This window comes from Agelaius phoeniceus, chromosome 5 (assembly GCF_051311805.1).
Source record: "Agelaius phoeniceus isolate bAgePho1 chromosome 5, bAgePho1.hap1, whole genome shotgun sequence".
NCBI lineage: Eukaryota > Metazoa > Chordata > Aves > Passeriformes > Icteridae > Agelaius > Agelaius phoeniceus.
The window spans coordinates 18,497,327-18,641,505 of NC_135269.1; the positions used below are offsets into that span (position 1 = coordinate 18,497,327).

The window sequence follows — 144,179 nt, forward strand, 5'->3', positions numbered from 1 at the left end:
TTCCCTTAAAATATGAAAATTAATGCAATTTTCCTCATTTATTTATTATTTGCCTTGATAATACTGGGCAATTTAGAATGTCAGAAGAAAAGCTTTAAATACTGAAGAATGCAAGTTGACGTTAAAATCTGTTCCTTGTAAAGAATTCGAACTTTCCTGCTGATGGCTTTCATTCATTGATGCATCTTAATGGATTTTTTTTTCTCCATAAAGATCACATTTACATATAAAAAATGGAAAATTATATTTTAAGGAAAGATTTGCTAACAAAATGAAAGTGGTATCTTTGATATATGCCCTGGATTTCAGGATTGGAAATAATTTTCATTAAGCAAAGGGTCATGATAATGCTGTGTCTTTTCCACTCATTGAAGTTTGCTATATTGCAAGTAAGTGTGAGATAGTTACTAGATATTATCTACTCTTGCTTGACAGAAAACTAACATTATGAGGTGAGGTCTCTATACTTAAACTAAAAATTTGCAGTAATATACTCAGGTAAAAATGGGATGTTGTTTGGGGAAATTGGCTGGGTTACTCCCAATTTTTCTTTGCTGTCCCTCTGAGTTTCCATAGGACACTCATCACAGTAGGACCTTTCAGTCTTCTCTATCAGGGTTAAAGTCTCACTACTGCAGCCTTTAAAATGTGTGTTTCCCTCCTGTAGGTGGGGCTGCCGTTCCACCAACAGCTGTGCTGCAGATGTGGGCAGATGTGCTGGAGAGGCAGCCTCTACTCAACTGCAATGGCCAGCAAGTAACCACCTCCTCTAGCAAACCAAGCAATGCAAAATGACCATAGCTTTAAAATATTTTGTTTTATTAAATGTTTCAAATAACATAAACATTATATTAACAATTTTACGGCTGAGGTTCACACAATTTGTGGTTTGACCATTTTATCTGATTTGAGAGCTCAAAAGGTTACACCTTAACATTAGAAACTCTGTAATTAAGATTTATAACAGGAAGTTGTCCCGTAGCTAACAAGAGGATAGAAATAGCAGATAGAACTGTAGAAACTCTGGACGGTGGGAGAGTACATATTTTACTATAAACTGGGGTCAGCCAAGATCATGTAAGGACAAGAAACCTTTTCTAAGTGGCTTCATACTCATCTGAAAAAACAATTCATAGCTGGCTTTTAAGCAATAGAGAAAAGTGGAATAGTACATCTTTAATTATTCCCCAAATACGCTTCATTTTCTGGATTTTAATTCTATTTAAGTAAATCTGTACCACCTTCATACCTATTTAGCATCATGTAATGGGTGTTCACCACTTACCTTCTGGGGAATGTTATTTGCTCTCTGCTAGAATAAGGGATCCAATTGTACTAAAGTTTTACTAAATGTTCATCCTTGCTTTCAGCGGTAGTCAATGCTGGAAGAACAACAGCATGCTTTCAACCATGAAGCTGTAGCTTATTTACAAACAAAAGGATGCCCCCCTCCCTCTTTTCACAGTTGCTTATTCATGATAATGACTTGATTAACAGCTACAGGTTAGGTTCCCTTTACACTGGAAACGAGGGTATATTTTAATCGCTTTGTGGTAAACTGAAGTGGAACAGGGCACTCCAAAAAAGCACAGCCTCGCACTTCTGGATGAGCTCCACTGCTTTTACCATGTTGTCTGGTGCTGGAAGATGCAGCTGTACGCACAGGCAGATGTACTCATGTTTCCTTAGAAAATGTAAAAGAACACATTTCTGCAGGAGGTGGGTAATGGGCCAAAAACCTGTAATTTATCAGAGGGTATGTTACCTCTCCCTCCCTACTGTGGAAAAATTGTTTCTTAACATAGAACAGAGGAGGGTGGAGGGGTAAGAAATTTAATTTTTTTAGTAACAGACATTCTGATGATAAACAGCTTTGGTTGTTGTTCAAAAGGCAGTTAAAACACAGATTAAGTGTCGGGATTTGTTTTGGTTTGTTTGTTTTGTTATCACCATTTAATTTAAAAAAAGATACTTGTTAACTGCAAGCTTCTGCCTGTTGCTGATGGTGAAATGATATTCAGTGTTTTCTTTCAGATATCTTCCCCAAGGCTTGGGTTTCTTCAGAGCACAAACAAATCCACTGAGGAGCACAAAGTAAACCATTGAACATCAGCCACTGTTTGAGGTGAAAACAAGTTCTTATGCCCAGCTCCCTATGATGACAGTTACAACTGGCACTCAAGGGTCACTGCCACACATCATCCCCTGCACTGAGGCTTTCTGAAATATGTCTGTGCATCAGACAATCAGCTGGAAACATCTCAGGCCACAAAAAAATGGATTAAAGATTCAAGTTCCCCTTCATGTTACGTGTGTGTTAAAACAAACTAACAGCTTGATCTGCTCGAGGAAAGGCCAGAGCTCTGGAGCCAGCTGCTGGCACTGCTGTGTGGGCTATGAAAGGTCTCCAGAAGAGCAGACACCATCTGCAACAGCTCTGTTTTTCCAATCCAAACAACTCCTGCTGTTTTTCTGGGGCTGAGTAGCTTTTCTGCAGCTGTTTTCTTCAGCAAAATGCTGAAGAGCCTTAAAATGTCACACCACCACTGTTCTGAATGCAGCACCTTTTTGTGTGTTCAGACAACCAGGTCTGGATATTCTCAGGGGAGCAAAAAATGAACCTCAGACTTGTGGGGACAATACAGCCAGTGCACACAACTGTGAATGCCTACAGGCATATTGTGAGGAATTCCTGGCATGAGTAGGGAAGGGGAAGAAAAGGTGGGGCACTTTACTCTCAGGAGAGCTGATGTTGTTGTAGCAGCTCTGCACCTTTGACTTTTCTGAGACCCAAGCTTTTGTCTATCATGTGCACAACCCAAGGTTTATGATCCCCTTCAGTGTTGCTTCTCTTTGTCCATAAGGCAGGCACTTAAAAAGACTTTCAGGATAAATGCTGAAATTATCTCCTGATGTTTGAGTGGAAGTTTGTTTCAAAGTGATCAACAGTTATGGTTTGCTTTTGTTTTAGCCTTTCCTATGAGGACTGCAAGCTGCCTGATGACCAGATGATGTAACTGAGGGAATGCACTCTTCCTGGAGGAATCTCTGCAGCAACCTGTCTCAGCCCCACTAAGGTAGCAAAGTACAGTGCCACAACCTTCCCCAAAACATTGCTGTGGCAGCGCTGGACAGGGAACGTTGGTCCCCAGCCCCCAAGACACAGCTCCAGGTTTCCCAGATGGTGACACCTTGCACAGCATGCCCTGAAGCTGGAAAACACACCCCCAACAACCAGTTTCACTACAGGAAGCACATTTCCAAGGCAAGAGCTTCAGAAATTTGCATCTTTGTAAACTGGGTGCTTGACCTATTTAAGCACAGATCAAAAACAGTGTGTGACAAACACAGAGGTCTGTGGCAGGCAACGCCAGAGCCCTGCCATCCTGGACACCACATTTCTGGTCAAGCTGCAGGCACCCTTTGGCAATTGCCTGGAATCAGACCTCTGGGGCATGGGGGCAAGATTAATTCCTTGAACCTCTAGAAAGATTTCTGAACCAGCCTGAAGTGCTCAGATATAAATGCACTGTCATAATTTGCTCCTACCTTCAGTACCAAAACCAAGTATAATTTCTGAGGAATTCCAGCTTTGTAAATTCTCTGCTCATCTCAGCTCACAAAACAGCAACTGTGTTATTTTGTTGTGTTTTTTGTATAGCATTACTTTTTCAGACAGCTGGCATGACACAGATTAGAGAAACTGGGTGCTGCAGTGAAGACTGATCATCTTAAAAGTGCTTATTCAGTGTTATCTGAATAAATAATATTTTGGTGTAAGATTTGACTCTGAAAATCTGACAATGCAGTAAATTTGTTGCTGTTGTTGCACCCACTACTTTTGAGAAGGCTCTCTCTGCCCCCACAGGAATTTACAATTCACTATAAGAAACAAGGATCTCCAACAGCCATGAGCATTGGGAAGGTCCTTGGCTTCCTTTCTAAACTGCAATTTAATTCTAAAACTCTGAAAAATCAAATTCTGAAAATTCTAAACTGCATTACCTTCACAGTTGCATGACTGTTCTTACAGAGAAGTCAAAGAATCACAGAGCTGCTTAGGTCAGAAAAGACCTTTAAGATCATTAAATCCAACATTTAACTATTCTCAAGAAAAACAAATTTCAGACTTTTTAATGCCTCCTGACAGGAACGGCAGCAGAACAGGCCCAATGGTGTTTCCTTCATGTGTGTCCTTACACTTTCTTTGCCACTGGAAATGATCAACTGCAAAGTGATTTAGCTGTAATGAAAGCCCAGTATCAGGCTGGTTTTGAGCTACAGGGAGAGAGATTTCCTGCAGGGGAAAAAAAGACCCATACTTCAAAAATAATGACAGGTTTCTGTATTCTTCTTCTGATTTTTATGAAGTCTTCTCTTCATTCTCAGGGTTAATACAGCATTTTTCAAGACCTCCAAAACGTCCCAAGCAAATGTGATAAATGCAAGACCAGGAATTTTTTAACAGACTGAAACCTTAACCACAGGGAGAAAAGAAGACCTCTTTGTAAGAAAGCAGCTTGTGAGTGAGCAGAGTTAACATAGGTGCATGAATTTTATGTGTGTCTTCAGGTATGGCTTGAAAGCATCAGTCCTCAGCAGCAATACAAGATCTGAAAACTGTTCTGTGTGTTCACTGGCCTCATGTGACTGATGTTTCCCCCTCCTAAGTCTTGAAAAAGTGAGAAGGTGTAATCTTGTTTTTTAAGTAAGGTACCATTTCACTGAATGAGAATGAACAAATAGCTGCTTTAGGAAGACCTCTTACAGGTTCATTTCCTCAGCTGGGTCTTCTCTGGTGGCATCCTTGTCTTCCAAGGTCTAAATTTGCCTCTTTTGAGGAAGAAGATGGGATTAAGATAGCCTAAGGAGTAGTACATGGGAGGACAATGACTTTGGATAATCCTTACTCTTGCATATCAGACTTTAGATGGGGGGTCCCAGCTTGACCTGTTCCTAAAGCTTCAGTTATGGCTTTAAAAATTGGCCTGGTCCTATGGAAGAAAGACCATATATTAAAGCATTAGTTAAAATTAAAAAGGTAAGCATGTAACAGTGTACAATAAGTGCCAGCTGCTGTTGGAGGGAGTGGATTTTTCTGCTACTTTCAGACCTCAATGCCCACAGTTGCTGATTAGAGGAGATGGAGGTCCTTCTGGAAGAGGCTGGCTGCTGATGGATGGCTTCAGTGCCTGAGGGTGCTGGATGCCCTGAAGTAGGACAGGAACTTGTAGCAGAGGCTCACCACAAAGTACCAGATGTTTCGAGCCATCTGCGACCTTGCGATGAAGATGCGCCAGATGATCACGAGGAGGGTGGTGTTGAATGCGTATCGGATGTTCCTCAGCCTGGGAAAGAGGCATCTTATCAAGAAACACACAAACAACAAGAAGCTCACCAGCCCCCTGCATTTCCTACAGGTTATGCAGGAATAAATCCTATTTACAAGTGGCCCTTGGGCTTTTTGCTATTCCTGTTTTAGTGGAGACGCTCTGCTGGAGTCCTTGGTCTTGCCAAGGACTGTGCTGAAGCTGGAGCACAGTGAATAGTTCATGGTGTAGGTGGAATAGCTGTACTGGAATTCACTCTTGTTCTTCTCTCATTTCAAACCAGAGCGAAGTCATATGGAGAGGTTTTTCTTTAGGACAGTCTGTGTCCAATACTTTCTACTTTGGTTTCATATATTTGTTATCTCCCACTTTGCAGTAATTGGGGCAGCCTAGAGAAACTCACAGGAGTTGACAAGCAAGGTTCTCTTATTTAGGTGAAACCCCGTCTTTAGAGTTGTGAAATTATACAATGATCATAAATGGTCTTCACTGTTGCAATACTGCAGCACTGGGATATTTTATTTTTCGGGGGGAGTGGGTTAGTTTACAGCATCAATTTCAGTGGTATTACTGAATTTTTCAGATTGTAATGATCCTGTCTTCTTTCTGTCAAGCAAAAGTTTCTGCAGTTCTCTAATTCTCATTTTCCCAGTGCTTGACCAAGGGAAAAAAGACACCTAAAGACCTCAAAACTTGGTTCATTTTTCTAAGAGCCCTTTTAAGGTAAACTTTATCACTTTATCACACTGCATCACAGTCCACAGTCTAAGGCAGTCAGTAGTCCATTCCTGAGGTCCCTTTAATTTCCTAAAAATGATCCGTGAATAATGAACTTGTTTAGGATTCCCCCCTATGGCCAACTATCCCCTTATTCTATGTTTGTAAATACTGACAAACTGCTGTAATAAGAAATAAGTTATTAATCTCAATTTTAATAATAATAATAATAATAATAATAATAATAATAATAATAATAATAATAATAATAATAATTTTGCAATGTAGTTAGACTTATTTTCCCCAAAGTTATCCAGGAGCTCGTCCTCTTCTCTTTGTCCCTGGGTGTGACTTACTTGCGTAGATGTTGCTTTGCTGCTGGAATTCCAGCCATGTCCTCATTTAGCAAGTACTTCTTAGCACCTATGCAGTAGCTCTCAATGTACTCTGACCAGTGCAGCTGGCGAACATCAAAGTTGTATAACTGGGATTTAAAGACAAACAATGAAAGCTGAACACCAGAGTTCAAAACAAGTTCACTTGAAGCATCAATTCTTCATTGATTTCTGTTCCTGACAAGGCCCTCTCTCCGAAATTCTCAAAGCCACTGAGCTCCAAGCACTGACAGACTGTGTTTCACAGCTGCTGATTAATGTCCCACCCAGCTGGGAATCTGAGCAAAGCAAGCAGAAATGGAGTGCTAACTGGTAAAAAATAAAGTCAGGTAGCAACTTGTACACACACACACACACACACACACACACACAGAATCATGGAAGAAAAATGGCATTCCACACAGGCAAACAGATTCAAATGAAAACCTCCATGCAGTTTTAACATGTCACTAAAATTATATGTAAATAAATTAACTGGACATTGAGTCAACAGGTGCCTCTGCACTGGTGTTACTCTCATCTGTGCTGCATTCTCTTTTGGCAGCTAGATCAACAGAAATCCAAGAAATAGATCACTTTGGTGTTTGGCATAAACAAAATCTCATTGCAGCCAACTACCCCAGTTCATTTTGGGTGCTCATATTGGACAAATTGTTAGCAAATTCTCAGGCAGCTGTCTCTTAGAGCAAAGAAAGGCTTTGTAGAGAGGAAGAAGTTTTCATAGAATAGGTTGGGTTGCCAGTGACCTGAAGACATTCTCCTGTAATAAATGGAAAGCTCCTAAAATAAATAATTTTGGATTAAAACCAATTCCAATCATCCAGATATCATTTAAATGCTCCACAATACACCAAAAATAATTGCTGCAGATGAAAGAATCTGAGATTAGCAACCCATATTCAAGACACATTTACCTTTCTGTCTTCTGTGTTAAGGTGACTCATTAACATATTCATATTATCTGAAGACCAGTTCCAGGACTGGGTGGAGAAATACTGCAGGAGTGTCATAGACTTGTGCAGCCGATTGATAATCTTCATCATTCTGAAACAAAGGGATCAGAGATGAGCAGGAAGTCTGACCTTATGTAGAAGCTGCTGGTTTGTGTTTCCACCAATCCAGGTGAATAAACATTCCAATTCCTCCTGAGCACTGCCCTGCTACTCACTAGGCTGAGAACTTGCCCAGCAAATCCCAACTGCTCCAGCTGAGCTCGAGCGTAGAGCTACCCAGCTTTTATTGTTGGCTCCAATGTGGGAGCCAACAGCATTGCCACTGATGTCCACATCATTGCTCTGACCTAAGCAAGGGTTGGAAGCTGTGTCTACCTCATGTTCCACTGCTATGGAGGGAAGAGCCCATCTGAGCTGGTATGAAGTCTGCACCACAAAGGTACAGTGTTGCTGTTCTCAAGGTGGGTACTTTTCTTTCTGCCACAGGAATTTTCTTCTGCTCCCAAGCCTGAGTTGTGTATTGAAGCAAGGCTCTGATTTTTGGCATTAGCGCCAGTATTTGGTGACCACATCTGCAATATGGACACTGAGCTCAGAAGTCATTTGCTCAACTTCAGTTTTCAGACAGAACCAAAGAATCACAGAGTAGTTTGGGTTGGAAGGGACCTTAAAGATCATCTCAGTTCCAACCCCTGCCATGGGCAGGGACACCTTCCACTATCCCAGGTTGCTCCAAGCCCCATCCAACCTGGCCTGGAACACTTCCAGTGATGGGGCAGCAACAGCTTCTCTGGGTAACCTGTGCCAGGGCCTCACCACACTCACAGGGAAGAATTTCCTCCTATATAATCTAAATGTACTTTTTTTTCAATTTGAAACCATTCCTCCCTATCCTATGATTACACTCCATGATAAGAGTCCTTCCTCTTCTTTCCCACCAGTCTGCTTAAAGTACTGAAAAACTGTTACCAGGTCTCCCATGTGCCTTTTCTTCTCCAGCCTCAACAGTCCTGGCTCTCCCAGCCTGTCCTCATTGGAGAGGTGCTCCAGCCCTCTGACCATCTTTATGGCCGTCCTCTGGACCCCTTCCAACAGCTCCATGTCTCTGCTGTCTTGCTTCAGAGGCATAACTGCTTAAGGACTTGGGAAATGTAGGTTTAGGTCCTCTGTTGTGTCTTGGCCTTATCTTACTAATTTTTTATACAAAAGTGGATGACAGTAATGCTGTCCTACCCTGCAGGATTATTTTAGTTGTCCCAGTGGTCATGAGTAAAAAAGGCCACTGGCAGTTGTTTTAAAGTGGGATGTACAGGGCTTGGTCAATTCTGAGAGGACACCATGTCCTCTCAGACTGAGTAAGGGCAGGAGAAAGCATTAAAAGGCAGATTTTTGTGGAAAAAAGAGCTGTTTTCATGCAAAATATTGAGCTGCCCAGGGGGTAACACAGCTGCTGTGACAAATAAAATGTGGCAGTCTGTGGGAGAATGGCACTAGGCTGGCCTCTCCCTTTGCGCATGTGACTGCCACCGTGATAAGCACTCAGCACAGCACAGCAAGACACAATGAGTCCATCAGTTTAGAGCAGAAGTGTGCAGCTCTCCCAAAGCAACTGGAAAGAGCACTCTAAAACCTTAGACAAGCACTCCTTTGTAAAGTGGCTTTCATTTTAGAAGCAAAGCAGACAATCACATTAAAGGAACCTTCATTCTGAATAATTATGTGCACCTTGACTGAATACAGTTTAACTGAGCTGCTTTAAAATTATTTCAGAATAATCCTCTTGTGTATGGCAAACACCATGGGGGCAAGCTTTGTGAATATTTTAATACATTTTAGGAACTTGGGAGGAAGAAATGCAGCTAGATTGGAAAGATCCTCAAGCTGACTCCCTGAAATCTTTAAAGTGCTTAGGACTAATGGAAAATGACAGAAAAAAAAAAAAAGGGTAAGAGAACCAACTCTTTAATATGTGGGAGAAAAGCTTCCCTGTGAGAGTGCAGTGGCCCTGGCAAAGGTTGCCCAGAGAAGCTGTGGCCGCCCCATCCCTGGAAGTGTTCAAGACCAGGCTGGATGGGGCTCTGGGCAATCTGGGATAGTGGAAGGTGTCCCTGTACATGGCAGGGGTGGAACTGGGTGATCTTAAAGCTTCCTTCCAACCCAAACCAGTCTGTGATTCTATGATCTGAAGAGGTGTGTGCGAAAACTGCATTTCATGTCAACTGTCTGAGCTCAGTTGATGTGACCACATTCAAAACATTGACTAATAATTTGTATGAAGGAAAGGTCTTCTGCAAAACATCAACTGAGTAGAAATATGGCAAAGGTTTCTTACAGGAAATCTCATTCTCCACTATGGAAGAACTGAGAGGAATAAATTGAGTATTAGCTCTCACTGTGGCCACAGTTCAGACATGCTTTTTGTCTTCTAATAAACTGTTTACAGCGATTATTTCTTTATTTACTCCCATACAGAGCCTTGCATGAGGAGATCCTCAGGTGAGACAGGATTGCCCCAAGGGACTACTAAGGGTATAAAACCACATTATGCTCTAAGTCATAGACAGATGTGCAGCACTCACAGGAAACCACTTAGGGCAGTTTTGTTTGATATCTGGAAATTTATGTGAAATGAGCTTACACCTAAAAAGGCTTCTTTTTTACTTCATGTGGTTTACTGCCCTTAGACCATAAAGGTCTGATATTCAGGTATCTAGGAAAAGAAGAAACTATGAGCTGCCACTGTGCTTTCTACCACATTGCAGCAATACGTGGATGAGCTGAAGTAGTGTATAAAAAGAAAAGGAGAACTATATTAAAAAAAAAGAAGACTTGGAAAACTCCCAACTTCATTGGGGAGCCATCTTTGCTGAGGCTGCAAATCTTAAAGTTCAGAAGATGATGCTGAGTTTTGTCTGACATTTAACTACAGCATTTTTTGCAGGCAGTGTCCACTGGTTAATTATGCCAGTCAGCTTCATGAAAAGAAATGTCAATTGCAATGGCAGTGCCAAGATCTTACTGCTGCCCCTTTCAACAAAGATTGGAGATTCCAGCCTAATTTTCAGTTTACCTCTATTTCTACGGTAATTCTTTCTGCCGGGATAAGTGTAAGTCTTTTTACGGACCAATCTGCCTCCAAAGCAGAATGTCAGGGATAAATCAGAGCAGCTGACATCAACACAGCGCTGGCATCCTGTTCTCACACTGCACAACAAATCCTCCCATGTGGTGTCAGGGTAGTAAAGGAGGACAATGTCTGGAGTAGCGTCACTTACAAGAGGATTCCTTCCACATGGGACATAGATATTGCTGTTCCTTCCAAGCCCTACCACTTCCAGGGCTCAAACACCACCCATAATGGTGAACTGCCCTCCTAAATACAATTAGAATTTAATCATACTCAGAAACAATTGCTTCCTAGATTTCAGACCAGTGCTGGAAACAGCTACTTAGGGATCTGATTTATGGGGGAAAAAAATGTATTAGCTGATATGTTCTAAACCTTGCCAGGCTCAAGTCCATATGCCAGATAGGGGTGATCCCATTGGAAAGCTGAAGTGGTAGAGATGTGGATATAGAGAAGACAAGACTACCAGCCCTTGTCTGCCTTGGGAACCTCTGAAGTCTGTAAAGCTGAGTTCAAAAGATGTGCTGTTCTCCAGGTGGTGGGAAGGGTGCGAACCCTAGGCTGTGTTTAACTACAGCCATGCATTTCCTCATTTTCCTCAAGAGAAGGAGACAGGAAGAAGCTCAAGGACTCCAGTTCTCATCACTGGTTCAAGCTCTGCTCTCCACTGGAGTGGCGGGTATACAGGAGGCTGAGGGCACCATTCCTTACCTGGGCTTTCTCCCTGTGAGTCTCATGTACAGGTCGTACAGGATGGCGGGTGCCTTGTGGCTGACAGTGATCCAGTACTGGTTAATCAAGTAGCTGGAGGTCATGTGAGCGTTGGGTGTTCGGAAGGCCTGCTCCAGGGGGTTCCTTTTGAATGTGGACATGACGTACTGCCCTGCAAGGAACAGGCATTTTTCACTGGCAATCACTCACTTCCAGATGGGCTGGAAGCACAGTGCAGCACAGCCCAAGGTGCTGTGCTTCGCACCTCCAGCCCACAGCTCTCTGAATTGTGTCAACAGAGCTTGGACCAGGTTGTCCCTTCTGCCATGAAAACTGACAATTCCATCTATTGCGTATTTGAAACCCAATCCTGCTCCACACTTAATAATGGCAGACAAAAACCTCCTTGTCAAAGCACCTAAGCATAAAGGAGGAAAAGCAGGCAGCTTTAAGAGCTTCAAGAAGCTGCAGTTCTGCTTTCACCTGCAGCAGATGTAAAAGAAATTGGTAAGTGCTAACATTTCATTAGATCACTGAAAGCAAACTTTGATCTGCTACCCAAAAAGAAAAATGACATTTCTAATTTTCAGTCAGATTTTCCAATGGGCTGATGTTTGAGTTAGTCTGTCACTTATACAGGGTGATAGCTTTAAAAATACTTCATTATGTCCATTCAAAACCACATCTGACCCACAACATCAAATGTCTGCCTGTTTTCAAAAGACCTCTGGATGCTCTAAGGCAGCAAACTGTCTTGCATTCTTAACCCAAAAACAAATGATAGGGTGGGAATCTTCCCTTCCCTCTGCATGTTAAGGCACAAAATATGCTGGGTCTGATTCTGAGCTCTGGCAATGGCACAGTGCCACAAACTGGTATCTGGATGTGCACATCTAGGACATTTGCATATTGCAGAGGCTTAATAGAACTGCAGTAACTGAGTGCAAGACTATCATCCTAGGGACTGATAAACAGATGGTGCTCTTACTCCTGAGCACCAGCAAGCTCCAGAAAGAAGAATATGTGGGCTTTCTTCACTTTCTAAAACATTTATTTGAGAGTTAACGACATCAGTCTGTACTCATATTATCAGTTTAGTCTCTTCGCGTATGTTACAAATAGAAAATCAGATGAGAATTTGCAAGTCACAAGAAACATCCAGATCATCCTCATATAAGCAGATACCAATTGTAACATTCAGATAGGACTCTCCAGTGTCTGTGCTCGGCTCATGACTGCACTTCAAGTAGTGACTTTTGCTGTACTTCTACTAAGAACCCCAAACTAGAAATCTGTCACCTCTAGGAGCTACTGCAAAGACTTAGTGGGTGGGGGGGTCCTTCCCTCCAACCTCAACAAAAAAACACAGCAGCAAATCCTACAACTCAAAGGCAGGTTCTGCAGGGGGAGAACTGGACACAGGTCTTACCCAGGTAGACTAACAAGAATAAACTGAATTTAATTTTTTGCCACACTGAACATCATCTCCAGACTGTTTTATGGTTTAGTTTTGAGGAGAAACTGTAAAATGTATTTCACCAAGTACAGACTAACCAGATTCACATTACAGCAAAGCAGAATATGCTTCATCAGATAAAAATTTAGTTGTTTGACCACACCTTTGTATAAGTAGGCAAAATACTGAGAAAGTAAGGAAAAAGAAAAACCTCAAGGCATAGCATTATTTGGAAAAGAAATAAATCAGTTAAGGCCCCTTTTAACACTAGGAGTTTTTATCTGTGTCTGAGGAACTTTAGAATGAACTGCCTTGCAATGGATGTTTCCTCCCTCCCTCGCCCCCTCACTCCCTCGCAGCTCATCACTCAAAGTGTACTCAAAGCATCACCATCTCCGCCACTTCTGTTCTGAACCCTTGGTATCCTAAGCCTAATCCAGCCTCTCCCCTTGAAAAATCCCTACTACCTTGTGTACACCTGTCACTCCTACAGCAGGTCCTGGTGTCACCTGGCCTAACCAGATAGCCCAGGCCCATACCTCTGCAAAACCCATGTTTGCTTTGCACTAAAATGCTCAGTCGCAGACCAGGTGACTCCCATTCCCTTCCCTGGTTTCTCAGCAGCTTCCAGACACTCAGAACCCTCCATCCTGATGACCAGTCACACACCCTGACTCCTTGAACAGAATTATGTGTATTTCCTAAAAAGAAATTGGTAGGAGTCTGAATAAGGATTCAGACTGGATACCTGCAGTCATAACATAGTGATGCAGTAAATCTTTCCCAAACTCATTTCTTCAGCCATGCAACATCTTTAAAGGCAAAATTTTGCACTTTAATACTCCATCCTAATTCTCTGCAGCATGGTGCTCTCTCACAGGAAAACTGTGGCTACAACATAGGGAAGAAAGAGCTTCATAGTGTCACCCAAGGAGAAAATTTTGCCTTCAGTTCCACCACACAGCTCAGCTGCTCATGGAAGCTGCCACTGCTGCACCCAGATGACTTCATGGCCAATTCCACAGTTACAAGCAGAGGAACAGAATAAAATCAATGACCGTGCACTAAATACTTTGCTGTTTTCATCAGCAAATTTACACTGAAAAAGGGTTAACAAAAGCAAACCTCAGAAAGTGGTGCTATGGTGGCTTTTGCTGAAGTAGCAGCCTGTGAAGAGCTTTGCATTCACTCCTGTGAAAAAGCCACAAAAGATCTTCACTAACCACAACATTTCATCTCTCATTGAAAGAGGGGAAAAAAAAAAACAAGCAACCAGGAGCTGGATATGATGTCCTCAGAACTCAGCCAATTACTGAAACCTCTTCCCTGCTAGGCCACGTGATCAAATAATGGTTAAGACATTTATTCTGTAAATGCAATTATGGTCTCATTCTCTGCTGATTTAGTTTGCCATGTAAATAAAGCAAGGGGAAAAGCAAAACTAAGTATGAGAGATGGAATAGCCAGCCTCCTGTATTTAAAGCACAAAGATATAAATGCAGGGGTAACAGAAAGTAAACCAGGCCCAGTATATCTGTCCATGAATGTACTACCTGTACACAGTATTTCACAGTACACAGCTGAGACAAATTCTGTTGCTTGGCTTCAGCATGAGTTTTTCTCTTCAAGGGTATCAGGATGTGTCTCCCTTTCTTTCACCCCTGCCTTGGAAGTACATCCACTTGAAGAAAAGTCAGCCATCAAAATAATTTGATTTTTTTTCCCACAAAACTCATGATCAAAATACAAACTGTTTTTGAAGCCCACCAGTCATCTCAATGTTTTCCTCCTGAAGTGCACACCTCTTAATTCTGTTCAGAATTTTCTTATGGACAAGAAAGACCACTTCACTTCCATAGTATCACAGAATCCTAGAATGGTTTGGTCTGGAAGTACCCTTTACATCACAGGACCCTCACTCAAAATACAGTTTGAATGGCAGACTCCAAATGCCACCTAAACTGTGGAAACCAATTCTTCTAAGTGTTAGGAACACTATTGATGCTCTCCATTTAATTAAGACCTTACCCATTTCTCCCCAGAAGAAAGGGTTGATTCCTCCTGTTGTACAGTTGTACACCAACAGGTTTTTTGGTCTGGAAAACAGAAAGAAGTATTATTTTGAGATGTGAAGAAACTCTATTTTTTAGAGATGGGATTACAAAAACAATCAATTTCAAGTAAATTCCCAGTTTAATACCAAACAAAGCTTGTATTTTCTGATGTGGAACTAAACATGGATCACACTTGTTTTATTTCTTCCTTCAACATAAATCAAGAATTAATCAAACAGTCTTCTCGATCTAAGTATGCTTTGCCAAAAGTGTCAAGTGATGAAATAATTTTTCTTATTCTATACTTGAAAACTGCAGAGTTTTAATTTGGTGACTATCTTAATAATGCTTTGAGGGGAAAGCTGGTGAGCTGCTCTTCAAGGTCCTTTTAGGATCCTTATTTAACTTACTGGATGTAGCTCTACTCTCAGCTCAGAGGGCTTACTCTGTCTTTCAAAGGAAAACACTTCTGCCTTTTATTTGCCTGGGTTTGATTTCTCAGAGTTGCATAAACCTCCAGAATAATTCATGTAGTTTATTCTCTGTAGTCCTACCTAATGATTAAAGGCCAGGCCAAAGGTTTACAGGAAAAGACCTTAAATCCTTAATATCATTTCTACATACTCTTCTCAACAATGCAAAGAAGGGAGATTTTTTTAGATCGTATAACGTATAAGCCTATAACATATTTCCATTGTGCAGTGTTTCCCAAGGAAAACAAATAGAGCTTTTTTTACCAAGAAAACTCCAGAAGACACTTGAGAAGCAGCTCAATGAAAAGGAGACCCAAAAACCACTGCTGCAAAACTCTTGGCCTTCAGAATAGTGACTTCTAAGAGGCAAGAAACAGGCCTTACCCGTAGCTGTAGAGATTTCCTAACTCTAAACCCTACCTTTATTGCATCTCCTATGCTCTCAGTCCTTGCCCACCCACAGGGAGGAAACACCAACCAGAAAATCAATCAACCAGCCTCTTGCACTGATTTTTAATCAGTTCCCAGTTCCCTGTAAAGTGCTGGTGCAGGGAGCAAATGTTCCAGGTGTGTGGCCAAAAGGAATGCTACGAAGAGGGATGCCGTCCCACCTGTGCACGGCCGTGTACCACCCAGCTGCGAGAGTCAGGTTGATGGCAACGTCGACGGGAATCATATCTGCCACTGCTTCATTGTTGGCGATGACAGTCCGCAGGATCCCTTTGCCTGCCTGTGGGACAGGGAGACAGGGAAACAGTCACCCACTTCAGGCTGGGCTGAGATTTAACTGGCAGGACTCCAGCAGCATGCACTGGGCACAGGCCAGCACTGTAGTAAGGTTTTTCTGTTGCAGATTATTTGGTTTCTGTGACCACAAAGATGGATCTCCCATGGATCCTGCTGTCCTAGATTTCCAGAAGACGCCTAGAAACATGATGATGTCTGTGCTGTGTACAAGAAAAGCTGGGACTCTTAATTTAACTCAATATGAAAGAAAATACCCAAGGAGAGAAATCTATCTGAATTTGTGGCGGTAAAGTTGTACAGTGCATGCCTGAAAGTTACATTTTCTTAAATGACACAGGAAGACAGAGTTCTGAATATACCTCAGAGACTACAGTCACTTTGGAAATGACACCTGTAGGATTTTTGAAAAGTTGACTACCTTTCCTTTGGATGTATTCACACTCTCCTCTTTTCCAAAGCTGTCTGTTAAGCACAAAGATACAAAGGATGGCCCCTGCATTGAAGAGCACATCACCCACCAAAACTCAGTAAAAGGAATCAGTGCAAATACAAAGCACTGACAACCAAAAAGAGGAAACAGGCAAGAACAAAAAATTTTCACCTTCCTTCAGTAGAAAGTGCATTTTTCAGGGGATCAGGCTCCCCAAAATATGTACATTTAACCTGAATGCTTATCAGGGGGCTTCCATTATGACCAATGAGGCTTTGGAGGTTCCACAGGAGAGATATGGCAACAGCATAGCAGACTGGATCAGAGAGGACAAGGCAAAATACAGAAAGGTGGGGGTGAAATGGGGTGACTTTACTTTGTGTGTCACAGATGAGGGCTCAACAGAGCACATAAGAGAAGAAACCAAACATGGCAGAGTCATGGTTGCAATCAAGTTCTTTCTTATGTGGGAAACAATGCAGTTAAGCTGAGGAACAAGGGAAAAAGCTGAGAGGATAAAAGTGCTGATGAAGTAAGGAAGGATAAAAGCTCTTGTAATTTAGATCTGTGCAAAAACAGAGAGAAGGACTGAATGAAGGAGCAAATGAACATTTGCTACAGATCCATCAATATTTAAAAGGTAGGGCAAAGGAAATGTTACAGCTTTTCTTAAATTATTTTCATACAATCTGAAAGTCGAATTTCATTATAAAAGAGATTAAATTTTTCTACAGCAACTAAACAGGAAGTGCCTAGTTGTGGAAAACCCCTTGCCTTAAATCTGAGAAGAAGAAAAAAAGTCATTAAATAAGCATTTAAGATTGCTATTAACTTGTAAAGCACATACCACTGTCTAGTGGTCATTGGTGAATTTTAAGGGACACTTTATCCCTCTCTGGAAGGTGTTTATCTTTTGGGGTCTTTTGGAGGCTGTTCTCCACCTTTCCCTGTCTGCAATCAGATGTGTTTGTTGCATTTCACAGCTTGCAAGTAAGGGGATAACACTTTTGACTGATTTAATTTTCAGGAACTAGGACTTCTGAGTAGTCCCATCTCATCCTTGGTGCATTAGTCAGAGGGATCACAGACTCTGACACAAACAGTGCAAGATTCCCTACACGGCTCACTTCATCCTCCTCAAACTTGTGTCACACATTGAATTCTGCTGCCCTAAGCTGAAATATGGTTAGGCTCAGACACTAAAGCTTTAATTTGCAACATCACTATGATTTTCTTTGTGTTCTTACTACTGGGTTTTTTCAAGGGGGGAAAAAATGGCAGAAGGAAACAAAGGAGGCAACCAAGCACAGCTTTGAATTTTCCACTACTATGAACATATGCTCACTAGAGACTACTGTGTGATTAACTATCACATTTTCACACTAAAAACCTTTCTGAGGTCCTCCAAATGAGGATGTTTGATGGATCTGCAGCAAAATGTGGTCAGAGCAACATGTGATGGTCATACACACACGAATGGTTTTGAGATTTCCTATGTTTTGCATGTAACAAAGGCTTGAGATTTAAGTTTTTTAGGTTACTTTTTACATCAAAAATGGTTGAGTGGTACTTCCATCAGGTATGGCTTGGTTTCTATTTATAGATACTGACATTTTTCTCTTCAGTGAAATAAAAGCTACTGCAAAGTGAAGCCTCCAAAATAATTTCCTGGCCAGAGTCTGATGTTTCTGGACAGCCTCTCAGCTGAGGTGCTTTGGACAGTCACCGTCCAGATCACAAATTAAACTGTTGTGCCCTACAGCTTCACTACTTTGCAGGGAGGAAGGTCTCTGCATGTAATAGGGAACAGCAAGACAAAAGGAGTTAATTACTCTCCAGCGGAAATGTACTTAATTTAATTTTGTTCCTCAATCAACAAACACAGCTCCCCACAGCAGCTGGAGCAACTGTAGGAGAAAGAAACATAATTACATTATCAAAACCAACTTGGACTCCCATATTTAATGAATATTTAAAAGAAATGTGTCTATTTAGGGAATTAAATGATCAGACTCAAACACTGCAACCGAGGAAAAAAGTCTTTGCAAGATTTGGAGTCCAGATTCTGCCCAAATGACATCAAAGATCATCTGAACCAAACCTGAATCTAAGGGATGTTCTCCCTGTAGGATGAGCTTGGTTAGAAGTTGAAAGTGAGTATTTTGGTATGGAGGGACATTTCAAATGTACAAAACCAAACCACCAAAACCACTTCCCTTTTGATTTTTTCAACACTTAATTAAAGCAAATAAAGCTACTCATCTAATAATCACAGTTTAAAATACATTTGGCCAGGAGAGCTGGTTGTACTGACACAACTTTCAGGTAATCAAACTGATGCATCACTCAGATGTTTAAGGGTTCATTTTCAAACAACTCCCCATATTCAAGAACATTAACTCATGTACTTAGTGGATGTATTCACATTCTCCTCTTTTCCAAGGCTGCAAAATTATTAATTCCCCCCCTTCAGAAGAAAAAAGTCCTTTGGGTCCCTAATAATAAACACTTTTACCTTCTGGAAAATATTCCAAACAAGTTTGTCTCTACACCCTGCATCCTTGTCATTGTTTTTTGTCTTTTTGTTGGCCAACTCTCAATGTAGTTACAGACCATATTTCATCACCCAAGAGCTCAGTGTAGATGACAAAAATTTCATGGTCTCTTCTACTATACTGAAAAATCTCAGAGCTTCAAACCTGGACCAAAAAATACCACCTCTTTTTCAAATCTCAGTGCAAGTCTAATCTTTTTATATAAAAAAAGAAGCCATTTCCCATAGTGACCCTAGAATCTCATAATCTTTACTCTCCATGAAGCTAACTTGGATCTAAAGATACAGGCTACATCTGCATACAAAACCTGGCCCAAGGTTTCTTGCAAACCAGTTCTGGATAAATGGTGTGACAGACAAAACCAAAACAAAAAAAAGTCCAATATAAAATTCATGTCATCACAAAAGATAGAACTTACACATGAAAACGTAAAAAGTGTATCTGCAAAATTAAGGAATTGCAAAGCATTCCTTGATCTTGATAACATCATAACATTCTTTTATGATGTTATCAGGAAACAGTACAAGATCCTGGGACTAGAGCAGAGATGCAGTACAAGCTTCTTGAGTTGTCACCAAGGAATATAAAAATTTATTTTTAAAGAAACTGTGACATGATTAGAAGTCAATAATATGTGTACAAAAATTGAATGCCTCTGAAATGTATATATGGGGTTCACATGAAAGCATTATTTGTCCTGTGCACTCCATAACTGTAAGTTTCTATTTATACTCTACTTCAGATATAAATGAACTTTTTTAACGAGATCATATTTGGATTTTATTCTGCTCTCTGATGACTGCAGACCACTAATCCTTTCATACACTGCACCAGGCTGATTAGAACCTAGTTTTGACAAAGCAATGAAGTTGGACATACATGAACATAAATATCTGTCCAGCGCTATACGGCATTATGGATTGACAGAGAGGCCTAAGGCAGTGATTTTAGTTCAGAAAAAAAAATTACAAGGCAAGAGAAAAGGTATGCAACTTTACTCCTTTCATGTACTAATTGTAATGATAATTTTCATCTTACAGCAATATTTTATCAACTTAGGAAAAAATATAGTGAATTATCCATGTGACTGGCAGAGTCTGAATCAATCATACATATTATTTAGGTGTAGTCTGTAGAGGGAAAAATCCTGTACAAAGCAGTGGCAAGTGGGAGCCAGAATCTTTGGTATTGTGGAAGTATGACAAGTTATAGCAGTAGATATGGAAGCAATACAAACAGAGACCAATGGAATGATATATACTGCTGCTTGTATTGACAGTGTGGTAACCTGGCCTGGAAAATAAATTTGTGTTAAAAGATTCAAGCTGTGACACCCGTGAATTACCCTCATTTAAAGGATACATCTTTTGCCTTTTCTTTGAAAATCTGGCCAAATGTGTCCAAACCTTTAGTTTTTTTAGAGCTTTTAGGAACTGCAATTCGCATTTTAGCAAACCAGCATCATGAATACTCTCTCAATGTCCTTTTTTGAGCTTCACACAAAAAGATCATCCTCTGGGTCCTACCAGCTGACAGATGTGTGGCAAGCAGGTAACACCTTTCTCCCAGACTCAGAAGATTCCTGTGGCCCTTTACTGCACACAGTTTCTAAGTGGGGCTGTAGAGTAACATCAGAATTATCAGAATTGCTATTTTAGTAACTCAAACTCTGCTTTAAGGGGAGCTTAAATAGTAACCAGACGTACCGCAATAAATATTCCACTGGTCCCGTTGAAGTTGTCAATCCAACCCTGTGGAAAAGAAGAATGATTAGTGTTCCTTTCAATGATGTATTGCTTACACAGACTTCTAAATGATGACAGTGGTGTGGTGTAGACAAAATAGGAAGGAGACACCAGTTTAGATGGATGCCAGCCCATCTGGGACCGCTGACAGGATGCCAACCAGTAGCAGGGGATACATTGTATGCAATTTACTCACCATCAACAGAATCTAGGTTTGTTCTTAGAAATCACTTCTTTCCTATTCCCTGGCCTCAGGAATAAACTTGCTGAAAACAGCTGGACTAATATTTACCCTTGACAGAAAACATGCAGCTGTCACCAAGGGTGATTTGGTCTCTCCAGCTAATTTCTAAAGCAGGGAAGAATAAAACCCCAAAACAAAACCACACTCCTTTTGAATCCCATCCTACTTCAGGTCAGGGAAGCTGCCACTTGTGGGAGCTGGAGTTCAGAGCAGTGATGAGCTGTTTGACCTGGAACAGGCTGTAACACCAAACAGAGCTCTTTGTCTTTGCAAGATGGGGAGCTTGGCCCAGAGCCTTGGCTGTATCACAGCCATCTCTGGCACACTTCAGGCTACATGAAAGCCAAAGGTGACTCTGTGCTGCCTTTCCAATTTGGCTGCAATGTTAGGGCATGTTATTCCTATTGGTATATTTAGCTTAATGAATTATCTCATTCCAAAGTACAGCTGCATTTAATTACTGATTCCCTGACATTTGTACTTCAACCACAATGCACCAGGAGTACAACTGACCATCAGATCCTACATTTTGAGCACAGAAACTCCCCTGGTGCGCCTGAATGGACAATCAATTGCAAGCCCAGCATTCTGCATTATAACTATCCCAGCTCTTGTTATTATTGCTTAAATGTGGTCTTTTCACAGGAGTTCTAAGGCGCTGAAGAAGGCTTGCTGTTCTACTCCAGCACAGGATCTCTACCTCTTCCGCACATCTCCCTATGCACTGTGGACATCTGTTTCTCAAGACACTGCTACAAGGAGGGACAGATTCTTGACAGTACCACAGTTCCAGCTGCATCCAAAGGCTCTCGGTAGGGAATTGTGTATTCATGCTTACTGGGAAAGGCTCGTGCCAGCTGGCTCCCACGATGGATGGCCTGATGATAGCAATGTTCAAGTTTCCTTTCTCTTGCTGAATCAGGTACTCTGACAAGGCTTTGGTGTAGGTGTAAGTGTTGGGCCACTCCCCAAGCAGTTTGGGTGTGATGTCTTGAATGATGGATTCATCCAACCACCTACAGGAAACAAGGAGAACATTATCATCCACCGTGCAGGGAGAGAAAAAGATTCAGGCAAAACAGACCAGTGAGACAGGAATCCTCACTTGAAACAGTGGATAAGCCAGTCAAAGATATTTAAGGTTTGGATTTAAAACTGCTCTGTGGGAGAAAGTCACTTTTGTCTTCAAGGTGCAAAATAAACCCTGGTGAGCTTCATGCTACAATGCCCTGCTGCAATTCAGGTACCTCTACAAACTCACTTCAGAGCAATCTCTTGCATGGGTAATGCTTCACTGCAATCTGTAACATAAATATTGCCATGGTCTACAACCTGATGGAGCTGTCCCAGACAGGAATCCCACTAGGCAGTTCTCATCCTCAGCCAACACAGTCCATGTATACTCCCAAATATGTTTCAGGATATTACAGGTAACCTAGAATTAGCAAGTCACGTAACAACACAAAGGTCTCAAAAGCTGGAAAAATGTCCTACAGGGATATTATTCCAACAGTGGATTTCCATCATTTGCAGGGTTATATGTTCCTCCTAGCAGGCTTACCATGTGTTTGTTCACACAGGAAACAGCTGGTGCTTAAAAAAAACCAACCAAAACCAAATCACCAAAAAACCCCAGAAGTACTCTGACAAGTTGGTTTTTATTTTTTGAAGGTATTCAAGCACCTAATCCATCAGAAGCAGTTATGCAGATAGCTTTTAAAAAGCAGCCCTTACCACAATAAAGCTGCATGATGGGCCTAACATCCAAAGGCTCTTCCCTGGCACAGCACCAGCACCTCACAGGTCCTGCCAGCATCTGGGTGCAAAAGACAAGAACTGGCTGTGCTTTCAGAGCCCTTGCTGCCAGTCCCTGACAGGGTCCCAGTAGCCTGGTGTTACACCAGAGAATCAAAGATTAGCTCCTATAATCCAATTTGTAATTAAGTCAACGGACTTACAGTTCAGTCTGAAGGCGTGCACTCTTCCCAGGGGCACTGCAAGGATACTGCTTCCTGCAGATCCTCAGTTCACCCCTCCTTATCTTGAGTTTCAGAAAAAGGCAGAGGTCAAGGCGAGAGAAATATGATGCCGACTGTCACAACTGAAAAATTGCTTGATTCTGTCAACCTTTCAAAGACATGGTGGCTCGGGTGGCACAGCACTTTTCAGATGACTCTCATTGGGCACAGATGGGAAGTTGTATGAGAAAGCACTGATTCACAGGGGAGGGCTGGATGCGCCAAATCTCTCAGTTTTGGATTGCATTAAAAATCTGACAATTTGTAGTATATTGGAATTTTTTCTTTAAATAAAAAAGCCCTAGGGAGGCACAAACACCTTCCTTTGCAAGCCTGGTCCCGTGCAGCAGAAACAAGGCAGAAGAAAGCATTTAAGCATAAGATATTAACTACACAGAAGTTACAAGCAGCACATAATATTGACATAATTTGTAAAGCCACTTAGGCAGCCACTCAACCTCAGGGTCTCAGTAAACTGCTATTGTTTAAATCTGTGGATTTACCAGTCTACCAAGAAGAGATGCCTATTTCTGTAGAGCCTGGAGGAAGACTAAGTTAATTTAGGAACTCAGGTTAAGCTGTGTGCAAGTCTTTTTCCCCTTCTCTTTTTTTTTTTAAATTTTCATAATAGAGGGTTGCAGGTTTGCATTCTCACAAAGCAAAGACAGGTGTAGAAGTACAAGCAGAGGTATTTCCCCTTCATCCTTCATCCTTCCAGAGAGGTCTCTGTATTACTTGAGGACCTGTCCCAAGGGCACCAGCCTGCTAGGTGATTTGATTGACCAACATTCCCATCAGGGAGGCAGAGATGACACTTCAGCAACAACTGCTCTGTGACCTACTTGGAAGATTCTGGAATGCTAACTCACAAAAGCTACTGCTTCTGCTCACTGCTGCATCTGGCCCTTCCAAGCGAACAAAGCAAACAATTAATAACTTCTCCATTATATGCACCAAATTACTCTGCCACAGGAAAGCAAAACTTTCTGTGTTAATGGCTTTGCATTAGTAAGACTCTTTCTTGTAAGCAATGATGGATCTGTATTTTCTGCAATAACCAACCCACACCTTCAGCCATGACTTTGCTGTGTGCTGTGTTCCTTACCTCAGTACACCCTTCAAAGCTGATTTCCTTCAGCTTTAGATTAAGGCAAACCATGCTTGATGCAGCAGATTATATGTTTCTCCTATTGGCCTGGCAGCACTTAGAAGTGTGACTTTTGCTTTATACAGCTTAAGCCTCAAGGTTTACTTGCAGGTTAAATATCAAAATACTGAAACAGCAAGATGTAACAGGAGGATAAGAGCAGAAAAAGAAACAGCTGGGAATCCTCCTTGAGATTTCAAGTGAATAAGTAATCATAAGCATATATCAAGTGCATGGCCAAAAGCACTGTTAAATGGATCTGTTATTGCATCCAGTTCTTTGATTATGCCTCTTAAAGCACTTGCAAGAACAGCACCTTAAGACAAGAGTTGGTTGTGAAGGGAATCATCCACAGCTGGCTGATGCAAAACATAATCTGTATTTCTCCCCATTTTTGAAACCAGTATATATTTCTTTGTCTGCTTTCCCTCCCTCCCCTTCAAAGGTAAAATTCTGATACCTGTCACTCCCCTCTCTCTGAAACCTTCTGTAGCCTGATATCCACGCACTATTTCTTTCACTTACATGGCAAATATTAAAGGTGCATCTCAAACATCATCCTCTCTGCTGCATTTTCAAGCTATGATACATAAATTCTTAGTGCTTTATATAAAGCAGCTGAAGTAACAACCTCTGAGGTAGCCAAGCCCTTCTCCACACTTCTGACTGGCAATCAGACCTTTTTTTAAATCTGAGCCATCAACACTAATTGTTTTCAGAGTTGCAAGTGATGGTAAGCTTTTTGGGACAGTGAAATGGAGTCTTGACAGTGATGAACACCAAAGGACATAAAACTGAGTCAGTGGGCAAAAAGAGGACAGAGCAGCTTCACTTTTAGGGAAAAGCAGTCTACCAGAACTGGTGTTAGAGGTTGTTGAGCTTAGAACTGGTAACTGTAGCTCAGCAAAAGCTCTTGAATCACAGGTCTGAAACCTCCATGTCAGTGAGTAGCAAGCAGCAGGCAAAAAAAAAAAAAAAAAAAAAAAAAAAAAAAAAAAAAAAAAAAAAAAAAAAAAAAAAAAAAAAAAAAAAAAAATCAATTATATGCTGGCTATCATCAGGTACTGGGAATGAGACCAGTGGTGTAATTTTGAAGCTGGTTAAATAAAACTGAGTGACTGCAACTGGAGTACTGCATGAAGTTCTGTCTGACTCCCATACCTCAGGGAGGGAGTAGAGTTAAAGAACAGGTAGAGAGGAAGGACAACTAACATCAGCACCAAGACAGATCCATCAGCACATGAGACAGTAAAAAGGCTGAGTCTTCAGGTTTCTGTGAGGGGAACAGAAAGGAGTATCCAGGCTGGTGTAGTTACCCTCAATAACATCTCTCAGTGACATTCTTGAGGGCTAGATACTGGACCAGGGAGCCCACTGCTCTAATGCACTAAGGCATTTCTCAAGTTTTTTATCATATTCCACTTACTGAATAAAAGATAAATGATTGATGACTACTAGCTGGAAGTAAACATATCCAAGAATATGGGCTACTAGAGAAATTGAAATAGATAAAGTAGTTTGTACTAACTTTTTTGAAGTAGTGCTTAGACAGTTAAATTATTTCTTAAGACAAACTTATTTTATTTAAAAAAAACAATCAGTGGTTCTCTTAGTGGGCATTAATTAATTTCATCTTCCATTACCCTAAATCAAGAAGAATAAAGATTTTATACCAGCTCTTTCTGTTAATAGATCACAGATCAGTTGTTTATATCACCCACTAGAAAATTAATGAAAACACATTAACAGTTGTGGGAAAATTCTTTTAATGAGAATGTCTTCTAGGACCTTTATCAGCTGATTTTGTTATTCTAATTATTCTTTATTTTGGTAAATTCAGATAACCAAGCTTTTTTGGGTGTTTCATCAAAGCCCTGTATTCCTGTCTGGGTTGAGAGGACATTGCCTTGTGCTGTGCCAGGAGAGGTTCAGGTGGAAATCAGGAAGATTTTCTTCACTGAAAAGGTGGCCAGGCATTTGAAGGGGCTGCCCAAGGATGTGGTGGAGTCACCAATTCTGTAAGTGTTCAAAACCCAACAAAGTGAGGCACTCTGTGCTCTGGTTTATTTGACAAGGTGGTGATCAGTCAAAGCTTGGACTTGGTGATCTTAGAGGTCTTTTCCAACCTAAATGATTCACACTGAACTGTGTAAAAAAACCTGTTTCTTACTCATCCCCATATAACTCCAGTTAAATACCACAGGATTTCTGAAAGAAGTGGAAACAATGTTGGGAAGCTGAAAAGATAAAAGAAAAAAGGTGTATGGAAAAAAATGAGTTCTTTCAAAGGCAGCAGAAGAGCTGAGTGTTACAGAAAGCAGCAACTCCATTCCTGGCAGAAAATACACTCCTGCAGAAATTAATAGTGGACTCTCATGAAATCAGAGTCTTAAAAAACCACAAAGAAACAGCAGTAACAGCACCTCTGAAAGAAATCCCACGCGATTCTGGGAACAGCTCCCAAGTCTGCCGCAGGATAAAGGGAAGGGACAATATGGTTCCTACTTACTCTACTAAATCAAAGAGCTTCTGGGGTTCAGCTGGGGGTGGGTAGATGATCTCCTCGATGCATTTCCGGACGCAGTTTGCATAGGCAGTGGAGATGTGGATGAAGGCCTCGAGGTTCCGCATCTGCCGGGCCAGCTCGAGGAGCCGCTGCGTGCCCATCACGTTCAGCTGCAGGGCATGTCTAAGGAATGCAGGGGAAATAAGCAAAAGGCATTTCACTGGGAAAAATCTATAAAGGCTGACCTTTTTCCAAACCTCACCACAGAAAGGAAAGTCAGGGAGAGCAGGGGACACAGTGGAGCAGAAAGTGTCACTGAAATGTAAGTGTGAAACCAGCTTTGAAAGCAACGCTGTTGGATTTGCTGTTCTGGACACTGAATGTCTCTCAAATATTTTTACTCGATTTGAAGGGTCACAATTAAGACTTCACTAACATCTCTAAATGTGACAGGTTGATCACCCTTCCCTGGAACATGTATTTCTAAGCCCTGAGGCACTGTGGCTCCTATGGTACACATTCAGTGTTCTCTGGAGGGACTGCTGCTACACCAGAAGAACCCATGGTTTCAGAAAGCAGGAAAGGGTCACTGGGCCCAGAAAAACAGATTCATAGCATCACAGAATGGCCTGGCTTGGAAGGGACCTTAAAGATCATCCAGTCCCACTCCCTTGCCATGGGCAGGGATGCTGTCCACTATCCGAGGTTGTTCAGAGCCCCCTCCCACCTGGCCTGGAACACTTCCAGGGATGGGGCAGCCTCAGCTGCTCTGGAAAACCTTAGCCATAGCCTCAGGACCCTAATAGTACGGCATTTCCTCCTAATATCTAATCTAAACCTACTCTCATTTGGTTTGAAGCTACTCATAATCAAAGAAGACACCACTGGAGATAACAGCTTAAGTTCCCAAGGAATGGAGATGAGAAGTGATAAGCATAAGAATGTCCTGGTTAGCAATGGTGGCCTTTAAGCACTCAGCATTGCTAGAAATTGTCCTAGAGACAATCTGTAACACATCTCAACCAGCAGACTCTGTTGCATGCTTTGTATTGGAATAGCGACACTCTCCTGCACAGGAGGGAGAAGACTTAGGCATATGTAATCTGCTCAGCCCAGGAGTAGAAGCTTTCAAAGAGAAAATATAAATAGTCCAAAGGAATACAAACATCAGCTGAAGAGTACAATCAATATTTGGATCACTGTATCTAAAGCTAGAAATACTTTTCACACACTGCTATTAAAGTGAAGCATTTTCTGTCGATTTCTATTTTCTCCTGCCCTTCTACCAGGATGAATACTTCTATGTGAGCTACCTTTCAGATAAAATTTACTTTTCCATGCACATTTCTGTTTGACTGCATCCCTTCTGAGAAGCGATGAACAGAACTGTGCTCATAATATGGGCCTGGCACGGATTTTTGCTGAGTTGCTCAGAGTTCTTTAGCCTTTGTTATAAATGATCAAGTAGTGAGCAAAAATTATCAAAAATTTAGCAAAGATTTATTAATTTGTCTGCGCGACCGAATTTCTGTCTCTGAGACCACCACAGCCAAAGAGACAGTGTCGAGCCCGGGATCGGCGCTGTGTGAACCTGGACCCGACCCCTCGAGTGTCAGAGTCTCCGTTCACGAATTCTGCTTCTTGCAGCGAGGTTTTATACAGTTTATTGTGCCCGAAGCAAAGATGACCAAATTTCCTTTGTGTCTCTTCACATGCATCACTGTTTCTTTCCATGTGCAGAGCTGGACAAAAGCCAGTTCCAGGTGTGTAGTCAGCGTCAATGGGCTCTGGGGAAGCCATGTATTCAGATGTATCAGTTTGGCACTGCTGACTGTCTTGATAGATGCAATCGGCAGGGCGATAATCGCTCTTGGGTGGCTCCCAACGACTCGGGATACCGGTGATCATCGCCCTGGAAGCTTCTATTCTTACGTTAAGGCATTGCTCGTTATCTTAACTTGTGTCTGGGAACTCACTGTAATCTGAATAGACAGCGGCTCCCGGCTGGGATGGTCAGATACATAGTTTTTGGATTTTACAGTATTTTATGCCATACATTAATAGCATGAATTATCCCTACCATATATTACAGCCTTCAAAGGAAATATCTCTAACACTGGCAGTTTGTTGTTTGCTTCATCATTATTTTTTCTACTTCTATTAAACCAGCATCTATTAATATTTCAATATAACACAATTTCTGATTTCTGCCCTCAAGAGTTCCATCTGGAGAATTTTCTAAATTTACTGCATGTTGATGTCAATTATTCATTTAGTGTCTCCACTGCTGTTTCTCCAGTATCTTCACAGCAATGCTTTTGCCCCCCTATCTATTGGCTTTACATATTCTGTTGTAATCTTTGAGCTTCTGCCATGTTGAAAAAATATTTTTATTTCTGTCATCACCAAGTTTTTGCTTAAAATTCGTAACTAAGCAGCAATATTGTGCTTTCACATTTAACTTGCTAAAACTTTTATCCATCTGATATATTTTATTATTGAGTCAGAAATAATTTGAGTTGAATAACTTCTCATATTTTGCCTTCTAATCATAATTTTCCTTGAGAGATTAGAGAGATTTTGACAGATCACATACAATCAATCTTTAGTTTTTCCATTGCCTGTAAGCTGATGACCTTTTAAACTTTTAGCTTCTTTCTAGCTATCCTCCATATTTAAAATGTGGTTTCCCTTTGATGTTTCATGTCACCGAAACTTATTTTTAAAGTGTGCTCATTTGTGCATTGATTTAACAACATTTGTGGCTACTTACATATTGGCTCAAGATCACATCAAGAGCTGCTTTCTTTCTGGTGTTTCTCTAATTAGTTGTTCTAAAAAGCAAATAATTATGGTGGACACAGTGGACATCTCTTTAGCCTATGAGCAAATAAAGATTGATATTACGAATTGTGTTTTCTACTATGACAGCTTTAGTGTTTTTTCAAAAGACTATGAGGATCTGGCAATGCAGATCATCTACCTCAGTTTGCTGAAATGGATAATCTGCGCAGAAGCATTCACACATCTAATCTTGTTTCAGTGGCTTATTTCTGCTGTTTTTTCTTAATGGAAAAGCCTCCCTGGACAGGCACTCCCAAGGGAACTCCCTCAGAAACCGAGCACTCATTGTAAACAGTTAATTACAGTGGGAGCTGGGTATTTAAAAGGTTGTGATGGGCTGTTTTCTCAAACCACAGCTCATTTCCCTCTCCAGCTACTCAGTGACAAAGAAAGGCCATTAACAACACCAGCTTTAGAGACAGACACAACACAGTTTCTGCCTGCAGCTCTGCCAAAACATCTCCCTAACGACCTCAACCACACTTTTCCTCACCCCAGTTTTAGGTTGTACTTAACTTCCTTACAGTCTTACAACCTAATCCTGCAGTTCTTCCTTTTGTTCCCCTGGGACTGCACCAAGACAACACTCTTTTGACATGCGTGCACGCGCACACACACACACACACACACACACACACACACACACACACACACGGCATTTTCAGAGCACGCTCCTTCCATGTTCAGCACAGAACCACGGGGAGCACAAACATGGACAGGAGAATCAGCACTGCAGCCATGCAAGGGATGCTCTGGGCAGTGCCATGGTGCACTCTGATCCCGCTCAGCAAACACAGAAAAGCAGGACGTACTTGAGGGGTTCGTCAAAGCGAACTGTGGCTGCACAGTGGAAGACAACATTGACCCGGGTCAGAAGCTCCTCCTCGTCTTCAGCACTGATGGCCAGCTTGGGCTGAGTGAGTTCAGCATTAATAGGCTTAATCTTCTCGTGGAAATTAGGGCAATCTTCTCGGACCCTGTCAAAGACCTTGAAGCACAAACAGAGAGAGATCAGGTACCAAATTAGGCTGCTGAGATCGCTTTGATTAACAGCCAGTCTGATCACATCAATCAGTGCAACTGGCACAAAAGAGAATTCCTGTCTGGGGAATGACACAGGTGAGATGGTAAAATAGTCCATTCACTTGTTCCCTCCTAAGGGAAACAGAACAAAAATATAGGTCGTAAAGCATTGCTCTGAAGAGATTAATGAATCTTCTCTGCCACCACTTATTTCCTCAGAGAGCCACCAAAATTCCTCTGTATCCACATCTCCTGCAACCATTTGCTACTTCACCTTGAAGGCTGGCTGTAGGACCAAAACAGGAGCTAAAGAGCAAGAGGGCAGAGTATGGAGTGGGAAAGCCTGTGCAGCTTTACTCAGGCTAGATGGTTCTACAAACGACTTGCAGAGAGGAGGGGAACTGGACAGTGTTGCTCCTCCTCCTCCTCCTCTTCCTTTGCTGCTCCTTGTCTACTGTCACTCTTTGTTCATGTCAGAAAAGTCCAGTGGGGACCTGCTTTTGGGATGGAAGGATGGGGCATCCCAATAATCCCCAGTGCTGAAGCTGCTGAGTGCCACCAGCAGTTTTGCATAACTGAACATGTGTGGAGCTGGTTGGCCTCTAAAGACATCTTCCAGCCCTTTTCTTCCTACAAGTATGATCCATAGGTCTCTCCAAGATACATTTCTGCAATATTATATTTGAGCCATTACAACTGAATTAATAGAAACTGTTAACAAGATCCTTTGTAAGAATTCGTGCCTAGTGGGCTGTTCAGGTCCAATACAGCTAGCTATAGACCCTAGCCCTCGCGATCTTACATAGGACAAAACTCACAATCTTACAAAAGGCAAAAGATAAAAGGCGCTCTTCTCCTCTCGGGAACGAAGTCCTATTATATTAATATAAGACACCAGGTGGTCCAGGTGACTTCCCACGTGGAAAAGAGGGGGTGGCCTTCTCCGGAGGTAGGAGGAAAGGGGGCAGAGGAAGGGAGCTACGGCCAATGGGATACAAGTGAGGAGGGGTGATGGGAGGGGCAAACCAGGAAGAGACCACCAACACTGACACTTAGGGGAGGAAAGGGGAAGACCATGTGATGATAGGATACAAATAATGTAAACAGTGCAAATTACCAAACACCCAGTGCAAATAAATAAATAACTATTCAGTGCAATACAACCATCCTTCCCTTTTTCTTTTCATTTTTCTTTTTTTTTTTTTTTTTTTTTTAGAGGGGTTGTGGAGCAAAGTGACATCATGAAAGGTAGAAATAATTAATAGAAAATAGAATAGAATAGCTGTGGGATCTGAAGAGGTATTATCTAGATTCCAAAGGATAATCACACCTCCAAGGTAACAACTCTACTGTCAGGAACACCTAATATTGAGAGAGTTTACTGAGGGATACAAAGGATGAATCACACCACCTTTGGACACCTTTAAAACCTGTCTAGATAAGCAGTGCCAGGAAAGGCAGGGAACAACTGAACATTGGAGAAGGAGAATGCACCAGCTGACTTTTCAGTAGCTCTGTGGTTTTGGTGTGTTTCCCCTCTTCTGTAGCCTACACACCAGTAACACTGAGTTTGGAAATATCTTTACTACCATGGCCTCTTGTTTTCTTAGAGTTTCTTCTGCCTTTGATGTGCCCAGTGCTTATGTACAAGCAGAAATTGTGCGACACAAATTAAACATAATAAGAGACGCAAGAAAGACTAAATTTATCCTAATAGCAGTACTTTTTCTTTTTGACTAAGGGATTATCATCTTTCTGCTTATCTGACAAGCAAATCTAGATAAACCTTGAGGTTTTTAGGGATAAAGAGGTGATAAAAGAATCATTAGCCTTCTCCATTATGTACCATACTCTACACTCATTTTAAATTGCCACACAGCTGCATATCCTTCATAAACATGAAACTTTAGCCCAAGTTAGGACAAGACAACGCCATTTCACTGTTCTCACTGCACCTGAGTGCACACATCTTTCATCAGTGTGGCTAGGCCAGAAAATAGATCTCTAGAGAGAGTTATTAATGGGCAAAGGTATTGGTGAGAGCTAGCTGGACTGTAGGAACTGAATTCCCAGGCACTGACAGCCCTAATGTCTGCAAAAAGCTTTTTTTCTAACAAGATGCTACACTGGCTCTCCAAACATGCATTATCTCCTGAGAGATGACAGCAAACCCTAATGGGACACAAATGAAAAGGTTTCTCAGAGAACACACGTGAGACCAAAGCTAAAGAGAGACGTGGGACCAAAGCTTCTGAGAGTCTTGTGGAACTCTAAGAAATAATCATTTGCATTTGTTCTGTTGCAGAGAGTGCAAAATGCCACAAAATGAGAGTTATTTTCTACTTGTTTGGCATAAATAATGCAAAGGCAGAGAAGGAATGAATCAGCCCTTTGTCTATTTCCGTCATGGCATATAAAGTAAGAATAGTATTTCTGCAGTACCAGCCTTGGACAGCTAAATTCTTCCTACATCTCATCCTGATATTTCCACTGCAGATAATATCCCCTTCAGCCTCTGTGCCTGCTGCTACCACGTGCCACTCAGCTCCTGCAGCTTGTCATCCCCTCCAATGATTCACTGCATTCCTCTGAAAGATGAAGGCAATTTCCAAATGCAAGCACACAAGTCAGCGCACTGCTTTGGAAACCTTCTGCACCACAGGAACATTTGGTATATTGTCACCATTAAATCAGATAACAGGAGTAGCTTTTTAATCGAAGTTGTCTGCTGCTTCTTTTATGGAAGCTGAAGGGTTCAGATTTGTCAGTGCTTTACAGGGAAATGAGGCAAGATTTAAAGGCAAAATAAATGCAGCTTATTTTATACTGCTTCCTGCACTTCAAGGAGTACTTAATATAAACATGATGCTTAGTCTGAAGGTAAATAGTAATTGCATCTCTAAATCCTGATGAACTCACCAAGAGCATAAATAATAAATCCCCAGTAAGTGTGTGAGGCCTAAGGATTGCTCTGTCTTTTCTTTTTAGAAGCCAAAACTTTTTAGAATGTAAAAACTAGCCAGGTCAGCAGCACTTCTGAAGGGATACAGGAATTGCTACAAAATCAGTGAAAAAGTAAAGGCCATTGACTGTCAAGCTGTCCAACATTAATGAAATTCAGGGAAATCAGTAATAACATTACCCTGATTTCAGTGTCTTTTTGAGCATCCTAATGCTGCTATTCCCATTTTAACCTCAAAATAGATGTAAGTTCAGCATGGGCTGTGCTGCCCCTCAACAGAGGGGAAACTTTCTTATTTCTCATTTTATAATCAGGCAATTCCCATTTATAATACTAATCAAATCTCTGTAATTTCACTATACATTGTCAAAAATGTGAAAACAGGACATCTGGAATTTCTCCCAACATTCTTGCTGAGTGTGTCTGATGGACACTTTCCCTATTCCTGCCCTCCTAAGCTCAGATTTCCCTTTCTAAAGGATTTTTGCAGCTCTTGGTGTTCCCTGCTCTTACCTTAAAGGATGTAATAATTCAGAGGGGTTTCTGCCTACAAATCCTTCAATCAGAATTTTTTCCATGCCACAAAGATACAAAAACCTCAAAAAAGGGTGAATTGCACATCTGTGGAACAGCACAGCTGAAAAATAAAGGAACCACTGTGCAAAATGCCAAAGGCTTTGAATCTTTCTCAGGAGGCATTTTCAGTGAAGTAAATTCAAAGTAATGAAAAGTAGAGTGCCTAAGCCATGATCCACTTTAAAAAAAGAACTTGCATGAGTTTAGTCTTGTCAAAGCCTTCTCAAAGGCCTGGGTAGTCCTTTCTTTGGACAGTACTCCTGCATCTCCGTCTACCCCACTGCACTGGTGGGCAATGGTGACTGGTGATTGGTGACTGACCCAGAAAGTGTCAAGTTTTTAAGTGTGGCCAAGATAGGAAACCTTTTTTCCTCGGGTGTGTTTAATAGGTGCCAGGAAGTCAGGCGTCTCTAGGAAGATTGGTAATTTACATTACAACATGAATATTTCAAGGCATTACTGTACGACAACCTTTAAAGTGGAGAAAATCCAGAGAACTTCCACAAAATAGAACTCATAAATGGCGAACCAATGAGCACATTAAAGTTGAGAGAGCTAAATTTAAAAAAAGCAAAAAAAAAAAAGCACCAAAAGCTTTCACCTCTCATATAAAGAAATGAAAGGGATTGCTTAGCATGATTCAGGAGAATATAGGCAAGAATTGCTCCTTGTGAAGGAAATATATAATTTATCCTAATAGAGACACAGGCCAAGGGATTAAATATCAGGGCAAGAATTTCTTAAAAGAAAAAGGTGTTCACTGTAGAGCAATTTTAAACCCAGGGTGTTTGAAATCCCTCTTCTGAAAAGAGCATTGGTGTACAAATACAGGGGAGCAGCCTATATATAAATACACAAAATAACACTCCCCAAGGATGTGCATCCATACCTCGGTGATTTCAATCAGCAACACAAATATACAAGTGATCGTCACAAATTTAAACTACTGAAGGCACCAAAGTCATGCAAACAACTCTTAAAAAAACACCTGATGTCTGTAGTTTTGTCCTGCTAAAAGGGTTTATCAGACTTGTGTTTGCCATTGATAAAATCCTCCAATATATTTACAGAAGGAAGGTACCACAACTATTTTAGAATTGCCATTGTAGCAAATTTGAGATGTAACTGGGCAGCTTCAAAGTAATTAGCAAGCAATTAATCTTTAGCCTGGTAATTTCCAGCAATAAAAACCAGGATTATTCCGTCAAGTAATGTGTGAAAATGTAGATCAGAGAGCTTTAACTGGGACAGAGCCTTTTCTTCCCCCCTTTTTTGCACTCTGTCTCATTTCCTCTTCAGAAAATTATTTTGAAGTACAGTTCTTCTCATGGCAAATAAAGCATAACTCATCTCATCAGTGGGAAAGCAGGCAGCAGAGCGTTCCTCATTACAGAAAAACTAACGGCTTATGCTTCAGAGCTATTACTTTCCCCTGAGTAGAGCTAATGTAGTGGAAATACAGAACCCACCACCAACACTTAGTAAACAAAACAGCTGATTACTTAAATGATGAAGACTACAGAAACAAAGAGAGGGACAGAAAGTTTCAGTAAAGGTCAGATAAGACTAATATGTAAATCCAGCTATTTGAGATGTGGTTTTGAACAGCCAGCTTCCTTGAAAATTGGCTGCTGACCAAGCCTGCTGTTTTCGAGCAAGAATACTTGAATTACACAGCAGTGAATCTGGAACACTTTCCAAGTCAGGCACTGTGGACAGAAGCATGAAGGATTTGAGAGACATGTAAAAGCTTTCCGTGGTCTCTAGCGCCATGTTATATGTGAATGGACAAATCATGGATAGAACAAGGGGTTTTCTGATGTTTATCACAGATATTCCTGGTGCCCCTGGGTGGTACTTTGAGATCAGCACTGGTGTTTGACAGGGAAGAATGTAAGTGCAGGGAAGGAGAATAGCAACACTTGGAGCTTTTCCTATAGGAACCACTGAAAATGTTTCTTCCCACTCATTTCCTAGGACTACTTTCCTTCTCACCCTTCTCCATAACTATGCCCCAATGAGGCCATGGGTAAACAGGAGTCAATTGCCAAAGCATGTCTGTAGCAGCCACAGGGCCTGCAAGGTCTCCTCTTATTTTAGGCAGTCAGTTGCCTAAGATAAGAAATGCCTAGTCATGATGACTGGACCAAGAGACCCCTTTTCCACCTCGGACCCTCATTATCTTTCTGTAAGACCATAGGTCATATTTACCTCGACCCTTACTATCGGACTGTTTCCCAAAACCCATATACCCTATATAAACCCCTGCCTCTGCCCAGTTCGGCAGAAGAGCTGTCACTGTCACCCTTCGCAGAGGCTGCCAATAAAGACACGTGTGGAACCTCACACAGTTCTTCTCCTCTCTCATCCCTGCCTCCGCCAAGGCACTTAGCAAGTAAAGAGCTGAAATCACTAATGAGCTGAACTCACCAAAGAGTGATCTCACTTAAAGAGCTGAGCTGCTTGCTAAGTTTGCCTGCGGGGGGCCTGCCTGAGACACCTGGACAGGTTGTGCTTAGCGGTACTTCGCTACTCGGGACACTTACGGCAGCTGGGGTTGGATAGACCACGAGAACCCAGACCATTATACATGTCAGCAGTCCCAACTGGAGTCAGATCCCTGTGCCCTTGCTCAGTTCCTGCTTTGCAGAATTGATTACCTTTGATTGGCTGTGAGAATCACTGTATGGACCTGGAAATATCAGTAAGTATAAAGTTATCCAGACACAGGATCTTTATGTGCTTTTCCATACCCACTGCCTTTAATCACAGATCTTCAATGTTTCACTGCCAGATTTGCTTGGACACCCAGGAACTTCAGGAGAGTTTGCTGAATTCCTGAGGATAACCAGACAGGACTAAGGGTTGTGCCAAACACAGACTCCTACTTTTTGGAGATGCTTGAAAGAAAGAGATGCAAGAAAGACTTGGGAAGATATTTAAAGAAATTACCAATATCTACTTTATAATTTGAGAACATAATGGCTATCACACAGACACAGAGGAGGCAGCACTGTATAAAACACAGTGCTGGGATGCAATTCCAAATTTTGCTTCAAGGACAAAACACCTGGGTCATTCAGCTCCTAGGCAAATCTTGAGATGCAAACTTCTCAACTTGGGCGCCTCCGAAGAGCTCCTCCAAAGAAATGGCATCCTAGGGCGGGTGTCCTGCACTTCCTCACCCTGTCCTCCCAGAAAGCACAGAACATGACCATTAAGAGAATCAGGGGTAATGTGGGCACACACCATTAATTAAAAGGGTATAGGGAGTTAAAAATCCTTTAATACCACACACAGCAGAAGCTGAACAAATCAAGAAAAATGCATCAAATATTTAAAGCTACTCAAATAAAACAGAAATTCTTCAAACATTGCAGTGAGAGGGCACTCAAGTGTAGAGAGCTGAACATCTGCGAAATGAGTACAGCAGAATAATAGTTCATTCACTCTTCTCGAATGAACTGTGCTAGAAGATTACCAGAAAAAAGAACAAGTCACTGGTCACAAGTGAGGAGTTACCCTGGAACCACATTTTTTCCCAACAGATATCGTACCTGTGGCCATTTTTTCCCAACAGATATCCTACCTGTGGCCTACCTTTCTTGGAAGGTAAGAAAGCTTTCTGGCATGAGTGCGAGCCACTTCCTGCCAGCTGGTCCCAGTGACTGAAATTCATGCTAAGGATATTGAATTTATGGATGTGTCAAACAGTACAATCAATTAAAGATGGAAGTTTTGCAGGAGGTTCCTGGAATGCGTTGATGAGAACTTCCTTCTCTAGGTGATAAAGGAGCCAATGAAGAGAGGTGCTGCGTTGGACCTTGTCCTCAGCAACCTCTTGTTTTCATCAACAGGTTCAGATGGGATTTTCTTGGAAATTTCTCCCTGTGAGGGTGGTGAGGCACAGGTTGGATAGAGCTTGGAGCAAGCTGGTATAGTGGAAGGTCCATGAAAGGGAGTGGAACTGGATGATTTTTATGGTCCCTTTCAACCTAAACCATTCAATGATTTTGTGATTTACCTAGGACAATTTCTCATTTCAGCATTTTTCTTTTGTGTTCACATCTGACACAAATATTTTGTCAGATATGTCATCCCACATATATTTTTGTTATCTTCATCATGACAACATAATTTTTTGAAGGGTGCTTTAAAGTAAAGCTTTAAGTTGGGGTATGCCAGCCTGTGAAATACCTGCCTTTTTTCCTTCCTGTCCCTTAAGTAGAACCATATTCCAACAGTAAGGCTACAGGCAGCACACAGAGTGAGAAAACAAATGGGAAAATCCCTGAGAGTTTATCAGAATTTAATGCAATTTAGAAAACTGATAGGAAGAGCAGGGACACTACTAGAAGTGAGGGGCCTTGTGAACAAGAAACTAACCCAGTGAAGAAGAAAACAGTTGATATTCTAAGAAAACATCTAAGAAAGGATGTCTTAATCATTGTAAACCGATTTTCTGTAGTGTCACTATTCCAAGCAAGCAAGGTAGTAAGGCGGTAACAAGTAATCCTTGATTTCCATCCAAGGAGCCTTCAGCTTAGAGAAATTAAAACTTCTTTAAGAAGATAGAACCATCTGTCCAAATAGAGTCTGCTACTTACAGCACAATCTGGCTCTGCAAGTACCCCTGCTACTGGAGACAAACTGTAACCAATGCCTCTAATTATGGCCAGTTCTCAGAAGAATCCATAGAAACCTTTTGGATATGGTTGCAGAAGCCCCTCTAGAATCACAGCTCAAACCTTTTCTCTGAATCCAACCTCTTTGCATGTTATTCAAAATATGGACTTTTTTTTTTAACAATGCTTGGATCAATTAGTTCTGCCCATAATGAACATTCTTAAAATTCACCAATTCCTGGCCATGGGTAAAAACAAAACAAAACAAAGCTATTAAAAAAACCAATTCCACTGAATTTTGTCAAATTATCTGGATGTAAGGAAAAGGCAGAGTTGTCCCAGGAAGTCTGTAGCAGCCTTTTGGCATGCAGACTCCCTTTTCCAGTTGCTTGGGTTTCATCAAGCAGGAGGTGTTGTCTTGTTTCACAACAAAGATACCTGTTGTCAGGAGGGCCATTTCCCCTCAGTCTGTAATAGTAACACGTCTACCAGAAGCAGATGTCACTCACTTCCCCGTACAAAGATCAGAGTGTTGCCACAGATGGCTCAGCTACACTGTCTGAAGTATTTCTCCCTCTCCTGCTATTGCAATTGCACCCCCCTTGAATGTTCTGACAAGGCCTGATGGTAAAAGTTAAGTCAGATGATGTTTCACACACCTGGCAAGACTGCTCCTCTTTAAGGCTGGGAAAGATGAGTTTTGTCTGCAGTCAGGTAGGACTTTTATCTGTGTTTTGTTGGGTTTTTTGTGTTGGTTTTTCATTTTTGTTTTTTGGTTTTTTTTTTTTTTTAAATCGAGAAATCCAATTATTTTAGTATGGAAAGAAACACACACATGTTTTAAACAGGATCAAGAAAGCCGTATCAAGTGTCCTTCAGCCAGGCTCAGGTTTTAGCTTGCTTTGGCACCTCAGAGAATACTGAAGGGGAATCAACAAGCCTAACTTGTCAACTCTGGCATTCTACTAGTTCTTCCAGCTAAAGCCAGAATATTAAAGCTTTCTGAGCACAGGATTTGTGGCTCAAGACATCTTTCACACTTACATGCATTTTTCAATACATCTATCAGGAGAAAAGTTACTTTTCTCTGTAAGTATATTTTCAACTCATACTGCTTCCAACGGAGACCAAAGAGGATAATCCATGTAAGCTGAACTGGAATTCATGCTCTCTGCCTTTAGCTTCCAGCTCTAGGTTGCACCAACTAATTTTATGTTACCCAGCCCATTCAAGGCAGAAGGGCTAATTATGCTTCAGGTGTAGCAAATCACTTGACCATGTGTCACCAGAAAGAGCAAGGTTTCCAATCAGGTTAAACTGTGCAGGGCCAGAAGTTGGATTTGATGATCCTTGTGGGCCCTTTCCAACTCGAGGAATTCTATGATTCTATGAACAACAAAAAGCTTTTTGTACACAAAAGCCTCCCCATCTGAGCAGGGATTACCAATAATGAGCCTGTATCCTTGGCTGTGGTCCCATAAGATTATAAATACTTTTAAAGTTTTAATCTACTATTGAAAAAAATGTGGCAGAAGGAGTAGAGGAGAAACAAACAGAACATACCCCAACCAACCATCCTGAGGTACTGAAATGCACCTCTCAGCCCACACAAGTAAGAAATACACAATGTTTGCAAATACTACTTGCATGAGGCTATCCTATATATCCTAAATATGTATTTAACTGAGGCAAGTACAGGTAATTTCTCTACCTGTCTTGCTACAGTCGGTAGGGGCAGCCTATTGGTTTTCCAGATTCCTGGGGGGAAAAAAACCAACCCAATATTTAAAGATCTGCTCCAAACTACGTGGTTGTAAAGTTAGGATCTCTAGGGCATACAGTACAGCTACCACAGTGTGATAAGGTGTATGCAGAAGGTCCTGATGGAGCACCAAGAAATACTTCTCTTGAGAATGAGGAAAGCCAGTGAAACAGCTCAAGGACAACAAGCTGCAGGAGCACAAAACGAGAGTGTGACAAATGGGCTACTCTGGTGCTGTGTTATGCAGGCTATGCACAAGAGGAGAAATGGCTTGTGTTTAATTAGAACTGAGTAGAAGAGTCAAGAATAAAATAAAATTGTCTTAGTGAGTGAATATGGTCAACAATATGATGCCAGCATGAACTGGATGCTGGCAGGGCTAGTTTTGTGGTGCAAAGTCTTCGAAGTCACCTGTATCCAGGCAACCATGTAAGTAAAACTATACAAATCAAGACGGCCTGAGGAACAGCACTGAAAAAACCCACCAAACTTGAGTATGAATACAGCAGTAATGGGACCAACTAGGAGAAAAAGTAACTGGGGATACACTGTCTGAAAGGAGTCTGGATAGAGAAAGTGATGTGCAAGTGTGGTCCAAAAACCAAACATCCAAAAATAGAAAATGTGGAAGATATAAAATCAGGTAGAAGATAAAAGAGGACAGAGCTCTTTTGCTCTTTTTTTTTTTTTCTGGAATGTGGACACTTACAAATGGTGATGAATCCAAGTCCACAGTGATGTCGAAAAGACCCCTATTGGATAACCTGCTGGAGTTGCCATCATGTCTTCATCTGAAAAGAGCTGGTGTGAGACAGTGAGAAAGACGCGGTAGACTTGAAGTGGTTAGGGAGATAGAGTTATAACTCAGCAGAAGTTGGATGTGATTCATAATAATTGTAATGGTATTTAGTAGCTTTATAGTTGTGTGTGCTTCTAGCTTAGTTATCATTTAATTGCTGTATTGGTCTCTTCACAGTGTACTGGTTAATTTAACATCATCATAATCTCTTAATTCAGGTTATGTCTTAAGCCTGGACCCTGAAGGGCAGAGCCAGGCTCATAAATTAACTTATGGCTACCTGCTTTGGCTCACCAGCCTGAAAGACCATCTCTATCCTTCAATCAACAGGAACAGCCTTCAACCCACCTCCAGATGGATGCTCAGCCTCACACCCAGCCAATCTCAGTCTTCATCCTCCCACCAAATCACACCTGTAATTCCAAAGCACTTGTAACAGAATGAAAAAATGCTAATCTCGGTATTCTCAAAATTTTTGTGCTCAGCTCATGACATTTCTGCTTGTCACACTTGTACAGGAAAATTACAAGCCCACTGGTGTGTTTTGATTGAAGAGAGATTCTGGAATTGTTTTGTGGTGTCATCCCTGACAGAACCATGACAGCACGAACACACTTTCACTGCTGAAGTTATAATTGTGATGGGGCGACTCTTGTACTCCACTGGCCCTCCACCCTCCTTTGTACTTTTCTTTTGCAGAACCCATTTTTGGTGTTGCCATACCACTGAATCTCCATCTCTCTGGGACCCTTTGTACACCCACCAAGTCGGTATCTCCTGAGCAGCTGTATGGGGTGCCCAAGCAAGAAAGGAGAAATACTGCTGTGCTGCAGCTGCAGAAAATGACCTCTGAAGTGGCATGCACCTCAGTGTTGAATGTGTGTTTTGTATTCTCCAGCACTATCTGAGTTAACGGCCAAGTATCTCACAAACTGAGTGCTCTAACTGCACAGATAGGCTAGTTCAGACTCATTTTCACAGCAAATTGGTTTTGAGTCACCAGGTCAGCAGAACTATGACTAAAGAACAAGGAAAATCCTATTCCATGCCATTTTCCTTATGTAGAACATTTTATGGCAACTCACCCCTTTCAAATGAAAGGCATTCAGTTTTGGCATCTACTCTTCGGGGATAATAGCCCAGCTATTATCTCCACATCATTTGCCCAAGTCATCACTCAGAGCATTGCAATTTTGTCTAATTCAGAGAGAGTAAAAATGTACTAAACCAAGAATATCTTCTTCCCTTTTACACTGGAAGAGATAACTCTCCAAAACACTGTGTTTCCTTCCCTCCCACATGCCTAAAACCATCTCTTGAAAAGGCTCAATTAATATAATAATATCTGATCATCACTCTCTGAACCAAGAAAAATAACAACTAATATACAACACTGACAATGCTGGAGCCATCTGTATCCCATAGGGTATGAAGATCAGTGATGTGCCACCATAAAAACAGCAGCTCAGGAGATCATCTCCAAGATTAAAGCCCAATTCCAGAAGAACGCCAATCTATGTTCAGCATTGCAGCCATGGAAATCTGTATTTCCTTGCATGCTGCTCAAAAGACCTTGCCAGTTTAGGTATGATTTTACCAGGACAGATTCAATTTCTGAAACATTATTGCTGGCTGTTTTGTACTTAACGATAGCCCTTAGCCCTGCAGTTTGATATCAGTTATTGTAGCTAAGAATAGTTTAGAGCATGTACAGTCATTTATTTTAAAAATGGGCATTTTTACTGTAATGCCAAAGGGAAGGAGAATTTAAGTCTCAGACTGCTTAGCACTACTTCTATTAAACCCAAGTGAAACTCTGTCTTGTCTGCTACATTTTTAGTAGCAGCAGCAGAATATTCAGGACTACTGGTTAACATAAGAGGTTGGGAACTCTCTCCTACACTGGAGTCAGCCCTAAACTGAAAAGTTTGCCATAGATATGGACTTCTAAATAATTTCCTCTGAGCTGCGCTGGGTCTGCAGGTCTAACAGACCTAAAACTGCATTTCAATCAATGTAGCAACCAAAGAAGTCCTGAAAAAATATTGCCATATAAGAAAAGGCCACTCCATTGCACTACTTTAAGATGTCATGCTGATAAAATTGAGATGCTAACTCCTAGCTGGTGGGATTGTTAAACACCCTGAAAATGAAACATCAGCATATCAAATGGCCGACAAGGAGTTCTTAAGAGATTACTCAAGACTGAGCAGTAGCCCACAGTCCTGGGTACTTCTTTTGAAGAGGAAAACCTGTTTCACGGGGAGAGACTTTAATCCACACACTCAGACATTGTTTGTATTGGTCATGAAAGTCATATTTTTCAAACCATGACCTTTAAGGGATAAGTGTGTATTTATCAACATCAGCAGACTGAAATGAGGTTTAGTGAAGAATCTGTCCAACTGTACATATTGATGGGTCTTCCATCTTCAATGGTTTCCACCTTCAAGCAGGCAACCACAAATGTGTGGATGCAAAGTTTCTCCTAGTGCAGAATTCTTTTTTATTTCATTCTGAGTTTTGAGTGTCTGGTTTTCTCCCTCCTGTGCTCAATTACAAATACATTAAGATTTGAAAACAAAACAGCTTAGAGAATCCCTTCCATAAGGGAGCTTTTAAAAAGCAATTTCTTTATCATGGAGAAATACCGCTGTCAAGCATAGAACAGGCAGCCCTCTTCATCATTCATTTTTGTGCTTGTATTATGGTCATTTTTCCTATTTCTGTTCATCAGCAAATCAGCCTGATATATTAATTCTTTTTTGAGAGTCAGTCTTAGTCACTAGAGTCTGTTCACCAAGAACCATCTGTTCCGCAAGATCTTCCTCCCACACACCACGGCAGAATTACGCCTACAACCAGTTTCTTCTATTAGGAAAGAAACTACTGTAACAAGCTGGGTGACATGAGTCCCGAGAGAGACAACACACGAACTCATAACTTTGTTCACTATTATTATAAAGCAATATCCATTGCTCAAGGATTGACTCTGGAGGACAAGTGAACCTGTGAAACCCACTTCCTCCCACTCTCTTGATACAATACCAAGAGGTTAAGACCTGTCCAAGAAGTGGGAATGAGGAAAGACTGGATCATGTTGTGGCAACCCTTCTTCCCCTCCCACAGTATGGACCCTGATTTCATGGAGTATGTTTATGTGGGAGTTAGGGGTGATGCTCCTCAAATTCTTTCCTCTGCCTCCAGCCTTTTCACAATCATGCAGATGTCTCCTAATCTTTCTGACTCCGACTCCTCCCATCTACCTTACCTAAGTAGGTGACTGGGAGAGTCTAATCAGATTAAACTGAACCAGCTAACACATCTATTATGAAGGTATCACCTCACATCAAATCCATGACATCCGCCAAATAACAGCAATGAAGTAGGAGCCCCATCCCAAGTGCAGGACACAGACAGGCAGAAGCTGGACTGTAGCCTGTGCCAGGCATTCCAAGACCAGGACCAAGTGCACCTTTGGGTAGCTGTCACCTTCGCTTCTGTCACTTGAATTGCCAAATTGCAGTGGAGGAGAGAGCGAGTAAATGCATGCCTTGCCTTCCACACGAAAGACTCTCTCCTGGGAAGGACTGAGAAAGGGAATTGCTGGTTTCAGGTTAAAGACAGCACTTCTCTTCCCTCTCACCTTATACAACATTTTCCTTCAGTTCCTAAAGTGACCTGCTGAACTGACTCCCTGGAGGTGTGCTGCTGGCCTCAGAGAAAATCTCATCTCTTTTAACAAAACACTGATCTTTTCAGAACAGAAGTGTCATTCCTTGCCACTTTGTCTTTTCACTGCTGCAGCTCAGAAGTCCTGGCACCTTCCCAGTTCATGGGCTTTGCTGTGCCTTTGGAGCTGGAATCCATCTATCCTTGCTGGCAGAATAAAAACTAATGAAAACAAGGGAAAAGGACTGATGAGTTAATTAAATGCAGCTCCTGTCAGAGGATGGGAGCACAAAAGCAGGTGTAGGCAGAGAAATTATCCAGGGGCACAAGAAGTATCACACAGGAGCAAAGCAAAGATGAATTTGATTTGAGCCACCATCTGACAAGAGCTACATAAAATGTTTTGAAGAAAGATTAATTCAGCAAATTACATCCACCCAGTCAGGTCTCATCGTCATTTATAGAAGGAAGGGAGTAGCTTAATTGTTTAATTTACAACATTACCTTATATATATATATGTTAAAATATGTATTTTTAGCCATACAAATGTTGAGTACAGCTTAAAGCCTCATTTCATTGACTAAACATCATAAATAATTAATTTAAAAATCTAGCTATTATTTAGTAAAATACTCTTTCCTTCTTTAGTGCTAAATTACTTTCACTGAAAGTTGCCTTTCCTGGACACTGAGCTTATCTTACTTTGGGTTTATTTATTTTTAGCACAGGTGTCTATCACCACTCTGGTTTCATGTTCTGCTGATTCTGCTGATACCAAGGATTTGAACATCTATTAGTACCTGAACAATCTGCAGACAAGCACAGAAAGCTGACTGCTTTCCTAGAGAGCACCTGCACTCCAAGGAACTCACTGCTTCCATGGGTGCACACGAAAAGCAAACCCAAAAAGGATGGTCTCAAAGTTGTATCAAGTGACCAAGGAATGACACTGATTAAATGTCCCTCAACCTCCAGATTAGATATTAGGCATAAGGGAGAGAAGGGTAACTAAAGGTCTCCAGACATGTATTTTGGATTTCAAACAGGTTTTTTAATCAAATATTCCATTAATACCTATTACATAGTCTCTTTCATCAGTAAGTTCTTTATAAAGAAGAGCCACATAATTTTTCACAGGAAGAAAGAGACACATAGATTTCAAGTGACTTACCCAAGGCCACACAAGTGGAAGAAGAACATTAGTTATTTTAAAGCCCTTTAGGAGGCAATATGTCTTCTTTAACCAAGTGCTTCTCTCCTGAGAGCTGCCATTTGAGGGTCAAATTAACATCAAAATTTTGGCACTAACTCAAACCCTGATCTATGCTTTAAAAAAAACAACAAAACAAAAGCACATGTTTAGGCTTGGGAATATTATCTCTCTGTAACTGGACAATAACAAATTTTGTGTAAGAAGGGCAAGATTCATTGGGATGAATAGTAGAAAACTTGGATAACAGGCTTGTGGAAAAATCTTCTCTTGTAGTAGGTTCCATGTGCCCTCTGACATTTTTTATTGCTTTTCAGTCCTGTGAGAGCACAGGCCCCCAGGGAGAAGCACACGGGTGAGGCAGAGGAATGTCAGCCCGAGAGAGTACTCACCAGCGCTACGAAAAGATGAAGTTAACTGGAGAATGGTTCTTGCCTCCAAGCAGGCTGGGAACACCACTCTTTGCAGCTCCAAGCTTACTAAGAAAGGATACAAATAACTGCTTTGCTCTCCATGCCTTTCCTACCCACCATAAACTGCTTTTGACCAGTTCTAATCGGGGCCTAACATTTATCTGGAGTAAACTGCCCAGAGGTAGCAATCCTGATGTGTCCATGGAGTTAACATGGATAGGGAACACAGAATTTGCTATTTGGTGATCTGGGGATTTCATCTAAACCAAAGGAAAGCAGTAAAACCTGTCCTCAGAGTGTCACCATGATATTTTCTGAAAAATCCCTTTGGCAGGATTTTTCTCCTGAGAAACTGAGAAGCCTCAGAAAAGAAATGTAAACAATAATTATCTGATTGCCTGGAATGCGACTTAAAGAACTGTTTACCCAGCATGTGTATTGTTTTTAATTAACGACCAATCCCAGTCCAGCTGTGTTGGGACTCTGGTCAGTCACAGGTTTTTATTATTCATTCTTGTTTTAGCCTTCTGCTGTCTTCTCTCTCTTTCTTTAGTATAGTTTTAGTATATAATTTTCTTTTAATATAATATAATATCATAATATAATAAATCATCCTTCTGAGAACTTGGAGTCAATTATCACCTCTCTCCTCATCCTGGGGACCCTCACAACACCACAACATCAGAGGACACATCTGAGAGGGACCAAGGAATGATGTGTGACCAAAGCAGACACTGGTAAATGGAAAAAATTGATGGATAATGACTAAGCAGAAAATCAAAGTAATCTTCTTTGCAATAAACAGATGAGCACAGAGGAAACTGTATCAACTCTTGTTTGATGCAGCACAGACCACAAATCAGTGCTGGAATGGTACATGAAAAACAGAGTCATAGATCTCAAAAGCACCTATTCCAGAGCTTTTCATAGAGTCCATTTTGTGCAGATGGATGGGTATCACACAATTGGATGAAGTTAAATGTATACCACCACTATAAACAGCAGCAAGGAGTGATGCCTCGGGATTGCTGGTGCTTGATTTTGGTTAATTTTTATGACAGACATAAGCAAGGCTTCAGTTTAGCCACATCTTTGGGCCTCCAGCACAAAAATGTTTGGTCTTAGAACAGTTGTTCAGTCATCCCTTGTTCTTATTCCAAATAAGCAATCATCACATTCTCTAAAATCTGGATCCTCCCAGTAAAATTAACATTACATTTTATTTTGACAAATTACATACCAGTGCATTTCTTCTGCAACTGATTCTATCCAGCACAACTTCATTGTAATGAACACAGCCCAGCAGAGGCAGAACAGTAAAAGCCAAGGGATATATAAATACACTGGGAAAGCTACCAGCACTCAGGAGTTCAGAGACTCAGATCCTGTTTCCCTTCTCTAGCTTCCTAAGTTAGATATGACTTCTAACAGCACTGCCAGTTACCAGCAGAGCCTGTAGCATAAAGAATGCACTACAACCTGGAGATTTTTCCCCTTTTTTAAGGTACTAAACAGGGTAAATGCCCAGACAAATTCTTAGGGAATTCTGCTTATAAGTGACCTCCAGGCAAAGCATGAACCATTAAACCCTTGCAGTCTGAATGTCCAGTCAGGTTTCTTTTCCCCACCTTGACTGTAACATCCTTATCTGCATGCTGGCAATCTGATGGAGACAATGCTGAAAGCTTTGCCATTGCCCAGGTAAATGATGCCCATGGCTTTCCCTTCATCCACAGATTCAGTCATTTTATCGAAGGACCTGACTGGTCCTGCTAAGTGTACCAAGGGTAAGTCATAAAATCATGGAAGGGTTTAGGTTGGAAGTGACTTTAAAGATCAGGGATCCATGGGCAACCATAGCTTCTCTGAACTTCCTGTGCTGGGTCCTCACTACCCTAAAAGGGAAGAATTTCTTTCCAATATCCAACCTAGATCTATTCTGTTTCAGTTTGAAACCATTCCCCCTTGTCCTGTCACTCCAGGCCCTTATCAATAGAGTCTCTCCATCTTTCTTGCAGGCTCCCTTCAGGTACTGGAAGGCTGCAATTAGGTCACCTCTTTTCCAAATCCATGCTGACCTTCAAGTCACCTCCTTTTCCTTCATGTACCCAGAAAGGTGTGAAGAAAATGCACACCATGATTTCCTCTTTCAGGGACAGGAGTGAAACTGCCTGGTCTGCAGCTGCCTGAATTGACCCTCTTACCCCTTCTGACAAAAGGTGAAGCATTTGCCCTTTTTTTCAGCCATTAGTGTTCTCTAGAATGTAGAAATACTGAAGGCTTCTGAAATAAATGGAATCTTCATGCTCTCTTTAGCCCCTGGCAAAGAAACTGGCTGCAAAACATACCCACACACAGAGTTCTCGTCAAGTCAGCTTCCTGGAGATCAAAGCAAGGGCAGCAGCTTGGGAACTGCCCACATCCAACTGGGAGTCAACCATCAGGGAGACAGCATGCCTCTAGGCATGGATACAGCACAGTAAGGAGCACATCAGCTTTCTGAACAGGTTACTGCCTTTCTGCAAGCAACCTCCCCAAGAAGAAATCTAGCCATTAAATTGTTTTTCCCTCCTCCACCACTGAGAATTTTGTCACACTTTGTATGGAAATGCCCTTCCCAGCGCTGAAATTACCTGTGGGTGTATACTTCAGGTGCTTAATTCCTTGGGTGTGGGCACACATACAATGCTAGAAGCGGCATAGTTGTACTCACCTGGTCTTCTGAAACGTGAGCTTATCAGAATGATAAGCCCTTTTCTTACCCTCCTGCATCCCTATTGTTGCATTCTCACAGCCTGCTTTATACCTGAACATCTTGAATAATGAGTGAGGTACTTCTAAAAAAGGTTTAAAGAGGTCAGACTGAGAGCTGTTACAGAAAGTATCATGAAACTTTTAGTGGAGGTGTAATTACCCATACTTACAGTGTGTGCGTGTGTCTTAGCAGATTTTGATACATCTTCAATAAATAAAATATTACCATAAACTTCAGACAAGTACAAAGCTATCTGGACACCCTAATTTTTCAAGATGTATTCAAAACAAAGAGAATCCAAATAACTTATTCTTGCTTCATCCAAAGGGGAAATTTTCAATGTCGTGGAAAAAACTGGCCACTGACTAGAAATTTTTACTGTAACTTAGTAAAAATTTAGTTATAGTTCTGCAATTATAAAAATAAAAAACTGAAGTAGTTGAAAAAGTAAATTGTTACTTTGGAAGAGTATTTTGGGGTTTCAGGATTTCTTTACCCTCTTTTTAGGGCCCTGGGGTTAGAGCTTTACCAAAGCAGTCAAGGTAATTCAAGAAAAACGTCCATTTTGCTTGTCCTTACCCATGTTTTCTTTGCCAAAAAAACATATGGGAGACATTCTTTTCCCCTCCCAACTAGGAAGGTACTGACTGTTCATTGTAAACATTTAATTATACAGATGAAGTATTCATAGTATTATACACAACTGTACAAATTACATTACTGTAATCCCAGTAATGCCCAGCTTGGGAGCCAAATCCAGGCTCCTGTTTTGCTGAGCTCAGCAGTAGACTGAAGGCTTGAAAACACATTTTAGTGTTTGGCAGATACAAAACCAAAATAAGAAACCCTTGTTCCTAAACTAAGCTATGAAATCCCACTTTTAGGATGAGATGGCAACACAAGGAGACAACTTGCAGAATAGACAAGAAAGATGAGAAGAAGACACAAAATAATGGAGATCAAAAGTACACACACAGTTAGTTAGTATCAAAGGTTTGTTTGGTTTTTAAACAAGCCACAAGTCAGTGCTTGTTTTTTTTATTCATATTTGCTATTTCTACTGCAGCAGTGCCCAGAAGTCCCATCCAGACATCCCACTCTCAGTCCCTGCTTTTAAATCTTGATGCAATCAGACACTGACTATCCCAAAGCTTCATGTATGAGGAGATCACTCTAAGTTTTCTCTCTCATCTAAATCATATAAATAATAAGTCACAACACTTGGCAAAACTCATTCAATTCAGATTGTAATAACATAAGGCAAGTTTCTGTTAACTCTTCAGTGGCACCCACTTCAAGACAATCTCGTTGAATTTAGGATAAGCACAAGAATGATGCACCACTGAAGACACACCAACCTTCTTCAAAGAAATTAAGTGAAAGCTTATAGTAACTGAGCATATATAGGGTCAAAAACCAGTCTAGTGATAATTTTCAACAGAGTGAATAAAGCGTGCCTTGATTTTAAAAACATTTAGCTAGACTAGCAACCCTTTCTCTTCACCAACTCAAAATCAAATATAGCTGAGGCCAGAACAGCAGGCTCTGGACAACCACCTCCACAGTCCAGAGTGCAGCAGTGAATCATACCTGATCCCAGAATTAACAGGCTTTCCCTCTGCAGAGTCAGACCAGCTCATTCTGGGAGTCTGCAGTCAGTTTGTGCTGTTGACAGTCACACCATCATTCACGTTTAACTACGAATGGAAGAGCTGTTTTGTTTCAAGAAGCAAAATTAATTTACAACACTGATAATACTCTCACTCCCAGCTCCCTTAAAAGAAAACAAAAGGCCTAATACATGCCCCCAGAAAATTACCAAAGCCCAATTTTCAGGCTTGGTTTCCTTGGCGCAATTCAGATGTTTTGATTTATGTATGCAATATTATGACGCGAGTCAGAACCTCACCGTTTTTTTAAACAATCTCCCTAATATATTTGGCAGTTCTTATGGCTCTGGTAAATGTAATAAAAACAGCAGGTTGGATTTGTCAGAGTAAACTGCAGTCAAGGGTGACCTCCAGACAACTTTTAAGCTGTGTGATCCTCTTGAAGACAGATTTTAGGATCAATTGTGGGACACCCAGAAGATCAAAAGCTCTGGATTTTGAGTATCAAGATGCACCCCTGTGTCCCAAGCAAGAGCTCTCTCAGAGGCCCAAAGGATTAGAGTACTTCCCCCACTCCTCCCCAGTATTTCAACAACTTTTGTTTATCCGTGTACTAGCCAGGGATCAGGTTTTGAAAGGGAAGTAAAAACAGAAGTTTAAAGATTCTGCCCCACTATGTTTAGGATTTCTTCTTAAACTGCTGTGTTTTGTTGACAACAAAATTTATTTCTTTCTTTTCAGGGTGTCTCACTCAACCCACTACACAGGGTCTTCTGACAAAACTGGTCCTTAGGTTTCATTATTCAGTCATGGTTTGCTGCTACAGAAGAAAAAAATACTGGTAAGAAAGGCCAGAATTCAATTTAGGAAAACAGAATAGCTTTCTTTAAGAAAAAAATGGAAGAAACAGCTGAGGATAGAATGGAATAAAATCAGACACAAAGGATAAAATTTAAGTTCATTTGAGTTAACTTTACATTGTGTTGAATGACCAAATAGCCAATTCTGCTCTTTGGGTGCTGACTGATGGCTCCATGGCCAACCCAGCCATGGAGAAACTGGGTTTCTCCAGAAAACCAGAGAAAGGTTTGCAGAAAGAGATGAGCCTGTGTTCTAAGCTATGGTTTTCAGGCCCTCAGAGGGTGTCTGAGGTCAGATGTCCTCATTCAGCCCCTATTCCAAGCAGAGAACCCACGCCCACAGATGAGCTGTGGTACATGAGCAGATCCGTTGGTGTCTACAGCAGTTCTGAAGTGCAATAGTCGAAAAAGGAATAGTGCCAACTTGCACACATCAAGAGCCAAGTCCCAGGCTCCAGCAAAATGACAAACATTGTTTAAAAACATGTTTGCTGAAGGCCTTGCTGGTGAACGGGTCACTTGGCAAAACTGTGAACACAAGGCATGCTGTGCAGCTGCCTAAAAGCTCAGCTCTCCTGTGTGCCTGAGCAAAACCAGGATCCAGGAGAAATCGGCAGCTTTAAAAGGATGCCCAACAGGACCTCTATAATGATGTTGCTCCATGGCCTTGCTGCCAGCAAAAGTTGCTGGGAAATGGCTCTTATTTCTGCTACTGATGTAAAACTCTCAAGTCTGCATAGAAGAGCTTTTCTCTTCAACGCTCTTTGCTCTTTTCCCTTCCTCTTTGAAAATGCCAAGCTGAACTCCTCCATGCCTGTCAGCACACTCCCCCGCTTCCTTGACTTTTTCCTTTAGGATATGTAGACAGGAATGGTGGTGATGCTAGAAGTTTTCTTCTGGCAAGGAGACCTGGAAAGATTAAACTTTCCAGATGGAGAGATCTCTGACTGGCATAAAAGTAAATTTTGTGCATTAGAGAATCTAAAGCTTCCCTTTAGTCATATGAAAAAAATTCTAACATTAGGATACTATTTCCATCTCCAACTTAACACACAAGGCTGAATTTAGATGCAGCCACATGGGAAAAGAGGTGGATGAGAGCAGTATCAATAAAAGGCGGATGGTCAGCACTACCAATAAAACAATTACTTCTTGGGTTTAGTAGCTTGCAAATCCAGAAATTGTCTAGCTTGCTTATGTTCCAAGGCTAGAATCAGATGGTATCGGTTTCCCAGATTTAGAAGAGTGATGAACTGAATTTTCATCTCAGTACCAAACACTTTTCTCTGTGTTTAAGTTGCTATCATCTGAAGTTGAAATACTGGCAGGGAAATCAAACTCATACATGTAATTATCCAGAACAAAAAGAAAATCACCAGAATGGCACAGAATTAAAAGGACGGCTTGTATCTACTTATGTGGGCCCATTGCCTCTTCGAAATCTACCTTTCAGGAGATATTCAACCAAGGCTAAATGAAGTTACCAAGAGAAATTCCACTGATTCCAGGAACTGGGCCTTGGCTGCAAACCAGAAAGTACTCAGGCAGAAATGCAAATTCAAGCAATGTTATGAAGATCCTTTAAAGCTGTGACTCAACTGCAATCTTAGTTTGCTAACTTCCTTATGAGAGTCCCTCTTTCTTCTGTATGACACCCTTGTACATTGAAGAAAAAATATTGTGAAGTTACAGGCTGTAAGTGTCTCAAAATATCGCTGCTTATGGAGCACCTAAAATGCATTTAATTTTACAGATGGCAGCAGATGCAGCTTAACCGCAACCTCTATGCTGTTACTGGCAGGAGGAAATCTTATTGTTGATTTTCTTTTTAATTGCATCATTCTCAAGATTCTGCATGCTCATTTGCTTCAAGGGCTGAACTTTTATTTTGTCATTTATCAGCTGGTGGAATCTTCACTGCAGAATCTTCACTAACACACAAATCCCTTGGGATACCCACCACTAAATAAAACAAAAATGGCTAGCTTGAAAGAGTGCCCTGATGCATATGTGTGCATTTGTGTCTATATAAATGTGTATGTGTTAATTGGGCTGCAGAGCACAATGCTTTTGTGCTGGCTGCAAAAAAGCTTGTCCGTAACATTCCTTGGACAAAATGAGGTCTCTGACCATAAGAGTTGTCACACAGCAGCATACTGTTAACCACAGTATCTTTACAGATTTAGAAGAATAACTGAATATTAATATTTAAACATGTGCATGTCTCTTGTCAGATATCTTATGCGAAACTGAGAAAATTCTTCTTTGTTTTCAGCTTTTTTTAAACTTTATTGCATGAGCAGCACATACGTTAGCATACAGTTGGCTATAGGGATTTTTCTGGAATGCTTCTATTTGAGGCTCTGTATTCTCAGGTGTTGCTGTTTAGATCACCATCTACTTGACATCACAAAGTGATTTTAAGGGGAAAAAACCCAGACAAACAAAAAAACCCTTCTGAAATCTGATTGATTTATCATGATGCCAGCCACAAAAAAGTTGCATGAAACCAAGAAGTAAAGACAAAAGTGAGGGGCAGCTTTTACAGATTGCTCTGCAGGTGGTGGGTATGTGTATAGAATGAAAAGAAGACAGAAACCATTAACCCCTTTGCTGGTGCAGCTGAGCAAGTAGGCACAGAGAAAGCTGAGGTGTACAAAAAGATCTTGTTTTACCCTTCATACAAGGCACACATACATTGCAAGGATCAAGACTGCTGAGCTGGCAGCTGCTGCCAGGCAGGTGGCCCCTGGTTGCTGTTGGACATCCCTGATTCATGCTGGGTTTCTATTTACAGGGGAAGATGAGGAAACTGATGTGTCAGGTTTTGACACCAAAACATTTTTCTTCACAGAATGATGATCACACTTGAAATAAACTGAGAAGCATTTTTGCTTTCAATGAATTACTAATTTCAGAGTAATCCACCAAATTTCTAGTTTCATATCGTACTGTGCTCTTGTTTCTCATTTAGAATTGTATGTCATTTAAACATTCGTAATTTCTTGGTGATTTACTGCGTACCTTTGTACAACTGGAGGAAACTGAAAACTGCATTCTATTTTAAAAGAATTGACTTTACTACTGTGACTACCCGTAAGAACAGAAGGACTGAAGACAGTTTGCAAAGATGGAGCATTACACTGCGACCTCTCCTTGACAGCAATAAAACAGGTTTGAATTCTGTACCATCTGGCAGAGCTTGTGACCTGGAGACAAATGGCATCCCCAAGGCTTCCCTGGGTTTCAGCAGCATTGTTTCTTTAAATAAAAGACAATGTACACCATTAGGTCATAATCCTTCCTAGAGCTTCCAGTACTGCAAGTTCTGCTTTTAAGGGGCCAGATCAGCAGAACCATGCTGATAACACCACAGAACTGCATCTCTAAGTGATCAGAGACTGATGTTTCAGGGAGAGAGTCATGCAGGAGTACAAGGAGAAGTTATGTAATATAAGGGAGACAGCTTCTTGCAGTCAGAGATGCCTTTGGGAAGGGTCTAGAGCACAAGTCTTAGGAGGAGTGGCTTAGAGAGCTGGGGTTGTTTAGCCTGGAAAAAAGAAGGATCAGGGCTTCTCTCATGGCTCTCTACAACTACCTGAAAGGAGGTTTTAACAAAGTAGTGGCCAGTCTCTTCTCCCAGGTAACAAGTGATAGCATGAAAGGCAATGGTCTCGAGTTGTATCAGGGAAGGGTTAAATTGGATATCAGGAAAAATTTTTTCACCAAAGGGTTATCAAGCACTGAAACAGGCTGGGAGTGGTTGAATCACCATTCCTGGAGGTATTTAAAAGATATGAAGATGTGATGCTTAAGAACATGGTTTAGTGGTGGACTTGGAAGTTCTGGGTTAACAGCTGGACTGATCATAGGAGTTTTTTTGCCAAGATAACTGATTCGATGGCTCTATGATTCTCTAACTCATTTGTTCTTCAAACACTCAAAGATAAAAAAAATATTATTTTAGTTCTGGCCTTGAACACTTCAAGGGATAGGGCACGTACAGAATCAGAGAATCAGTTCGGGTGGAAAAGATCTCTGAGATCACTGAGTCCAGCATATGACCTAACACCACCATGTTCCATCAACCTAAAAACTTCATTAACCCTGATCCAAGTACAAGCCCCTCTATAGTGGTCACACCAGATTTCAGGGATGCTGTTCCAGATGGAGTGACACCGCACTGGTTTGGCATGGAGAGCCTTTACTGCTTATGGTGATGAGTGAGGGGGCAAAGTCATAGGAGGGAAAGATAAACCTCGAATGATTTGCTGAAATTTACAGGGTCTTGCTGGATATTTACTGATAAACACAGCACATTTAATGAGGAAAAGTCATAGGAGCAAAGTCATAGGAGGGAAAGATAAACCTCGAATGATTTGCTGAAATTTACAGGGTCTTGCTGGATATTTACTGATAAACACAGCACATTTAATGAGGAAATACTGAAGAGACAAAAGTGTCTGACAGCATTGCCCATCCCAATGTGCAGCTCCAGGCAAAGCTTTGCAGGGAAAAGAAGGTCTGTCTGTAGCATCCACTTTAACTAGAGGGGTTAACTGTGGTTGGACAACAGAAAAAAGCAGCAGCATTTTACAATCACACCCAATTCCCCATTTTCAGCAGCCTCATTCACAGCCTCCCCATTTTCTCTCTGAATTATCAGAGACATTAATAAGAGCCTTTTCCACTCCCCACTTTGTCTGATCTTTCTAATTAGGAATACTGAACATATATATATATATATATATCTGAGAAAGAGCCTGGCAGCAGCAAGCAGACTTAGTTCACTGCATGCAGGGCATGGAAAATGTTCTGCTCTCCCAGGGTCAACAGGAAAGCTACAATCAGTGACTCAGCATTAGCGCAGTAACTGCTCTCCAGGGAATCCAAGACAACCCCTTCAAGCATTCCTGCCTATTTCTGTGCACAGAGGGATCAGACAGCAAAAATGCTCCTTGAAGCAATTCTCTACCTCCGATAAAGACATCTCTTCCATCAACTAACAATTATATAGCCCTGTCAAGTTTTGCCTCATGATCCACATCTCTGGCCACATCCAGGCAGCAGCCCATACTAAAATCTGGGGCTTTTTGTGGAACAGCTGTGCTCCGTGCAAGGCAGACGTGGCATTTCATTAAGGACAGGGTAATAGCTTGATTCCCTTAGGGACTTGCCGCTGGGAAATAGAACATCTCCTTTCATAAACAGGCAAGGTCACCATGCTTGTTTTGGATTTGATGCTGAGATAACTGAGTATCTGTTCATTATATATTGAATATTAATGCACTAATGCACCTGCATGTAAAACTAATTTACTAAGGAAAGCAGCCTTATATTAAATTTCAATGCCTATTTAGCTACAGAATGCAAAGAATTCTGACTGATGCCTATAAACTATTTTCTGTATTTTACTTTCCATGTTGGATTCAGAAGTTGAAAAATTCCAAGTAACCAACTGTTGAAAAGCACAAACTAAGTTATTTTGCCTGATCATACTGTATCACCCTTTTGTAACCCACAACTTCTCTTCTATTTAACAGGAGTCATCTTTCAGCAGATTCACACGTACACACTGTGAAGAAGACAGGACACAAATGTGACACTTCAGTATTCAAACCCCTGTAGATATAATGATAAAAGCCACACAAATTTCACAGAGATATTTGAAAAGGGATCAAAATTCTAGGCAAGTTCTTTCAAAATATTTCTAAATACTACCAAAAATCATGAGTCCCCAGAGGACCTTTCCTGAAGAACCTAAACATTATCCAACTAATTTTAACCAAACTGCTTCACTCTGATCTTACTTCAGCCCAAATACTCATTTTATCTCTTTGCTTCGAATATTTAGAAGTTGACAACTTGCATTTCTCTGTTCCTTTGGTTCCTGGAATACTTACTTTCTGGATGTGCAAACAAGAAATTCCAGAGGCCAACACTAGGTCAAAGCTAGATGTAAAAGAAGGAGTTACTTGCAAAGTGAATGTGTCATGGGACAGTAGAAGATTACACAGGGTAGGATATGAAAGAAGAAATAAAGTATATTCTCCTAAACCCGGATACAAATACTATTCTGCATTAAATCAGTAGTTTGTGGGGAAAAAGAGTAATTATTCACTAGAGTTTAGAAATTATAAAGGTACATAAATAAGAGAAATGATTTTACTCTGCAGCTTCCTGTGCTTACTCCAATATATCTCATCAGAGACAGTGATCAGAAATTTCAAATGCGAATGTTATCTGAAGATTTGGAACAAAGTTTTGCTGCATTTTGATTTGTTATATACCTCAGGGATTTCCCAAACTGGAGCATGCAAACCAGAACAGTAAATGAAAAGGCAGTCTCTAGATTGTGATCAACTAGAAGAAGTCTGCAAAAATGTTAAGAATAATGTTTCCTGCCATCCTTGTCTGTCATTAAATTAACATCTAGTGGAATTAACAGTTTCATTTTTAGAAAAAAAATCTCCAAGGGTGTCAACATTTGTACATGACAAACACCTTTGAGGAGTAGGTTTTCTGCCTTAGGCAAGGATTTTTGAGTAATTTTAAAATGATCAGCATCAGAAAGACACCTTCTTCCTTAAGAGGACCTGGATGAACTTGTGTAAGTTTTTTTTCTTCCCAAGGCTGCAGCAGCCTAACTTAGAGCTCTGCCTTCTCCTTCTCTTCATTTGAAACACACTGGAGCAGGCTGCCAAAGGTTCAAGCAGAGGTCATCATGTCCTGTTTGCTGTTGGCAAGTCTAAAACTGCTGAAACATCCTAGGAAGAAAAATGGGTACATCTAATACAGCTATAACAATAAAACAGTTACTAGGGAACCCCATCTAGAGCTAATAATACCTCCAAGTTGTGCTGCTCAACTGAAAAGATAAGCCAGCAGCATTTATACATAAAATGCAAACAGAACTTACAGAAGTCTTGATAAATACCTAGGTTTATCATTTCCTCAAGTGTTTTAAAACACAAAAGGGAAAACCACACCACACTTGGGATTGTTTCACATTATCCACTGTGATGAAAGCTGGGGGTGGACTTGGGAGTGTGAGGTTAAAGGTTGGACTTAACGACCTTGAGGATCTTTTCCAACCTAAATCATTCTATGACAGACTTGCAGAAAGCAACTAATGTGACTGTTTCCTTTTATATTACTCACAAATTTTCCTGAATATGAAAACAATCTACCCTCAGTTAAAAACACACCAAAACCAAACTACCTCTGTTCTTGGGACATATGTAAGATTTTCCTAGCTTAATGCCTCAAAACACCAAAAGGAAAAAAACATGTTTTCTGCCAGACCTACTTGTCTCAAAGTCAACTATTTTACCTCTAACTTCTGCAGAAGGAGAAGGATTCTTCCAGTCGAGTCTTGCTCAAACTTTTAGACCAATACTCCATAAAGGCATGTTGACAATTCTCAGATTAATTCCTAGTAATTCCTTGCCTGCTAGGGCCAGATCTGTCCCTTCCTCTCATTTCACATCAGCTATGTACAAATTCTCACTAGCATTAGGCATGAGCTTGAACTCTGGCATTTATCATAGCTGGAGGAGTCTGAGCAAGTTCACAACCTCACCACTGGCTTAAGATCCATAGGATCTTGAGAGCCTCAGGCCAAGTCAGTGTCTCCTTACAAATGTTTACATTTAATACAGCAAAGGGCTTTGACATCCTTCTTGTCACTATAGATTTTTTCACTGGGATGGCAAACTAAACAGGATCAAGACACACAGGTGGAGGTCATGCAAAACGGGAATTTAAAAGATTACATCATTACAGTGTAAAATGCTGCGGCAGCCATCAAAATCAGACATATACAGGTTTGTTCATGTACAATTCTTTTTGCTGTTTGTTTTAGACACAGGAAAAATACACAGCTGTTACAGCAGAAGTCAGCATTTTGCTCCTCATGAACTGAGTAAAACAGAAGCCCTCTGCTTCACCCAGCTAAACGGATTTCAGATTAGATTCCAGAATAAAGCATATGAACTTACCTTGCATTTCAACATGTTGGCGACTCTCTCTTGCATTGACTGTCCAGCCTTCGGCCTGACAAGAATATAAACTGCTTTCACTTCAGGGCTGGAGCGCAAAAGTTTTTCCACCAGTACTTTGCCCATGAAACCTGTAGCTCCTGTGATAAGTACGGTCTTCCCATTGTAATAAGCTGAGACTGAAGACATGGTGCTTTCTTGTTCTGTCCCTTCCTGCAGCAGGTACCTGAGAAAATGCAGAAATAAAGTTTTAAAGGCTTTTGGGATAACCTTTCTAGTCACCTAGGTAAACTCAAATTGGTTCAGTCAATGCCAATTTTAAAAATGATTTTTTTAAAAAAGGCTTTATTGCGAAAATACGCTACAAAAATCTGAGAAGCTTAAAAAAATCAAGCTCAGCCTTATCCTCTATGTGACACCACAGCTGCACACAGAGGTCAAACACAGCTCATGCTGTCCAAGGTTCCCAGAAGGAGATGCTCACTGCAGTGCTGAAGAACGTTTATCTGCTACTGTGGAATGGCAGCCATGAAGATATGCAGCTATTCCTACAAGACAAAGGAGAAAGAAATTTCCTCACAAACCCTGCTGTGTTTTCCACTTCAATTCCACTGTGCCTACGGCATTCCTTGTCAGCCATCACTCATCAACATGCTCAGACTTTTCCTGTTGCCTTCACTTGGAATAACACCATGAAGAAAGCTCTTCTTCACATAAGACAGTGCAGTGACACTGCTCTGCACGACTACAATACCGTGCACAGGTTACAACCCTTCACAAGCTGTTATGGCCAGAATTCATCCCAGTTCACTCTAAGGAGTGTAGACACGATAGGCTTCCCTTTGGAGATTCACTGACATGGACCAGGTTCCCACATGATGTGTCCTAGTTAAATATTTTAATTAGATGAAATAGTTTCAGGCCTGAATGTTCCCAGTCACCCTGATTCAAACTCTTAAGTTGATTAAATGCAAACAAAGCTGGACTGAATCCTCTTAGAAAAGCCCTTCTTCCCCTATTAGCCTAACAGAAGCAAAACAACCATCTTTGAAGTGGGGCAGACCACAGCAAGCACAAAATACACACTGCAAGGAAAAGGCTCATGAAAAATACCAGTAAATGTTTTGAAAAAAGCCTACTGAATTTGAAACAAAAAGAAACAAGAATAGTAGAATGCTGCCTTTCACGTATTCAAGAACCAGAACAATGATCTTCAAAGTGTCTCAGAAAAACTCCTCCAGCAGAAACTTCAGAGACACAAACTAGGGAGTCAAGCCTAACAAAATACTACTTTTCTTTCCCATTGCTGCCTGGGACCACAGCATTCAGCATCAAACAAATGAAAATCCCCAAATTTCTTTATCCATGACAAAACATCAGGTGTAGAATCCAGTTTAGAAAGTGGGTCAAGCAGAATAACCTCTCAGGGACACTATTTTACAAACTAATAGCTGTGGGTATTCTGGCTCAGTGAATTTGGTTATTAGCCTACTTTCAGATGTCGTCAAGATTGTACCTTAGATGACTACAGAAGGCTCATCTAGGCCTATTAAAAACCTGTTCTTATTAAAGAGCTGGCCACTCAGGAAGTTAAATCAACAGGTTAAAACGATTGGATAATTAACTTATTGATAACAAAATGTCACGTCTCATTCCAATTCAGAAAACTGACTCATACTGGAAGACAGGAACTTGCAGAGCCAGGGAGCATGTGAAAAGTGTGTACGGCCAGAAGAAGGTTGTAGTTCAGCCAGATGAAGGCAAAAGATCTCAGAAACTTGGCATGACACATGCCCTCCAATGTAGAAAAATAAAGGAGAGGTCCTTAGTCACTAGAGCCCATACCAATCCCAGTGAACAACAGGAAACAAAAAAATATAAGGACCACTTGCAGCCACTGGATGGATACTTGCTTTGAATTTGTATCCAGAGGATCATATCTGCACAAACAATGGTATAATTATAGAGTACTTAACACCATAAACTTGGAGATTACCAGAGGAGTTATTCTCCTTCCCACACTTCAGAAGTAGAGAGCATTTCCAACCTGCATCACTAAGTACTGCTGCTTTGCCTTAAGAGTTGTAGACTACTGCACAAAATAACTGTGAAAAGCTTCCACGTGTGGACATCAATTTATTATGTTGTTTCATTTGGGTTCCCTGCTTCAGTTATCTAAAAAACGCTTCATTTGTTGTGGCCAGATGTTCAATGCCTGCTAGAATAGTAAAGTAAATAAATCACACTACTTTGTCCCTGTAATTAACTGTGTCCCTGTAATTAACCATGCAGACATGTTTCACTAAGCATTTCTGACAAGGACTACATGCACATAACTGACAGTTCTTCTCCATCTAGCCTGAGATCATTTTGAGTGTCTGAGTCCAAAAAAACCCAAAAATTTCATCTCCCAAGCTATTCTTGTATGATGAAAATGGAAGTACCAAACATAGCCACTGAAAAAACAAACTTTCAAGGTAATCTGCTGTTACTATTGATTACTGGCTTATCCTCCTAGGGTTAAAAGAAAAGGGAAGAAAAATCCCATCCTTTCTATTTTCCATAAAAAAGCAGTCCAAGTTAGGCAGCCTAGAGTTAGTAGGGCAAATTTCAGAGCTGGATCCAGTTACTCAGCCTCATCCACAATAAAAAGCCACAAAGAATGAGATGGTGTTTGCCTGTTATGGGAGCAGATTCATGTTTCTTTGCAGTACATTTATTTTTCTATTTCCTAAGTGAGCTTCAGAAGAAATTATAAAAATCTTGTACCCATCTGATGCCATATTAATTATCAGGAAAGAAAGTATGTGGATTTGTCTAATGCACACAAATAAATTCATGTTTTGAGATCATGACACAAAAGCCAGAATGCTGCAATTTGGTATGTTCAGACAGATCCCAGAATCTCCACTGGTCAAGCAAATTTAAAGAGGCTTTTATTACATTCCATGTTCAAAGGCAGATTCCAGTTTATATTCAGGATTGCTGAGATATTTTCCTTTCAACTTAATCTTGAATTTTTTATTTTGTACAACTATTTTGGATTTTTTAATATTTTTAAGAGTGTGATTGATTGTTTTCTGTTTTTATTGATTTTGCTTGGCCTTTGTAAAGAAAGTACTGAAAAATATATGGAGATTTTAAGGAACGAGAGGATTTCTGAGGTCAAAGGGTGTGACCCAAGTAATGCCTGCTAACCTGACCCTTTGGAGGTCTACTTCAAACCAGGGAGAACTACATGCATGCCTTTTTGGCTTTTTACACTCAAATTGTTTCCTACAGAAGGTTATACTTGGCCTTTCATCTAAGGGAATAAATAGCCAATACTGAGAACTGATGAGTTTCCAGTCAATTAAACTACAAGGCATTAGGTTACTGGTAGAACTACTTGAACTATGGTCAGAAGTTGCAGAGACACGACCCTTAGTGAGGTAAAGAAGGATAAAGACTATTTCATAGGCTGAGGTTCCTGGCTCTTCCAAATCTGACTGGAGGTGAGAAAGCCACTGAACTGTGGAGAAAAGCCCATGCAAGAGCTTCCTGCAACCCAATTCAAGTGAGTATATACAGGCAACTCAGACGCTTTAGGCACTAATTGGAGCAGGAAAGTAATCTCTGATGCCACCCGAATTACTGAGCACAGCATCTTTGCAGCAGCACAAATCTCTCTGATGCTGACTCATCTCCAGCCAGAGCAGGAAAAACCCACGAGCCAGGAATCCCACTGAGCACCTCTGCAGACAGAAGTACACAAGCTGTTCTGAGGGTACTGTTGCCTCTCACGGTCTCCTCTGGATCAAACAGAAAGGACGAGCTACAGTGCAGTGTTACAAACAAAGCCACGATCTTGTGCCAAAGGACAAGCAAAAGGAAAGGTGAGAATCCTAATCCTACCAAACTAATAGCTCCCTCCTGCAAAAGACAACCCTCATATCCTCAGCTGAATAGCACAGGAGAATTTTCCCCACCAAGAGCAGGCACAACTGAGCTGATATTTAATAGAACAACTACTCTGTGTCCTCATCTGTCATGTATTTTGGTGATGCCAAATCTGCATCCAGATTGCAATGGTGTGATGCAGAGTCAGCTGCTACCAGACCCAGAGGGGTGGGAAGGGAAATGTGGACCTGAAGCTCACTGAATTCTGCCACTGCCACTGCCCACAGCAGCCCCATGGCTGCAGGGGGTCAAGGAGGAACAGCAAAAGGGAGGATGAGCAATGGAGGTGGACTGGAAGAGGTGAATATTTTAGCATGGTTTGGATCACTGTCCTGTTCAAACAGGACAGCAGCCAATTCAGAAGCTTATCTGTTGAGATATTTGTCTTTTCAACTCAACTACATAAAATGAAAAAAAAAATTAGTTTTGTGCAAGAGCAAAGGACCATATGCCTATAAATGTACATCCAGGTTCAAAAATGGTCTCTCTGACATCTCCTTGTACTGAGGCTAGTTTTGATGAGCTTTTTCTTGCACAATTTTATGCAGGGATGTAATTTCCATAAAGAAGAGGATCAGCTTCTTCAGATGAGTCTTTCAGACATCATATTCAATGTAATGAACCGGCTTCAACCAAAATTACACTTAATGACAAGCAATAGGTTTTGGAAAAAAGCTACAGTCAGCAAGAGTCCTTTAAGACGAAATAAATTTTGGCCACTTTCTGAAAATAAATTTTTCATCTTGGGTGAAAATATCCAATCATACATAAGACAGTTTTCTTTAATCAGGATTCTAGAAGAGTTATGATCAACCTGGAACACACAAAGAAAGAAAAATTCCTGTTGCTTCAGAGAACTTGTATAGCTGAGGTCAGAAAAAGCAATATAAAGTGGTCACAGACTATTTCTGTCTCATCAATTTACTTCCTCAGTCTATTAATTATTTTATGAGTTTTAAATGGACTGAACACTGGGGATTATGAACAATACATCTTCATAAAATTATTTTCTCTTTTACATTTTGTCCCAGGATGTATTACAGAGACTCTCCAAAGTAGGCAAGTAATTGTAATACATAAAAGCAATTATTTCCAATATGTGTTTTTTGCCTGAAAGCATTTATTGCTTGTTTAATCATCATAAAATAAATACACACCATGCATGCTAGAAATAGCTGAAATAGTGACTTGTTTTACATCATACTGACTTAACTCCTGGCTCCTCAGTAACAGCAGGAGAAAGTCACTCTGCTCCTTTGATTTAATTTTCTGGGCCAAACTCACGACCAGAGAAGTTCCAGTGCAATGACCAATGTTTCAACAAGGATTAACGTGAATTAACTTAGATTTGAGCCTTTGGATTTAAAATATTTCCTGCATTTTCAGTAAGAAGCAACAGCAAATCAGAGCAGAAAATGGCTGTAGTTCAACACTGCACACCATTTGAGACAACAGCATTGCTGACACAAACAAGCAGAAAGTACCAGCAAGGAGGCACTGAAGTTACATAATGCATTTCCAAAGGTCTTTAGGCACAGAAGGATTTGTGTAGCCTATGAAGTCAGGGAGATTTTACTGGTGGCAGAAAATGAAGCAAAGAGGATGATAAAATGGCCTTTCTACAGAAAAATTAAAAGTTCCTTACAGTTTGTTGAATTTCCACAGTTATTTAACGTCACCTAACACCAACAACAAAGAAAAAACTCCCCTCATTTAGCTAGAGAATTAAAAGGAAGGTCATAATCCACCCTTTGTGCAAGCACTATAGAAGCTAATAGTAGCATAAAGAAATAAAACCCTGCAATTCAAAGATGGGCACATTTTCAGCCAGACTGAACTCCTGATGATAATCCTCTTTGCAAAAGAGATTTTGCTTCAAGCAATTTACACCAAATATAAACATTGTTGTTAGAAGCCTGAAGGTTAAATCACTTTTCTCCAGCTAATATATTTTAAATCATTTTTTGTTTGCCAACAGTAGCAATTTAAATCCATAACAGCATCCCCAAGTAGCATCACGCAAGGAGAAACTCATTGCTTCCAGAAACCCTTCATGCCTTGAAAAACCACACCAGTTTCGCAATCCATTTTAATTTATAGCAGTCAAATCTAAAGAGATACAGAAGTGTGACAGCACAATTAAGAGCTGGAGACAACAAGCAGCGTGCACAGCTGGATCCTGCAAACTGCTGAATGCCACATGACAGGCAGACAGACATGGAAACCTCTGGGAATTGTGGCTGCTGGGTAAAAGACCTGCCCCCAGGACAGATGTGGGCAAAAGCTGAAACTTCCAGCCTAAGCATTACCTACACAGCTTCACAGATGTTCTGTTCTGACCCTCCCAAGTAGTGCAAAGTGTTTGACCACCATGAAGAAATAGAGAAAAAAATGAAGAAAACAGAAAGGCCACTGATGGAACACAATGCAGGAGGAGCCTCTTGATTTTTTTAGTGAAACCTGTTTAGTCTCACTCAGTCTCACTATGTTTTTTCTCCAAAATTAAGGAAAACAGGCCTGCAAACATTTTAGAGCTGAGACAAGGCAATGGTGTTGAGGACATACCTACTTGTGTCATGTAGGATTTAAAAGAACAAATATTTTTCAGTAGCCCCAATATCAATGTATTCTGCCTCAATCCTATTTAATTATCCACCTGGTAAGAACAGCAGCTACCAGAGACTTCAAAGGCGCAGCTTCTGCAGGCTCCTTTCTGCATCACACAGTCCAGCATATGCACCCACTCTCCCTTTTTTTTTTTAAAGCTAGTTGTTGCAAAGCCATTGAGCAGATTATAGGATCAAAGCATAGATCAGAACTAGAAGGGGGTTTTTGCTTTGACTCAGCATAATTAAAGGCAGACGTCCTACACCAGAGCTTTTCTGCAGGCAATCCTTTCCCCCTTATCATTTCCCCAATTCACACTTCACAGCCATTTTCTTCTTGTTATTTCTCCTAGGATCTCTACAACCAGCAGTCCTGTCCCAAAACCCTAGATGAAAACTCCTGCCATACCTACTGTACACCAATCACTCTGCACCCCAGTACTGCACAAGGGAGGTCTCAGTGAGGTCAGGAGTTAAGTCTGTGTGATAACAGGCTTGTCTGGCAAATTAATTTTATTTTAGACATCTCCATTGATAACTTCTTATTAGCATCCAGCAGCTAACATATTAACAAAGATTTTCTGTCCTTTTCCACTATTCGTCTTTGTCCCCCATCAAAAATAATGGCACCAGCATTTATGACATTTGTGATTTTTTTTTTTCCCTGAAATGATTATCAAGCACTGCAATAGGTTTTCCGGGGAAGTGGTAGAGTCACCAAGTCTGGAGGTATTTAAAGATGTGTAGATGTGGCACTTGAGGACAAAGTTAAGCGGTGGACTTGGCAGTGTTAGAAGCACAGAATCACAGAATGGCTTGGGTTGGAAGGGACCTTACAGACTATGTCATTCCAACCCTCTGCCATGGGCAGGGACACCTTCCATTATCACAGGTTGTTCAGAGCTCCATCCAACCTGGCCTTGGACACTGCCAGGGATGCGGCAGCCAGCTTTTCTGGTCAACCTGCGCCAGGACCTCAACCACCCTCATAGGGAACAATTTCTTGCCAATATCCCATCTTAACCTACTCTCTGTCAGCCTAAGGCCATTTCCCCTTGTCACTCTCCACCCACATGAAAAGTCCCCCTCCAGGCTTCTTACAGGCTCCCTTCATGTACTGAAAAGCAGCTTTAAGGTCACTCTAGAGCCTTCTCTTCTCCAGGCTGAACCATCACAATTCTCTCAGCCTTTCCTTACAGCAGAGCTGCTCTATCCTTCTGATCATCTTGGTACCAGTTGTGCACTGGCTACAGCAGCCCCCTTTCCCTCGCTAGGCTCAGGGCCGGAGGCAGCTCTTCAGGGGGGGTCTCACCTGAGCAGGGCAGAGGGACAGAATCCCCCTCCCCTGCCCCTGCTGCCCACACTGGGGGCTCAGTCCAGCACACAGGTGGGGTCATTGCCCACTCACACACTGCAGAGACACATTGAGCTCTGCAGCCACCAATACCGTCTAGTCTCTCTCTCTCCAGTGATCTTTAGGGTCTTTTTCAACCTAAATGATTCTGTGGCTGAGCCAGTTTAAGAATACTCACATACAATTTGAGGGTGACCAGTGGCTGAGGTGTTTCGGTGGTTTTTTTTTGTCAAGCCCCATTTTTGGAAAAGTCCAACTAGCACAGCTGCTCTGAAGGACAGCAGCTGCAGGATTGCTACCTCCCCAGCAATTTCCACATTCCAGCACTCATGGAAAACTATCCCATAATGGCCCCAAAAAGGACTGGGTGCCTAAAAACGCCTACATTTCTGTAACAAATGGAAATGCAGTGGTGATTGACAGCAGCAGTGCAAATACTTATGTGATTACAGCAACCACGTTCTTCACAAAGGCACTGTCATGACATAAAGAACAGTCCACTCAAGATTTAGAGTCAACAGCAATATTGATACAAGTAAACCAATATCACTGATCATTATCTAGTACGTAAATTCAGGCCATGGAATGATGGAGAGACTGCCTTCCTAAGACTTTTTCTACTCACTCCATCCAGCGCTCTTGTCAGGTAAATATCCAAGCACAACGCTTCAAAGTCTTAATGAAATCAATTGAAACGGAATTTCTATGCTTTCATAAGAAAACCTAAAAAAATCCCTGCAGAAACCAACAAAAGAAGAAACTGAGGAGAATGTACAGGAACGTGGTCAAAATGATGACCCTCCTAATGACCATGGATTTAAAAACAATTATCTAAGACATAACCTTTCTATTTTTACATCTTTTTTCCCCACAGCTATGTCCAGTGGAAGATGTAAATAGAAAAGGCACATTGCTTTGTACTCCAGTGCAGATCTATCACTATAAATGTGTATTTTTGTTTGTATTAAGCTTCAAAACAAATGTAAAATAATTAATAATTGGCTGAATAATACAAGCTGAAAGAAAGCAAGACAGCTGCAGGTGACTGCACTAAGAAATCCTGTAACAGTAAGCTAAAAGGACATTTCACACCCCAGATGTCAGACTAACAGAATGGAAAAAATTACCTGCTGTGTTCAGACACAAATTTAAACTGAACTAAGTAACTGTAATTATTTTTATTTCCAATAGGAAGCCAAGCTCAGCAGTCTGAGTAATTTTATATTGCGGTTTCATTAAGAAGTACAGTCTAGAACCCTACTCTTGTCTTAGAGCTAAAAGACAAAAATGATTGAAATATTTCCCACTAAGAAGAGTCTTAAAAGGATGACTAGATGAATGTGAGAACCTATACTATTAATTTCATAGCAGAGCATATATATAGACATATACTTTCAAACCCAAAGATTTAAGATACCTGCATGTTGGGGTTTTTTTAATTTACCTGAAAGAGAACATTATCAATGGAAAGAGCACAGCTTTGCCTTTTCCCTCATCATTGACTCAAACCTTAGGCTAAATACAAACAAAAAGCTTTTTTTTTTTGTTTGTTTTCCCCACATTTCTCTATCTTTCAGGCTTTGAGCATTTGATGGCACCTGGCAAAGTTGTTCTGTCCAGAGCAGGACCAAACCCTTCAGGAGTGGGGAAGAAGTGTGACAATAGCCTATTTAATTCCAGGAAGTCCACAGGGAATTTTACACTAGTAATATTGCACACTGCTAGCTGGCTTATTCTACAGCAAGCTGGGAAATCAGCACATGTGACCAGCTCTCCAGTAATTCCCTGTATCCCCTGTTTTGTTGAAGACAATTCTGACACTACTAGAATCAGAACCACAACACACTGACAGATTTGCTGTTGGAGTCCCTGGCACTGGAATAACAAGGCAGCACAAAGTGCAGAGACTAGGGCAGCTCCAATAGCAGTTCTGAGGCAGGTCCAACCTTGTTATTGCTTTGTAATGACTCTCACTGTGCAGATATGATGGACTGACAAACACCTCGTTCCCCCTTTGGAAAAGCAAAAAATCACAGTGAGGAGAATCTAGGAAGCTGCTTCCTCCTACAAGGATCCAGAGTTGGAGTGTTGGGAAGGGGCAATGGAGACACCGGTATGGGGCTTGTGGGCTTCTGGAGAGAGATTAAGAAAAAGGCAGCAGCAAAAAAATTAGACTTTATACGTATAATGTAGAAGAATTAAAGAGTGTACAACTTCTTAAGATATGAGCCAGTGAGATACAAGGCACTTTTGCATATTTCTGCCTCCCATTACACCTCACCACTCTGGGTAGACTTTTCCCACTGCTTTGTCTGACTGTCCTTGTCTGGATGTGCTCTCAACCTCTTTAATCCTTGATCTAGTACTTCTAGCAAGAGAAACCACGGAGTTACATGCACAGATGATCCCTGCTGCTCCTCCTGAGGATGTGGGATAGCTCAGGGCCAGGGAATGAAAGCTTATGAGATGACATGTCCAGCGAGACTACTGGTTTCACCTCAGCTCCTTTCAACAGCAAACATTATCCTAAGAGTTTGCAAGTTTTGTTTTTCATTGGGCTCTCAAGGACAGCATGCAGACCTTCTTCTCTGGAAACTCTGACAGGGAATACAGAAGCATCCCAACTAAGCCAGAACCTTATGAAAGCCAGTGGCCATATGAAAGCAAGCCAGGTATTAATGGAAAGCTCCAAGGTAGCTGCTAGGATTTCCAGAGTAAAGCACTGTTTGATCAAAGTGGAAAACTGAAGGAAACCCACTGAGCATGGACAGGGTGAACATGTCTTGGATACTGCAATTGCGAAATGGACCTTTGAAAAAAAGGAGAGGAGAGGGAGAGGGAGAGGGGACCAGCAAAGAGGAGAGTTTGTAGGACTCTGTGATTAGTATCTGAGTCAGGGTGTTTGGGAAGAACTTTCCATTCAGCTTCTACCAGAAGTCACCTCACAGTGAACTGGGAGTGCCAATCCAAGAGATCTCCTCACCGTGCTACACCCAGAATTACCCACACCGGCTTCAAACTTCAAGTAGTTCTGAGATCTCTAAACACACAAAGCCAAACTACTCCTGGGAGATATCCTGGCAATCTGCAACATGGATGAAATGTAAAAGGATTTCTTCCAGAAAATAATTTCCTCAACACCAAAACCAATAGATGAATTAAATGAAAAACCACCTATAAGAGTCTCTTCACATGCTTTGGAAAATTCAACTTTCTCATGGAATTTGCCAACTGGCCTGCTGTGGATAGCTGGCAACACAGTCTGCTAGCACGGGTGCTGATCAAAGCAGGCTTTGGTCAAGCAAGACATGGACCCAGAGCCTCTCATTTCTTGGCATCTGACAGCCGCTGCCACAATATTTTATGACAGATTTTTAAAATGTTTGACAGATTCTAAAGAAGGTATCAACAAAACACAGAAACCATGGTGTTATTTGCAATTATAAATGTATTAACACTTCTTTTTCAAACCATCAGCTCTTCCCTTATTTGAAACTCAGCTAGGAGTATGCAGAACTCATTCTACTGAGAACATTTTCATAAAATCTTTCACCAGTAACACAGCAACGTTTATCCCTCCCTCCTGCTGCTAAAAATGCTTTTTAAATGCAGTACTGTATTTGTGCAATCCTTGTTTTATACACCTTAATTAAAGATGTCTCAAATACCCCAGAGAAACAATGTAAACATGTATTTTATAAATACCCCAGAGAAACAATGTAAACATCTATTTTATTACTACCATTATCAGAAACACGGCCATTTAAGGGGCTGGTAATGAATTAATTATGCAATGCCAAACAAAGATCTTCCTGGTGTTTTGGAAAGCTGTTTAATTCCTTGATTGTTTAAGTCACATTACAACAGGGATCAGAATCAACATCCATTTCACAAACCAAAGAGCACAACAGCAAGAAAGACCATATATACTGTAAGATACATTGATTTCATCAAAGTTGTTGTTACAGTATTACAATTTCATCATTATTGACCATATGCTAGTTTTAAGAACTATTTTGTGGTTGCTGTTTTGATTTTTGATGGGTTCTGGTTTGCTGCAAGTTTGTTGGTTTTTTGGGGTTTTTTTGCCATGCAGTTACTCCTCTCACTCAAGAGCAAAAGGACAAAACTGCAGATTCAGGAGGGAAATGATAACTATAGGTGGAAGAAGCCAAACTAGAAGACCAAAATTATATCCTTCCAAATTAGATTTTCTCATGAACTGCAAGGAAAACATACCTCTAAAATCTCCTTGGTTTCTGTGGAAAACAGGCAATACAGCCTGCAGATTTTTCTACTCTAAGTTCTCCAAGAAACACAAACATTTACTCTTCAAACAAAGGGAAAAGAGCAGGAAGAAGAAACTAAAGAGAATTCCCTGGAGTTAGTGAAAGCTGCATTAAGGAACTTTTCCTCTTCACATCAGCAGCTCTGAATAATGAGGCAGCAGAGAGCTTTGCAGCACTGGGAGCCTTTGAAACACACTTCTCCAGAAAGAAGAGACAATAAAATGTCAATAGAAAATGCCTCTTGCCTGGCACACACTAGCACAGTAAAAACTTTTCCTCCTTTTGCACATAAAGGGACCAATTCTTTTCTTCCCTTCTTCTCCAATATTTAGAAGACAAGGTGATGAGAGATGACAAGACACATTTACAGAAGTTCAAAAAAAAAAAAACCAGCACTGAATAAAACATAAGTGCAGCATCAGAAAAGGATGGTCAGACTGTACCAATGTCAGCTAATACATTCCCTGTGCACTGAAATTCAAGCAGGGAATCAGAAGAAGAAAATCAACAATGATATGGTTCTAAACATCGTCTGAATTAAGTTTAAAGTACTTGAATAATCCTGTTGTAATCAGTGCAGGATTCAAGTTAGTGTACAGGTTTGCCTTAATCACAAACTTCCTTCTCACCCTTAAGAAGCTCTGCATTCAAAGTTTCCATGTTCTTATTAGGCGTAAAATTTTTTAATTACTTTTTAATATATTTAACAGTATCTTAGTTATCTGATAAAGAAAAGTATCCACGAAGTTTGCTGCTGGCTCCCCCACCCTTCAATCTCATCCTAGCCTGGTCTATAAAATAAAGAATAAATAAAATAAATAAATCCTTCTTATTTCTAGGGAATCCCACATGGTCCTAGTAAAGTCGACTCAGTTTAAATTTCGAGATAATTTTTAACTTGAAAATGAGGTATGCGTACTGACTTCAGAGGCCTCGGGAAGCCCAATCCCATGGAACAATCCAATGTTAATCCCTGCAGTTTATCTGGTGGTAGTGCCTCTGGAGGGACTAGTATGTGCATGCCCTGAAAACTCACTGGACCACACAAAGTTGGTATATTAGCATAACTTCATGGACCACAGAGAGGTACCAAAATAAATATACCTCCTGATTATTCTCTTTTTTAAGCCCTTTCCATTCTTGCAGGGACAGAAAATTACTATGTGTTGCAGTGAAGGTACTTAGGACCAATCTAAAGGGAACAATTTACCCGTATCATTTGAGAAAAAATAACTCACTACATAATTTTTTTAAGTAATTTTTTATTTTTCCAAGAAATTATGATCTCTTTAACTTTCGTATGACCTCATGATCTTGGAGACAAAACCCACAGTCTGAAGATAGAAATATCAAGCAAATAATACTAGTTCTGAAGCACTAGCTCCATCACAAGAAGACGAGCAAAGCAGACACATTCTATCTTAAACCTCTCTGTTCTGCGTATTTTAAACTTTGATATTCAGAACAAGCCACATCTCCCTCTCTTAATTAATTTGTGCCAAACAAAATACAAAAGATCTGCATCTTAAGCAAGGTCTCAGCTCCCTGGGCCTCTGCAATCACAGGATCAGTCTGTCCTCAGCCCAAACTCTGGAAATGCTGTGAAAATAAACATTAGATGACTTGGTATAGCAACCTAAACTTTTATAAATCCCTGCTTCTCTGAATAGCAGCCAAAAGGCTCATGCTGGTGTCACCAACTGAATTATTGTCTGCATTCTCCAAGCCTTGTGACATTTGTTGGCTATCCCTCATCTTGGATTTCTTCCTGCTAATCTTAGGTCCAGATAAGAGTCTTATTAGGAAGGGCTGACATGAGGTACACACAGATTGCCAGGCTGGAAAGTTGCTGCCAAAATACACAGCTCATTTGGGCAAGGACGTAAAAAGTAGCATGTAACCCCACTAGGCTTGCCACAAGAAAGAACAAGTTTTGTTATTAATAGCCAAAACATACACTGACCTTGACAGAGTAGTCTTCAAGGTAGGATTAGTGGGGCAATACAGAGACATTAACTAAAATCTGAACACAGATTAGGGCTCTCACTCAACTACACCTCTTAGGAAAGTAGTAGGTGTTAGTACATGGTAGCAACAATATTTTTTCTACAGTTTAATAGCATAAAACAACTTCTCTGTTGTCATGAGAGCAAAGAAAAAACAAAGCAGGAGAGGTGTTTCACTCTGCTCAAAATTTTAGTTCTTGAAATCTCTGCAGCACAAGATGCTATTTTAGGAACAACATATTTCCCCCCCTCCCCCCTAGTAAAAAAAAAACAGCCTGAAACTCAGCCTATTTGGCTTCCTGAAAATTTTTCCTGGCTGAGTACTCACAGTGTACAGAGATCCTCTGTTAAAATTGTTGCCAATTCTCTTTCTTGACCCCTTTCCAGCAGGATGAGAATAGAAAAAAGGTGGCAGTCAGAGAGACAGTAGAACCCAAGTATACCTGTTTTATCTGAAAGGTGTTTGAAGCCACAGTAAACAGTGCACCAGGGTGGCCTGAATTTGTACTGGAAGCCAGGGAGATTGCACTGGAAGCCAGGGAGATTGCCACCATATCCATCAAAGCTTTTGCCACAACTGAACACACAACCTGGATTTTAACAAGGACTGCAAGACAGTCCTTAATGACCAGAAGGGAAAGAAATAATGTCTGGGAATGCAGCGTGAGCCTTTTGACAGAAGGAAGGTTAAGCATAGATACAGGAAGGAGATGGTAGGTGATTTGTGCTGGGAGAAAAAAATCTTGTTTAGATGATACTTACTCAGGAATTATTGATCTAGCTGCAATCTCCTAGAAACACAGGATAAAATGGCTGCTGTCAAGACATACAAACTGAAGGGCTGAAGAGTAAATGCAATAGAGTGATCCTGTGTACCCCATCTCTTTATATTCAAAGAATATAAGGAGATTGAGTCTAAGGAGTCTGGATGATCCATTTCTTACAAATTGAATCAGGCGTTTTTGTAGATTTTCAAGCCCTGCAGTAAACTTCAGCATTCAAATTCAGGTTAGAAAGTCACAGTGTTTAGGACAGAAAGAACTTAATGTAAGTATTTCACAGAACAAGTAGATAATCTTAGAAACAGTGACAGAAGATGAAAACTATTACCTATGACCGAGAAGTCAAATTATGAACTGAAGAGTACAAGACAGACACCTTTGCACTGCCAAGCTTCCCAGCTAGCTGTGGGACGTCAGGCTTGCCAGGTGCCAAACACTCCATAAAAGCAGCTCTAATCACCATACCAAGCAGCAATGCCCACAGGTGACAAGGAAATTCTTAGATCATCTTTACACTACAGAAGAAATTTTCTTATAGCAGGCTGATTCTTCCAGATTTAGACTACCTGTAGTTTAACTCAGAGACAGAGCCTGGGCCAATTAATTTATTAAATGTGTACATTCATAAGCCTTAATTTCAATACTTTTTAGGTCTGACAACAAGCCTAAGACAATCAATGCAGTGTATTCACAGGGGAAACTCATCCCAGTCCTCTGCTGTTCTCTTTTATGAAACCCAAAATGCACTATGCTTAAACACAGAGGTTTGGCAGTAGCTTTAAGGTTTTCTAGAAATTCTTACCTTTAGCAACTCAGGCCATGTTTTTCTCATCCCTTTGCATGTGCAGGAAGAAATCTTGTGGGATCATGTTGTGAATTAAACAAATACACTGGACTGGTTTATGATGTGGCTTGGGAAAGAGCTGTGTCAGCACTGCTGAGGGTGGTGTGAAGCAGCAGTGGGATGAGAGGCAGGGACAGGAAACAGCAAGAATTCCCTGGTCCTGTATCACTGCCAAAACTTTCCAACAGAGAAACACTGGCCTTCCAGCAGTGTTTCATACATGCATCTTTTTTCATGCATCATTTTTCAGCAAGTACTCCACTGTTACTATTTGACCATTGTAACAGTTACAGCAACTTTCCCCAGGATTTGCATGATGCCTCAAACAATTTCAGACTATCTCTTCATCTCCTTGTGGATGTTTTGCCAGTACTCTGGTAATTCTCCTTTCAATACTTTCTTTTCTTTCCTCTTATTTCTAGAATCATAACTTTGTTTGGTATGGAAGAGACCATGAAGTCCAACCTGCAGTTTCATCTTCTGAACTGGGAAACTTATGGTAGGAATAGATCCTCTATGGCCACAAAGTAAGAAGCAATAAAAGAAATTCCTGATAGCTACCATCAGCCTAAATGTTAGAGGGTCACATCTGGTAGTGGAGAAGTGAAGACCAAGGATCACTTAAAAGGGAAAATCCCAGTCCAACATTGAAGAGGAGGTCTACTATCAATTACAGGACAAGGATTTAGAAACATGACTCACCTGAAAAAATCAGGTGTCACCAAACTTTATCTGCAAGCAGTTAATTTAATCCAGAAAGTTAGCCAAACTCTCAGGTAACATGGGAACATTATTGCATAGCGTGGGGATCAGCTAGCCCCTCCTTTCTCTTTGCCGTGAGGGAGGTACTGGGAGGTTTGCATTAGAGAAGCCATTTGTTATTACGAAATAAAACAGCTCTAAGGACACATGCAATCAGGGCACACCATGTAATCATGATGCACCACAAAACACACAAAAAGAATTGCAACATCTATGGACAAGTTCACACTATAGGCCAGGTGTGCTTTTTCTTTGACAGCTATTTCTAGAAGACATACCCTGTTCTTTCCACAATAGGTTTAGCATTTTTCAATTTCAGCTGAATTGAAAGGTAAGTCACTTTATCACAGAACAACTCCAGCACAGCTCAGGTTTCAGCCTGTGAGAGCAGAACTACTGTGCACACAATATAATCTCTTAAGACAATTTGACACTCCTTTCCTAATGCCTAGGAAAAACAGCCCCTTTACTCCAGAGTTTATTTTATCTTTGCTTTCACTGAAATATCCTAATATGATGCTTTCATGTTCTTCTCCACATATCAGAGCAAACAGATCTCAGGCTGTAAATCTTTCCTGTGCCCTATCTTAAAGCAAAATCATTCAGTTCAGCAAGAAAGCATAAGAAATAAGGATAAAAATAAAAATTCCTTTCTCTCCCCACAGAGAATATACTTATCTCAGCTGTATCCAACATATTTTCTTGAAAAGCATTGTAAAGTCCAAGTGAAAAAATGTATGTTTTACTCATGCAACTTGCCCTCCCACTAACAAAGGACAATATTGACCCAGTCATGATACACAAGAAGAGCTTGCTGCTGTTACTGTAAGGACCTTAAGCCAAAATCCTAAGCAAAAAGACTGAGCAGCTTTTAACTTCTTACTGAAACCAGCCTCCCTTGACTCCCAGGGCGCTGTTGTAGGGAGGAAGGTGGAAGAGAAGGGCATGAAACCCCTTGAAAAGAAAGATCTTCTCTACCCTGTGTCTCTTCTCTGCTCGCATCAGTGCAGGGAACCTCCTCATTCCAAGACCCAGCAAAGGGCCCTTGTTTCCAAAGAGGCTTCCAAGATCTGCTGGAATGCTGGACCACCCAAACACAGCTGCGGATTGAGGGACCAGCCCTGAGCTTCCTGCACTTCATTATTCCCTACCCACTGAAAACTTCCATTTCCCTTGCAGAAGTCACTTTAGCCCACAGGCTAAAAACTAATCAAGTAATAGTTTGATTATTTTTGTAGCACGACACCTCAAATGAGCTAATTGGGTTTGTTTCCCCCCGATTATTGTGACTACTAGGGCAGGTGTTTTAGAGACTCTCAATGAAGAGAGAAATTTGTGTGAGCTCCTATGGAGGCCTTTTCTCCCTGAAAAATTACATAAAGAGCATCCCAATTAAATCCTATTTCACATGAATAAATACCCCTTTCACAGAAGTATTTGTTGCAGAATAACAGCTGATGGCTGTTGCACAGCCAATGGATGAAGCACACCTGCTTATCTGAAGATCTTCATGGCAAAGATGAATTAAACATGAACTTTATAAAGGGTTGCATAAATGTCCTGCCTTTCTCTCTCATTACAGAACCTACTTGTCATCTCAAAAAGCTTCCAGAAAAAATGTATTTTACTTTCCCTTTTCTACAAAGAACAGCACACATGTCATAGTTTTCCTTAGACAACACATCACCTTCCTCCTTTTCTTACACTCGACATGACATCATTCCCCCTTTGTCACAACCTACAATCCATTATCACAATCAGCTGTGCCTCTTGACAGTCTGTATCTCCCAACAGAGACACCCTCATGCAAAATCCTGGCATGTGCTGTTCCTCCACTCTGCCAGTGCTCTCTGGATGCAAAACAGGAGGTGCATCAGTATCACTCATGAGGGCAAAATGCGGTCCTTAAAAAAAACCCCACACCATCCTTTTGAAAAACAAGTTTTGTCATAACCCTCCATTTCAGCACAGAAATTAGAATTTTTTTTTTATCCCTATCCAACATAAAGATAAATGCTGAAGTTAGGGAGAATTCCCTGATGGAAGGAAACACCAAGTTTTAAATCTGCTCTGGTTATTCCTCCTCCTCATTTCTTCTCAATCAGAGTTTGTTATGTCTTCTACTATTAAACTGTTTCTCATTTATCTTTCCCAGTCAAATCTTTTTGTTCAAGCTGTTCTTTAAAAACTCTCACAGATTTGCTGACTTTATCAGAGCGAGATGAGGCACAGAATTACAGTCCTCCCTCACAGGGAAGCATCACAATGCCTTTGCCTAAACACATGAAACTATATTGGGTTCATCTCCATTTCATATTTCAGCAGCTTGGGGGCTTCTCCTGACTCACCACAGAGCAGCATCTGCTTTTTTCTCAGCCCTCCCTGCTCCTCACCATCATGCCACAAAGGTGGACTTTATTTCATTACCTTCTGTGAATCCTTTATTTCTTTGGACTGCCTGTGCAGCAAGTAAAAAATTGTCTTAGGCTGCTCATAAAACCCATTCTGTCAGAGTGGGACATCACCAGTTACACAGGCAGGAGAATCTTAGGGCAGGACGTGCTCCAGGCACTGTACTCTTCTGGCACTGCACAATCACAGAAGGAAAAGTAGTCAGAACCACAAAGAGATTAAGGCAGAAGTCTTTAACTTGGAAGTAAAAAAAACCAAACCAAATCAACCAAACCTTCACAAGCTTTTTAAAACCACTTCTGGTTTCCTGCAACTTGAAGGTCAAATGAGACTCTCCATTTTTCAAGCTGCTTTAGATCAACTCCACATGGAAATCTCTATATTTAAAATACGACATTTTAAATGGTATATTTTTATACAGTATGTAAAAGTATTTGAAATAGGTCTTCTTTTTCTAATTATCACTACTTTGTTTTTTCTCCATTTTGCCTTCTCCTTCCCTTTGTTTATGCACTGTGGCAAATCACATCCTATACTCCAGTATAATTAAACCCTTGAAAAAATCTGATGAAGTAACAGCTGGTTTTGCCCACTTAGAAGGGAATAAGTCATTATTTGCAAAAATGCCAAACACTGACACATGGGATGTGAGAAAACCAGGGTTCCATCAGTTAGAGGTTTTTTTTGCTGCTAAATTACCTAAATCCTGATGTCCATTCACAGGTATTTGGATAGAAACTGTAACTTTAGTAGAAGAAATTATCTTGATTTCTGCTAAATCTGTGTAGAAAATATAAATTTGTAAGTCTGCACTCTAGATTTCTCAGGTGTATGTGTCTCATAGAGGAATCTGATAGAGAAAAGTGTTACCCTGTACAGGAAGATTGAATTGGTTGTGAAGCATCCAAGGGACCTGAATGAATTTGCTGATGTCATTGGAAGTAAACAATCTGGTATTTTAGGAATGCCATAGCATTCCTACTGGAGACTGAGAGAACACCCAAGGACAGTAAAAGGCATATGTCAAGACCATCTTCAGGATGGACAAGGAGAAAGAAACTTCCAGAGGTGGAAGATGAACAATTCTGTATTTCTGTAATTCTGTGTTTTGTATTATCCAATTGTAACCACATTTTATAGCACGTTTTTCTTCAAAAAAACAAGGAAGAAGAAAAACACAGGGGAGAGAGGAGCTGAGGTTTAGTTACTTTTCTGCACTGGCATTCAGCTTTGCTGAATTCTGACAAGAATTTCCAAATACAGGCCTTAAAAAGAGCCGTTAGCACTAATGAAGATGACAGAAAAATAAAACTCAATACAAACAATCCTGTAGCTTAGGCAAAAACAACTTAGACATTATAGACAGACATAAATACAGATAATTTTTCCATGTAGCTAATTTTTCCAAGCTGAAGAAAGAACTCTATTCAGAAAGAAACAAAAATACTTACAAAACCACTGAGCTTCACAGAGTTATGCAACTTCTCTATAGTTTTTTGGGGTTTTTTTTGTGTGTGTATACTAATCAAACACCTGGATTCTGAGTATAACAATTTGTGGTTTTGAACAATAGATTACCATGGAGCTCAATAATTATTTTGGCCAGAAAGGCTCTCCTGAGATGTCTCAAGTCTCCTGCCTCAACCTGCTCCCCAGGAAACAACTTCTTTTCATTGAGGGAACGCTGTCTGCTTAATGACAACCAAAACCAAATATTTTTATCTTTCCCACATTGGGAAAGCCTCCAAATAGCTACAGAATGACTAAAACCAGGGAGTGTCCAAGCAGGGAGACTGATTCACAAAAAAAAGGCTTTGTCTCTGCTTTCTGGAAGCCACAGCCTGTAAGCTGGCTTATTCAACTCCTTTTACCCTGGGAGCAGATTTTTACACCTTTCGGAAATGTTCTTTTACCAGAACGAAAACCCCAAACATAATCTTACTATTATGATTTTTCCAGTGATATTTCCATGAAGGTTTCTGTGGGAAGCTGGGACAAACAGCGGCTCTGTTCCATGCACAGCCAAGTGCTCTTCCTGCTGGCTGCTGCTGTCACTCAAGGTGACAGTAATGTGGACAGCCCAAATTAAAAAAAAAAAAAAAAAGGCAAAAAAAACCAACGGAAAGAGACTCTGACTTTCCTTGTTGGACACCCCTCTTTCTGCCCACTGAAAACATGAAGAGCAAGAAGCATTTGGCCCTTAACTTTGAAGTCTTAGATGCAAGAGCAGAGTGACTACATAGTATCACGTTATTGTTACTGACACTAGCCCCAAAAAGGGCCAAAAAATGAAAAGACTAAAAAAGTAAGAAATAAATCAGCACCTAGAGCAGAGAAATTATTAGAGATGAAAGAGTGTTTCAGATATCATATAAATAAAAGAAAATGTTTAATTGAAAATGTTCTGGTGTGTGAATAAAACAAAAGGAAAAAGGTATTGGTCAGGACGTTGTTTTTTGGGAGGATGTCTCAAGAAGTTCTTTAAGGAAAAATATTTTCCTGACCACCTAAAGATAAATAAATTTTGTCTTTGTTTTGTGAAATATTTATTACTTGTCTTCATCACTCTCTGTCTTTCCATGATGCTTGTGCTGCTCTTTTTCTCCTTTTCTGCAGATCTCTTTCCTTCTCCCTTGAGTGCTTTTTCCCTTAGCTCTGAAATTCATTTTTTAAAGAAATATAGAGGATCTGCTGCTTCCCTAGAGCATTCCCAGAAGCAGCTGTAAAGGACCTTCAATGTAATGTTGCTTCCTGGGTCATCCACCTGACCTGGCCTTTTCTACTTTTCTTCATTAAGTCAAACCAGAAAAGATGTAACATTTAAAAGCCCTGTAAAGTGGGAAACCTGCATGGCTAAAACTTAGAATTCTTGGATTCTCTGTAGAATACTGCAGAGAAATGGTACCATAATATAACTGCCTGAATAGCTATGATAGATTTGAATAATTTACTTTAAAATGTAAGAAATGCATGTTTGCTGCTAAGTGAGTTATTTCACATCACCCTGCAGCTTTTGACTTTCACCCTCTGACTTTCCCACATAAAAGTTAATGAATAAGGGAAGGTATGTCCATCTACTTTCAGAACTGTTAAAGGTGCAGGACAGCTGTTAGTATTTATTGCAATATGCACTGTAATAATTAATTTAACTTCATGATAGGGCTTTTGGTTCAAGAATGGCCTCTGGTAGACTAGACCCAACAACAACTGAACTATATTTCTAGTCATTGCATTCCTTCTGGACAACCTTCCACAAAGTCAAATCCAAAAAAGCTTTATGATTTTTACCAACTTCTCTGCCATATTATTCTTTTCTAATCTAAGCCATACATAGCAGTTTCCAGCTCACTGCATCATTGTAAGGTGGAGAAATAGTGCTGTATTTAATTTAGATTTCTTAATCTAACAAAAGAGTAAGGTATTTGATCAAAGGAGACAGAAGTCACATAGGGGAAAAAAGGAGCAGAAAAGATCTGCTCTGGTGAATTTCATTCTTCTATAGTGTTCATTCAGTGACTAGTAATTCAGGCTGGAATGTGGATGCACCTGGATTTGGGTGCATTCCCTCTGACGTAATAGGAACACTGTAAAGCAAAAAACTTCTAACAATTTTAGCTGTTGCCCAGTTATGAGAAAAACCTTGTTCTTAGCTGCTCAAATAAAGAAACTGAAAACAGCTGTTGGAAGTCACTGAAGATGCTGAGAAATTGCTGAGTGAAGTTGTTATGGCAATTGACAAAATCAGACTGCATCCTGCAGGCTGGAGCTGTCTCAGGGAGGTTTAGGCTGGACATCAGGAGAAGTTTCTTCCCCTAGAGGGTGGTGGGCACTGAACAGGCTCCTCAGGGAATGGTGACAGCCCCAAGGCTGCCAGAGCTCCAGAAGCGTTTGGACAATGCTCTCAGGCATAGGGTGGGATTGTTGGGGGTGTCTGTGCAGAGCCAGGAGTTGGACTGGATGGTCTTTGTGGGTCCCTTCCAACTCTGGATATTCTACTATTCTAAGGTTCTAAGGAGGGATTCCAGAGAAAACTGAAGGAGGAAAAAATCTGAAGAAGCAGATGGAGCAGTTTAACACACCAGCTGTGTCCTCCAGGGAGCTGTGAACAGAGTGTGCTGAAGGTCACGTGGCAAGAGGAGAGGAAAGGAGAGGGTGACTATGAGTTCAGCCAGAGCTTGCTGAGGACTAAAAGCAGCTTGTGGGTTAAGGGAGGACAAGTAAAGGCACTGACCTCTGAAGAGTCTTCAGAAAAGAAAAGGTATTTTCTGTGCACTTGAAATACTGATTTTCTAATTGTACCAGTATAACCAGTTAAAGACCCTGTCCTGCAAAGTTAATAACCTCAAAGGATATCATTAAGCATCCAGCTTCTAAGCATGTTAGATCACTCTGGAGGCAGGAAAACAGAACAGGGTGATAGCATGACTCATGACTTTCCACTATTACTTATGACAATTCTGTAGCTGTAGAGGCTGAGACTCACATAACTTCTTTCTTCCAAATCCAAAACTGGAAGAGCCAAAATTGCCAGTGCAGCTGCATACTGTGTGAACTGGTTTGTCCATTCTTTCCCCAAAACCCCAGTTAGTTTAGACAGGTAACAACAGAAATCACTGTTAAAGTGAAACCTACACTTCATCATCATCTGAAACAGGATTTCCTCACCTATTATGGTTAACATGCCACAGACAGAATCAAGCCATCTTAAAAAAAGCCTTACCTGCAGCTCCTCCTACCCAAAGAGGCTCTTGGTACCCCCAGAGAGCTTGTACACAAAGAGATTGCATCTAACTTAAGAGTGGCAAATTAAAAATCTGTATATCTTAAAAATAATATTAAAGCATCAGAGTGATGTTTCCTTCAAATCGCTCACTCAGCATCAAATCTGTTCTTAGGCTGCCTCTCTCTTTAGTGACGGATGATGGGATGAATCTGGCTGAGTGTTGGAAGGAAAGTTTGCTGTGCAGAATTAAGCACTGATACTGCATTAAGTCCAGAGAGGGAGCAGGAAGCATGGAAGGGTGAGGAACACAGGATACATGCTGGGGAAACACATAACAGACAGGAAACAAGTGGTTAATAGCATTCACCTGGAAACTAGATTAATTAGACTTAAAAAGTCTGACATTTACTGCCAGTGAAGCTGCTCTGGAAGCACTAAACTCCTCCAAGAGCTAAGCTACAGGTCTAGGAACACTTCTGATTCAATCAGTCCAACTAATCCAAGCCTGGACTTACAGTTCTTCTAATTCACAAGTCAGAAAGGCATCTAGTTAGAAACAGAATTTGCTGGATAACCACTGGCAGAACCTGTACAAGCCTCAGACTGTCTTCACTTGCACTGAGAAACCAAGCTTTTTCTCTGTCACCAAACATATACTAGAAATACTGGTTTTAATCTTTTGGCACTGTTAAGGAAACATTTTTGCTTTAAGGTCCGGCTCGTTTATGGTTTTATATGAGAACAGTTAAGTAGGGAGCTCTTTGAAAATCCTGATACAATGTAAATATTTAATCCTTAAGTAAACCCATTGGACCTTGCTCCTCTGTTCTCAAGCTTCGAATCTACCAAAGGCAACAACAGAAATTACAAAGTTCTATTGTAATTCCTAAGAAAACAAAGGAGCTCCTCCACAGGCCAGGCGTTTAGCAAGCACATTCAAAGACAGCAATACACACTGACATGAGCAGAGGTTACACCCACACACTGACACCCCTGGGACTCAGGGGATGAGAGCTGGAGTCAGAATTCACTGCAAAGGTTTGGGTGAAAGCAGCATGTTTAAGTCAGTGAGGTACTGCTTTTACAACTACTTTCAGACATACAAAAAAAGTCAGCTTTTAAAGAAATACTTCAAATGCTGGAAAGGTTAAAAATTTACTTGTTTCATAACGGTGCAATATTTACCATTTCAATATCATCTGGGCATATAGTCCCAATTTTGTCATTGAACTTTTCTACTCCAAACATCACTACAAAGTAAAATACTTATTACTTCATTAAATAATCTTCTTGCTGTGTCTAGAAAAGGATAGAATTAGGATAAAAACCTATGACTTGCCTATCACTTTTAATTATTTCATAGCTGGGTGCTTTTTGTATTTCTCATTGATTAAATTAGAACAGTAAAAGTAACTTTATGACGTTTTCCATTCTCAAAATATATTGATTTCTCTGATATAAAAGTCAGAACTATTAAAATGGTGATCTGATGTACTCTCCATTCAGAGGAGCTTTCCAAACTTGTTTGTGCGAAGGAACATCTGCTCAGGCAGGGCAGCTTTCCAAATTTGCTCATCTATCTTGCTGCCCTAACAGCTACGTTGCCATCCATCACCTGCCACCAAAGCTGCAAATGACAAGGAAGTTCATGATGGAAAGTAGTTCTTATCTTACAGCTACTCATTCTCAACTATAACTGCAAATATTAGCAATGCTTTCTTTCCCAGTCCCAGATGGCAAAAGACACAAAACCCAAAAAATCCTGGCTCCGATGCAGACATTGGTGAAGGATTGCTCCTTCCAACAGAAGAGAGAATCCAGGCCCTAACTCCAAGCAACTTGACCATCCTGTCACCATCAGAGACACTGCCTCGTTTTATCACAACAGCCTGGAAAAAAAAAGCATGGATATGCCTATTTTCAATTACAACAGTCATCTAATTGGGAGATGACTTGAAGTCTTTGTTGCCCAAGACATCTTATGTGTCACGGAAGGTGTTACCCCCTTCTCTTCATCAAGAGAACAAGGTAACACCCTCATCTCCCCGATTCGTCCAGGGGCCTTCCCTCTATGCACATCTTTGACTGTTCCTGTCAGAGGAAGCACTTGTTTTGCCGAGCACCAGCTGCACTCTTCAGAAATCTGATGTCACCAAAAGTGACTGAATTACTGCCACTCTCTGCCATGAATCTCTGTGATCCCTCCCAGAGCAGGGTAAGGCATGTCCAAAGTCACCGCATGGGAGGGACCATCGTGTTGACCATTGTGTCACTGGCCACTTTTAAAATCTTTCACACAAATACAAATGAATAAAATCTGTCCCGTTGCTGCTGGCAGCCCTGCCTCCTCTGACTGTATACCTGTAACCTTCCTCCTTCTCTCCCAACTATTAGGCCTTTTTTACCTGCTTCAGCTCAAAACATGGTGGGGTATGAAGCAGAAGTAGCAGGAAGCATCCAGAAGTCCTGGGTAACTGCAGAGCTAAGAAGGAAAGCACAAAGCTCTCTGGCAGTGAACAATGAATATTCTAAAATATTTCTAGATTACAGGAAGAAAGGAAAAAAGAGAGATGAAAGCTGACCTTGCTTCTTCAACTGAATCAGCAGATTGCAGCTAGAGAGGAGGGGCATGTTTGTTTTCAAAACAATAAATGCAACAAGCACACATGATTCTGCAACTACCATTCTTAACAGCACTCTTCACACAATGCTCTTCTGTCACACACTAAAACGAGATCCTTTGTTTTTAACTAATAATAAACCAAAACACCAGTGTAAGAAAACAACAAACCAACCACCAAAAAATCTCTTCTTTCCACCACAAAACAAAAATGCCCGCAGGCAATCCCAGTATTGTCAGTACTCTAAAGACATGATACACGCATCAAAGCATAACAGATAGAGATGTGTTTACCAAATCCTTTCATCTATAGCATCCAAACCACCAGCCAAGGGGAAAGCATCCTGAAATCACCCTGAAGCAGCAGACAACTGTAAGGATAACCTGGTCTAGCTGGGATCAATCTGCTTCCAACACCAGGAGTGCTAAAACCCCCTCCAGACAGCACTGCTCCTCAATTAATTAACTTTACTCCTTTAACTCACGTGCCAGCTGACACTCTGGATGTCCCTTTGAAGCTCTCAGCTCACATCATGCTGCTGTGCTGCCAGACTAAGGCGCCTCACAGATGTGCCCTTACCTGACCCCTTAGCTCACTTTTTTTTAACATCTCTATCTAACAGCAATCTCCTTGTATAAGGGAAAGACAGCACCAGCAAAAGCAACAGGCTTGGAGCAAACTCATCCTGCTGCTTTCCTCAAGCCAAGCAGAGCAGTGGATTTGAATGCTGGCATTTTCGATCTGCGTGAAGAAGAACCCCAGGTGGCAAGCAAACAGATGTGATTTGAAAGAGAGAACACAAATACAAGTATGTGCAACATTGAGGGTTGCAGAAGACTTAGAGCTGTGGGCAATATCTTCCTATTTTGACCATTTTACATTCAGGGAAATGGGTCTTTGAAACATGAAGACAATTCCTCTTCCTCACCAGGAAGACTCTTTAATTTTTAATTAGTCAACCATATTTTGACTAGATGAAGCTGTTACAGTATGAAGGGTCCAAATCAGAATTCATGCCTTGGCCATTTCCTGTGCCTACCTGTTGATTGTCAGCTTGCCCTATTCACCAGCACCACCAAAGAGCAGAGTTTTATAAAGACAACTTAAAAAAACCATTAATACACACAAGAAAAACCACCCCAAAACTTGTCAGATTCTGCCAGGAATTTGTCAAGACAATAAGCGGGGGAGGGGGATGGTTCCTCCTCTTTCCATTGTCAGAACATATTTTGTCAGCAATTCAGAGAAAGTTTAAGTAACAAAACTTCTTTTTGCTTTGTCTCAACAAGTTTGAATCAATGTTCTGATGAGGAAGAGTGTGTGACTAGAAGAGTAAATACTGCCTACTAGAAGTCCTTCCAATGGGTACTATGACAATGAGACAGCAACCTAAGATTCTCCCAAGGAGAACAAATGCAGCTTGGTTAGGGGAAATGCAACCAGAAGAAAAGATCAAATCCATAGCATTATTAGAAATTGCCAAACAACTGAGTTTTACTCAATGCTGATACATAAAGGTTTTTGAAAAACATGTAATTGCCTTTCTCAAAGACATGATATTTTTAGATAAATATATTAGAATTTTGGTGGTTTTCTCATAACAAAATGCAAGGTAGAAGGCTTGTTTCATTTCTGGAATATACATTTAGGAGGAGTTTTCCTATGCTAAAGGCTGAATTCCAGTTGGCAGCAGTGTGAGAAGTTAGTGTGTTAAGCCTAAGATAATGTCTACTGTCTTATCAACAGCATGGTGGCAAGAGGCAGTAAAGCTTGTCATTACTGGTCAGCCCTCATCCTGAGCTGTCCCCAGCTTGATCCACCTGGAATCAGATACCTCAGCTATTGCATCTAATCTAGATGGATATAATCTGATTTTGGCTACAGAGACTGAAGTGCTTTGTACCCACTGCAAACTGATACTTCACCAAAACTGACCTAGGACCTTCTTCCTAGTTTGATTCCTTTAACAGGAACCAGTGCTCTCCTGACAAGAGAGCAGGAGGAATCCCAAGCAAATGTGAGAGGGACATGAAGTTTTGCAAGAAAAAAGGGTGTAGGACAGGAAGGCATCTGTGATGCACTCTGTAATGAAACATCACTGAGGTGCAGGAAGTGAGACATATGCTCCAATTCCCAGCTGGCTGACAAACGTGTTTCCAGCCCTGAGGCTTACGACTGTTGCAAAAGCAGCTGGGCTGGCAATACAGGAAGTTCTCCTAAAGCGAGGAGAATTTTTCCAGGACTGACCAAAGACTAGGACATGATGCTCCTTATTACCTGCTGGGAAGAGTCAGGTCTACAGTCTTGATTTAATGCAAAACCTGGGTGATGTATTTACTAGAGCACCCACAGCATTGTCCTGGTGTGGAAGGAAGACAGCCCAAGATGTAATGCTCCTACAAGACTTGGTATCTGCTCCTCGAGCAGAAATTGAGAGGCATACCAGAGAAAATCTTAGTCACAATTCCACTTGCAAATCCAGGACAGACAAGCAACTGAATTGTCACTGCTGCCTCTGTAAAATGAAGAGATATGTCATAGGTTTAGTACTTCCGGGTGATGAGCAGACTTTCAAAAAGATAGAGAACCATAACTTTTTATTTCAAAATTTAGAAAGTGAAACAGCTTTGCTTTAAGTATTATCACTTTGGTTTATCACTTGGGGAGAGGTGGGCTGACAACCTGGACAGTTTAACCAGAACAGTTTTCCTCCTCAAATTCACATGCCTGTAATTTTTCCTCTCTGATTTTTCAGATAGCACTGAATTCTAATGGCAAATAAATTTTATCCAACAACTCAACTGCACCTTCCCCTGTGTAATCTGCCCAGAGATGGTCTGTTTCATGTTTCAAAATACTGCAGAAAAGCAACTAGTCCCTGCTTAGGCAAGAAAAAGAGAACTTTTAGAAGGAGCTTCTTTTTGTTCTGCCCAGCCCCCACCTCCACTGCAGACAAAATTCAGGAGCAGAACTGGGGAAGCTGGCCCAGAATAAGGGATAGAAATGTTTCCAGCCATCCACATCTGAGTTGCAATGTGCTCCCCTCCTCCTCACCAGATGGGTGTGAAAAAACAAAATGTGAACTAACTGCTCAGGTTCTAGCTTCTCCCTCCCAATCCACAAAGGAATGCAGCCTCTCTGTTTATCTCTAGGCTTTTCTTACCTGCCAGTGCATGTGTTGTGGTGTAGCAAGGTGGAGGACACTTAATAAATGCACTATTATAGGCAATATTTACAAAATGCTATCAAGAGCAGGCCTCTCCCTTTCTGTATGTCCTGTATTAATGAAACATTTTGTTAAACAATGGAAAATTTAGAAACTATAAAACTGCTTGTGCTATTTTAGCTTATATCACATATGTGCCTTCAATGTTAGTATAAGACCGCAGAGACTCCAAAGATGCAACCATTTTAATAATAATTTTTAAAATGCTCTTGATTCCAAGAATATTATTCTTAAGTATCATTAACACAGCCTCAGTGACACTTCCTGTTGGACATAAACAACCAGAGAATAGAAAGACAAGACTCCCCTCCACTTGAACAAGATGAAGTGTTACAGGTACCTATCTACAGACACTGATTTTGCCTTTTACACTGCAGCCCATGACTGCACACGCCACAGAAGAAACTCATTTTTCATGTATCTTTTACTGACAGAACTGTTGAAAGATGAACTATCTGTTCCCAATTGTTACATTCTTCAAATTCTCTTAGCCTCCTACAAGAAAAGGCCAGGAGAATTGGGGTTGTTCAGCCTGGAGAAGAGAAGGCTTTGAGGTGACCTCAGTGGAGCCTCCTGGTATCTGAAGGCAGGAAAGATGGAGAGAGACTACTGCAAGGGCCTGGAGTGACAGGACAAGGGGGAATGGCTTCAAAATGACAGAAAATAGGTTTAGATTAGACAGCAAGAAAATATTCTTCCCTGTGAGGGTGATGAGGCCCTGGAAGAGAAGCTGAGGCTGCCCCATCCCTGGAAACGTTCAAGGCCAGGTTGGTGGGGCCTGGAGAACCTGGCCTAGTGGAAGGTGTCCCCGCCCATGGCAGGAGACTGGAACAAGATGATCTTTAAGGTCTTTTCCAACCAAAACCATTCTATGATTCTTTGATTCCATATCCAGTATCTGGGAAGTATCTGCTGAGCAAAGCAGATGGCTGGCTAATGAGACCCTCAGAATAATACAACAGTTCTCCCAACAGTGTTCTCCTCACTTGGCATTACAGGATTCCGCAACCTATATTTGGTAACAAGAGCAGCATTTCCCCAGGAGGGCACAGGAAGAAGGGGCTGCTGGAAGCAGGTTCCCTGGCTGCATTGCTTCTCCATGGCATCACACCTTTGACACAGACCTGGCTGAACCCTTCACATTACATGAGCAAGGGAATGATTGTGACACTGCCCTCAAAAGCCCCAGAGAGGCACAGAGAATACTCCAGAGCTCACCTGCAGTTCATGTAACTTGTCTGGTCTGCACATATCTCGCAGTCTTTGTTACATCCTCCAGTGTTTCACAGGCGCACCAAATTATGTTAGGAACCTCGCCTTATCATGGGTGCGTGCTGCTGCACCCACAGGATGTGGATAGACAGAAAGGCAATTTTTTTTTTCCAAGCAATACCAAGGTGGGCTGAGTCCATGCATTATCATCTTTTTAATGTAGTTTATAGTGCACTGCCCAGTGAAGACATCCTTGCCTTGCTGGTATGCAAGGATGAGCAGTTTCTTTCTGACAGCTATATCTAGATCACTTTCTCTTTTCATGGAAAAGCAGGATAAGAAACCCCTGCATCACACAAGGATTGTAGTTTCCATTCAGGAGCTGCCTTGAGGCTCTTGCCTCAAGGAACAGCTGTTACCCTCATCTACTCTAGCACACCTCTGTACTGCAGAATTCACTTGGCAAAAGGAAGGCACTGTGGAATGAAAAATGTAAGCAACCAGTACATCAAAGCTGCAGATTACCATTTTGAGGCCAATACAATGGCTGTGATGACAGCAGCTGATAAAGCAAGAGCATTAAAACCATGTGTAGCAACCAGTGATCCTTATGGAATGGCGGAGGATGATGAGATGAAGTGTTTATCACTTTGTTATTACTGTTGCCTGACCTCAAGAGGGAAAAAAGGGTGGAAGAATATATTACAGGCATCTGATACAAGATGCATAGCCCTTCCCACCTTACAGCTCCAACAAACTTAATTTTTAATTACAGTCTTACTACTAGATTGATCAGATTGGAGAGGAAGAAGAAAAAAAGTCGGCAGGCAGAGGTTTTTATACTAACACATATCTACTGCTATTTTAAGAAAAAAGGACAAATAAAACAACAGGAAAAATGTCAACTAAGTGCACAGTGTTCATTAAACATAAATGTGCTTTTTCTAAATGAGGACCTTTAATTTGTAAAAGTTAGTAATTCCCATTTTTCTGCATCTCATCCTACAGTAGGGACAGGTCAGAAAAAAATTGGTCTTTCTTGGAAGAAACAGAACGTACAGCTCCAACCTTGTTGCTACTATATTTTTCAGTGATTTAAGAAGTTCCCCTTGGTATTTCTGCAGTTTGGTGTTCTGCAGGCATTTGGGCTTCTGTGCCTAATAAATTGAGATAACTGTGAACCAGGTAATTTCCTTTGTGTGATTTAAGACTGCAGTTTCTTTATAGGTACATTTATAGGAGTGAAACTATCCCTTCCAGGGTGAAAAGGTGCAGGTCTCAGGCTAAGAACCCATAAAAATCTAAAATACAAGGAGGTCACATCATGGCTGGCAGAAAACAACAACCTGGTTTTTATCAGCAAAACAGTGGTTTTCATTCTAATCTATTAATCTATTTCAGAAAGTTTACCTGCTTGGTTGAGAAAGCTACAGAAACCCTGTTTTCCAATTCACATCACTAAATTGCAGTCATAAGCCCAGAACTCATTATTTAAGTCTGCATCAACATAAAGCAATGAAACAGTTCTTGACCAAAAAAAGCCCAACTGTTTAAAGCAGTACCTGAAAGGAAGTTTTGACAGTGAAAGTATGCATATATGCATATCTGGAAGAAAATATATTCCAATTAGTTCTACTTAAAACATTACAGCAGGAACAATAATTTATGTATAGCAGTTTTGTAATTAATGATGTCTACCTATCTGACACACCCCGTGTGACACAGTATCACATGAACTTCTATAATAAGCTATGTGGGGGAAAAAAAAAAGCGTACCTCTAAATATCATGCATGCATTTGTAATCTTTTGCTGATAGGAAAACATACATGGAAATGAAAAATCTGTTTCAATATTTGCTATTAAAAAATTTAAAAAGAGGCATAAGCTAGCAATCTATAATATACCATCTTCTGCTTATTTTAGGATACTGGAGTTGAGGTGGAAGCAAAGGAAAAATTTTCTGTAGATCTCATTTATGGAAAATGAGGCATTACATAAAAAGCCAATCACAGCAGAATTCCTTCTATTTATCAGATACCTTGAAATTCTTCCAGGAAGCCACATTAAGAGTTATTTTTAAGAAAGATTTATGACTTGTTAAAAACTTCTAATTAAGCTTCCTACTCTTCCACGGTATTTCTGTGAAACATCTTTAAACAGCATTGAGCAAAGGCCTCCAGCTATCCCTGTCCGCCTGCTTTTCCGCTTCCATCCTTCCAGCTCCTGTTGAAAAGTAACTTAGTTTATCTCCGAAGTTTAAAAAGCCCTCACTCCTTTTCCCTTCCCGCAGGTGGACAGGTGATGGAAACAGTTAAATTCTTACCATCTCCATCCAGCTCATGGATTTGTTAGGTGTACATACTGCACACGAATGACAATAAAACTCCAGTTAGTAGCATCTGACCTGCAAATCAGTGGCTTTGAAGCAAGAAGAGCCAGGAAAGGAGCAGCTGCTCAGTTTTCTCTGCTGGAAATCACTCTTTGCATGGTTTACAAAAAGTAAAGTTGTTCTCAGCCTGACACTATCAAATTAGCAGGCAACAAACACTATTCTTTCTGGACATCTCTCTTCCGGTTTCCTGCCACTGATCCAAGTCCCTGATTGTGACTTGAGAGACTCCTGTGGGGGTCTATAAATCACTGCCAAAATCTGCAGGTTGAAGAGACAGAGAGAGATATATTGTAATACAGGTAATATATTGGAATGTCCACAAAGATATTTTAATTTCCACCAATCAAAAAAGGTTCAGAAACACTGCTTATGCCAATTCTACCAATTTACTGCTTGGGAAAGGAAGGGGTTCATACTGTGCACCATATCGTATGAGACTGGAAGGCAGGGAGAGTAACATCAGGTCCCAGGCTGAAGATTTTACACATGCTGGTACCTTCTGCTGTTTTTCATGCCATCCTAGTTGGGGCAGCATGAAACACATAAAATAGTCAGTAAATTGAGTAGATGACAAGTCTTGGTACTTATCTGAATTTTCCATGTCTTTGCCCTTAGGTTTGATGCTGTAATTCAAGACTGCTCTCATGTTACCACTCCTACATACTTTATCTAAACCTAGCCTCACCACTTGAGGCTTTCATGTCAGCATTTATCAATAAATAAAAAAAGAAAACACTCTCTCCTATATTGGTAGATACACAGCTTAAGGAAAAATATAAAATCAAACAGAGTTCAAGACAAAAGAAAAACTCCCAGAAAGCCAAAGAAATAGCTACCATAAAATATAAACACTGTCATTTTTTTAGGCTCTCTGAGAGAGAGGTCACAACAACCCTGATGCATTAGTACCACTGAGACCCAAGATGAAGTTCCTGTGGTGTTCCTCTTGTCAGAATGGGTGTACTTCTCTTTGAACCTGTCATGTTGGGATGCTGCCTACACATCAAGAACGATTGTTCTCCACCAGAAAAGTAAAATACTATGTCTGCTACAAGTAAAGGCAGTTATTACCGCATAATGCTTGGTAAAAAAAAAAGAAGAAAAAAAGAAAAAATATTCCTTCTCTTCTTTCCTTTTCCTTTCTGTGGTGAAAATTCTTCAAAAGATGGTAAAAGATGGTAAAATTCTTGTTCATCTTTCCTTATGCTTATCAGTACAAACAAGATAATTCCTTAGTAAGTAAATAAAATGTTTCAGGAAACACATGACATACAAAAAATACAGAACAAACCCAAATGAAAAAAGGTGTTTATACCTTTTCTAGTTTATTCACCTTTGACTTTGCAGCAAGTACATTTCCATCCCTGAGATCTGCTAGAGGGCAGAACATGTGGGAGGATAATGGGACAATTAAAGTTTTATCAGGATTTTAAAAAAGAGAGACAAAGCAATATGCATCAAAGAAGACAAAAGTAGTAAGTCAGCCTGAACAGAGAGTCATGATTGTACTGTGGTTAAGAGGTACATTTATCACTAATTCCAAAGATCATTAATTTTAACAACTGTTAAACTGAGCCAAATATCTTTGGAGTTAAAAACCAGTTAGTGCCCTGGCAGGGATGTTAAAAAATCTCACCTTCCATCCTGTTACAGATGTTAGACGAATCAGGAAAGAGGTGCTTATCTTATATGGAGGGCACATACGTATGGTCATAAACTCACAGAATGGTTTGGGTTGGAAGAGACCATAAAGCCCATCTCAGTCAGTCCCCTGCCATGGGCAGGGGCAGCTTCCACTAGCCCAGGTTGCTCAGAGCCCCATCCAGCCTGGCCTTGGACACTGCCAGGGACGGGGCAGCCACAGCTTCTCAGGGCAACCTGAGACAGGGCCTCAGCACTCTGACAGGGAAGAAGTTCTTCCTGATATCCAATCTAAGCCTGCTCTCTGCCAGCATGAAGCCATTCCCCCTTGTCCTGTCACTCCAGGCCCTTGTCAAGAGTCTCTCTCCATCTCTCCTATAGGCTTCCTTCAGGCACTGGAAGGCCCCAATGAGGGCACCTCAAAGCCTTCCCTTCTCCAGGCTGAACAATCCCAATTCCCTCAGCCTTGCCTCACAGCAGAGCTGCCCTATCCCTCCAGTCACTGTGGTCCCTCCTATGGACTAGCACCAACAGGTCCATATCCTTCCTGTGTTGGGGACGCCATATTCTCTATTCAAGTTTGCAGCACTACTGTGCTCCTGTTGGTGGATAGTCAGTAATTCCTAAAGACTTCCTTAATTATTTGGAATTACTATTTTTATCAGTATTGGTATTCAAAGATGCTACTGCATATTCACAGCAAGATGCAAGAAACACCCAGCAGCTCTTGGCTGCACTGTCCTTCCAGTAGACTAACACAGCTCCAGAAGCAAAACAACCTGCACAATCCTTTTAAATATTTGAAAAAGGACAACAAAAAAAATCTTAAATTATGCCAAAAGCTGTAATTTCAGGTTTTGACACCATGCCCTTCCCATGAAAAAACCACAAATATCTTTAATGCACAGGCCAAATACCATCAGGAATGACCCTCACAGCTCTGTGCTCCAGAGAGCCTTGAGGGCTGAGGTCACAGCCTCCCATGAGCTGAGGCTCCCAGAGTTTTATCCCTTTCCCTCTCCATGTCAAACACCTTATTGTCCTGGGCCAGGTGCTGCCCATAGAGCAGCAGTGTTTGGGCACTGCAGATCCTTCGGAAGCAGGCAGATATGTGACAGAGCACAACATTTGCAAAAGTTGTTTTATTGGAATTTTTCCAACTACATCTGATTATAATATCCCCTTCTGCCATATACGTAAATTGATTGGCTGAAGCTGTAAAACACGGGCTTGGGTGTCTGGCCAAGTGCCAAAAGAGTTTCAAAGGCACAATTTTGAATAACAGTGACAATGTGGTTGTTTTGATTCTCCCTGGCACTTAGGGGGAGCAGGTCTTGGTCAAATTAAATGCATGAAAAAAAAAATGCCCAATGTTCATAAATTCAGAAACAGTTCAGAGCAGAAAGTCAGAAATACAGCATGACAAACCAAGTTAACAAACTCTCCAGCCAGTTTGAAAACTGGCTTTCCTAAGACATTTTTCCTTCTACACAGTTCCACTCAGAATTAGCAAACTAAGAATTCCTAACTTTTCCATCTCTATTCTGAGCCTGACTTGTGAAATGAATTTTGAACAGGAGCTTTAAAAAACTTTTGAGTTGTCTGAAAGAAAGCCTGTTAGAGAGATGACTATTTTCCATAATGGTATTTGGTTTTAGCTGTTATCATGAATCAAAGAAATTATACCGGAAGTGCTCGGCTCCAAAGACAGTTAGAAATTATGGAGATGGTGCTGCCCTTTCAATTTTCAAATGCATATCTATCAGGTCTTGTGGGCCTTTTACAGTCTAGTGAAGCTATAATTCTAAAAGGTACAGACATACAGCTTAGTGGAAGTGGCATCTTCAGTCTCTGTTTCCTTATCTTCTCAAAAACAGCTTTGAGAGTTAAGCACATGGATTTTGCAGAGTGCTGCACTCTCATCCCCCATTTTTATCAGCTGTTCAGCTTAGAATAGCAGTTCGGTATTTGCCATATCAGCAGTACTGCCCTCCAGGAGCTGCATCCCCAGCCAAACCTCAAAAGAATCACTTTTTAGCATAGGCAGCTCCTCACAAGCTGCTCTGCTTCCTGCCAACCACTCTGGGTGGAGGCTTAGCTTCTAGCACCCAGCCACAGAAGATACTACCCAACAGGAGCACAACTGATGCTCTTGACCCACCCAGTTCCTCTCATCCCAGAGCAGTATCCAGAAATAGTGCAAAGATCTGCAGTGGCTTACAAGAGCCACTTGTGCTCTGGCAGGATTTTTAGGGCACAACTGGAAGCCATCTTCTCACAGCGTGAACTTTTGCCTTGGAGGGAAATGCTCAGTGTAAGCTGGCTTCTTTTAACACCATTCTAGGATGTAGTCTGTAGCACCTGAAGTTTAGCAGCTCCACAAGCATGAAGCAGAAATTCCTCTTGGCTGTCAAGTATTTGTTTGACTCAGATCACACGGAAGTATATTTAGCATGACTGGGATAAAAGAGGCTTTAGTTTAATGTACTGCTTAGCAAGGCGAAAAAAACCCTATAAACAATCAAGAAGCCAACCACATCCAAAACTAGATTTAATTGTAAATTAGCAAGGACAATTGAGCAGCGCTTAATGCAGGGACAAATCAAGAGAGGAGATTCAATGCTTCACCAGAGACTTCCCAAGAGACATAATTTTGTAATTAATGACACTGTTTTCTGTACTTCAGGGTACAACGTGTATCACCCCTCCTGGTGAGAAACACCAGTTTTGTTTTGTGGTTTTATTTACGCACACTGTTGACCACAATTAGAGGAAAAGAAATAATGCATTTATACACCATCTAAATGAATGTTTTTTTGAGAAGTCTTTCAAATCTCCCAACTACCAAATCAAGTCTGGTAAAGTAATTCAAGTATTCTGTAGGCCATACCTACATAACAACATGCCATTTCTTAGAGTAAAACCAAACCATACCAGAAAAACCTCATCATCAGGTTAAATAACTCTGTTTCCACTAGAAAATCCCCCTCAGAAGCAAAAGGGTAAGCAGGAGCAAGCTTCTCTCAGGAATGCTGGTGAAGGCTTTGGGGCATGAAGTGCAAGGAATCTTCCAAGTACATCATGAAGTTGTAAGCTCAGCACTAATAAAAGCTCACACAAGTAGAAGATGAAGAAATAAGGCAATTCATATGGGGATAAAGCCCTCAGTGGTCTATGTTTTGAGTAGTACTGAATTCCCACAGCTGCTGCACCAAAACTGCAGCATCCCTTAGACAGCTTGGCCATACCTTCTTTCTCCTAGGAGTGCATGTCCTTTAGTTATTTCTGGGCAGACTGCAATAATCAGGTAAGACAGGTGATGTTATACACAGCTGCTGTAAATGCTCCTTAACTGTCAGGATGGCTTTTCACTTCAAGTACAATTTTCTGAACTCATTTATTTTAAAAGAAACAGTAAATCCAAATTTCTTACATCTAGAATTCATGCTAGAAATTCATGAAAAAAAATCGTATTTTTTAAGCTTTCTATGAGCATAAACAGGTTATTTAAAAAACATTACAGAAATTAGTCTGTTGTTAGGAAACCTCTTGAAAACATTTACAGAGAAATTTTATAACACTAATTTTTGGAATATACTCTGCTTGCTTTACTACATTTCATAAATTAGAAATGGGTTTTATTGGCCTCATCTGAAAAATCACTGTTAAGAGTTTTATAATGAATGAGCTCATAAGAGAATTACAAGGACATAATGCATGCTAACATAGTAAAGAATAAGACAGGCTGACTTCATTAAAGTCATGAATTTGTAAAGTTTTCCTGTTCAGGATAGCATCTGAAGCACTTTTTTCAACTCAACACAAATGATAATAATCTAAAATGTTACCATTTCAAAGAGATTTAGGACTACCTGTACCTGTTTAGATAAAAGGACTTTAGCTGAATATGAATCACAGAAGACACAAAATATTCAAAAGCCCAAGATGCTTAAATGCAAAATATTAAGAAATAAAATATAACAATATAACAGTCTTTAACTCTTATGGTAACTCACACCTTAAGTGAACTTCAGATCTTTGCACTTCACTATCAGATGCAGACTGTAAGTACCTGCACAAGTCTGCATGAGAAGGACACTCATTGGATTGTTGTTGTTGTTATGCATGCCACATTTCCTTTCCCTTCCTGCTGATGAACACCCATCTGCTTTCACTTAGAGGAAACTTGTCAGACAGCAAAATTAAGATGTTCCAAAATATTTAATTTCACTTGGCCTGTGGCAAATAGTCAAAAGAAAGATCACAGCACTACATGCCCATCCAAATTTGCAACGAAAAACCATTACATTCTATGATACTTTTAATGAAAATTAAAATGCAAGTGAATTGCTTTGTAAATCAAAATGCTACATATTAAATGTGGAAGTCCTTGCAACAGAGACAATAAACATTCCCTACTCAAGAGAACAAAAATCAACAAAACAAACCTCTTAGGAGATGCTTATGTCTAGGACTGCTAGAACCTAATTTAAGTTCACCATGACTGCATTGAGACATAATTCCAGGAGCTCTAACATTAACTAAGATTAAATCACCAGCAGCTAAATGGTGTAATAAAACTGCACAATGCAGTTGTGGGGAAAAACTTGTTTTATTTCCCTTTCCATCTTCAGCAATATCAAAAGACAAGCTCAAAATTAAAACAGAGGAAAACAAGGGGTTGTAAGATGACTGATAAATTAAAATTCTTGCTCATGCATGAACCAGTTGGTTCTCTTGTCACCCCTTTTTACTTCTAAAATACAAGCACCCAAAGTCTAGGGAGCAAAAGAGCACTTGACTACATATCACCAAAATTTGATATTCTGGTAAAAGCTTTGAGCAGAAAACCATGGACACAAAGCACACTGTGCCCAAACAAAACAAGGTGCTTAAATGTTCCTCAACCAAACAAACCAGAAAGATCAAACTGAAATCTACAGAGTTCAGTCAGACCTTGTCATGATTTTTTTGGGTGAGCTGTGATTGTATTTTGCATCAAGAAGAACAGAGAAGATTAAAACTGTTACATTTTCTGGCAAGTTTTGTACCCATAGCACAACAAATTTTGCAATAAGTAAACCCCTATGTGATTTTAGTGGCTTCTTCCTTCAACTAAGTAAAAGAAACACTGCCCTGCTCATAAGCAAATTGAACTGACAGCTTATGTATGGAGAAAGATGAATCTAGAAGAACCAGCAGGCATCATCCAACACATCATATATTGGTTTTAGCTGTAGCTAAAATCTTTTACAGACTATGCCCCTATTACAGTACTACCATTCTTAACAATACCAGAACAATACTTGCAGTAAATATTTTTGAACAGCCAGCTCCTGGACTCCCTGATAACATGTGAATTTTGCTCTTCTAGACTCAATTACTGCAGTGAGAAGACTAAAGCTCAGGAATGCAAATTTGCTCATTTGTCCAATTATTTTCTTATTCAGTGTTTTCTCATGGTTTTTGAGGACATGATTTATGTTTCCTGAATAGCCAAGCTTGGTAAAACTAGTGCCATTTGAGGATAACAGAATCTAAGGAGAATCATCCCTGAAGCTAAATCAAAGTGTCTGAGTCAGGCACAGAGGAAGGGTCCCAAGGTTACCCACTCCCAACTCATCTGCTCAGTTTATAGGCTTCATTGAACATAACTAAGTTTACAGCATGCAAATTTAAAAAGAAAAGTGACATTTCACTGCACAGTTGTATTTACACTGCATTTTATAAGACTTTTTAGCAAGAAAATGAAGCATTTTTAACAACTTAAAAAAAACTCTAAACTAATACAGTTGACAAGCCTCGTACCTGAATGAAAACCACTTACTTGAGTTATTTAATAAACTTACATTTAGCATGATAATGCATTTCCCTTTCAGTCTGCAGCAGACAGGAACTAATACCCTCTGGCATTTGGAGGACACACAAGGCAGTTTTGAGGAATTAGATCTACCCAAGTAACTACCATGTAGGACAGGGAGCCTTTGAATTATTCTGGCTCATAAAATCATGCTGAATGCCTTCACAATTAGGAGATTTACTAAGACAGTATAACACAGAAAACCAAAGAAAGTTTTGCCTTCAAACTTGGTCAAACTATGTTTCTGCAGTTTGTAGCACTTGCAGCAGGCAGACTGACTCCATCCCACGGCAGGAGGCCACAGAAAAGCAGACTGCTGCTCTGGTAATGCCTTGTGGTTTGGGTTTTTGCAGTTGCTTAGCAGTTACGAAAACAAACCACTTGACAGAAGGTCAGAATTCATGACAAAGAAGTGTGGCAAACAGAGCAAAACTTACATATAGAGCCCTACCTTTTAAAGTACCAGCTAAGGCCTTAAAAAGAAAGTTGCTATAGTCATGATACTAAGGTTACAAATAATGTATTGCCTAGTACAAAATCAGAACAAACCTTGACACTTTTTTGTTCCCCTAAGTTATCCCACACTAAAGCACAAAAAAAGATTTCTGCTGGTTACCAAGTTCTCTGCAATTCTAGTTTAGTTAAACACCTTTTTTTAACCATGAAAAAAGTAAATCAAAAGTCTTCGGTGACCATAATCAATGCAAATCACTCATTCTGCTGGAATTCCATTGCAAATCAAATCAATAATAATAATCATCATCATCTAAAAACAACACCAAAATATTAAATTACACCATCCAAGTTATTCCAACACGAACACAAAAGACAGACTCTGCACTAGCACAGTGGAAAAAAGTGATAGATCAAGGTTTTGAGGGCACATGTTAAGCTTTCAGGTCATGAAGAAAGTGAGCATTCCATACCCAATATGTTACAGGTAGGTTTGGCTGGGATGCAAAACCTGGCTTGCAGCACAGTCCCACATAACACTGCCTCTCCAACTCTACCAATTCACCATCAGCAGTAGCCTGGAGCCAGAGAGAAATCATCCACAAAGACAGAATTTTAGAGAAGAGAGGCCAATTAACTGAGTCTCACACGTGAAGCATGAGACTCAATAAGCCTGTGTCAGAAGTGGCTCACAACCTTTGGGACCCACATTCACACATAAAAAGTTTTACCTACAAATGCCATGTTATACTTTGTAGTCTCATGCTAGTTAGTGTTCATATAAAATTTCCATTAGGAACAGCATTCCAAAATCAGAACAGACTGTATGCTTGTCATATGTATAAAGTTCATGCTGACTCTTGGGTTAAGTAGCTTGTAACCAGCTTAACTACAAGATTTAGAGGCACTGGTGTGTTTCCAATAACTCTCAGGTGGCCACACGGTGATGACACTAGCCACACATCAACAGCTTTGTTTTAAACATGTTTGGGTTCAAAATATCATCTGTGTAATGTGATGCTCCCTGACAATAAAGCTTTAGCCATATGCTTCACTCCTCCTCTCCAGTGACACAAGTGATTTTACCTCTACCCTACATATTTTTATGGCGTAACAACGTCTTCATTCCTTTTGGTTTAGGGCACCAAGCACCCAAAGAGAGGTATTAGCAGGGCTCTTCTGCAGGTGCAGTTTCAGGAGAGAGGCAACTAAGTTACAACCTGAGGTAGAGATGAGCCTGCTCTCAGAACTCCCTGAAAAATAAAGAGAAATGGTGGGATCATGTTAACACCATGACTTTGGTACAAGGGACCCAAAACCACTTCTACCTATTCTATGGAAACAAAGGCCCTTCAATAAACTGTATTTATATCACACCTGAAGAGCCTTGAATCTCTCAAATAAAATCCAGTCTAAAGTCTAAGCACAAAGTGGAATTTAAAATTAACAAGCCACTTACTACATGACAAACAGAACCAAGAAATCCAGGTAACACTACAATTTATTTCAAAGCTATGTGACTGCAAACTCAGCTCAGAATTCCCAGCTGGGCTGCTCAGAGAAGAGCGAGCAGATCCTATCCAAGAAACTAAAACTGATTTATGCTTTTGTTTTCATAACAATGACCCCTCAGCTTCTTGAGCAAAATGCGATTACACGTGATTGATTGCACTCTTACCTTAGTTACTGTCACTCTGTAGTTCTTAAGTTCATTTCATAAATGCTCTTGCATAACCTATGGGGTTTAACCAGAATCAGGTTTGTATATTCTAATTCCTATGTGCTTGTGGGTTTATGCAAGTAGTTCAACAATGAGATTTGCTGGCTGCAGTCACACAGTTCACTTTCAGGAAGGATACCCAAGAAGACAGGTACTGACCTTCCCATCCTGTCTTCTCAGATACCCTTTGAGCATACCCTTACTTCTGACTGCTGCTCCTGCTTCTGGACTGAAAACAAAAATGAACATGCACATATTCCTAAGACATGAATAATGTAACTTACACAATAAATGTTTGCCAGAACATTTTCTCTTTGAAATGTATTTTCAAGATATTCCACATGTAAATTTCCCTTTTTTTGCATACCTCCTCTGAAATCTATACTAGGTCATAATTAACCCCCCAATATATCCAGCAGAGGCAGAGACATTCCTAACAAGAACCTTTCCAGTAAAAGAACCACAGTGAACACTGATGCTTAAATTAAGCTACAGTAATTAAACATATGAAAATAAACACAAAAAATAAGCATATTAACATATTAAATCTAGAAACAGAAAAACTGCGTTCACATCCAAAAACAACTTACTGAAAATCTGAATTCTTAAAAATAGAATTATTTTGTTGAAATGAAAATTGAGGCTTGGTAGGGGATGAATAGGAAAAGCAATTTTTTATTTCATTTGACATTAGTAGTTCATTGCTAAATACAGATATAATTTACTACATATAAGATCAATGGCAACTTTTGTAATTACAGTCATGGCTTGGAAGGATAGAGGGAAATGTTGCTATAGCAATACCAACCATAAGAAGAAAATCTCTATCTACTCAGAGCATCATTTCTACATTGCATTGTTTTTATAGCAAAGCCTTTCAGCACAGAAGAGTGCAGTAAATCAAGAGTAATACCAATTTTCATCACATAGACATAGTCTGGGCGAGCATTTCACAGAAATATACTGAATAAGGAAATGATGACCAGACATCAACTAAGACTGCGTTCAGTTTAGTACTTTCATTCAGTATATGTCAATTAAAGTCAAGATTTTAAATCCAGGCTTTCCTAAGCCAACTTCTCATAAGTTGATTCAGAAAACAAAATATTTAGGGGTTGGCTGGGTGCTTTCCCCCTGTTCTCTACATAATCCCAAGCAGCCTAAATGAGATCCAGTCCTCCTTAAACTGGCTTGACCTAGGTATGCAGGGTTTCTTGGCTCAGGCAGCAAGAGAAATAAATAAAACTGGTTTGGAACTGGAATCGGCCCTGAAGTGAATACAGGCACATTTGCATGTTCCTACCCTGATGCAGCTGGAATCAGTATCTGAGAGTCAGATAAAACACGAAGGATGACCAACATACCCTTGCAACACCTTTTCCTGGCCAGCCTCAAGGGAGGGAATTCCCACCCACGGGTTTCTGGCAATAGGACTTGGCCTGTGGGTTTGGGGAATCAGGACTTTGGGTGTTTCTTTCTAGCTTGTCAAAGGTTGACCCCATTCTGTCTGTCTTCTGCTCCTACCCTGGATTACTGATAAAATCATGCTTCCAATTATCCTGGCTTTTAGCTGACTACTTTTTCACCTTTCCATGAGCTGGCCTCTTCAATTAAATCTTGCAGCATTCGCAATCAATCACAGTCAGATTTAAAACAAGGATCAACTCAATTGAAAACCATCATCAACACTGATCTGTGAAAACAGATCTATTATGATTCTGACAGCTGATTTTCTCATGTCTCTTTCTCTCTTACTTTTGACAAATTAAGTTTCAAAAACAGATTTCTATACATTTCTACAATTTCTAAAACACCTACAAAGAGAGAAGCAATAACTACAGTACACGTAATGTTCAATAAGTAATTCAAATTAAATAATTCTGATGAAATAAAAATTACCTGGCTTCTAATGGTCATGTGAACATTGTGGTGTTTATTCCCAAGGTGTGTCAAAAGAGCAGAAAATTTGAAAATGGCTAGGCAATATAAACACACATCTCACACAGAGTTAAGGACTCCTAGTACATGGATATATTTCAAGCTGACAGTAAGGAGGAAATCTTACAGAAGGACTTCCACTGTCCACCATTTCAGATTCACCCTCGTGGACACAGGAATGTCACAGCCGTACAAAATTCTTCCTCTGTATTGCTCATCCCTGATGTCCTGGGCAGAATCACAGAAAAACACAAAAACTCCAGTGCAATTCTTTGCAGATCAGCAGTTTGATTCTCCACTTGAAGAAGGACTCTCATCAGTACTAGATGAGGTCTGCCACAGCCTGGTCCAGCTGAGTCTCAAAAACACCCAAGGAAAGACTCCACCACCTCTCTGGGTGGCATGTTAAAACTCTTGTGCTACTCAGTGGTGAAAAACATTTTCCTAATGACCAGTCTGAAGTCTGCACTTCTCCTAATGGTCAGCCTGAGCTGCAATTTGTGACAGCTGTTCCTTGTTTTAACGATCTGCCTCAAACAAGAGTTCATTTCCATAGTAATTAGAACTTGTCTTTAAGAAGCTACAGGCTTCTATAAGATGGCCTCTTCTTTTGGGCAAAGTGAAACAGCCCAAGGACCCTAATCTCTCCTCATTACCTATGGTTCCCATGGCTCAGAATCACCTTGGTAATCCTCTCTCCATTTTCTAAACATCGTGCTTTGCATTTGAGGAACCTCAGAACTGACTGAAGAACCAGAGTACTCAGCAATGCTGAGAAGAACAATTACTTCCCCAGATCTGCTGGTCACGGAGACCACCATGCTGTCTGTCTTATTTGCAATGAAAATGCACCACTAGCTCATTTCCGACCTGGCAGCAATCATTACATCCAATAGCATTCCTACAAATGTTCTCTTCAGCCAGCTGCCTCCCAGGCTACATTGCTACAAGGAGCTGATCTGCACTTCAAGAGCTTTCTGTTAGCCAAATCTTAGGCTTCCTAAGACCCAGCTGAATTGCTTTTCTACCACTTCATGCACTAAACTCTCTCTCATGCCAATTTAATGTGATCTATAACTTTTCTCTGGGTGTATTCCATCCCACCATCGAAGTAATTAACAGAGAGGTGACATAACTGGCCCAATCCGTCACAGGCCACTTGTTATTTGTCTTCAGTGAGACACTGAGCCATGGAAGACTACACTTTGAACTCCAATATCCACACAATTTTCAATTAATCTAACAATCCATATACTTCCTCAGTGAGAGATGATAACAAAAACTGGAGTCAGAGAGTCACAGGATGGTTTGGGTTGGAAGGCCCTTAAAGACCAGCCAGTTCCCACTCCCCTGCCATGTGTAGAGACACTAGATCAGGTTGCTAAAAGTTCCATCCCTGGATTGGGCATTCACAACTTCTCTGGGCAACCTGTGCCGGTGACTCACCATCCTCACAGCAAAGAATTTACCCACCAATATGCCCACATCTACATATTTGGTCATTTATTCACAAAAGGCATTCGGGTTCATCAAATACTTCTTGCCCCTGGTACTTTTGGTTCAACTATTCTTGATTATCTTCTCACTCTTCTCATATTTGAAAACAAATTCCCTGGAGACATGATATATAACATTTCTAGGGATTGCAGAAGGCTAATTAGCCCTAAATTATCCTTCTTTCTCTCCTTAAAAAGATGGATATAATAAATAATGCCTTTCCCTAGTTTTCAGGAACCTTTCTGATATATTTTCATGGAGAACTGCAACTGCAGAATTGCAATTGCATCACCTATGTCTTTCAGCATCCTAGCATAAATCCCATCCAGCCTGATAGATCTGAACATAGTCAGTTTTTAAAAATAGTTCTGAGTAGTAAAATATTCTGTTTCCTGTGCTGCACTGCTTATTTAAGTTCTAGGCAAGCTTTGCTTTTGTACAAAACTGTGTTTGGAACAAGAACCTATCATGACTCTTGGCTGGTGGGACAAATTGCAATACAGGCCACCTCTTGCCCATGCACTCAATCCCACACTGCTTGGGCTCTGAGGACACAGCATTTATCCCCCCCCCCCACCCTTATAAAACTGGAGAGGGCTCTGCCCTCAAGCTCCATGAGCAGCTATCTACCAAAAAGTGCTTCTCACAACTAGCCAGTGACATATAAGAGAAGAGAACCCAAATATTCAGAGCACTAGCCTCAAAATACTGATAGAGGTAGAAGAACAGAGAGCCAAGAAATATGCACAGCACAAAGAAAACTTTCAATCCAGTTACTTCCCTTCAAAGTAACTGAAGGAATGAAGAAAAAGAGTAACTCGCCTTTCTGACACATGACATTAAACTTACTTAACAGGACTAAAATGACTAGATTCTACATGGATTCTGCTAGGATGTGGTTACTACAGGGGTGAGACCCAGTGAGACTCCCCTTCACTGACATTAAAGAATCTCACTGCTGCCTTGACAGACCTGCCAGGCTGACTCCCTGAACGCTCAGTGCAAGAGTGCTACCTACCCTCTCCTCTGCCTTTACCAGGGACCTGCAATCTGCTGCAGACTTGTCACTACTTGATTCTGAGTTGAGAAACAGGAGGACCCAAATGCTGTCTAATGGCAGCATTTCCAGAGGTCTTCAGAAAAGCCCTCTGTGCAGATGCCAATTCTCAGTACTCAGAAGGGAAGCTGTTTCCATCACATGCAGTTTTTGAACACTACTCCCTACTCCACTTAGACAACACATACACTCTGCTACAGAATAGCAGGATGGCTCAGGCTGGAAGGGAACACAGTGGGGCAGCTGGTCTCGCTTCCCTGCTCCAGCAGGGCCATCCCAGAGCACAGGGGACAGGATTGTGTAGAGAGGGGTCTGGAATATTCCCAGTGAGGAGACTCCACACCCTCTCTGGACAATCTGTTCAGTGCTCGGTCGCTGTCCAGGACAGAAGTTCTGCCTCCTGTCCAGGTGGAACCTCCTGGGCTCAGTCCCTGCCCGTTCCTCTGGTGCCATTGCTGGGTCCCTGGAGCAGAGCCTGGGCCCTGCTCGGAGCCCTCCCTGCAGACAGGGACACCCAGGGCTGAGGGCCCCTCTCAGCTGGGGCTCCTCTCCAGGCTGGACAGCCCCAGCTCCCTCAGCCTTTCCCTGCCAGAGATGCTCCAGGCCCTAAATCATCTCCACAGCCTCCACTGGCCCCAATCCAGGAGCTCCCTGTCCCTGCTGACCTGAGGAGCCCAGAGCTGGACACAGCACTGCAGATGTGTCACACAGGGCAAAGCAGAGTTAATCTCATGTTCTTTCTAACAGTGAAGTGGGAAACAAGTGCAAAAGACTGCTTTGCTCCTCTTCATTCAGCCTATGTCATGCTAGCAGACCTCTGTATCTGATTTCAAATCTACCATGTTTACCTAATTTTCACATACTTTGTACCACTTATTATCACTTGTGTGCTTTGCTATGTTCCCTTTGCTTTCTGGTACTAATGCCACACTCTTACGAAGAAAATGCACACCTCCAATGAGTGTGAGAGTAAACACTAAGTGCAAATTTAATAGGATCACTAAAATCAATGTTTTCTGGCAGAAAATATTCTCAAGAGGATAGAGACCACACTACCAGTGTGGCCCAGCATACCTTGTTCTTGTAGTATACAGTCCTGGTGGAGAAATATTAGTAGAACTTTCATGTTTATGCTAAAACATCAGAAGGTATGTTTCCCTGCTAACAATACACCAGATATTTATTTGCATTAAAGAAGTTATTTAATCAATGAAGAAACACTCAAAAAATCCCAAAACTAAAAAACCTCACCAACAACAAAAAAACCACAAACAAAAAAAACACCCACAAACCAAAAAAGAGTTCTACAGTTGTAGCTTACAACTTATGAATAGGAGGACAGCAAAAAGAGAAAATTGATATATTTTACCCTAAGAGTACACTCAGATCAGAATTTGCGCTTTAAAGGAATGAAGGTAAATTTCCATAAAGTATGAAAAACGTGGCATTTTAAAAAGCTAAGGCAATGAAATATGACCTTTTCATCATGGAATTAATAATCCTTACTGTATTTTCCCAGCCTTAATCCTCCTGAACTTTCAAATCAATTATCAAATAGATGCAATACCTCTATTAGTGCAAGTGGAACTTTCTTGTTTGCTAAGATTTTTGCACAGCACTGTACAGAGTAAAAACCCATGTACTTACGGGACACTCCAGTGAAAATCTGTAAATGATTTAAAAAAAGCTGCTACTAGCAATTACGAGCACTTTAGATAAAAAGCATCTTTGACAGAATATTTTGGGCACTACACTTTGCATGGAAAGGACATAAGGTTGCACACAGCAGGTAGGATTTTTGAAGTCTAAAAAACAGAAATAAAAAAGAAAAAATAAGAGCGAGGAAGTGCCTACTTTATTTTATAAATGAGTCAGTAGTACTGGGTGATATTTTTACAGAGCTGCATGGAGCAAAGCACCAAATGCTGCCACTGCTACTCTAGAGTGATAATATAGTCAAAACACTGAAAATTATATGTTTAGAGTAAAAATCCATATGAGGACTTGCATACATTTCACAAAACCAAATCCTACTGCCTTAATTAATTCCAACAATCAGATGTAATAAATTTAGCTTACTCTTCTTACCCAGGAGACAAAGTACAAGTTTCCTGCTCTGTATCTAGGACTGCTATGAGACCTACTTCTAGAATTCCATTTGTTATTTAAGGGCTCACAGTCACAATCACATTAGTCACACTCAGTGTAGGTGTATGCAGAAACTAAGAGAACTACTCTCTTTGAAAGCACCCTGTCATTTAATGAAAGACTGTGACTGTTTTAACATTTTGAACACATGAACCTCAGATCAGAAACAAGTTCCTATGAAGGGCTCCAGATCACCTTACCTCATCTCCCAGAACAAGACTTACCTAAGCTGCCAGGGAAATTAAATGTTAGTGACAAGCAGAGAAATTGGGTTTTGATAAATACAGATTATGTCACTTCAGAAGGCAAGAACTTCCCCATCTTCAAGGATGCAATCTATGGTCAGCAATGGAATCTCTGGCATTGTGTATTATTTTTTCTTTTTTTAATGTGCTTATCTAATTTTTAACATTATATACCAACAGCTAGATATGCCAACCTATAACCTTTAAGACTGGAAGTTTAAAATCATATTGAATGTCAAGAGCAAAGCAACCTGTCCTCCTGTGTACATCAGCATCCTGGGCTGGGGGAATTCTGGCCTTCCAGAGATGTGACAAATGTCTTCAGTATTAATGCAACTTCAGCCTGCTGATGATTCACCAGCAGAGGGGTGACTATTAAAACACAAATATTCATTACTTGAAAACCCATGCTGCTGTAAATGTAGCACTGACAGGCAAAAGTTTCCAAGAGGAACCTGAGAATTAATACACATATCCCCTGTCCAAGTGGAATAGTATGAGGAACTAATGCCTCTGTAGGCTGTGATTGACTTGCTGTCAGATCACAGTTAAGTTTTGCATATGTGGTTGGTTCAACAGCATTACTGTGTTGGCAGAGTCCAGAGATCTCATCTTTAAAATATGGGTGGGGTGTCATCACATCATCTTGGAAGCACACAGCTCCACCTTCTCCCTGATCTGCTTGCTGGGAATTCTTTGTGGGTAAGTTTATCAGCTGTAAGCAATGCCTTGAAAAGTCAGTTCTTGAAAAACCCTCACCCAGCCAAAGCAATAGGCTTTCCCCTTGGTGGAAAATTCAGCACTCCCAATGGCAGAAACACAATCTCAGCTGTATATGGACCAATACAAACATCCAGCAGAAAAAAATGCTGGGCTGAAACACCTAAGGCCACATTTATGAAACATTCCACTGCCAGAACTGATACTTCTCCACAAATCAGCTGATTTGGACCCTGTAGCAAACAGCACAATTCCCAGATTTGAGACAGGTGCCTGTAAGGCACTGATTTTAGAGTGACTACAGCTAGCTTTAGAACATGGTGGAGATGAGTGCCATTCTACTCTTAGTCAAAGAGATTAATACACAGCTAGCAGTCCGCCTGACACTACATAGGAATGAGGGGTCAGGAATAGGCCAAAACAAAGGTGAAGGGATATACCTCCGTCAGGAAATGAGGCTTTGTGGTCACAGCCTGAGCTCTCTCAGCTTAGTGAAGTGGCAGCAGAACTAGGCGAAGGAACAAACCAAAATGCCTGGGAAAGGACACATATTAGGAAATGGGAAATGAAAAAACATTAACTGAGAAATGAATCAAGGATCCAACATTTCCTATCAAATCACTGTGTTGTTTAGGGTACCCTGAAACCTTAAATTCAAGTACAGCAGAAACCCACTGGCTGCTCTGAGGATGCATAGGCCAAGGCAGTAGCCACTGAACATAAATGTAAGAATAATGTAAGAATAAAGAAAAATTAAAACCATAGCTAGACACTGCTATGGCAAATGTTACTGGTTATCTGCAGAACCACAAAGCTTTTCCACTGAACTGGCAGGTCTGAGTACTGCCCCTAGGTGCAAGATTCAATGGTTATTTTGCTACACACAACAGAGCATGGCATAAACACCCTGGTACCCCCTGAGCTCCTTGCCCTCTCATCTCTGCAAGTGCCATCAACTTTATTTCAGATGCAAAGAAAGGCACAAAGAAATGCAGAGGGGATCACTGACATTTTGTTACATACTAGAAATGTACTGCTCTGGAGTGTCTAATGAAGATAGCAGCAATGAGGACCCCAAGGAAGTCACTGGTAGAAACCAGTGTCATTCGATGTCTGTAATATTTTGACTTGAGATTTCACTTCTTCCTGCAACAGGGCTCTACAGGGAAGTAGAAGCAGAATCACATCAAAGCAATAATGTACATTACTGGAGAAAGGATCACAGGGGATGTAAAGAGCTAGGTTGAGAAGTTCCAGCTGCTCTCACAGGAATAAAGGAAGAATCTACTGCCCACACTGCATGGCTACCAGAGCTCCGAGGCTGCATAAACAGATCTTTTATCACAAAAGCAAGCAGGTTGTTTCTTTGCAGTCTGCAGGGTGGTAAGTAGAGCAGCAAGGATGCAGTTATACGAGCTGAAGGTTAACTAAGGGTGTAATTCTGTCACATTCAATTTAGAAATGTGAATACATTTCATATGACTTTGGGTGTCTTACTAATGGCCTGGAGAGCAATAGCCTTAGGCTCTTCAAAAATTTTTTGTCCAACAAAGGAGTTGAGTCCTTTACAGCAATGACATTTACTTCAACAGCCAAAGGCAATCTAAAAGCAGTCCTGGACTGTGATGTTCTCCTTGACTTAAAGCTAGAAGCAATGAATAAGCTGATGTCAGTATATGCAATAGTTTTGCTAAGGGCTCCTTCTGTAACAAAATTTCACCCTCAAAATTGTCCTTAAAATTAGGTTTAAACAGTCATGCCATGCATTTCAGACCAACAGATACCAAAAATAAAAGAGCTCTGTGAGCATGTACTACATCAGAAAGTGCTTTAGGTCAGGGAGGCAACTCCTTTTATCTCTCTCCCCTCCACACTCTCCCTCACAACAGAGCACTTCTGAAACTCTTCCATTACATACCCACAGCTCAAGCATGGGACTGGAGAAGAAACCTATTCATTTCTGTCCTTACAGAGAAAGATTTTTAAAACTAAGGCCCAATAAGACCACATGTTAGTCAATAAGCAGAGACAGATGGTAAAAGCAGATGGTTTTGAAAGGATTTGCAGCAGTCCCTGGCTCCACCACCTCAGAAGCTCCACAGGGTACTGGCAGAAGAAGTGGTTCCTTTCCTTTTCTTTCCTTTTCTTACTCCAGAAAACCAGCAGCTGATCTTGCTGGTTGCCACAAAGGCAGGAAAGGACAGGCAAAATTCACTCATGCTCTTCATCCTACCTCCAAACTGCTTTTGCCCCTCTGCAGAAGCTCAGCTAAACACAAGCCGCTGCTCTAGGCTGAGCAGCCAGGTGCCCACCGGACAAGAGACACAAATTCACCCCCGTGTTTACTGGTCTCAGCCAGGACCAGAGTAGGCAGAGCTCCTGGGTTTGGCAGTCACTCACCACAGACCATGACCATTTTGCTTCTGACCACGCCAGAGGATGGTACCTAAGAGAGCACGCTCCAGTGCTGAACCCCAGCATACACACCCACCCACAGACCAGAGCCCTGCTTAAAGCACCAGCACCTGTTTCTGAAGGCCCTAGTGCGAAGGCATCTTAGATGCTGCAACCCCACACAGCCAGACAAATGGTGAATGACTTCACGTCACAGAGCGATATGGCAATGGGAGCAAACCTCACAGAAGCACAGCTATTCACATTACACCTCAAAACAGAAAAAGTGGGGAAAAAAACATTACTTCATGTGTAAATAATAGCAGTGACAGAAAAATAGATTTCCAATGAGTGTCATGTGTTTGGCCAAAGCAATATTGCTACAGGTGCAACCTTCTCCAAGTTACTGCTATTTATGCTCAGGGAACAAGAACCCACTAAAGACAAAGAGACAGCACGAATGTCATGGTGTCATTTTGGGCACACTGCCTCAGCTGGAGCACAGCACCAGCTCCAGTCAACAGTAACTCTCCTCTGAGCTATCAACGCTAAACATCTTATCACACCTAAAATGATGACTCAGACCATTTCTTATTCTGCCAATGAATCATCACATGGTGCCACCTCTGGCTACTATCAAAACCGCCTGTAACCATTTCAGCCATTAACTCCAGAGTACACTCATTCCAAAGAACCTTTTAGAACACTGCTCTGCTCTATTAATGCCCACATATTTTGTGGGTAAATAAAGAATCTCTCTTTTAGCATTTACTAAAGTGTAGGGTAGGAACTGCACTCCTGAAAGGCCTAGTACTTTTCCTACACAGCATATACATTTTTCAGATTTTCCTCAGAAAGAGGAGTTATTGGCTCAATGTCAACATAAGACTTATTCTTGCTTTACATTTCTTAAAACAATGCGACTGCATAGCTTTGTAAGAACTTTTTTCTTGTTGTTTATCTATCCCACTGTTAACAAAATTGCAGTCAATTAACATTTCCATTCTTAAGGAATATTCTAGAGAGGGCTGTAACACAATAGTGCAATTATATTCAGCAGCCCCAAAATAAGAAAAGGCCTTTTTGAACCATCTACAGCAAAATAAATCTCCCTTCTTTACATTAAATCAGGGAACAATTCTTTCCTTCAAACAATTAAGTTTATGGCTTCTTTCAGGAATGTAAAACAGAAAACAAACAAACAAACCAAAAAAAGAAGCTGCCAGTCCAGCCAGTCCCAATTTTATACAGCACTGCAGAACAGTACTGAAAACTGAGTCTGCTACAAAGGTAAACATAAGCCATTCAAAACTGGAATCAAAACTTTGTATTTGTTTACAGAGAGCACCCCATGGTAAAATTGCTTCTTACCTTTGGACACAATAAAACATGGATCTGGGCTTGGACAAAGGCATGGCCAAAAGATGGCTTTAGAAATTATATTGTAAGCATCCAGGTTTGTGACCAGTCTTGCCATTCTTGAATGCATCAATCAGTCATCAAGTTTTATATTTTTTCTGTTAACCCCACAATCTGCTACTCAAAGCAGATATGGAAGATGGATATTGGTATAGAGGGTTAAAAATTAATTGAGGTAAGAGGAAAACCTATTATAATCATAAATTTATGGGCACAGTTGCACCACAATCACATTGTGGAAGGAGAAAAATTAATTGGGAAGGAGAAAACTTTGGAGTCAAACACAACAGCATATTTTTGAGGCACAAGATACCTTTTCCTGTGAGCATGAGTGGAAGAACAGAACCCCATGCGATTTCCAGCCACTTGAAACTCCCTAAGCAGGGGTACACACAAAGAGAAACAGATTCAAGCAACTCCTGCAAAACACAGCTAATATTAGCTTAGAACAGAACACGATTATAACTGAATTACAGGTATTTTTGCCAAACCTTCAATATGCCTCATGCTTTAACAATAAATATAGTAACAGATTTGAGGGTGAAAGGGTTTCCAGTTTTTAGTAATTATCAACAGAACATTAATTACATACCTACTATTATTATTTCACTATGTAAAGACCTAGTTTGCTGTAATTTTAACACTACGTCACTCAAAGACAGCTAAAGAAAGCCTTAAAGCACTATGAAAATAAGAATTAAAAAAATACAAAAAACACCACAGACAAAACGTCTGCCTCAGCTGGCATTAAAAATGGGAAACATAGGCTTACCATTCAAAAACAGAATGGAAAAGAACTGTAATAAAAGAAAAAGCATCTGCTGTAGTCTTATCTTGAAGGATATCATTTCCTCTTTGACTCTGTTCATCAGACCCTTGAAGGGTATGTCTACACAAGTGACTGGAGACAGGCAGGCACCTCTCCTCCCTCTCCAGACTGGCCAGATAGGAGTCAAATTAAATCCAGAGGCCATGCAGAAGCATCAGTACAGCACCAAGCAAGCTCGTGATGCCAAACGTCCCCTGCTGCAAGGAGCAGCGCACTCTTCCCCCAAGTGCACGATCTCCACCGATTCCTCGATCTCCACTGATTCCTCGCAGTGTTTTAGCCAGGCATTGAGTCACACCCAGGAATTCCTCAACTCAAAACCAGGCCAAGAGCAACAACAAGAGCAGATTTGCATTTGGCCAGAAGTAATAGTCCCATCCCAAGCAGGAGGTCCGGAATGAGTAGCCAGAGGTGAGGCAGGCAGGCAGACCCCCTGGTCAGGTAGGAGCTCACATTTAGGGAGCAAGGTTTTGGGGAGTTGCCAGCGCAGCTCCACACAGGCCAGGTGAAGAGCTCCCAAACTACGACTGCCTTTGTGAAATAGCTGTCTGAGCCAGGGAAGTCAACGTCTTTCGGACTATCCTTATTTCCAGACACATCTGGTGATGTCTGACTCTTTCCATGACCCACTGCTAATAATTTAGATAATTTTAATCTCGCTGGATAATATTCAAACTTCCATTTCTTAAGCCTCCTTTGTGGACTCAACCCTTAGGGAAACAATGCTATAATTTTTCATAGTGATAATGCAAAATAATTAAAGGACTATGAAAAATTATTATAGGACAATGCTAATATTATCCCCTGCAGCCGTTATTCCCAATATTTTCTTCCAAACATAGCAAAACCAAAAAACATACTAAAATAAGCAACGGTCCTCAGATGAATTGGTACTCATCAACACAGTTTTCTCCACCCCACTGAGTTGCTCACATGATCTTCTATAGGTCAAAGTAATTTGCTTTGGGGAAAAAAATGGCAAAATCTAGGAGCTTTCTATGTGAAATGTATGGGGGGGGGGGGAAGCTTTTTTCCAATGACAGTCTAATTCTGCAGGCTGCTCCTCTGGAGCAAGGATCTACACTCTGTCACAGGACTCAAAATCATCAGTATCCAGAAGATTTCTGAAGACAATGGCCACTTGTTTGTGTTCTCCACTGCACCATGCAGCCAAATGACAGTTTCTGTGCCTTTGGTCAAACTGCTAACAGTCCCTGACACAATCCTTCTGCCCTGTCACCATCCATGTTTCTCTCCCTGTCAGCCCTCCCACACCTTCCCAAGTCACCCACCTCCCCAAGATTCAGGTTTGTCAGATCTGAACTGACTTTGGGGAAGGTACAAGAAGCTTATCAGTCAAAGCTGCTTCCTGTAACAGAGCCACAAACTTTGTGCCTCTGTTAACGGGCCATTTCCTATTACTTTCATAGTAGCTGATCTCTAGATATTTTTTCCCCAGCTGACATGCTTTGGGTTCTATTTACTCAGCCTTTTCTCACATGGTCTTCAAGATGTTTTAAAACTACATTTCCCCACCACTAATTTAAACAAGCCTTGACAGGGATTAAACTTGAATCCTGAATTGGAAGAACTGAAGATTTGCAGCTTTGTTACAATATCAGATCCATCCTCAAACATACTCCAAATATAGTAGAAGGCTGGCCTAAATCTGCTATTCCTTCATGTTTAATTCAGATACCTTTGAGTGAATGCATCCCTACTCCCCTCAATTTTCTCATCCCCAGTTCTCATCACCTATGTACTGAAATTTATGGTGACTTTAACTTAGAAAAACACCCCAAAACACAAACAAAATGTTTTAAAACACTATAGTTATGCAGAAACTAGTTGTCAGAACAACACAATAGATCTAGAGGTTAAAGCACTACATTGCAACAGGCATTTTACAACTTAACTAAAGCAACTATCAATTTTTAAACTATGTGGTTCCTTCAAAGAGAAGACGAGTCCCTAACTCAGTAATAAACAGAACTTGGATTTTTCTAGTCAAGAACATTACAGCTAAGCAGGAAACTATGATGCTTTTGATACAGCAGTGCAAATCAAAATAAACTCCAATAGCAGATCTCTGCGCCAGCAGCTTCTTAACAAGTGGGGATGAAGGTTCCCAGAATGTCAGCATGCACAGAAAGTTACACTCTAAACTGATAAGCCAAAACAATGTGAGCTTTGGTATTAAAAGCTTCTGAAAGGCCTTGCATTTTGTTATGTTTCTGGGATCATCTAATAGTTCAATCGTACACTTGTTTTAATACAAATTCAAATGAACCAGGATTAGAGCTGATATGGATTTTGGAACACATTTTTCTAGCCTAAAAATGACCTTCAGAGATAGCAAACTTTCAGTCTAAATAAAGATGCAAAACTAGCCTTTTGACTGAATTTATAATGCAATATTTCTGGATGAACTCCAATATAGTTTTACTAGTTCCCCCCCAACAAGATAATGGTCTGTCATTAGTTATTTGTTTCTCTAGCTATGCCCTTAAAAGGCTCCAAGGCAAACACGAAAAAACAAATTGTTCTGAGTAACATTACTGTAAAGGACTGTATAAGACAAGACAAGGTCACATGTCTCTAGTTCCCAGAGAACCGAAGATATCCTCACAGGATCCTGTAACAAAATTTATGTTTGTGGTGCCCTGCGGGAAGGGGGTAGCAGGGATATCCAGTCATTTCCCAATCAAGAGACAGAAAACATCACTAAGGCTCTTTCCTCATATGAATAAAATTCTATCGCTATCTAACACCACACTTCCATTGAAAAAAAAAGCCAGAAACAACGTATGGGCCTAAGAGCAGGAAAACAAAAAGGCAACCCTCCCCCAAAAATTAGATTAGATCTTTATTTTGAACCGTATCGCACTGACGATTTCCCCTCACCCGCAGCCAACCCTGCGGCGAGGCAGGGCGGGAGCCGTTCGCCACATCCTCTCCTCATTCACAGAGTCTCACCCCGGCATCAACTCACCCAAGGAAGAGCCGAAGCACCAGCGGGGCTGGGGCCGCCGTCGCCCCCGGGGTACCGCCCGATGCCAGGGGCTCGACCACGCCGCTCCCGGCTTCCCGGCCGCGGTACCTGCCCCGCACGACCCCGCCGGAGCCTCCCAGCCCCGCGGCAGCCGCTGCAGCCGGCCCGGCCCCGCCGCCTCCCGGGCATCCTCCCTCTCGAGCGTCGCCTCCTCCTCGCCCTCGCCCCCACACCATCTACTGCCTTCTTGGGTGTTTTGGGTTTTTTTTCTTTTCTTCCCTCCGCCGTGCCCCAGCGGGTTGTTACCCTCAAGTGCCGCTTTTCCGACCAATTCCTGTTTCCAAATCGCTGCCCCCCACCTTCCCCAGCACGCAGGCAACTCCCGGCAAAGAAGAGGCGGAGGACAAGAGAAAAAGCAAGCAAGCAAAAAAACCCCAAAAAAAACAATGAAAAAAAAAAGGCAAAAACCCACGGGGAAAAAACCATATAAAACCCACCCAAATAAAATTAATAAACCTCTCGTGGCGCTCCAGGTGTGATAGTGTGTATCCGGCCGAGGGAGGGAGGCGGGCAGGAGCAGCGCCAGCCCCGCTGCTCGGAGCCGGACCCGGGGAGGATGCGCGCCCGCCCGGGTGCGGACTGGGGCCGCCTGGCTCAGCGCCGTGGGCTCTGCAGCAGAAGCCGCCAGGCACCGCCAGGGCGGGAGAGCGGGCCCCGCCCCGCCCCGGCAGCGCTCGGCTCCGCGTGTGCCCGTGAACCCCCGCCTCAGGCCGCCCCTTCCTCCGCGGCCGCTGCCGGCGTCGCCCCTCAGCTGTGGGGCACAGGCGTATTCGGCGGCCCGGCCGCTCCCGGCCGCGGCCGTGCCGCAGGGGGTGCGGACACGCCGCGCCATCCCTGCAGGAACCAGCAAGGCAGGCGAGAAAAGGCTCCCTCTCTCCCTTCCCTTCTTCCTGCCGGAGGGCTCCCCTCCTTACCGTGCTGCTGGGGCTCCTCCGCCGCCTCCGGGCTCGCTGGGGCCGGAGCGAGCGGCGGCGGTGGCGGCTCCTCCTCGGCGCCTCCCAAAACCCCTTCCCCACCCTCGTCCTTCCCCGCTCCGCCTGCGCCGGCGTGAGCCGGCGGCCGGGAGTGCGGGAAGCGTGGTCGGGCTGCGCTGGAGCTCCGCAGGGATCCAGGGGAGGGTGGGGGAGCCGCAAAAGCTCCTAAATCCATGGTGAAGGGGCAGGGTGAGTGGTCCCTCGGGTGCCCTCCAAGGTTATTACACCTCCTTACCCTCTTCAGCTTACAGCAGAATTTATGTCTACGATTTAAATGGTCAGGAAGAATGCACAGAAACAGAGTTATAAAATAGGCATATTATGTTAATTACGCAACTTGTCTTATAAGCGTTAGGGAAAAAACGAGATTTGCAGCATGCCTAGTCAGCCTAGAATACCTGCTTTTAACACAAATATTCATTTTCTCTCTTTGGCAATAGAAGGTACACCCTCTGATCTTTTCAACTCAGCATCAGAATCATCAAGATGAGACATTTTTATAGTCTCTTATTACACTTGCAGCATGTATGAGCATTAATTAATTTTACAAGGTTGTGTTTATTTCATTATTTCCTTCCATTTATTAGTACTGGGAAAAAGCCAGCCCGGGAGAGATGGGGTAAATTGCTCGCTGATGAGTGAATCAGTATGAGGGCTATCAGCAGAACACCCCACACAAAGGGATTAAGTACTGCACCAACAACTGCAGCTCCCCCACTTCTAGCTCCTTGCTTGGAGAGTTTATAGGCTACAGGTGCCTGCCACTTCCACATGAGACCTACCAGTGCCTGTTGGCACATCTGGGCACAATCTAAGGCTAGGTGGAATCTCCAAAGCCTCATTTCACCTCATTCTGCCAGGTGTCCTTACAGTACACGTGCCAGTCACCTTCATGTGACACAGGACATAGGGCTCTAAGACCCAGGCAGACCACAAATATCCAACCAGGACACAAGGTCTGTGTCACCTGCTCTCTACATTACACCTATGGATTGGAGTAGGGTCATACAGAGCTGAGCAGGTGATTCATCCCACAGAAATGTGTGGGATGTAGAGAACTTTGCCTTCATCATTCATACAGATGGAAGAAAAGCTTCTGCCTTCTCCAATACCCAGGTGCTGTCCCAAAGGTCTGGAGCACTCAACAGGAGAGTGGAAGCTCTGTTTCAATTTAATTTTTTGCATTTACAGGGGAAAACAACCTACAGCTTCTTTTACAGCTGGACTTGGTGATCTTAAAGATCTTTTCCAATCTCAGTGATTGTGTGTGATTCCAGCAGTTTCAGATTTCATTCACTGGAAGTGTAGCAGGAGGAAACTTGCAAGGAAAGAAACCACAGGAAGTGGTTCTACCGGAGGAGGCCCCAGCTGTCTGCAGAAAGTGACTGATGGTTGCTGGGATGTTTCCAAGTAAAGAGAGTTTTGGTTGCCTGCATCACAGACATATTCTTTAACATAAAAATCTGCCTTGACAGGCTGGCCAGGCCTCTGTCAAGACTAAAAAGGCCATACCTGAACTGATGGTGACTGACACCAAAATGAGGAACAAGTAGACAAAGACGTGACTTAAAAGAATAGTCAGTGAGGGATGGCTTTGTTCAAGGATTGTGATCTTGCACTTTGAAAACTAACCAGAAGAAAAGTTTTTGGGAAGCCCAAATGAGAAAGAACGATTGTAATTATTATCTTTCAGGACACCAAATAGAGAGCTTGATAAGCAACAGTTCCTTCAGAAACTCTTCCAAGAGACATTGTATAGGAGATATACAAATCTGCAAACTTAGTGAAATTTCTTTGGGAAATTTCCAAAAAGCAGGCAGTCTAGAAGAACAGTTCCCAACTAAGAACCAATTAGGACATTAAACTGCTCGCGTGTCAGAATCGGTTCATGACAGCTTCTCAGAAATCTCTAGGTGAAAAAAAATGCTGAGAGCATAATTCGATTGAGGAAATGAAGAAACAACAGGGAATTGCGCCAACCTGAGGAGGCTTCCCTTTGAACCCAGGAAATGAAGGTAGCAATGAAGCTCTCAAATGTGTCAAGGGCTACGGAGAATGTGGAGGCTTCAGCTCGAGAAGCGATAATAATCTGTCTGAAGTCTTGTGGGAGTCTGTAGGAAAAAACTGTTACATGGTTTTTTGGAATGAGATGGACAAGGATGAACTGCATGAGAAGAGCACTGAGTCAAAACATCTGCTGTTTCCTCTAAAGAGGACTGCAAGTGGTTTCATACACTGGGAAATATGCTACAGGTCCTCAAAACTCACTCTGGAGCATCTATTTTTTGTTGTTGTTTTTTATTTAATTTAATTAAAAGATAAGCTTTCCTTAGCTCCTTCCCAGATGTCAGTTTCTCTTTGAATTCTTGACAATGCAAGCAATTCAATCTTGGTGAGGCACTCTGAGCAAAGCAATCATTTATCCATTAAGCATCCAGAGGGGAAAAGAAATATAACAGAAAACATGCAAAAGTAATTAACCTTGGCTTTTCCCCCAGAAATTTATACCTGTATCTTTACAAAGTAGTGGCTTGACCTATGAGATTTCTGTTTCTTTGAGGCTGATAAAAAAAAAGTCAAATGCAATAACTATTAAGTTTATTCTATGCAGAAAATCATGTCTCTATTAAAATTATTTTTACCTACCACTCACTCCTACTCATGGCTGCCCAGCTTCAACAATCTGAGCAGTTGAATTGAAATCTTTTCTACATGATGCTTGTTTAGCAAAAAAATGTTAAAGAGACACCTGTTATCTCTGTGGCTTCCAATACCCACTTTCCCATATTTCTGATTTAGCAAGTCAGCTTGCCCTTTAACCTTTTCTCCAATGTGGTTGGAGAGGGTATATCTTCTGCAGTTTTTAGATGCCCCAGACTAAATTATTCCATTATTTTATAATACGGACCAAGTGAAGGAAACTGAAACATAATGGAAGATGTTCATGATTTTTGAACCATCTATTAGACAAATACTAAAATTCTGATTAATTGAGTAACATATATTGAAGAGTCATAAAAGGGTCAAACTCCAAACAGAATATTAATTGCCACATATTACAAACATGTTTTAAAAATCATTTTGCTACTGATAAATATTTATTTGTTTTTCCTTGTGAGAGGGAAGGAATTAATTAAATAGTGTTGCATTTATTTTCTTAATACAAGGAATTTGCATTTACCCGTTTCACTTTTTTCCCAATGATGTGTTAGCCTTCAGCCAAGGTACGGGTGAAGATTAGGGACTCTGAGAAGAAAATTTAAAAATTAAGCCTAGAATTAATGCAATTAATATTTAAAAGTAAGAAGATGTAATTAACAGATCTTGTCATCTGTCAGCCTGATCAAGTTGTATCAAACCTGGTGTTTATGATGAAGGAAAATCATAGCTATGCATGGAAAGCTGCCAAAGAGTCTTTGGGCAGGTTGATTTCTTAAATAACAGTAATTTAACCCACTTACAGCTTCCTCATGTGAACCTAATACCTGAGGAGAAAGAGAAGGTGGCAAGTTGTTGAGTCCAAATAAAAATTAAAAAAAAAAGGCAAATGTTGATTTTTTAAAAAAAGGATCCCACAAGTGCAAGTGTGCACAGAAGGGGTCGTCGGGCTCTGCTCCCAGGGAACAAGAGACAGGCCAGAGGAAACAGCCTCAAGTTGCACCAGGGGAGGTTTAGATTGGATAATAGGGAAAATTTCCTCACTGAAATGGGTATTGAGCATTGGCACAGGCTGCCCAGGGCTGTGGTGGAGTCACCATCCCTGAAGTGTTAAAAAAAATGTAGATGTGGCACTTGAGGACATGCATTAGTGGTGGACTTCGCAGTGCTGGGCTAAGGATTGGACTTGATGATCTTTACAGATCATCAAGTTTCCAACCAAAACAATTCCAAAATTCTGTGATTTGAAATTCATTGCTTCTTTTCACCAATTAAGTCGTAACACTGTGTACTGAGTAACCAGAAGTGGAATGTCATAGTGCTGCAAATAATTAGTTAAATATCTTATGTTTTCAGGTCAAATTATGCCTAAACAAATAACAGTCTGTGCATGTCTGAAGTGCCTCACATCTCAGAATGCCAAGCCACTCTGCATTAAGTGATCAATGCCAGACACAAATAGGCTTCTTGTCACCCAAGCCTTAATGTTGCTTTTTTTAACAATAGACCTTACAATGCTTGTACTGTAATCTTTCAACTTTTTAATGGGAATCGAAAGGTAGATTGGTTATTTCCTGATTGGCTGATCTCTAAATCTGTAAATCTACACCTGTGAGCAGTTTTCTGCTATGGCAATTTTTTTATTCTTTTGATCCAAACTGTTCAATCTGGAAATCAGGACAGAAATGCGAGCTGACAACATCCCAGTATTTCCTGTGTTTAAGAAATGAAACTGAGCTTCCAAAACCTTACAGAAATCAGGGCAAAACCCACTTCTGAGTATGCATTTAGAAGACTTTTTCATTTGTATTGGATTTTCCCATCCTGGAATACAATTAGAGAAATAGTACCATGAGAGAATACCAAGTAGTATTTTGCAGAAAGTCAGAAATGCACACTACATTTTATGAAGGCACTCAACTTTTTAATATGAGACCATGTTATCCATTATTCACTACTGACGTCTGGTCTATGATATTCCAGATATTCCTCAAGAATACTGGAGAAAATGCAGACACCTTGGCAACTCCTCTTAAAAAAGCACAAAATCAGTTTATTAATAAAATTACTACAGAATATTGTATCATCATAATAATCATCTAAAATATTCAGGTTGTTATTTCTACATGTCATTTGGTAGTATTAACTTTATACAAGTGCAGATATTTTGTCTTTTTTGCAGTTGGATAGCACAGGCCCTTCCTTTAGGTATTTTCAATTCCTTACTGACATTTCTTTCTGATACAATCCTTGCTATAAACTGTCTTTGCATGAGTAGGGAGTTTCAGCATTTCAGCAAGAGATTCACAGTGTGGCAGAGTCTTAGTAGACTGTTAGAGGCAGACTTAAACACCAAATGGCTGGTAAATATTATCAATTAATTATTAAATTTTGGGCTTCAAAACACTTAAAAAGTTCCAGAACAAATGACTGTGCCATGATCTACTGTACAGGAGTTCACCTATCCCTAGCCACTGCCCACCTTCTAGGCTGTGTGATTGCAGCAAGCTCTGAAAGAAGATTTTTTTTCTCAGTTTTTTTTACATCTTGTGCAATGTAAGAAAAGACTGAAGTGAAATTGAGGCAGCAACAATGAGAGAAAAAGAGAATCAAGAGAAAAAACAACATGGAAAATAACCTTAAGCTATAATATTGTAAAGTCAGAAGTCAACTCAGCAAGAATTAGGATGATCCTGTTTAAATAGTACAGGGCAATAGTTTCCCAATGGAATGTCAGCTGCGCAGCAAGCAGGCCGAATATCTTTGTGCATAGGGCTGGTAGGCTTCTAGGAAAGGCAGGACCTGGGGGGTAGCCTTCTCAAGAAGATTTATAGAATTCCTTTGCCTCTGAAGACCTCTGTTCCCAACATTTGCTCAATCTTAATTCATCAGGAAGAAAGACAGGAACATGTTTGAGCAGATCACCATCCTTCTGTTAAAAATTAATCTAAATGAGTGAAAAAATGTGTGTATTTTATGAAAGCTGCACTTCCCAACATCCTCAGGCTGTGTGGAGAACTTAACAAAATAGAACCCTGTAATAGCAAATGATTCAACCTAAGGAATCAAATTTTCAGGCAGCCTAAATTGCCCTGATGAGCTTCCTTCAAGCATTGTTTCCACTGAAGGAAGATATTCAGATCACAGTAAACATAGCTGAACTAAGCTAGCCACAGTTTAATCAAAAGGAACCTTAAATTACTAATTATGCAGGAGAGCAGAAATGAGTTGTCAGAAAAAATCAAGATCAAAGGTTTTTCAGTTTTCATTTTTTCAGAATTCAAAAGAACCCTCAGCTATTTTAGCTATTCCTCTTTCAAAGGGCTGTGATTGTGAACTGGCAAAAGTAAAAATGAGAACCACAACAAAAAGAAGACACCAAATGCAACTGAGACAAAGATCAGAGAGCTCAAGTACCTGTGGTAATCTGGGCAGTTGGACTAAGATGTTGAAAGATGACTGGATGGTTTTGTTTTGTTCTTTCAACTACCATGTAACAGCAAGACTGTTTAAAAAATAATATATGTATAAAAACATTTAAACACAGACACAACCTTCTGAATACAAAGAGATAATAGCTAGATATTTATTTCTCATATGTGACCCAGGATCTATTTTCTTTTAGTCTGGTAGGAATGTTTTTATCATATCAACAGATCAATATTTTGCCTTCAGAAAATCTCACTGATAACTTACAGTGATAGTCCACTTCAAACAGGCTGCTTAATTCTCTTCTATGCTGCTGTACTTAGTTACTACAGCATGGCATGAGCTGGGGTAGCCAATACTGCATTTATAAACAACAACAATTTATTGAAGTATGAGATTATATCATTCATTTCCATCTCAGGCCATGTGCACACATAAAGTAACAGAGCACTGAGCCCAAAATACCTCAGAAGGTCGTGTGTGTGTGTGTGTGTATTTTCACCAATTCCATTGTCTACTAAATCCTTCCACCTCTTCAGCTTCCAGTGATGTGATCAGATCAGTGATGAGCTTTGTTGCTTAAGCCCTCATTTTGACTGCCCTGTGTTGAAATATTATGCCAACAGAAGCTGATAGGATGGCACATCCAGTCCAACCTTGTGGGCAGTACAGCAAAGTACTTCCATAAAGCCATTTTCGTAAGGCATAAAGAGAGAAATGCATCAGCCTTCTCTATGCATAAATAGTCTCTTAGCAAGTGCTTTTTGGGCAGTCAGGATGTTTCACTCTTCCGGTGGAAACACCTTCACTGATAATTGTGGTGATTGTCAGGCTCTACAATTTTTACTCTGCAAGCATGGCTCTCAGAAGGTTTCTGAGTAGGTAAGTCTGGATTGAGTTTTAGCTCTTAAAAATGTAAAAGAAAAAAAAAATTCAAAGAAAAATAAAACAAAAAGGAACTCCAAGGTGCTTGTGTGATTTTGTGATTGGTCACTTTGTGTGTGATTTTAAGAATGCTCATTTTTCTCACATGAGAAATATTTGTTCGTGTGAAAAAGAAAGAAAGCTAGAGAGAATGTTAAATTTGCTTTTCTAACATTATAAAGAAGGGCAGAGAGAGGAAATCAACTTTCCAAAATTACAAATAACAAGTATAGAAAGCAATAAAACCAACAAAGCCATAATCTACTGACTTCACAACTCATGTGATTAAAAATTATAAAGAAAAAATATATTTGAAATTAAACTTTGAGAAGATTTGTTGTTTCTTGCTCTTTTTGAGTTTAGAAGTCCTTATATAATGTATTCTAGACAGCAGAGGCGATTTCCGCAATCTGGGCTTTTTGGAGGATTACTTTTCCTGCTTCTGAATTAACTCGAGTAAAAAGATCAGATTTCATAATAAAGATGAATATATGTCCAAATTTTGGGAGGGGAGACAGTGCTGGAGCTGAATTATTCCATCATGTCCAAGAGGATGCTTGGAGGAAAAAAAAAATCACCAAAACCTCCAGGAAACACTGTTTGTGTGTGGAGTAGGAAAGGCGAAGGCTTAGTTTAATTAAAAGATTTAATGGGGGGAGAGGTTGAAGAGATCCACAGAAGATGTTAGGCAGCACCAGGGATGCCTGGTAGATTTCTGGATTATCTGACATGGACAGAGCATCCCATGTCTATCCACTTGTTTATCAAACAACATCTAAGCTAAGCTTAGCAATACATGGTTTAGAAACTGCCCCCCTTGAAACCTGCAATGCAGGAAGCTAAGTGCTCTCCTTGCTGAAATTATGAGGTCTGATGTAAAAGGGATCCAGCTTTGAAAGAAGCTGGAGAAAACAATTCCTTCCCCCTTTCCCTTCAGATGGAAAATGCATTGCATGATTCAGCCTCCCTGTTTAGAGCAGTTTGGATCTGAAGGCAGCAAGGCTGAAGAAAAGAAAAATGGGTGTTGAGCAACCTCACAGGTGTCACTAAAACCCTTCTTGTAGCAGCAGGCTCTGAGTCTTCAGGACAAGTGCAAATGTCTGTCATTTATTGGACTGCAAAATTGTTTAAAAAGCATTGTTTGAATGTTCATCAACTTTAGGCAGAAGAGAAGGGAAGGGAAGGAAAATCCTTATGGAGGCAGGATGACAGGTTTCCAGCTTGAGGGGGGGGAGATTTACTTGGCATCTTTTCCTGAACTCCTTGCAATCCTCATCCATACCAGTCATCTGGCTTTGAAACCTCCAGTCATCATTATTCACTCTATTTCTAGCATGACATTTTCTTCAGCAGAATTTCATATGGCTTCTCTGGCATGTTATTGTTTCTTTTATGAATGTTAATAAGATTTTCCTGAAGGGAACGGGGAAAAATTAAAAAAAAAAATTTAAAAAATGGACCAATTGAACTCCTGAGAAAAACAGAAATGAATAAAACAAACAAAAATCAATCAATGAAAACAGCTCTAGATTTTAAAAAAAATTCATCTACTTTACTAAAAGATTATCCTAGCATTTTGAAATGTTAATATGGAGGAGTAGAGAATTAGTATCATGCTGACAATTGAAGACATGGGTAACTGAGAGAGAGGTTGTTAAGATGCTTAGTATGAAATTTGTCTTCATTCATACTATTTTCAAGATTGAATTTAGATGCAAAAAACAATCCCACTGCTAAACACTTACTATTACCATTGTGTTCTAGTTTGAATGCAAAAGCAGTAAGAGACTCCAAGTCAGAAATACAATTTATTAGAAAAAGGGAAAAGAAAACCAAAATACATGCAATAATACAAAAGAAAAACCACTGACAAAGTCAGAATGCCACCTGACACCCTGTTGGTCAAGGTGTTGGTAGCAGTCCAGTTGAATTGGTGACTGCAGTCCTCCTGGAGTCGCAGATGTGGTTCTGTTGGAGCAGTGATCCTGTAGAAAAGGGTGCATTGTTTCTCTGAAGATCCAGTAGAAAAGACAGCTGTCCCTCTGGGAATCCAGTGAAAAGACTTCTTGTTCTGTCCCAAATCCCAGATTATATCTAGGTGGGAATGCTTAGCTCCTCCCCCCTAGGCGGAGCATCTCACAATGGGTTGATATCATTCTATGAAACATGTGGTGGGTCCATTAAACAGAAATGGCTCCTCGAGGGAGTTATCTCTGAGTCATGGAAAGGCATTGATGGGCAGGAGATAAGGAAAAAATTATGCCCCTCCTGGTTTCAACAGCTCTTGAGGATAGGAATAGAATACATCTTTACATTGTAACCTAGGACACATTGCTTCAGTAAAACTGTGAAAGTTCAGGGGACATATGTGAAATATTGCAATCCAGGGAGGAAAGGAAGAAAAAAATAACATAAAACTCCTGGGGTTTCTGAGGAAAAAGAAAGAGCACTCTTGCCACAACTTTAAACTGCAGTGAAAATATATGCTGTCTATTAATCACTGCAAAGTTCCAAGACATTTGAAAAAAAGATCTAAAACCTTCTGCATAAATCAGCATTATTCATTGTTGTACAGAAAAGCAAAAATGCTTTTTTTTGTGAGTACACAACACTGACTTGTAATTGTGCATCAGGTGGTGCAGCATTAACTCTGTTTAGTAAGGATTCTGCCAGAATTGGTTTCCTGGGGAAGATGTACCTCTCAAGCCTTCTGCTCTTTCCAATGCAGCACTTCTGATAGGGGATGGAGCATTTCTTTCTCAGGTGATGTGCTGCCAGTGTTTGGTACTGCAAAGTGACACTGACTTCACGCTGTGATGAAAATATACTCTTGGGGGTTTGTGTGCTGACATAATGAACTGATCCTAATATATATGGTCTTACTAATACTCAAAGCTTTGATCATTCTTGAGCACAGAAGAACCTTTTACATAGTGAATGACGAGGCAAAGTACCCAGTTGTTTATTTTTGACTGTTGTACATTAACTATGATCTCTTCACTTTGCTTTATTCAAGCCTCAGCTTCTCCCAATAGAAAATGAATATATTAAAATCTGTCAGCCTCATAAATATGGCAGGAGGACAAATCAATCTGCTTTTACAGGAATCCTGAGAGACTAGGAATTTCTGTAGCTGTTTATTTCCAGAAATTGTTTCTTCTTCATCTGCCTACCATTTTTCAAATATGTTGCTCTAGCTTTCCAGAAACATTTTTTTTAAGCTACAGATCATTTAAAGCAGAGGAAAGTCCTAAAAATACTCTCAATGTGTGAATATAGTCACTGAAAGTTTGTATTCTGAGTTGTATTCACTAAAGCCACAGAACTTCCGGAATGATGTAAAAATAAACATGAAGACTTGCAGACATTTTTCTGACATGCACTTTTTCTGACATATAAAAACTGTTAACCCTTACCGCTGTATTAGCTAAAACTGTACACCTGGGTACAGTTTAAAATATGAGGATGTAAAGGTCTGTTGGATCAAGGTCCACATTCTTTTTGAAAACAGATGTTGCTATAAATAAGTAAGACTCCTTCAATCTTGTAAGAAGCAAGTCTGTGCATATATCCAAGCAAGCAGATTTTCAGCTTTTTGCAAAAAGTGTGAAATATCTTGTTTATATCATTCTTTCTGAATTACAAGGAATTTGCCCAGGAGACAGTATATCTTTGTGGACATGCACATCCCAGCAGGGCCCTAAGGAAAGATAGGTAAAAATTGTTTTATGACTTCAGTGGAAATATTAACAAAAGCTAAATCTTGAACATGACTTTTAGAACTAGGACTTTGAAATCTCTGCCTAGTGGTAGATTTGGCAGCTTGAAAAAGGAGACAGCTTATAAAAACTGCTTCAAACTCATTATTAAATGTATCGAGGAAAAATACATCAATCAATTAAAAAAATTTTTGAAAAGAGGCATGAAAAACCATCATTGGGCACAAGATGTCCCAAATAAAGAACAGTCCCCAAATAAAGAAGCTTTTGAAATCTCGCTGTGAGTTCAAGGGAAGCAGAGCAAATTAAACATACCACTTGAAGGATGATGTTTGGCCATACATTTTGGCAACTTCCAGCTACCACAAACTCCATCACATTCTCAGAGCCTAATTTAATACTTTGGACTGGGGTATCTTCTGCCATTGGAGCCCCATTATTCTGGATTCTCTAAGAAGGACACTTTCCTTCTCTAGATTAATATTTTAATGGCTTTTTCCCTAATTATTCTATTTGTTGCTGTGAGTTAGATTGCCTGGAAGCAAAATTTGTGTGACTCAATCATTTGTATATTCTAAACAGAGATGAAGAGAGGGGAAGGAAGTAGTATGAATAAAATATAAAAATAAAATGCATTGCTTTGTCTGACCTGCTTTAAATGCCAGATTAATGTCTGCTTGATTTAGTTTTGGGGTTTTTTTCCCTTGTTCATCTAACAAATGGTTTCATAGCACTGTGTTGAACACAGTTTAATTTTACCACTACAGCCCTGGATCCCAGTAGGGGTTATTAGTACTACGACATGAGCTCTAAAAGCTCAATAACTTAAACACAAATCTTTTTAAAGAGAAAAGATTTCATGTGCATCGCTCCTGAATTAATTTAACTCTAAAGCACCTTCTCTAAATTGGAATATGGTTCCTATTCATTTCTTGAGCTATTGTGTTTAAATAAAAGCCTCCTCATGGTCCCTTTAGTTTTACTACCTGTACTTTAACCACTGGACCAAGGAACACAAAGACTTGGAAGTCATGATGCCTGCTCTCTGTACCCAGCTCTGTTATTCTCTTAGCACTCCCAGCTGTTTCAATTTCCTCCGTAGAGAGGGAGGAGGTGATAAAATTTTCAGATATTTAAAGCAATTTATACCAACTCTGTAGCTGTACCAGCTCTGTATCATTTTCCAAATGATAAAGTTATTGGAGCCCTTCTTTTAGAAAAAAGCCAGAAGGGATCCCATCTTGTCAGCTTCTTTTGCCCAGAGAAGCTGTGGCTGCCCCATCCCTGGAAGTGTCCAATGCCAGGTTGAATGGGGTTTGAAGCAACCTGGGATAGTGGAAGGTGTCCCTGCCCATGGCAGGGGGTGAAACAAGATGAGCTTTAAGGTCTCTTTCAATAGAATATGGTTTTATTATATAATTTAGCTATAAAATAAAATAGAGCCTGCTGCAGAAATTCATTAGTAGAACTGGTTGAAATTTGCATTTCTATTTTTTGGTTAAGTTTTGAAATTTGTTTGTTGTGGTTTTTTTAATGACAAATGAAAATCAGTTTGTGGAATCAGTTTTCCTTTGGTTTTATTTAGCAGAGCTCAGAAAATGGCATTGAAGAAAATTGCTTTGGGGAATTTACCATTTTTAAATTGCACTTTGAAATATGAAGTGTCAACCAGAACATGGCATTAGAAACAAAAAGTATTATTTAGTGATTTTTCACTACTAACAATAACAACATTAGAGTAATAGTGCTGCCAGTAGTCTACTTTATTATGAAATAAAACATTTGAAGGTTTTTAAAGTATTATGGACACTTGTCTCTTAATGAGAACTGAGATTTCTTAAGTAAATTTGACTGGGTGTTACTTGTATTACTACAGCATAAATGTTCAAGTGTTTGAGGGGAGGATATTTCACCTGGTACAAATTAGCTACTGTATCTATTAATCTCGTGAAGAAAAGTTATTTCTTAGTATTGTAAGAAGACACTGAAATCATGCAATACATCATGAAGTTACAAATTGTGCAAAAATTAAAACCCCATGCATAATCACCAAAGCTATTCGTAGACAACTTTTGAATAAACACTTTTCCTCTTTATCTGATTTTCTCAATCCTCTTGAACCACTCTGATCATTCATCCCTTTCACTCCTTGTTTAGAGAGTTTCTTCAGCTGGGGTGCATGGCATTGTCACCAGGATTCACACATGAGATTGTCAGATGTGCCTAAAGAGAAAAGCAGTAAAACAAGTTGGAGTCCTGGCCTTCATCTACAGCCACCTTGATCTCGCCTCCAAATTTCCCTTCAGCCACTCCTGATGCCTCTTAACACACACTGACTTTGTAAGAAAATACATTTGTCATTTACAGAACACTGAGGAAACAGCAAGGTCACCTTAATTACACATATTTCAGAGAGAGTTCAGAGGTGCTTAAAATGTGTTGTAAAAAAATGACGAGTCAAGGGAACAGCTCATGCAAGTGTTTGTGGTGTTCCGTGTCTGATCTGAGTAAGGCCAGATGAAAGAGAACAAACAAATGAGAAAAACAGAGTAGGATAACCTTCATCTCTGGCAGTATTAATTAGATGAATAAGAATTTGCACTGAGATAATTTTTGAGCATGTTGTTCATTCTCAGGAACAGAGAAGGATGGGGGTCATATGGGGGTTGTGTATGTGTATTAAATTTCTGTGAAGTGCACATTGTGATTAGAGTGAATGATTAGGACAGTAATTAATACAGCTAAGCTTCCTCCTCCTCCAATGGGCAGTTTCAGCCAGAGCAAACCGGTCTTCACAGAGCCCTTCTGCAGTCCCTGAAAAGAGGGAGCTTCATCCAGGGTCCGACACAGCATATCCCTTCAGTCCTAAAAGGCACACTGGGACAACTTTTCCATTTTTCCTCAACCATAAAGCAATAATCTTTTCCTGTATTACACGGGTACCTCTAAGTGTGCTGCAAAGTGTACCTCAGAGCAGCAAACCTTTTCACAGTGTATTTGAATTCAGCTTACAGGATTTTTCACCTGCAGTAAGAGATTGTTAAGGACTGCAACAAAAAAACAATTGAAAATCACTGCTCTGGATGCAGCCTAATAAGATTGTCCTTGAGGATCTAAAGTTAGATGCTGTGAAAAAAGCCTTATATGCTGTTTTCCATTTTCGAAGCTGTGCAAATGTGAGATTTAATCCACTGAATGAGCTCTGTGAAAACTTAGATCTTCCTGCAGCATTGCACTGCGTGGTCTGACACACTTACATAGCAGTTCTAAGATGCACCCAATTACCTATGCCTTGCTCTGTACTCTGGTTTCAGTTTATTGCCTACATTGCTTTGGCACATTTTCTCTCTCCTTTATTTTTCCTCTCAAAAGGATTCTTTGCTGCCCTCTACTTGTCACAATCAATTACAGCAGCACAAAATGCTACCGAAGCAGAATAGTAACATCCAACACTCACTTTAATAAGGTGCAAAGCAACTATACGAGTATTCCCCTGTGTTCTTTTTCTTTTCTTGAACACCTTTTAATGATAGTCAAATTCTTTCAGCAGAACACTGAGGTGATGATACTGCTGCTGCATAGTTCATCCAAAGTGGTTTTGGGAAGTGCTGGAGCAGAGTTCCTTTGAAATCTATGAAAATTTATAGTGGCATTGTGCAGTTGGGTTTGGGGAGATTTATTTTCCATTTTGCTTTGTTGTGTAGACAAGGGATTCACCGGTGAACTGCTTTCTTCATCCTGAGGCCCTGAAGGTGCATCCAGGAAATGCTAAGGAGAGATGAACAGGGTGTAACAACTCCCTGACTCTGGTTAACGCAGTCCCAGCCCAGACAGATCATCAGTAACCTGGCTCTGCTACTTTTTGCAGTGAGCTCTGATAAGCCTGGATGTAGCAAGATACCTCAGTTGAGGAAACAAAGACACCTTTCCCCTTGATGGGTCTGTGTTTGCAAAACACCAAGCACATCAGAACAGCCCTGCATGGTGGCTGCGGCTTGTTCTGTGAAAGCAAGAGGATGAATGGAAGGCAGTGTTTCAGGGTATGTCTGCTTTGGAAACCATCCAAGAACCCAAAAAAGAGCCCCAAACAGAAACAGGAGGTTTTCACACTACATGGCTTAGTAGCTAGGTCACATTAAATGACAGTGATCAGGCAAACCCCTGTATTATCAGAGGTTAAAAGCTTGAGCTATCACAATTAATTTGTTATAATGTTATGTTATTTGTTATAATGTTATAATTTGTTATGATATCGTTGATGGGTGGTGAGAGAAGTTGTTCCTCATATCTAAAATTATATTCAGGAGATTGTACGTTTTTTTCAACAATAACTCTCAGCCTAAAGAACAGGAATAGCAAGAGAGTAGTGTCACATGAACTGGGTGTATTGCCTGTTGTATGATTACCAGGAATGGATTTGATGCATGCCATCACTAAGCAGCACCAAGCAATGACAAGTAACTGGTTTTGTAATGTTTAGGCCAACAATGAAGATTTGAAGAGTTAAAAAATTATTTTAGCAGGAGATCTAAAGGGTGCTGTCTCTCTTTTTTTTTTTTTTTTTTAGTTAAATCAGTAATTTCAGTTTATCTGGTCTGTTCCTTTCTTAGCAGGGACATTCTATGCAAAGATGGTGCTTGTCATCATCTATATCTGTTGTATCACCCAGGTGATATCCCACAATAAACTCCAGAGGGTGTTCCAGAAAGAAAGCTCTCAGACATCTCAGTAGGCTGCTGAACTTTTTTACTTTCCTGATTTGAGCTTCGCACCTGAAGCGTGGAAGAAGACAGACACGACCAGCTTCTTTACAGGATTTGTGTGTGAGGAGGATAAGAAGAAAGAGGGAATGACAAAATGCCCACAAAATGATAATAACAGAAAAGCCCCACAAAGCACGTAGAAAAGCCCTCAGAGAAACAGGAAAGGTGAAGATGGTTAAGAAGCATGAATTGCTCAGGGACTGGCAGGAGGAGACTCTTGGACAGCATACAGGCTCCATGCAACCTGCGAAAAGCTGACATACAAGTAAAGGTGTTCTATAAGGCATATGTTGTTCTCTCTCTTCTCCTGCACCAGATTACATCACAGGTGGCTGACTAACGCACTAGTGCTGGTGTCAGATCTCATTAGACTTTTATCCCTCACTGTAGGACCTCTTCTTTGCTTCTGGAGTTCCCCAGAGTCACAGGGGCTCTACAGCCTTTCTCCAGAGGTGCCTTTTGAGTCCAGGGCTGATAAAGGACATGGCATGTGCCAGGTGTAGGACTTTCTGGCAGCTCAAAAGATGCTCAGAAGATGGATCAGAATCAAATCTTGACTTCAATGTTGAGCACAGAGCCAGATGCTGGCTAGATCCCTGAGGCGTCTCCAGATGTTCCTCAGTGCTCTTGTCCTGGAGGAAAGCGGCTTCCTGATGTCTCTGTAGGCCTATAAGGTGTTGACCTAAGACCACTGAAAAGCTGAGAGAACATTTTCATGTGACCACAGTCTCTGAGCTGTAGAGGGGCTGGAAAAATACACAAAGAGGATCCTGATGCAGTTTTGGGGCAGGAGCAATAGAGTATGCTGCTGACCCAAAAATTCTCACCCAGTGAGGTATTGCCAGAAGGATGAGCACCATGGCACTTCTCCTAGTTTGGGAACAACCTAAAGTTGGAAAGAAGCCCTGGAAGAGGAACCGCACAGAAGGTGGGAGCAGGAGAAAAAACAGGATTTCTGCTGAGTGAACCTTGACATTCAGGACTTGCCTGACCTTCAAACTAGGTGAAATACCACTGAAGAGTAAGTCTCAAAAAAACCATCTTGTACTCCAGAGTAACTCACACTTCCTCTGCACAGCCTCAGTGCAGTGATTGAAATAAAACCATGCTTGCAGCAGTCAGATAATGTTTTCAGCTGCAAGGCTGGAGAATGCCAGTTCTGCTCACTTGGCCCAAGTGTCTAGTACATGACTTCCAGATTTGTGGAGATACATACGGGACCTTGCTTTTACAAGGAGACTCCTAAAATTGCCTTGGGAGCAACAATAAAATAGATATATTTTCTTTTTTTTTAATGGGAATTAGTAGCATCATGTACTGTACTATCTTCTCCTGCTTAGTTTATAGCTATACAGAAGACAAAATAAAATTTTATGCCACCAAATAGTATGGAAAGAAACATATTGGAGCATAAAAGTGAGTTTTGAGCTTTTTAGTCTGATAATTAGAAGACTATTCTTTATACTTCTGTGAATATTAGAAAAATAATCTTCATACTTCTGGGAATATTAGAAAAATAATCTAAGCCAATACAGCAGAAATAAACATTAGGCTTGTGCTTATGTAAAGTAAAATATGTACATTAAACAAAGACAAACATTACTTTTAGCATTTGTTAAAAAAGACCAAGCTTCAGTATTAACTGAAAGAAACTGGACAAGTAATGAAATTTCAGTGACAGATCTATCTCTACTTTTAATAACAGTGTCCCACACCCACCCCTACCCCACCACATAACAAGTGATGAAGATGAGTGATAATCACTTGTAAAAGCTCTGGAAGTGAAACCAACACAACTACATCAGTGGTGATTTGCTGGTGGTGATTTGCCTGGTGATTTGCCTGGTGGATGCTAACAGGCAAGGCCTGACACAGCCCAAAGTTTAAAAGTGCCAGTTGCTCCCAGAATAGCTTCAGCATGAGTTTCCTTGGAAAGGTACCCAGGAAAAACCTTCTCCTTGCAAGGGATAAGTAGCTCTGAAATGCAAATGCCAGGGCAAGCCCAACAGAGTCATGCTGAAGATTGGATGAACTCCCTTGTCAGCAAAAAGGGGGGGAGGGGGGGAAAGAACAAGGAGATGTGAGAAACAAAACGCTGCTAAATGATCAAGATGTGAGATAAAATTTTTCTGCGTCAAGTATCCTTGTTTCTGCAAAACCATCTCAGTCTCCCTGCCACTGGTAATCAGAGTCAATTTATTCAAATACTAATCTTAAAAATGGAAAATTAAAACCACGATGATTGTAAATAGCTAGGGTGCTGCCTGCTGAAACATATGAAACACTAACATACTCTCATTTTCTGAAAAAAAATCATAGAAATTCTAATTTGAGCACAAATTTATTTCTTTTTAGAATTGCTTACAATGTAACCAGTGGGTGAGATAGTATTCCTTAAACTCATTTTTAAGTGAAAGAACAGTCCTGACCCTGATGCCTCAAGGAGCTATAAAAAAAAACCAAATAATAGTCAGAATCTGCAAAAGCAAGTACATCTGTCATTGATTCATAGCCCAGCAATGGTAATTGAAAAAAAAAAAAAAAAAAGAGAAAAGGAGTTAAGACATGAAATGAGAAGTCACATTAACCCGATGAAATCCATATGTTCAGCCAGAGATCTTTACAGTCTCTTCATGTCACTCAACTGTCATTGTGTCAGATAAGCCTACACAACAGCAGCGCTGTCAGATACCAAAAACAACATAGGTCTCAGCATCTGTATTTATTTTGATTGATTAAGTGTCTCTCTTTCTCAGAGACCTTGTTCTTCTGCAGCTGTCTTTTATTTCCAGTGCTATCAGGGGTGCAGAAGTGTGCATCCAGCTCAAGGGAGACACACTCTTTAGACAGCATGAGCAGACACTCAGCTCACTGATAGCACTCACCCAGGGCACCCAATTTGCCAAAGAAAACTGGTGCTTTTATGATGGATTGCACTGGGTTTGCATGGCCAGGTTTTGGTAGCAGTGAGACTGCAGCAGTGGCTTCTGTGGGAGCTGATGAAACTTCTCCCATATCCAGCACAGTCAATTTCAGACAGCTTCAGGATGGACCCATCACTGGCTAAGGCTGAGCCTATCAGGGATGGCGGGATGATGCATTTAGAAGGGGAAAAATGTTGCTGTGCAACATCAGTTGCAGCTGGAGGGAGGGCTGAGAACATGTGAGAGGAAAAGTCCTGCAGACATCCAGGTCAGGGCAGAAGGTGGGGCAGGAAGTGCTCCCACAGCTGAGGCTCCCCTGCAGCCCATGGAGGGGCTCTCTCCAAGTGTGTGCTCAGAGTCACCCCAGCTTGCTCTGGCACAGCGATCAGCAAGGGACACTCTCCTGTTCCTCAGGAGGTCAGGAGAGTGGCTAAGGCTTTCACCTGTCGGACAAGACAGCAGCACGACGTAGGTAGAAGGAGAGTGGATTCCAGTTGGGGGCAAAGTCCAGGTTTATTCCAGAGCTCAAACGAGCTCCCTAACCCAAGAGTTCGAGCCAACTGAGGATGCCCAAAATGGGGTCTGCAGGGTGTTATAAAGGGGGGATAAACCAGGGAGGGGTTTGTCCGTCAATTGGGATACAGGAGGGCGTGGGGGATCAGGGAAACAGGCAGGTAGGGGGACCAATAAGAGCCACCTGAGGGAGGGGCCCCAATGCCTGAACCTATCACTCAATGCCCTTAGTAGAAGTTTCTAGAAGGAGAGGATGAGCTGTCAAGTGAAGGACAGGACACCAGGGAGGGGTTAAGGGAAGGATTCAGCCGCTTTTGGGGAACGGGAGAGGAAGTAGGAGATTGACATTAACAAGAAGGGAGGAGGCAGCAGGGGCAGAACCATTATAACAGGGAGGAAACTGGGATAAACCAAAGTACAACTTAATGCAACTAAAACATGTAAGAACACAATACAACACACCAGAGTGCAAAGATCCACCTGCAACTCATGGAGGAGCCCACACTGGAGCAGGGGCATGCCCACAGGATGCTTGACCTGTGGGAAGCCCACATTGGGGCAGGTTTGTTCAAGACTGTGAGCTTGTGAGGGACCCACTCTGGAGCAGCCTGTTCCTGAAGGTCTGACTCTGTGGAAGGGACCCACTCTTGAACAGTTTGTGTAGAACTGCAGCCATTGGGAAGGACTCACACTGGAGAAGTTTCTGGAGGACTGTCTCCCTTGTCAGGGACCCTGCACTGGAGCAGGGGAAGAGTGTGAGGAATCCTTCCCCTGAGGAGAGAGGAGTGGCAGAGACAATGTGTGAGGGACTGACAACAACCCTCTCTCATCATCTCCCTATACTGCTGCAGCCAAAGAGCTGGAGAAGATCAGGAGTGAAGCTGAGCCAGGGAAGAAGGGAGGGGTGGGAGTAAGATGTTTATAAAATTTGTTTTTATCATTGTTATGATGTATATAAATGATCAATCAAAAGCCAAATTATCAAAATTGCGAAAAGATTTATTTATCTTTTTCCACAACCAAAATACAGTCCTCAAAACCACCACAGCCAAAGAGACAGCATCGAGCCCGGGATCAGCACTGGGTGAACCTGGATCCAACCTCTATGGCATCAAATCCCCCCTCGTTCATGAGAGCTGCTTCTAGCGGGGATGTTTTATACAGTTTATTATGCCTGAGGCAGAGGAGTCCCAGTTTCTTTTGTAACTCTGCATAGTTGGTTCTTTCACTGTGCAGAGCTGGACAATCGCCGTTTCCTGGTTGATAGCGTTGGTCGAATCCTGAAGTCGCATATTCACATGTATCTTTCTGTGACTTCAGCTATCTTGATTGATGTTATCCACAGGGCGATGATCGCTCTTAGGTGTCTTCTGATGACTCGGGATAATGGTGATCATCACACTGGGCATGTCTATTCATAAGCTAAATTCCGATCGTTATCTGGCCACCTTCAGGAATTTCGGAGTTTGAATAGACATCCGCCTCTCAGGCTGCTTGTGGTCAGAGACTCGTTTGGATTTCACAATCTTTATAAAATACATTCTTTTATAGCATTAATTATTTCTAACATGTATTACAATCCCTCCCCTTTAATATCAACACATTAATTCATGCTCCCTCTACATCCCAAATTACTATTATCTATTTACTTCCTACATCTACCCTCCACCTTTAAGGGTCTCCTACAAAGAGAAGGCTTTATTAAATTCTCATGCCATGCTCTCCTTGTGAGATTCCCTGATAACCATTATAATTATTCCCATTTGTTTTGACCTGTTTCCCAAATTTTTCCAAGACCTCAGCAGCATTGCTTGCACACTTCCCTTCTCCCAGGCTCATGATCTTGGACATGTTGTTTCCAGAAGCCAACTCCAGGTCCACGGGCACTACAGCTATCTGCATACCCTGTCCCACAGAGTGTATCAGTCTAATAAAACAAGGTATTAGACACGGGAGGAATAGGACTCCTGCTACTGAACACAGCACAAAAAAAATTATTTTGTTCCACCAGGCCCCATCAAATAATCTGTCCCACCAAGATGACTGCAAGATCAAATTCCATTTCTGAACTGGGACATGGGCCACTTTCTTAATTTCGGCTGCCAATCCTCTTATGGTTTCCCCATAATCATCAATTTCAATACAACATTCCGATTAATTGAATTTTCCATACACCCCCCCTTCTTCGGCCATCAAATAGTCCAAAGCTATTCAATTCTGGTACACAAAAGCTCGTACCTGAGTGTGCTGCTGACTCAACAACCAGGGCCTCTGAGGTGTGATTCGACACAATTTCCACCACTGCCTGCAGCCTGATCAAGCGGTTCAGTAGATAGATTGGTGTCCTATATCCATAGCTTCAATCCTGAGCTCATGTGGCCGGCCCATAATAATCAATTATCCTTGCTGCCAGCCACTCCTCCTCCCCTCACGTTTGCCTTCCACTTACGACAGGTATCATTTTCTTCAAGCTTCTTTGCTCCCTCTTCAGGGTCTCATACAGAGGAGCCCCTAGTAGGTTACTTTTTGTTTGGGGGAGAGTGAAGAAAATTGGCTGGATCATGCACTTTGGGCATGATCCTTTCCATCTTGGAGGTAACTCACTGTATGCTTTCTTTCCACAAATCCAATAAATTCCATCTGGGGCTTTCCATCTGATACTAGTTTTCCCTGGGTCTCCCCAATATTCTCTCAGTCCTGCCAAGGATTGGTAAGGGGGCTCTTGACCCAGCAAGGTCCTATTTGACCATTCCAATCACAATTTGTTTCGTCCTTCTGACTCCAGTACCCCGTAGGAGGTTCTGGTTGCCAGACTTTGCTCTTGCTGTTTGAATTTACCATTACAGTGGTTATACACAGCATGTATCCCACCTTTTCAGTATATTCTTTCCCTTCTCAACTGATGCAGATCGTCCCAATCACTCATTGATCCAACACCTATGCCTCAGGTCTCTGTGCCAATTTTGAGACCCTTGGGTTGTCCCATTTCAAAAGCTGTTCCGGAGCCAAACCTTCACCCTTCCAAGGCCACTTCTCTGCAGATTTCAGCTCCCTGCAAATCCAACAGTTTGACAATCCCAATTCCGTGGCAATTTCCTGCATTAAATCAATGCAGGAATGAGTAAGTTTCGGTCTGGGGAAGGTAGTTCCCCATCAGCGTATTGTTTCTCAAGTTGTTCATACTGCTCACCCAAAGTTTTCAGTCTTTCCTGTTCCACCCTTTTCTTTCTCAGTTCTGACTCTCTCCTTTTCAGCTCCTGAGTAATCTCTCTCATTTTTCCCTCAGGATCTATTCCATCTTTGTTCGTTGCAAAACAGACAGCCCTATCATATTGTAGGCAGACTCTATCATCATTTGCCTGTGCTAAGTCCTGTATGATCAGCTCTCTGTTCAGGGTAAACTTGCTATCAGATTTTATATTTCTTCCCACCCAGTACATTTTTCTGTTCATCATGCACATTCCCAGTTTTGAATTGTCATCATTGCTTCCTGAACTGTATTTTTTTCCTTAGGATGCAACTGTCTCCGGACTGAAAGATATTTAACAAAATGATAGGTAAATTTGTTTTGTCTCATGTAAGGTATGGAATGCCAGAGCGATGCAAAGAACTAGTAGAAGCAAGACATGATGTTGGACAACCAGACAAAGAAAATGTGACTCTTCTTCACTGGGCAGCAATAAACAACAGATTGGAGCTGGTGAATTGAGCTGGCAGTCCCTGTGACAGTAACAACGTACCCTGCCACTGTTACCTATAATGACTATGTTGCTTTTGTACTTGAAGACACAGGAATGCTTGAGAAGAAAAGGGTAGAATTCAAATTTTAATGCATTACCTTTGTGAAGATGTCACTGAAATGTAAAGATAGCCTGGTTTTTTATATATGAAATCATGTAGAACATGAAATAATGAAATTTTCTCAGGTTTCGTTTTTTTAACAAACTGTCTTGTTTTAAAAGGAAAGATGTCTGCTAAGGAAGGTGGAAATCTTCCTAGAATGGAAAAGGACCCCTCCCTACAAATCATTATAACTTCAAAAATTATGGATATCCCAAGCAAAAATGCAGAAATAGGAGTAACAGTTGTTAAGTATAAAATATGTACAGAAGAGAACAGAACAAGCAACAAAACAAAGACAGGAGTTTCCCCTCGCTGGGCGCTGTTCGCCCTTTGGTACAATGATGACCAACCCTGGCAGGGGGTGCTGGTGGCTGCAGGTACAGGGGCCGGGGCCAGGGCCACTCGTGGTCTGAAGGGGCGGGACCGGGATCACACGCAGCCGGCAGGGGACAGGGCCTGGGTCACAGGGGCTGACAGCTGGCGCTGCCGTGCATGCTCAGACCTTCACACTCAGTAGTGGTGCCTCGGACAAAAGGGAGCAAAAGCTAGCAATTCCCCCAGGCACTCAGGTGACAGCGGAGACTGCCCAGGCTCCAGGTGGCACACCACATGCCGGCTCTGCATTCCCAAGCACCAGGGAGGCCAGGAAAGCAAGCAGATTCGATTGCATCGCCCAATGGCAGCATAGCAAATTCCTGAAGCCGAATGCACAAAAGTTCTGGCAGCAACTACGCAACCAACTGCCCCGATGTGCTGGCAGAAGGGAAGCAGGCAGTGTTACACCCCAGTCACTGAATTCCAGGATTTAGCCAAGATTATTTTGCTCTGGGTAGACACAAAGGAGAAAATCTCAAGCAGATATTCTCAAGAGGTAAAAAGCACACAAAAGTTTACTGGCAAGTTACAGAAAATTAAAGAGCATTGTCAAAAGAGTAAACACAACCTAACATCACTTATCACAGCATAGACTTAGCCCATTCAACATAGAAAACCTTTAAACTCATTCGGTGTTACAATCCATGAGAGAGAAGAAGAGAAAACCAGAAAGACAAGAAAGATAAGAAAAACAGACATATATTTACTGAATCCTTGTAGTGAGGAACCCAAACCTGACCCCAAGATTCAAGGCAGGGCCTCAGCAGTGCCCAGAACAGAGGGGCAGTTACTGCCCTGGCCGTGTGGCCACACTATTACTGACACAGGCCAGGATGCCATTGTCCTTCTTGGCCACCTGGGCACACCTGGGCTTGTGTTCGGCAGCTCTTGGCCAGCACCCCTAGGTCTTTTTCTGTGGGGCTACTGGAAATTGCACAGAATGGTCAGAGGAATGTGCAGAGTTTAGTACAACCCCAGGGGGCCCAGTCTGACTGAGGCACTCTTTGGCCGCTTTGGTAACGAGTCAGCCCAGTCGCCCTAAAGAGCTCTTTGGCTGCCTAAAGTACCAGCCCAAAGCACTGCAGGGGGATTTTGTGACCCAAGTGCAGGATTAAACTATTTCCTTGCACACTGGTGCCCACTCTTCCAGAACGTTTGGGTTTATTTAGTGATCCCCCGTACCGGACAGCCAAAGCGCCTTCTGCCCCTGCGTTCCTGGTGGAGCTCTCAACGCAGCCATGGAGTAAGGGCGACTGCCCCACTTCCAGCCGAAGCCTGAGCACGAGTACTGGGACAAGGGGCGGAGCCTGTGCCCCACGCCCTGCTCGGCCACCAATGGGGAGCCGTGGAATGGGCGAGGCAGGTGGGGATTGGCTGGGGCCGTTGAGCAGGGCAGGGCTCAGAGGGGCCGTTGGTGCAGCAGAGTCAGAGCACCAGCGGCCAGAGCGGTCCCGGGGAGCGGGCTCCGGTGAGGGAGGGACCAACCCCTGGCAAGGGATGGACCCCCAGCGAGAGAGGCACCAATCCCTGGCAACAGATTGACTGACTCTGTGTGAGGGACTGAACCCTGGTGAGTGGCCCCTAATGAGTGCCCTTCGCTTTGTGGTCTCGGTGCCATGGATGGGTGCTTTCCTTTCCTTATCCCGTGTGGGACCGCACCTGGAAGGGAGCTAGCCATGTTGGCAGAGGGGAGCAACGAGCCACCTTCTCGTCACATCGCTTCTGACAAGAAGCATACAGGGCTACTGGAAGAAGTGCCTTCAGATGAGAGAGTGGACATTCGGATTGCATATGATAAATTTGGTTTTCACTGTTGGGGTGGTCAGGTGTTGGAACAGGTTGCCCAGGGAGGTCCTGGATGCAGAGGGTATGGCCAGGCTCAGTCAATGTCCAGGTAATGGATCAGGTTTGCAGTGATGAGGCACATCGAGCAGGGGAGTCACTCCACAGTTCCGATTATAGGATGATGATCTTTACCATAAGAAGTGTTTGATCAGACCAAAAGAAAGCTACAGAGCATGTTCCACAGAGAGAATTAGGTGTTGCTGAGTAAGTAATTCTCCATTCCCACTGATTTTTGACTTAGGTAGGATTATAGATTGTTTTCTATGGTGTAAATTGTCGGGTCCGGCTGTCTGTCTCTGCCCCAACACAGGTAGAGTGGTTCTTTGGTGGGCGCGATGCAAAGGACGAGT

The 144,179-nt window shown here is 41.1% G+C and overlaps 1 protein-coding gene across 4 annotated transcripts; it reads right to left on the reverse strand.

The window, feature by feature from the left end:
* Window positions 1-798: 798 nt before the first annotated feature.
* LOC129119816 (fatty acyl-CoA reductase 1-like) lies at window positions 799-118,931 on the reverse strand. Of its 4 annotated transcripts, none has more exons than XM_077178450.1 (12): window positions 118,777-118,931; window positions 59,721-59,946; window positions 30,265-30,440; window positions 26,612-26,791; window positions 21,776-21,953; window positions 20,655-20,699; window positions 15,828-15,946; window positions 14,718-14,785; window positions 11,234-11,405; window positions 7,357-7,486; window positions 6,404-6,531; window positions 799-5,348 (listed from the first exon to the last, which is right to left on the reverse strand). In XM_077178450.1, exons 2-12 carry the CDS (start codon window positions 59,907-59,909, stop codon window positions 5,186-5,188), a joined length of 1,548 nt encoding a protein of 515 aa, XP_077034565.1. In that variant the 5' UTR covers window positions 59,910-59,946; window positions 118,777-118,931; the 3' UTR covers window positions 799-5,185. The 4 variants fall into 4 exon arrangements, with proteins under 4 accessions (XP_077034565.1, XP_054487988.1, XP_077034562.1 ...); XM_054632013.2 differs by lacking the exon at window positions 118,777-118,931 and adding an exon at window positions 118,319-118,539; XM_077178447.1 differs by lacking the exon at window positions 118,777-118,931 and adding an exon at window positions 118,300-118,539.
* Between the last annotated feature and the right edge of the window lie 25,248 nt (window positions 118,932-144,179).

What these genes read in the sequence shown, in the direction of transcription:
- LOC129119816 (XM_077178450.1), bottom strand. Translation starts at nt 59,909, where the DNA reads ATGTCTTCAGTCTCAGCTTATTACAATGGGAAGACCGTACTTATCACA. An exon ending in CGCTTTGACGAACCCCTCAA is followed by an intron (nt 26,792 to 30,264) that starts GTACGTCCTGCT and finishes TGCATTCCTTAG; the next exon opens with ACATGCCCTGCAGCTGAACG. An exon ending in TTTCTTCTGGGGAGAAATGG is followed by an intron (nt 11,406 to 14,717) that starts GTAAGGTCTTAA and finishes TGTTCCTTGCAG; the next exon opens with GGCAGTACGTCATGTCCACA.